At 36.0% G+C, this 144179-nt stretch overlaps 1 protein-coding gene across 5 annotated transcripts; it reads left to right on the top strand.

The window, feature by feature from the left end:
• The first annotated feature begins 69270 nt into the window (after positions 1-69270).
• On the top strand, positions 69271-131694 carry SRFBP1 (serum response factor binding protein 1). Of its 5 annotated transcripts, none has more exons than XM_033181450.1 (9): positions 69271-69469; positions 81841-81929; positions 82964-83036; positions 103014-103085; positions 122727-122808; positions 123883-124597; positions 126112-126149; positions 127251-127393; positions 130011-131008. In XM_033181450.1, the coding sequence occupies exons 1-9, from the start codon at positions 69434-69436 to the stop codon at positions 130197-130199; spliced, it is 1437 nt and encodes a 478-aa protein (XP_033037341.1). In that variant the 5' UTR covers positions 69271-69433; the 3' UTR covers positions 130200-131008. The 5 variants fall into 5 exon arrangements, with proteins under 5 accessions (XP_033037341.1, XP_033037343.1, XP_033037344.1 ...); XM_033181451.1 differs by lacking the exon at positions 69271-69469 and adding an exon at positions 69477-69622; XM_033181455.1 differs by lacking the exon at positions 69271-69469 and adding an exon at positions 97193-97259 and having other exon boundaries at positions 81872-81929.
• The last annotated feature ends 12485 nt before the right edge of the window (positions 131695-144179 follow it).

Below are 144179 nucleotides of genomic sequence, written 5' to 3'. Positions count from 1 at the left end.
TATTTAAACTCTTTGTGCAAAAGAGAGATTCTGGCCAGGTGCGGTGGCTCACACCAGTAATCCCAGCACTTTGGGAGGCTGTGATGAGTTCAGGAGTTCAAAACCAGCCGGAGCAACACAGTGAGACTCTGCCTCTACAAGAAAAAATAAATAAATAAGCCAGGCATGACTTTCATCACTTCTTCTCAAATAGTACTGGCAGTCCTATGTCCTAGGACTAGTCCCATGTCCTATGTCCTTTATCTACTTCTATCCAACAAGATAAAGATAAAGAAATAAAGGGCATCCAAATTGGTAAAGAGGAAGTCCAACTGTTGCTGTGCATTAATGATATGATCGTATACCTAGAAAACCTTAAAGACTCATCCCCAAAGCTCCTAGATCTGATAAATGAATTCAGTAAAGTATCAAGGTACAAATATCAATATACACAAGTCAGTAGCACTGCTATACACCAACAGCAACCAAGTTGAGACTCAAATCAAGAATTCAACCCCTTTTACAACAGCTGCACAAAAGGTAAAATACTTAGCCAAAGTATACCTAACGAAAGAGGTGAAAGATTTCTACAAGGACAACTACAAAACACTGCTGAAAGAAATCATAGACAACACAAACAAATGGAAACACATTCCATGCTCATGGATTGGTAGAATCAATATTGTGAAAATAACCATACTGTCAAAAACAATCTATAAATTCAATGCAATTCCTATCAAAATACCATCAACATTCCGCACAAAACTATAAAATAAAATTCTAAAATTCAAATGGAATCAAAAAAGAGCCCACATGGCCAAAGCAACATTAAGCAGAAAGAACAAATCTGGAGGCATCATATTACCCAAATTCAAACTATACTACAAGGCTATAGCTAGCAAAACAGCATGGTACTGGTTTTAAAACCAGACACATAGACCAATGGACCAGAATAGAGAACCTAGAAATAAAGCCAAGTACTTACACACAACTGATCTTTAACAAAGCAAACAAAAACATAAAGCAAGGAAAGGACACCCTATTCAACAAATGGTGCTGAAATAATTGGCAAGCCACATGTAGAAGAATGAAGCTGGCTCCTCATCTTTCACATCATACAAAAATCAACTCAAGATGGATCAAAGACTTAAATATAAAACCTGAAACCATAAACCATAAAAATCCTAGAAGGTAGCATTGGAAAAACTCTTTTAGACATTGGCTTAGGCAAAGACTTCATGACCAAGAATCCAAAAGCAAATGCAACAAAAGCAAAGATAAATAGATGGGACTTAATTAAGCTAAAAAGCTTCTTCACAGCAAAAGGAATAATCACCAGAGTAAACAGACAACCTACAGAGTGGGTGAAAATATTTGCAAACTATGCATCCAACAAATAACTAATATTCAGAATCTACAAGGAACTCAAACAAATCAACAAGAAAAAGCAAATAATTGCATCAAAAAGTGGGCTAAGGACATGAACAGACAATTCTCAAAAGAAGATATACAAATGGCCAACAAATATGGAACATACTCAACATCACTAATTATCAGTGAAATGCAAGTCAAAACCACAATGCATTACAATCTTACTCCTGCAAGAATGTCCATGATTAAAAAATCAAAAATAATAGATGCTGGCATGGCTGTGGTGAAAGTGGAACACTTTTACGCTGCAGGTAGGAACGTAAACTAGTACAACCACTATGGAAAACAGTATGGCGTTTCCTTAAAGAACTAAAAGTAGAACCACCATTTGATCCAGCAATCCCACTGCTGGGTATCTACCGAGAGGAAAATAAGTCATTATATGAAAAATATACTTGAACATGCATGTTTATAGTGCACAATTTGTGATTGCAACAATATGGAACCAGCTCAAATGCCCATTAATCAACAAGTAAATAAAATGTATACATATATACATATATATGTATATATACACATATATATGTATGGATGGATATACACACACACACACATACCATGCAATACTACCCAGCCACATAAGGGAATGAAATAATGGCGTTCACAGTAACCTGAATGGAGTTGGAGACCATTACTGTAAGTGAAGTAACTCAGGAATGGGAAAACAAACATCACATGTTCTCACTTATAAGTGGGAACTAAGATACGATGTTGCAAAGGTGTAGATTGATATAATGGACTCTGAGGACTTGCAGGAAGAGTAGGAGGGAGGTGAGAAATAAAAGACTACACAATGGGTGCAGTGTACACTGCTTAGGTGATGGGAGCACCAAAATCTCAGAAATTGCACCTAAAGAAGTTATACATGTAACCAAACACCAACTGTTCCCCCAAAAATCTACTGAAATAATAATAATAATATAAAATAAATTAGCCAGGCATGGTAGTGCATGCTTGTAGTCCAAGCTTGGGAGGCTGAAGCTGAGGGATCACTTGATTCCAGGGGGTAAAGGCTGCAGTGAGCAATGATCATGCCACTGCACTTCAGCCTGGACAACAAAGCAAGACCCTGTCCCCTCTGTTCCCCTTTAAAAAAAAAAAAAAAAAAAGAGACAGATTTTTCTTTTCTTCATCTTTAAAATAAGAATGATAATATTACCTGCACCAAATATAGTTGTGAAGATTAAGTGACAGAATACATTTAAAACCCTGAAAGCAATAGTTATGCATATCAAGTGTATGATAAATGATAGTGCAAGATGAGAGATACAAAAAATGTAGTCTTTCCTATAATTAAAAAAATTAGCAACTATGTATACATGCATGGATTAGTATGTAATCATACACTTCCTTCCCCTATAGTTGAAAGGGCATAGACATAATAACATCCAAGAACAACAAGCAAACCCAGCACCCAGATCTTGGTGTCTAATATCTTTCTGCAATAAAAGGAATCACAGATTCTTAGGAGAAATGGCGATTCTAGGACTGGAGCAACAAATACACAAGATGAGCCTGGAGCATCCTGTAGTGCCAGAAAGTGAAGAAGTGCTCAATGAAACCCCACAATGATGGGGGTATGTCAAAGGGACACAGGAACCAGGTGAAGGCTGTCAATGGCCAAAACTAAAGAAATTTGAACAACAAAATAAAGTAGTATTATGTTATTTAAAAAAACTTATGAAATAAATATCCTTGAGTCCATACTGACATAAATACATGGTCTTAAAAAATAAAACAAATGGGAGAGAATAGACAAATTTCCTGTGCTTAAAAAATTCCAAATAATTTGTGCAAATACTCTGCCTCAAAGAGATGGAGCATAACTCCTCACTTCTTACACGTGGGCTGAGCAAAGTGACTTGCCTCCAAAGAGTACAGTACGGACAAGAGAAAAACAAAAAAGAGAAACTCTTTAGTGGAGACACCTGAGAAACACTACCTCAGCCAGGTGATCAACTTTAGCATCAACAGTGACACATTATGTTGCTAGTATGTATCCTTGATAGGATTTGATCAGAGTGCCAGTTTACTTTTGTGGTTTTCCTACCAAAAACCCATAACCTGAATCTAATCATAAGAAAAATATTAAACAAATCCCAATCTAAGGACATTATATAAAATACCTGACCAATACTCTTCAAAACTGCCAAGGTCATCATAAACACGAAATGTCTGAGAAACTGTCACAGTCAAGAGGAGCCTAAGGAATTAACATAACAATGACTTCATGTAATTGGGTATCCTGGATGGTATCCTGAACCAGCAAAACGACATTAGATAAAAATTTTAAAAACTCTGAATAAAATGTGAATTCCAGTTAATAATAATATATTGATACTGAATCATTAATTGTGAGGACTGTATCAAACCAATGTAAGACATTAAGAGAAACTGGGCGAGGAGCCTAAGGGAACTCTTCGCACTATTTTGAAAATGCTTTTGTAAACCAAAAACTATCCTAAGATAAAAGTTTATTTTAAAAGGCAAATGTCATTAGAAAACTAGTGTGACTATATGAAATTATTTTTAAAGCAAAAAAATGCAGCATACCTGTAAAGCATTTTTACATATCTTTATTGATTTTGACCAATTCTCAGTCCCTTTAAATATTTTCTACTTCTTCATGGTCATTTTCTCAATATAGAGCTACTTCATTATCACTAGAATTTGAAGGACTTTGATCAGTATTAGTAATAGGAGAAAAAACTATGACGATAAAGAATTTTTAAAAATCTGGATTTCAGTGCCACCTTTTGGACTAGCAACAAATGTGACCAACAACTCACTTAGCCCCTGATGTCTCCATAGTCCTCATCTGTAAAAATGTGTTCTGAACTATATTTTATTAAATGCAAACATTCGTAAGTATTAAAATATATTATCTTAGTCATTAATAATTGATAAAATCAACATCTTATCTAGGAAGTCTTCTATAGACTATAGTTGGCATAACCAAATCAGCTATTACTAATCTCTGATAGCAGATAAATTAGAAAAGAAATAAATTAAGTGAAAAAAATATAAAAACAAGTCTACTGCTTAATGAATTTGGTTAAACCTCTCAGAAATTTAATTGTTGCCAAATATTCTAAAGATTCTATAAACAACTTAAAAATCCTGGCAGAATTTCCTTATTTATACCATTTGTTGATATACTACTTATTTATAGTATCGTATACAGCAAAGCTGTAGACATTTTAACAGTTTTCAAGGAATTTCAATTTTATTTCAAAGCGTTATAAACCAGAGGTTTCACAAATACTGAGTAGTAGATACTTTTGATGGGAACCTTGCTTTTAGCAATACTATACTGTATATTTTAGTGTTACACAAAATTAAAACAATTTCTTTCCAACTACATAGGAACAACTTGATATTATAACCAAGAAAATTAAAATGAAAGGTAGGCATGTGCATTTTTTAAGTTAGCAATCATATTTCACTAGGCCATTTGAAATATTTCAATATCTTAGAGATAAATGAGAAAAAATTCTGTCAGATTTAAATGCAAATATTGAACATTGCATTTGAAAGATCTCTCAACATTCTCCTACTACTGCAACTCTTTCTCCAAAAATTCTAGATTTTTATACCTCTTTTCCACTAGTATTAATTAGATTCCTAGGCAATATAGCTGACACCTTAAAAACATCAAAGACCCGGTTGAAATTTTAGAAAAATAAAAAAGAAAAAAGAAATTGTGAAGACCAGGAAACCTGGTAACGAAAACAACCAGGTGTGTTGGGCTGGAAGGAAGTGGTGTTCAAAAGAGGAATCCTCCTGGATTTGAGTCTGAGTTGGCATGTCATTATGCAAGAAAGACATAACCAGAGATGGGATATTTAAGAAACTAGAATTTTTTAAATCATCAAGGAGAGACTGGCATTCTACACCAAGGAAAAATATGTACAAATATATGGTAGGCTCTAGAAAACCCACACAGTCCCAGATTGCTGGATGAAGGCTAAGATTATATTCACTAATTTCTATAGAAAGTAGTAGGTACAATGCTGGTGAAGGAGTTATGCATGTGATTAACTGTGATGCCAGGCTGGCTTGGAAGAAATGGGCATAGGATCATTGATGACTTGACAAAAAACTAAGAGTAAATGTATGAGATTTAGATTTTGTAGAATTTGAGAAAATAAAATAAGACAGGCTGAAAGAAAACAGAAATTGTTATTGTTTTTTGCTCTTATGTAAAACAAGTCTAGAAAACAGGCAGTCTTGTGTAGAATAGCACTCCATAAAATCAAAGAACCGTTCTCCTCCTTCTATCTTGTCCCCTGTCCTTCAGCTCATGGTTTCCTTCCCATGCGCTAAAGGAGGGCTGGAATTCCAGATAGAACATGAGCTATCGAGCCAATAAGAAGAAAAAAAAAAGTAAGTCCCTCCTCTCAACTACCTTTATGGAAAATTATACACAAAATGTTGCTCATATATTTTGAGCAGAACTTAGTCATTTGGCTAAGACTAGCTGTAGTAGATGCTGGAAAATAATAGTCTTTTTTTGGATAGTCATGCTTACTACAAATCATGGGTTCTATCCACAAGGTGGAAAGAGAAGGGATATTGGGAGCATTTTAATATAATATAATTTAGCAATAACCCAATACTTCAAAAATAAAACAGTTATAGATGATGATAATGTCCAGCAGTATCTGTTTTCTAAAGTATAGAGAACATAAAAGACATATATCTGGTTGTACTGAGGAGCTTAGAAGGAAAAAGTTGAGGTGAGGAAATTGGATGGATTATGCACAAGAACACTGAAATCAATCAGAACAATAACAGGATGTGCAAAGAATAGGAACTAAAGAATATTCAAAATCCTCACTGAATTTTGAGAGAAAACTAAGTCAGTTAATAACTGTATAATCAGAAGGTGTGATTTTTCATAAGAAGGGTATTTTTTAACAGAAGAGGAGAATCCTGGTACAGAGTTGATAGACTTTTAACTTCAGCCCTTCAGGTCAGGAGATTCAGAAGGTAAGGAAGGTAAGTGAAGAGCTCTCAGCAATATTGGTAGTGAAAAGAGCATGGTCCCACAGATTTGATGTTTAATGACACCTTTTTCATTCACTAATTTCATAATTATTAACAAGGTACAAAACTATCTTGTTTCCTCATTTAAGAATTGAGAATAATATCTGCCTCAAAAGTGTATGGTAAAGATTAAAAAAAAAAAGAAAACACTAAAGCATTGCTGAACTCATAGTAGAATCTCAAAAAGTGTTAGCCACACTCTCTTCTTCCTACAGTTTCCAATCTGTCTGTAGTGGGAGTTTGCTTTTTTGACATTATAGCCGTTTCTATAAAAATTTAGGATGGAGAACAAGAATATCATGGGCAGATAATGCATTATTTAACCTTCAATTAAGACAGTTCACATTAGCCTTAATTTATTATGAATGAGGAATCTCTGCTAGATCATAAATTCAGTCACTTGTTTTCTTAGTACCCTTTATTAGGCATTAGGAGAGAAAGGGTGCTGTGAGTCTCAGTGACATGTACGAAAAATAAGCAAATATCCTCCCAGGGTGCCTCTTTGCTAAAAGCCTGACATATGTCCACAATGCACTGAAGCATTAACAGCACATCTCATTTTATATCCCCATTTGACAAGCACAACTTAAAGCAAGGATGAGCTTGCACTAAGTGTGCTTGTCTAATTCCCATTACTGCTAATTATGGGCACACAGCAGGAAGACCACATCTCTTCAAAATAAGGCTTACTTCTCAAGAGAGACAGAGGATAAAAGTCAGTAAATTTTCAAAGTACCAAATGATTTCTTACCATTATTAGCATTTTATGTACCTGTGGATATGTTATTTTATAACCTTAACCATTATTCACTTGTGGCCACAGGCCCTATATGAGCTTTCGAAAAATAAAGTCATTCCTAATCTGTTGCCTGGCAAGACCTAGCAGCAATTTGTCTTCATAAAGAACTCTTGCCATGCTATTTCCTGAATTGCAGACTAGAAAATTTGCTTCAAGATTAAGAGGCACCAGTGAAAAGAATGAAATACAAAAAAATAAAAACTTTCCTATCTCTTTATTTGAATTCTATTAAACTAGTGCATGTCGTTTTAAAAAGGAGATAAGGAAATTTTCAACCGGTTTTTCCGTTGATTTCCTATTTTGAATTTTCTGATTATACAAGGAAGTGCTTATGAAATGCTTTGGGCATAATAGCACAATACACGTCATTATAGGATAACACTGTACACAAACATTTCTCTGTGCAGTTTTCCCCAGGATATTTATGCTGCAAACAAAAGTTAAAATCTAACAATTTTTTCAGTCTTTCACCCTCAATTGTATATTTTTAAGATGTTGAAGATTACAGAACATCAGAGAGAAAGTATATGTTGATAAGATATAAAAACACGGTATTACCAAAGCTGTAGAGCCTGACATATCGCTATAATAAACCAAATTGAGCATATTCTTGTGTCAAGATCTGCCTGTGCTTTTAGAAACATCCATTTTCTTATGAAATATCCAATTGTAAAACAAAATCCCTTTCTGCATCACAATGTAGATAGCAAAATAATCCAAATTCCAATGCTTGGAAATACGTAGATTTCTACTTACCTTCTTTATCCCAATTTGAATGAATATATCATTTCATTTTTATCCATGTCAACTTGCTATCTCTGAAGATTGCTTAATGCTTCTATGCCTTTTATCAAATGATTCTACAGCAGATTTCAGGTCTTTGTAAATTCTCCTTGAGATCTCATACTTTGAGCCTTTCCATTTTAATTTTATCATCAGGAGTGTTTGAGGCATTTCATGGAAAAAAAAGAACCTATGTCTGCCAAATGATTCCTTTAAAGTCAATTTTTATAAAGGATGTTTTTGATTAAATGGCATGTGATCATTGTATTCAGTTCACGGGAAAGTAAGTGTGTGCCTCAGAGGGGAATGCGGAGACGTGGGATTAAGTTTATGGACAGTAAGGATGAGAGAGTTCGTTTCTTTAACTTTACCCTATTCTCTTTAAATTACACATTATTTCATGGGTGTCAACTTCAAAATGGAAAAAGACCAAAGGCAAAAACACATGCTTTGTCTTATTTAGTTACTTAAGTCTTTCAACGGCTGTCAAAACATGATTGTGAAAATTTCAATTTAAAACTACATTTATGATGAGTATAAAACTGACTCCAAAACTTCAATTAATTGTAGTAATTGTACCTTTTCTTTGAAAGATTTAAAAGTTGCACTCCTAAGTACCTGAGAGAGCAGCTCTGATTATTTGATTCCCTACTTACTCCCCAGGTGAGCTCCAGAAGCTACTCCAAGCTATATCTAGGGTCATTTTTTTCTTCTAGGGCATAGAGAGGTAGATATTCTGCAAATAAGAAAACACCTACCTCTCCTCGGCTTCAAACCATTCATTCTTCCCATTCTTAAAATCTGAGAATGAAGTATACTTTCTAGGCCAGCTTTAGGACTGGGTCTAGAACACTGCCCAGCAACAATGTCCCATCCAACAGCTGAATCAGTTTACTGAGCAACTTCCACAACTAGAGATAAAATGTGAATGCTCACAGAGAGATCATATTGACTCTATTGACACTGATGGGTGACCAGAATAAGACTTTCAGAATGAACAAATGAAAAACAACTGTGGACTAGCAAGACATTCTTCATAAGTTATGTAAGTGCAAAATAATTTTAAGAGGTCTGGAATTGGTTCAACCTGGCTGGTTATTCTTGGCAATAGTGGGATTAGTTGATTATTTCTCCTATTTAAATTAGTCAAATACTCAGAAATTGATTGAGGTTGCAAATCAAGCTTCTAGAAAGAGAATAAACATGCAGCTGTAAATGTTTGTGAAGATGCCTCACTAAAGGGACAGCCAAATTACCTGGCTCCAGGCTGGCCCTTTGACTCACCCAATCAAACCAGCTGCCAAGTCTCTCCCCAGAAGGTGGCCATTAGGCTCCTGGCTAAGAGGCAGGAATTACAATATAAATAGCCTTTTTTCTACATATTTCTTCCTCACCTCTTCAATGTTAACAGTATTGGGAAATAAGAAAAAAAATCAAAAATATAAGGGTTAAAAAATGAATGCGATTTCTAAACAAAGATCATTTATAAACCATTCAAATAAATGCATTTGCAGAAAAAAAAATTCTTTTTCTACATTTGTATTAAATAAAATTTGTCACACAAATTTACTCATCATACCTACCTATTAGATGTTAGTTTCCTTTAAAAATAAGCATTTACTACCTGAAATTCATAAACTATATTCATCTGTAGGCAAAAACTTGGTGTTTTTCTTGTATTCCATAACTCTGACACTGGCACAAAACAACTGTCCAAATTCAAAGCCTCAAATGTATGTTTGCCATTTCACTTACCCTTACCTCTAATCCTAGCCCTCCTTCCGTTGCTCTTAGAGTCACCCATTCCAATTCCCCTGAGGTTCAGTCATGGCCTCCAGAACAACTTGTCTGACTCTGATTCTGCCTTGTACAATGCACTGTGTGCATTCCTGAGAAAGTAATCTTTACATGTCTTATTTCTGGTTATATACCATGCCCCAATGGCTTCAACAGCTCCTAGAAACCTACAAAATAAAGACCAAGTACTTTATTTGCTAAGTATTCCAGGAAGGTTTTCAAGACCACACTCTGATTTGACCTCAACTTCTCTCGCACTCTGTCCCATTGTTCCTCTTCAAATCACACTATGTTCCAGACAATTAGATCCCCAACTCACACCAGTCCTGCAAACCCTCCTTCTCTTGCCTTGTCTGCTGTATCCACTCTCTGAGTTGCTTCTTCTATGGTCAGCCTCCTCAACTATGCCATATGAGGAATCTCTTCAGATTCCTTCTCAGGAAAGCCTTTGTTAAAAGCCCAAAATAGGTCAGGACCTCTGCTTCACGCTCTTCTGAAATCAGTGTTTCTCTGTGTAGTATTTGTAGCATGTGTGATTAATCAAATATTTGCAAAATTATTTGTCTAATTCTGTTTCTGTCACAAGATAGCAAGAGCCATGAGGACAAACACTGGTATCTATTTTTTTCTTTGTATTCCCAGCATCTGGAAATGAAATAATTATTTCATTTAATAATAATATTTAATAAAAGGAACTGTGCAATTTTTCAGTTCCTTTACTAGAGTAGTTCTCAGACAGAAGGTGCACTACAGTAATGCATTGTGATAATGATGTGTGTGTCTTATCTGCAGCCTTTATGTTTCATTTACCTTTGTCTCCCTGATAGCACCTTGGACAAATCTGTGCAGATACTGCTCAGTAAATTTTTTTTAATCTAATGGGAAGGAAAAATTATTAAATGAATACTGTTTTTCCACACTGAAAACCCACATTGAAAAACTAACCTTTGGCAGATTGAGATAATTAGCTCTGATTTCAGATAATTTTTTTAATTTGATGTGTTTATTTTTATAATTGTCTAAAATTTTCTACATAAGCACAACCTGGATATCTGGCTTATAACCAAATGCTGCTTCATCATTTCAGCACCTGTTGCATTTTTCGTTACTACAACATTGAGACTCAATAGTTCACTTTAATTGTTGAGGTTAATGACAAAAGAGCAGATGTGGACTTAATACACAAGTAATATTTTCATGATGAATGAAGGTTAGATAGATATCACTGAGCACTCTTGAAACAATGGTTATAAAGCTGTTTTGATGAAGAATAGTGGAGGACATTTTGAATTATCCCCTAGCATATGGTGGCATAGGCATGCCAAACTTAAAAGAACGTGCCTGTAGCTCTTGGTTTCATATTTACATTTTGAGCAATGATTCAGTTTTAGCAAATAATATCATCTGTCACAGTAAAGCAATGTTTCTACATAAAATTTCTTGCTCTGTTTTAGTTTTGCTTGCGTTTAATTGGTAAGCTTATTTTGGAGAGTATGAATTGGGGGTAGAAATTACGGGAAACTACTCACCATCCCTAGCTACCAGGACCACTGGGCAGAACAATAGAAATACAGTATTACAGTATTAGTAGATGTAACATTTCACATTGTTTTAAACCATAAAACAAAAATTAGTCATTTTCTATGCTTTCACATTCAATAATCTTATAAAAGAGGGTAGTATATTAATAAACACAAACTGCTCAAACACCTTAAAATATTGATGATGATGACAAATAAAAATAATTTAAAACTACATTGAGGAGGGGTATAATAATTTCTTTTTCAATTAAAACAGGTCATACATTTCTCAACTTTGAGAAACATTGTTCTTAGCTTCTCAGTATGTACCGCGCTCCCCCCCCCACCACTTTTAGTAACAGCACCCCACACTTCTCTTGGAAAACTACTCTCCTCCTTGTGGTTTTAGCAGAACTATAAACCATGCTGTTGCTGCTTGCCTTATCTAAGCTATAACCACATGATTCACATTAGAGCAATAATATTCTCTCAACCAGGAATTTGGATATTGTTTGGAGAGACATAAAAGTAGAAGACAGATGGATTTGGGCTATTTCCAATGAAAATAATTGTGAGTTTTTGCTACTGAGATCCACTGAGATACAGTGGGTTTCTGTTCTTTCCTGAATCCTTCTTGAGCCTATCATTTTATATAATGAGTAATGCATTATCCTTCTTACAAACTCTTTTTCTTCTCTTTTATTTTTGCCTAAGTTGATCAGTTGATTTATTTTGGTTACCAGCAAGAATCTTAACCAATGCAGTAATATAAACAAAACTAACCCAAAGTCACACAACATTCAGAGGAGAATTTGAGAAATTGAGAAAAAGTATTCAAGAGCTTACAGAAAGATAAGGAAGATAAGAGCAAGACCCTGTATAACATTTTCTTTCTTTGTCTGTCTGGTTTATAAGTTTTGAATTCACTTATTAATACATTTTGAAACTGATGTTCTGCTCCATATTGTCTCACACCTGACCAAATGTTTCTTGAAAGCAAGAAGTAATTCGTGTTCATGTGGTATCTCTAGCATCTCACAGAAGGCTTGGCACACCTAATAGGCAGTCAATAAATATACTTTGAACTGATAAGTTTCACCTCCAAGGTTTGTGGTTATAACAGTAGGTCAATAAAGAAACAGTTTTTAAAATTTATAAAGTTTATTGTAAAAAGAGGCACGGGTGAGTTTTCCAGTTACTGGAGGATGATCTTTAGTACTACTGCCATAAACATCCTCCAGTCTACAGCAGGCTGCTCTAGGTTAGAAAATGGTGTTTACCTTTGTATCTCTATAAGCCAAAAAATGCCTTGTATATAGCTATCACCTCAATCACTGTTTAGTCAATTAATGTAAACTGAGATTAGATCTGTCATTCTAGAATTTATTTTCAGGATATAAATCAATGTGACTTGAATTTGAAGACAATGTTTACATCATATTCTAGTTTATACATACTGTTGCTCTGCTGAAATTAATATCAAACTATCTCTGTTGCTTACCAAATTTCTTCCTTTAAACTAGCATGCTATACAGCAGCACGAGTTCCTCTAATTGTCTATACTAGGTCTGTTGAGGTCTAAGGTGAGAACCACTGAGCACTGAACGGTAAGTTAATTGGTAATACTAACTCTTTTGGGTGTACCGTCATTGTCAACATCTTTACTAAAATATTTTCAGTCATTTTTGCTGAAGTACATGATACAGAAGAGAACACTTTCACCTATGCACTGGTGACCTAGCTAGCTTTTTCATAGAGCATTAAGCATGAGCTAGCCATGCTCAGAAATAATGCCACACATCTACAATCATCTGATCTTTGACAAACCTGACAAAAACAAGCAATGGGGAAAGGATTCCCTACTTAATAAGTGGCATTGGGAAAACTGGCTATCCATATGCAGAAAACTGAAACTGGTCCCCTTCCTTACACCTTATACAAAATTTAACTCAAGATGGATTAAAGACTTAAATTTAAGACCTAAAACCATAAAAACCCTAGAAGAAAACCTAGGCAATACCATTCAGAACATAGGCATGACCAAAGGCTTCATGGTTAAAACATCAAAAGCATGGCAACAAAAGCCAAAATTGACACATGGTGTATAATTAAACTAAAGAGCTTTTGCATAGCAAAATAAACTATAATCAGAGTGAACAGGCAACCTACAGAATGGGAGAAAATTTTTGCAATCTATACATCTGACAAAGGTCTAATATCCAGAATCTACAAGGAACTTAAACAAATTTACAAGAAAGAAACAAACAACTGCATCAAAAAGTGGGCAAAGGATATGAACAGACACTTCTCAAAAGAAGACATTTATGCGGCCAACAAGCATATGAAAAAAAGTTCATTAACACTGGTCATTACAGAAATGCAAATCAAAACCCCAATGAGATGCTATCTCACACTAATTAGAATGGCGATCATTAAAAAGTCAGGAAACAACAGATGCTGGAAAGGGTGTGCAGCAATAGGAATGCTTTTACACTCTTAGTGGGAGTGTAAATTACTTCAACCATTGTGAAAGACAGTGTGGCAATTCCTCAAGGATCTAGAACAAGAAATACCATTTGACCCAGCAATCTCGTTGCTGTGTATATACCCAAAGAAATATAAATCATTCTACTCTAAAGATACATGCACACATTTATTGCAGCACTATTCACAATAGCAAAAACTTGGAACCAACCCAAATGCCCATCAATGATAGACTGGACAAAGAAAATGTGGCACATACACACCATGGAATACTATGTAGCCATGAAAAAGGATGAGTTTGGCCAGGCATGGTGGCTCACGCCTGTAATCCAAGCACTTTGGGAAGCCGAGACGGGAGGACCACAAGGTCAGGAGATCAAGACCATCCTGGCTATCATGGTGAAACCCCACTTCTACTAAAAATACAAAACAATTAGCCAGGTGTAGGGGCAGGCACCTGTAGTCCCAGCTACTTGGGAGGCTAAGGCAGGAGAATGTCATGAACCCGGCAGATGGAGCTGGCAGTGAGCCGAGATCACGCTACTGCACTCCAGCCTGGGCGAGAGTGAGATATTGTCTCAAAAAATAAATAAATAAAGAAATAAATATTTAAAAAAAAAAAAAGGATGAGTTCATGTCCTTTACAAGGACATGGATGAAGCTAGAAACCATAATTCTCAGCAAACTAACACAGGAACAGAAAACCAAACACCGCATGTTCTCACTCTTAAGTGGGAGTTGAACAATGAGAACACATGGACACAGGGAGGAGAACATCACACAGTGGGGCCTGTTGGGGGTGGGGGACTAGTGGAGGGATAGCATTAGGAGAAATACCTAAGGTAGATGATGGGTTGATGGGTGCAGTGAATCATCACGGCACATGTACACCTATGTAACAAACCTGCACATTCTGCACATGTAACCCAGAACTTAAAGTATAATTAAAAAAAAAAAAAGGATGAGTTCATGTCCTTTACAAGGACATGGATGAAGCTAGAAACCATAATTCTCAGCAAACTAACACAGGAACAGAAAACCAAACACCGCATGTTCTCACTCTTAAGTGGGAGTTGAACAATGAGAACACATGGACACAGGGAGGAGAACATCACACAGTGGGGCCTGTTGGGGGTGGGGGACTAGTGGAGGGATAGCATTAGGAGAAATACCTAAGGTAGATGATGGGTTGATGGGTGCAGTGAATCATCACGGCACATGTACACCTATGTAACAAACCTGCACATTCTGCACATGTAACCCAGAACTTAAAGTATAATTAAAAAAAAAAAAAAAAGTGTGGTAAGCATACTGCCCTTCTGAACTCAGTGATATTGCTGTAACTTTGAGAGCTGTGGAATTTGAAACTCATGAGTGGAAATTGAATTAAAGACTCCTTGTCCTGAGTTGTTAGATTATCCCTGAAACAAAGAATCTGTTTTGTTTGTTCCAGTTCTTTCTCTACCATTAACTAGCTCTATTACCTTAATTAAATTATTTAACCTGTCTGAACCTCGCTGTCATACCTATCCATCTGTCCATCTATCCACTTTGAGATGGAACTTTTTTCTTTGAACATATCAGGCTCTTTCATGCCTTTGTACATTTGTACATGTTGGAAACGTGCTTGCCTTCTGTAAACTGTCTGGATAATTTTTGTTTAGTTAGTTAACACTCGCTCAATCCACACTTCCTCCTAGAAGCCTCCCAGACTGCTCTAGTGGCTTCTCTCTGTGCTCCCCATCCTGAACACATGATAACTCTGATCACACCACATCATTATTGCTTTTGTTGATCTATCCATCTCTAATCTCGGATTAAGAACTCTTTGAGAGTACAGACTATGTGTATTCCTAATGCTATTTTTATCACTTAACAGTGACTGTGAATATTTGGAGCTCAATACATGAACTAATAGAAGAATGAATGAATAAGTAAACAGATTCTCTTATAATATTTGTGTCTTTTTGTTATTCATTGGAATAGTTTGGCCTCATTAAAATGTAAAAGAAGGATAGGAATTTAGCTGCATACCTTCCTGACAGAATAGGATTACACACAAGATTTATTGTTTTCGTGGCCCTTAGATTAGCTTCATTACAATGCAATTATCTATGTAAGCACAATTATGCCATTTGTAGTCAATTCATTATTAAATGTTTTCTTTTGATTGAATTCACCGTTAATTTTTTTATGATTGCAGAAGTTAAAGAAAAAATGAGCATCATTTCCAGCACAGCAATTATTATAATAGAGTGTTGAATAATAAACAAACAGTATACAAAAGTATACTTCAAGAGTAGTTTATTAGGCTTATTTTTTTCTTGATATATTAATTTTCAATGTTTTATTGGTAAAATGGTATCAAATGTTATGTAACCAAGATGTCAATATTTGCAGTATCACTAAATTTTAGTTTCAAAAGATATTTTCATGAAATTATATTTAAAATATTCTTTACTATCAATGTAGTAAAATAAAAATATATATTATTTGAAGCCTGAGAAGAAACCACTTACCAAGAAGGCTTTAAATATTTGTTGGGGGTGGGATTTTGTACCATAACAAATAAACAAGTCGTACCATTCATATTAATGTTTGGTTGGTTGGTGTTATCATCGCTTTTTATTTCATTTTACAATAGAAAGATAAGCTGGAAATTCAGGCTTAGACTATGAAGTATAGTTTCCAATATCTCAAAGACATATCTGTCTGAAAACTAAGAGTGTGTCAAAAAGATAAAATTTTATTTTTGACGATGGTTACAAATGGAAGAAAATAAAAGCTGAAAATTTGAGAATCTAAATTATTTTCTTCTTTATCAAAATAGTTAACATTAGATGAACAATGTTCTAAAAGTAAGGTAGACTATAAGTTTCCAAAAAACAATGCATAAGCAGGAAAAAAAGGGAGGAAATATATAGCCAAAAAGTTTATTTCTCCCAATCACCACAGTTTTTCTGGAGCAGCTGAATAATATAGATGCTACCATCTGGAAAACCTCTAAAATGCAGTCTATGTAAAGAATTTTTCAATTACCATTTATTCCTTTGCCTTGTATACTATCTTGTATATGTGTATGTTTGTGGTTATTTATTTTCACTGTTTCATACCTGTCCCTTAAAATGTATCCTAAAAATTAGTAGATTTAGGAATTAAATATATTTTTCTCTAAAATTTAGAACAGCTCAGGGTGACTATAAGTTTGAAGAGAGATATGAAGGCAGCAAATCTGATCATACATTTTATGCAAAAATAAAAAGTCAAGAATGAACAAGTAAGGAAAGAGCGAGTCATCATTTTATAGCAGAATTTAATTGACCAGTGCAGCTCAAAATATCATGGAGTTGCCACCTAAAGAAAGTCATGGCATCAATTTTTAAATTAAAAGCTCATTTTACCTCTTCTAAATAATTATCCAAGCATGTTGGTAAGTTATAGAAATTATAGCGTCACCAATTGGCATTCACAGTTCTGATAGCTATCCTAGTGGTTTCCCAGTAAGAGAGCTGATTAACATAATAAGTGGATGCTTGAAATCCATTGTTCATAGTTTTATCAACATGGTAATGATAATAATAACCAGGAATCCCTCATTAGTTACGTATATACAAATTAAATATATTCTTGAATTACGTAGCTTTATTCTCACTATTTTTATATTATTGTTTAAAATAATAGTTGCTATTTATGAACTTCTTACTGTATTCCCAGCACTATGCCAAGAACTTTATGGAAATCATCTCTCATTTAATGCTTACAGTGACCAAATTAAATAGATGCTATTATTATTTTCATTTTATAGTTAAGAGAACTGAGACTTTGAAAGGACTTTTTGACCTAATTAGTGGCAGAACCTGAACGCTTCCCAGATCTGTCTAATTCCTGAATCTGCATTCTTAGCCACAAATTTACACTGCTTGAGTAGAGAAATACTGAAAAGCATAACATTCAAAAATTTCATTTTCATGACTAACATGGTTCATAAATTTTAAATTTTATCTTAACTAAAAACAGAAAAAAATGAAATTCTTGAAATGCAAATAGAAGACACTTGCTTTTTTAAGTAAATCTGCTGTTAAACCTTGATCTTGAATTCCGCTGACTCTTCATAGTATCACCACTAGCAATGCCAGATTCATAAACATTGTGTACCAAAGACTAGAGCAAGTTTTTCTCTTCAACTCAGCGTATTTTACTGAAATAGAATGCTTTATTTAAACAGATGTGCAAAATAATCACTAAAGATTAGTTTCTAAATTATAGGCATGTAATTTAGAGTAGAAAAAAAAGAATACTATACCTAAATAATCAAATCTCAACAAAAACGTTAACAGGTGTCAAATCCTGCATAGTTCTGCACAGTATTCTCTAAGCTTGATGATATTCAATATATTAGAAATTCTTAAATCATACACAGCACGTACCATGGGCTTCCCTGGATTCTGTAATTTACAGATTTTTTAAAGATGGCTTTACATCAAAAGCATTTTCAGTTATCCTCCTCAGGACCTTCAAATTTTATCTAGCTACATTTTTACAACTTAGGAGAGAATATAACTTTGGTTATCTGTATGGTATCCCATTTACCCACCACTTTCATATCCACAGAAGTAGAAAGTTAAGAAGTGCCATGAAAATCTGGTGTTCATAAGAACCCTTTGATGGCCTTTTCTTTAGTCATTAATATCCAAGGTCACCATTCTTCCCATTTTGAGAAACTTTATCTCCCTTTTTCTGATTCTTATTTCTGCCCACAAAGAGGTAAATATGACACTACCATTAGTGGACTGTATTTTATCTGGATTTCCATAGAAATAATATATATTTTTGTGGGATAATTTCCCATTCAGACCATAGTATCTGAGTTTATATTTTAACCTAAAACATCATTTTTAAACAAAAATTTAAGTGACTTATCTGTATTTGTCTAAGACTTCCATACATTGAAGACTAAGATTCCAACCCACAATCCTTTTATCCGATGGTAGAAATCCCAGCATTGCTAGGTCCCAAGACTGTAGTCTTTCATGGCAATATACACAGAGGTGTAGATATATTAAGTACCTCATGCCCTCATAACAGAATAATGTATAATACAATCATTCCTAAAATGTGGAACACTCAACATTCAGAGTACTTGTTCACCAATAAAACATTTTTAATTTTAGTGGTAGTATGTTTATTGAACATATATCAGAACATATTACTAATATATTAAACTGTAATATTAAGTAAATAATAGAAGGGTGATATATGAATGAGGCAAAACTTATGAAATTCTACAGGAATTACTGAGGTTTAAAAAAATGATGTAATTGTAATATAATTGAAACTTGACTATTCTCAAAAGAACATCAAAATTAGGCCAAGCTAAGGTATTATAACTAATTCATAGTTTGTACCTAAAGTAGAAAATACAGGAATAATTTCTCGCTGTATTAATGAATAATATCTTCAGGCATTCTCAAAGCTAATGTTTTATTAAAAGTGACATTATAAACATTAACTTTTACAAACCAAGCCAAGAAGTAAAATATGCTGCATTTTAAATAATGTAAAATATTTATCGATTTTTCTCCCACTCAAATTTGTGCTTTACCCTGTAAGGATGATAAATAACAGTGGCTTGAAAAGATTTGTAAGTACTTCTTATAAGGCTCTCCAGATATTTATTTGAGACAGAAATATTAAGAATCACGTAAAACCAAGTAAAACTGATGATAAGTAAGTTATATTCCTAATGGCACACGCAATAAGCATGTGAGGGAAAGCAAGTTTTACTTATTTGAATATAAAGGAGAACACAGTAGAATTTCTGTTCGATTAGGTGAAGGTTTGAGGTTTCTCCATTCTTGGCTTCCTCAAATTGTGTGAATTTGTGGCTTAAAAAAAAAAACTTTAAATGAAAGTTATGTCTTTTGTTTTATTTTAAACATAGGCTTGGCTTTGAGCTATTATATTCAGGAATAATGCCAAATCACTAATACCATAAACGTTGCAGGAACAGGAAACCAAATACAGCATGTTCTCGCATATAAATGGGAGCTAAACATTGAGACACGTGGACATAAAGATGTGAAAAACAGACACTAAAGACTACTAGAGAGAGGAACGAAAGAGGTGCGGTTGAAAAACTACCTATGAGGTACTATGCTTACTACCTGAGTAGCGGGATCATTTGAACACTAAACCTCAGCAACACACAATTTATCCATGTGACAAACCTGCACATGCATACCCTGAAAGTAAAAGTTAATATATATATATATATAAAATATATTACACTAGAGTATTCTAAACACAAGTGGTTGAATAACAAGTCAGTAGTGTCACCATCCAGAAGCAAATAAGAGATAGATAATTCCATGATTAAAAGTTTAATGCATAATTTACTGTATATAAATGATATCTCAATAAACAAAGCTTAGTGGTGGGGGCAGAGCAAGATGGCCGAATAGGAACAACTCCAGGCTCCAGCTCCCAGCGCGAGCGACACAGAAGACGGGTGACTTCTGCATTTTCAACTGAGGTATGGGGCTCATCTCACTAGGGAGTGCGGGATAATCAGTACTGGTCAGCTGCTGCAGCCCGACCAGTGAGAGCTGAAGAAGGGCGAGGCATTGCCTTACCTGGGAAGCACAAGGGGGAAGGGAATCCCTTATCCTAGCCAGGGGAACTGAGACACACAACACCTGGAAAATCGAGTAACTCACACCCCAATACTGTGCTTTACTAAGGGTCTTAGCAAACGGCACACCAGGATATTATATCCCACACCTGGCCAGGAGGGTCCCACACCCACGGAGCCTCCCTCATTGCTAGCACAGCAGTCTGCAATCTAACCACAAGGCAGCAGCGAGGCTGGGGGAGGGGCGCCCACCATTGCTGAGGCTTAAGTAGGTAAACAAAGCCTCCAGGAAGCTCAAACTGGGTGGAGGCCACAGCAGCTCAAGGAGGCCTGCCTATCTCTGTAGACTCCACCTCTGGGGACAGAGCACAGCTAAACAAAAAGCAGCAGAAACCTCTGCAGATGCAAACAACCCTGTCTGACAGCTTTGAAGAGAGCAGTGGATCTCCCAACACAGAGGTTGAGATCTGAGAACGGACAGACTACCTGCTCAAGTGAGTCTCTGACCCCTGAGTAGCCTAACTGGGAGACATCTTCCATTAGGTGCAGACCGACACCCCACACCTCACACGGCAGGGTACACCCCTAAGACGAAGCTTCCAAAGCAAGAGTCAGACAGGTACACTCGCTGTTCAGCAATATTCTATCTTCTGCAGCTTCTGCTGCTGATACCCAGGCAAACAGGGTCTGAAATGGACCTCAAGCAATCTCCAACAGACCTACAGCTGAGGGTCCTGACTGTTAGAAGGAAAACTAACAAACAGGAAGGACACCCACACCAAAACCCCATCAGTATGTCACCATCATCAAAGACCAAAGGCAGATAAAACCACAAAGATAGGGAAAAAGCAGGGCAGAAAAGCTGGAAATTCCAAAAATAAGAGCGCATCTCCCCCTCCAAAGGAATGCAGCTCATCGCCAGCAATGGATCAAAACTGGACGGAGAATGACTTTGACGAGTTGAGAAAAGAAGGCTTTAGTCCATCAAACTTCTCAGAGCTAAAGGAGGAATTACGTACCCAGCGCAAAGAAACTAAAAATCTTGAAAAAAGAATGGAAGAATGGATAACTAGAATAATCAATGCAGAGTAGGCCATAAACGAACTGACAAGATAAAGACCATGACACGAGAAATATGTGACAAATGCAAAGCTTCAGTAACCAACTCAATCAACTGGAAGAAAGAGTATCAGCGATTGAAGATCCAATGAATGAAATGAAGGAAGAAGAGAAGTCTAAAGAAAAAAGAGGAAAAAGAAATGAACAAAGCCTTCAAGAAGTGTTGGGTTATGTGAAAAGACCAAATCTACATCTGATTGGGGTGCCTGAAAGTGAGGGGGAAAATGGAACCAAGTTGGAAAACACTCTGCAGGATATCATCCAGGAGAACTTCCCCAACCTAGTAAGGCAGGCCAACATTCAAATTCAGGAAATACAGAGAATGCCACAAAGATACTCCTCCAGAAGAGCAACTCCAAGACACATAATTGTCAGATTTACCAAAGTTGACATGAAGGAAAAACTGTTAAGGGCAGCCAGAGAGAAAGGTCGGGTTACCCACAAAGGGAAGCCCATCAGACTAACAGGAGATCTCTCAGCAGAAACTCACCAAGTCAGAAGAGAGTGGGGGCCAATATTCAACATTCGTAAAGAAAAGAATTTTCAACCCAGAATTTCATATCCAGCCAAAGTAAGTTTCATAAGTGAAGGAGAAATAAAATTCTTTACACACAAGCAAATGCTTAGAGATTTTGTTGCCACCAGGCGTGCCCTACAAGAGACCCTGAAGGAAGCACTAAACATGGAAAGGAACAACTGGTACCAGCCATTGCAAAAATATGCCAAAATGTAAAGACCATCGATGCTAGGAAGAAACTGCATCAACTAACGAGCAAAATAATCAGCTAATATCGTAATGACAGGATCAAATTCACACATAACAATATTAACCTTAAATGTAAATGGACTAAATGGTCTGATTAAAAGACAAGGACTGGCAAATTGGATAAAGAGTCAAGACTCATCAGTTTGCTGTATTCCGGAGACCAATCTCACATGCAGAGACACACATAGGCTCAAAATAAAGGGATGGAGGAAGATCTACCAAGCAAATGGAGAACAAATAAAAGCAGGGGTTGCAATCCTAGTCTCTGATAAAACAGACTTTAAACCATCAAAGATCAAAAGAGACAAAGAAGGCCATTACATAATGGTAAAAGGATCGATTCAACAGGAAGAGCTAACTATCCTAAATATATATGCACCCAATACAGGAGCACCCAGATTCATAAAGCAAGTCCTTAGAGATTTACAAAGAGACTTAGACCCCCATACAATAATAATAGGAGACTTCAACACCGCACTGTCAACATTAGACAGATCAACGAGACAGAAAGTTAATAAGGATATCCAGGAATTGAACTCAACTCTGCACCAAGCGAACCTAATAGACATCTACAGAACTCTCCACCCCAAATCAAGAGAATATACATTCTTCTCAGCACTACATCATACTTATTCCAAAACTGACCACATAATTGTAAGTAAGGCACTCCTCAGCAAATGTACCAGAACAGAAATTATAACAAAGTGTCTCTCAGACCACAGTGTAATCAAACTAGAACTCGGGACTAAGAAACTCAATCAAAACTACTCAACTACAGGGAAACTGAACAACCTGCTCCTGGATGACTACTGGGTACATAACGAAATGAAGGCAGAAATAAAGATGTTCTTTGAAACAAATGAGAACAAAAATACAAACATACAGAATCTCTGGGACACATTTAAAGCAGTGTGTAGAGGGAAATTTATAGCACTAAATGCCCACAAGAGAAAGCAGGAAAGATCTAAAATTGACACCCTAACATCACAATTAAAAGAACTAGAGAAGCAAGAGCAAACACATTCAAAAGCTAGCAGAAGGCAAGAAATAACTAAGATCAGAGCAGAACTGAAGGAGATAGAGACACAAAAAACCCTCCAAAAAATCAATGAATCCAGGAGTTGGTTTTTTGAAAAGATAAACAAAATTGACAGACCGCTAGCTAGACTAATAAAGAAGAAAAGAGAGAAGAATCAAATAGACGCAATAAAAAATGATAAAGGATATCACCACCGACCCCACAGAAATACAACAACCATCAGAGAATACTATAAATGCCTCTACGCAAATCAACTCGAAAATCTAGAAGAAATGGATAATTCCTGGACACTTACACTCTCCCAAGACTAAACCAGGAGAAGTTGAATCCCTGAATAGACCAATAGCAGGCTCTGAAATTGAGGCAACAATTAATAGCCTACCACCAAAAAAAGTCCAGGACCAGATGGATTCACAGCTGAATTCTACCAGAGGTACAAGGAGGAGCTGGTACCATTCCTTCTGAAACTATTTCAATCAATAGAAAAAGAGGGAATCCTCCCTAACTCTTTTTATGAGGCCAACATCATCTGATACCAAAGCCTGGCAGAGACACAACAAAAAGAGAGAATTTTAGACCAATACCCTGATGAACATCGATGCAAAAATCCTCAATAAAATACTGGCAAACCGGATTCAGCAGCACATCAAAAAGCTTATCCACTATGATCAAGTGGGCTTCATCCTGGGATGCAAGGCTGGTTCAACATTCGCAAATCATAAACGTAATCCAGCATATAAACAGAACCAAAGACAAGAACCACATAATTATCTCAATAGATGCAGAAAAGGCTTTTGACAAAATTCAACAGCCCTTTATGCTAAAAACGCTCAATAAATTTGGTATTGATGGAACGTGCCTCAAAATAATAAGAGCTATTTATGACAAACCCACAGCTAATATCATACTGAATGGGCAAAAACTGGAAAAATTCCCTTTGAAAACTGGCACAAGACAGGGATGCCCTCTCTCACCACTCCTATTCAACATAGTGTTGGAAGTTCTGGCTAGGGCAATCAGGCAAGAGAAAGAAATCAAGGGTATCCAGTTAGGAAAAGAAGAAGTCAAATTGTCCCTGTTTGCAGATGACATGATTGTATATTTAGAAAACCCCATTGTCTCAGCCCAAAATCTGCTTAAGCTGATAAGCAACTTCAGCAAGTCTCAGGATACAAAATTAATGTGCAAAAATCACAAGCATTCTATACACCAGTAACAGACAAGCAGAGAGCCAAATCAGGAATCAACTTCCATTCACAATTGCTTCAAAGAGAAAAATACCTAGGAATCCAGCTTACAAGGGATGTAAAGGACCTCTTCAAGGAGAACTACAAACCACTGCTCAGTGAAATCAAAGAGGACACAAACAAATGGAAGAACATACCATGCTCATGGATAGGAAGAATCAATATCGTGAAAATGGCCATACTGCCAAGGTGATTTAGATTCAATGCCATCCCCTCAAGCTACCAATGACTTTCTTCACAGAATTGGAAAAAAACGGCTTTAAAGTTCATATGGAACCAAAAAGAGCCCGCATTGCCAAGACAATCCTAAGTCAAAAGGACAAAGCTGGAGGCGTCACGCTACCTGACTTCAAACTATAACACAGGCTACAGTAACCAAAACAGCATGGTACTGGTACCACAACAGAGATATAGACCAATGGAACAGAACAGAGTCCTCAGAAATAATACCACACATCTACAGCCATCTGATCTTTGACAAACCTGAGAGAAACAAGAAATGGGGAAAGGATTCCCTATTTAATAAATGGTGCTGGGAAAATTGGCTAGCCATAAGTAGAAAGCTGAAACTGGATCCTTTCCTTACCCCTTATACGAAAATTAATTCAAGATGGATTAGAGACTTAAATGTTAGCTAATACCATAAAAACCCTAGAAGAAATCTAGGTAGTACCATTCAGGACATAGGCATGGGCAAGGACTTCATGTCTAAAACACCAAAAGCAACGGCAGCAAAAGCAAAAATTGACACATGGGATCTAATTAAACTAAAGAGCTTTTGCACAGCTAAGAAACTACCATCAGAGTGAACAGGCAACCTACAGAATGGGAAAAAATTTTTGCAACCTACTCATCTGACAAAGGGCTAATATCCAGAATCTACAAAGAACTCAAACAAATATACAAGAAAAAACAAACAACCCCATCAAAAAGTGGGAAAGGATATGAACAGACATTTCTCAAAAGAAGACATCCATACAGCCAACAGACACATGAAAAAATGCTCATCATCACTCGCCATCAGAGAAATGCAAATCAAAACTACAATGAGATACCATCTCACACCAGTTAGAATGGCAATCATTAAGAAGTCAGGAAACAACAGGTGTTGGAGAGGATGTGGAGAAATAGGAACACTTTTACACTGTTGGTGGGATTGTAAACTAGTTCAACCATTATGGAAAACAGTATGGCGATTCCTCAAGGATCTAGAACTAGATGTACCATATGACCCAGCCATCCCACTACTGGTATATACCCAAAGGATTATAAATTACTCTACTACAAAGACACATGCACACGTATGTTTATTGCGGCACTATTCACAATAGCAAAGACTTGGAATCAACCCAAATGTCCATCTGTGACAGACTGGATTAAGAAAATGTGGCACATATACACCATGGAATACTATGCAGCCATCAAAAAGGATGAGTTTGCATCCTTTGTAGGGACTTGGATGCAGCTGGAAACCATCATTCTTAGCAAACTATCACAAGAAGAGAAAACCAAACACCGCATGTTCTCACTCATAGGTGGGAACTGAACAATGAGATCACTTGGACTCGGGAAGGGGAACATCACACACGGGCCTATCATGGGGAGGGGGGAGGAGGGAGGGATTGCATTGGGGAGTTATACATGATATAAACGTCATGCACATGTACCCTAGAACTTAAAGTATAATTAAAAAAAATAAAAAAGAAAAAAAAATAAAAAAAAAAAAAAGAAGAAAACAGAGAAGAATCAAATAGATAGATGCAATAAAAAATGATAAAGGGGATATCACCACTGGCCCCACAGAAATACAAACTACCATCAGAGAATAGTATAAACACCTCTATGCAAATAAACTAGAAAATCTAGAAGAAATGGATAATTTCCTGGACATTTACACTCTCCCAAGGCTAAACCAGGAAGAAGTTGAATCCCTGAATAGACCAATAGCAGGCTCTGAAATTGGGAATAATTAATAGCCTACCAACCAAAAAAGTCCAGGACCAGACGGATTCACAGCTGAATTCTACCAGAGGTACAAGGGAGCTGGTCCATTCCTTCTGAAACTATTCCAATCAATAGAAAAAGAGGGAACCCTCCCTAACTCTTTTTATGAGGCCAACATCATCCTGATACCAAAGCCTGGCAAAGATACAACAACAAAAAAGAGAATTTTAGACCAATATCCCTGAGGAACATCGATGCAAAAATCCTCAGTAAAATACTGGCAAACCGAATGCAGCAGCACGTCAAAAAGCTTATCCACCATGATCAAGTGGGCTTCATCCCTGGGATGCAAGGCTGGTTCAACATTCGCAAATCAATAAACGTAATCCAGCATATAAACAGAACCAAAGACAAAAACCACATGATTATCTCAATAGATGCAGAAAAGGCTTTTGACAAAATTCAACAGCCCTTCATGCTAAAAACTCTCAATAAATTCCATATTGATGGAACGTATTTCAAAATAATAAGAGCTATGTATGACAAACCCACAGCCAATATCATGCTGAATGGGCAAAAACTGGAAGCATTCCCTTTGAAAACTGGCACAAGACAGGGATGCCCTCTCTCACCACTTCTATTCAACATAGTGTTGGAAGTTCTGGCTAGGGCAATCAGGCAAGAGAAAGAAATAAAGGGTATTCAGTTAGGAAAAGAAGAAGTCAAATTGTCCCTGTTTGTAGATGACATGATTGTATATTTAGAAAACCCCATTGTCTCAGCCCAAAATCTCCTTAAGCTGATAAGCAACTTCAGCAGTCTCAGGATACAAAATTAATGTGCAAAAATCACAAACATTCTCATACACCAGTAACAGACAAACAGAGAGCCAAATCATGAATGAACTTCCATTCACAATTGCGTCAAAGAGAATAAAATACCTAGGAATCCAACTTACAAGGGATGTAAAGGACCTCTTCAAGGAGAACTACAAACTCAGTGAAATAAAGGAGGACACAAACAAATGGAAGAACATACCATGCTCATGGATAGGAAGAATCAATATCGTGAAAATGGCCATACTGTCCAAGGTAATTTATAGATTCAATGTCATCCCCATCAAGCTACCAATGACTTTCTTCACAGGATTGGAAAAATCTGCTTTAAAGTTCATATGGAACCAAAAAAGAGCCCACATTGCCAAGACAATCCTAAGTCAAAAGAACAAAGTTGGAGGCATCACGCTACCTGACTTCAAACTATACTACAAGCTACAGTAACCAAAACATGGCACTAGCACCAAAGCAGATATAGACCAATGGAACAGGACAGAGTCCTCAGAAATAATGCCACACATCTACAGCCATCTGATCTTTGACAAAGCTGACAAAAACAAATGGGGAAAGGATTCCCTATTTAATAAATGGTGCTGGGAAAATTGGCTAGCCATAACTAGAAAGCTGAAACTGGATCCTTTCCTTACTCCTTATACGAAAATTAGTTCAAGATGGATTAGAGACTTAAATGTTAGACCTAATACCATTAAAAACCCTAGAAGAAAACCTAAGTAATACCATTCAGGACATAGGCACGGGCAAGGACATCATGCCTAAAACACCAAAAGCAATGGCAACAAAAGCCAAAATTGACAAATGGGATCTAATTAAACTAAAGAGCTTCTACACAGCAAAAGAAACTACCATCAGAGTGAACAGGCAACCTGCAGAATGGGAGAAAATTTTTGCAATCTACTCATCTGAACAACGGCTAATATCCAGAACCTACAAAGAACTCAAACAAATTTACAAAAAAAAAGCAAACAACCCCATCAAAAAGTGGGCAAAGGATATGAACAGACATTTCTCAAAAGAAGACATGCATACAGCACATGAAAAAATGCTCGTCATCACTGACTATCAGAGAAATGCAAATCAAAACCACAATGAGATACCATCTCATACCAGTTAGAATGGCAATCATTAAAAAGTCCGGAAACAACAGGTGCTGAAGAGGATGTGGAGAAATAGGAACACTTTTACACTGTTGGTGGGATTGTAAACTAGTTCAACCATTATGGAAAACAGTATGGCGATTCCTCAAGGATCTACAACTAGAAGTACCATACGACCCAGCCATCCCATTACTGGGTATATACCCAAAGGATTATAAATCATGCTGCTATAAAGACACATGCACACATATGTTCATTGCGGCACTATTCACAATAGCAAAGACTTGGAATCAACCCAAATGTCCATCAGTGACAGCCTGGATTAAGAAAATGTGGCACATATACACCATGGAATACTATGCAGCCATAAAACAGGATGAGTTTGTGTCCTTTGTAGGGACATGGATGCAGCTGGAAACCATCATTCTCAGCAAACTATCACAAGAACAGAAAACCAAACACCACATGTTCTCACTCATAGGTGGGAACTGAACAATGAGAACACTTGGACTCGGGAAGGGGAACATCACACACCGGGGCCTATCATGGGGAGGGAAGTTCATTCATGATTTGGCTCTCTGCCTATTATGAGGAGGGATTGCATTAGGAGTTATACCTGATGTAAATGACGAGTTGATGGGTGCTGACGAGTTGATGCGTGCAGCACACCAACATGGCACAAGTATACATATATAAGAAACCTGCACATTGTGCACATGTACCCTAGAACTTAAACTATAATAATAATAATAATAAACAGAATTGAAGAAGACCTACAAAAAAAAAAAAAGCTTAGTGAGAAAAACATAGGAAGACCTACGTAGTGAAACTGATAAAAGAATTACAGAATTAAGCAGCACCTGGTAATAATGAGTGCTGACTGACAATCATTTCATGGAATAACACAAAGATACCAAATTATACTATAAAAAGCTTTGTGATAAAAATTATGACAGACAGTAGCTCAGAGGCAAATTAGACAGCTGAGCCTGAGGCACTCTAGTCGGCTTGTAAGAAATCAAATATATGTCCAGTGAGACTAAAATATATACAGCTTCAACACAGTAAAGGGACTGGCAAAGTCATTAAGAATTATTGTTAGAGATACACAGCATCTGCACAAAATAATAATCATAATCAGAAATCCATCATGTTGACTGACCTTCCTCTCCACTATCTACCCAGAGGAAGAGAAAGTGTTTGTTTAGGGTGCAGGAATTAAGAAAAAAATTCTCTCTGGGCCGGACATTTCGTGGCTCACAACTGTAATTCCAGCACTTTGGGAGGCCAAGGCGGGTGGATTGCTTGAGCTCAGAAATTCCAGACCAGCCTGGACAACATGGCAAAACCCTATCTCTACAAACACACACATGCACACACACACACACACATAATTAGCCAGGGGCGGTGGCACACACCTGTAGTTCCAAGTTCCAGTTACTTGTGAGGATGCGGGGGAGGATCACCTGGGCCCAGGGAGGTTGAGGCTACAGAGAGGCGTGATCATGCCACTGCACTCCAGCCTTGGTGACAGAGTAAGACCCTGTCTAAAAAGAGAAAAAACAAAGATCTGTCTTCCTTCAAATTTATGAAAGGATTTACATTGAGTACCCATTCTTACCACTCTGATTTTTTTTTTTAACTTTTCAGTTCCAGGGTACTTGTGCAGGGTTGTTACATAGGTAAACTTGCATCATGGGGGTTTGTTGTACCGATTATTTCATCACCCAGATAGAAGCCTAGTACACATGAGTTATTTTGCCTGATAGCTGTTGTTCCCCTCTATGTGTCCACATGCTCTCACCACTCTGATTTTGTAAGTATTTATTTCTCCCTCTCACATGTTGTTTTTAGTTTGCCTTTTCCTCCTTTTTCTTTTCCAGTTTAGTTCTGACTATATTCAGTTATTTATAGTATAGTGTTCATGACTATCATGATAATCACTGGTCCTTATGAGTCTCCTTAGTTCTCTATCTGTTATATATTTATCAATTATTTCCAGCACCATTCATTTACTTCCTTCAACCAAACTTCCAAGTTGCATATAGATTTATCTATGATATATAATAGTATTATATGTGACTATAACTTACAATTTAAAACAATGGTGTTAAACAAATTTTCTCTATTATACTCTTTCCATTCAAATTATGTATCTTGATATTCATGTGCTATACAGTCTAATAAGTCTATTCCTTCTATCCTGTACATAGTATCCCAAAGCATGCATATGGCACATTTGCTTATCCAATACACCTAGCGGCAACAAACATCTGCATATCAGCCTCCTTGCACACCATGGGAATGTGTCCCAGGAGTAGATATCCAATAGCAAAATGACTATGCTTTGCAATATGCATGTATATCAACTGATTTTTTTGATTTAATATTATTCTCACTCAGGGATTCAACTTCTTCCTGGTTTAGTCTTGGGAGAGTATGTGTCCAGGAATTTATCCATTTCTTCTAGATTTTCTAGTTTATCTGCATAGAGGTGTTTATAGTATTCTCTGATGGTAGATTTGTATTTCTGTGGGGTCGGTAGTGATATCCCCTTTATCATTTTTTATTGCATCTATTTGATTCTTCTCTCTTTTCTTCTTTATTAGTCTTGCTAGCGGTCTACCAATTTTGTTGACCGTTTCAAAAAACCAACTCCTGGATTCATTGATTTTTTGAAGGGTTTTTTGTGTCTCTGTCTCCTTCAGTTCTGCTCTGATCTTAGTTATTTCTTGCCTTCTGCTAGCTTTTGAATGTGTTTGCTCTTGCTTCTCTAGTTCTTTTAATTGTGATGTTAGGGTGTCAATTTTAGATCTTTCCAGCTTTCTCTTGTGGGCATTTAGTGCTATAAATTTCCCTCTACACACTGTTTAAATGTGTCCCAGAGATTCTGGTATGTTGTATCTTTGTTCTCATTTGTTTCAAAGAACATCTTTATTTCTGCCTTCATTTCGTTATGTACCCAGTAGTCATCCAGGAGCAGGTTGTTCAATTTCCATGTAGTTGACTGGTTTTGAGTGAGTTTCTTAATCCTGAGTTCTAGTTTGATTGCACTGTGTTCTGAGAGACAGTTTGTTATAATTTCTGTTCTTTCTATGTAGCACTTTCTAATTGGTTCTTGTTGATATAAAGAATGTTGCTGCTCTCCACACAGTATTTTTACAGCTGGAACTTTTTTAAAAAAAATCTTATTTTTTCATGAGAAGTACTTTGATTATTTTGATTTTTCAATGTAAATAATCAAATGACATATAATTTGAAAATAAATTGTCCCTTCCTCTCAAATCTTGTGGATTTTAAAAATTTCTTCCTGTTGTTTTGCAGGATCCATCTAAAATCTCTCAATTTATTATTATGCTTGCTATAAGGTTTTAGTGTGTATCTTCTCCTAAAGAATTTCCCTTTCTGCCTATTGAAGGGTGGAGGCTGGAGGGTAGAAGGATGAGGAAAAATAACTGATGGGTACCAGGCTTAATACATGACTGATGAAATAATCTATACAACAAACCCCCGTGACACAAATTTACCTATGTAACAAGCCTACACATATACCCTTGAACTTAAAAGTTAAAAAATTAAAAATAAAAGAATTTCCCTTTGTAATCCCAGCTTTCCAAGAGCTTCCTATCATCTATTTTTTTATTTTATTGTGTTTTTATTCATCTATGGAATTGATTATAAATAGTTTTTTAGTCTTTTTATGATTAATTGCACTGATAGTTTGTATAAATGTTTATTACTTTTGCTGATAACACAAATGCCCATGATAGAAAATGTACAACATATAGCCAATTTTTAAAACGAAAATAGACACTAATAATCTCAACGCTCAGAGAAAATGTCTTAATAATTTTGTATGTTTCCTTCCAGGTTTTTTTTCTTATTTTACACACATATACATATTTTTTAGATAAAATTTGGAGTATATGTGGCCTGAGAAGGTTGTACTCTTTTGTTCATTTAAAATTGTATTGTGAAAATTTTGCAGAATCATTGCTGGTATTATACTTGTGTAGCCTGTATCAAAGATATTTCAACAATTGCATATATTAAATATTTAGGTTACTTTCAAAGCTGATAGTTAATGCTCTTTACATAAATGCTTATTAAAACAAGTCTGTTGTAATTTAAATTAGTAATAATCTGGTACGGCTTGTGGTATAAGTCAGAATTGCAAAAATAAGTCATGGCTAATTGACAAAATGCTAGGCCAGACAAAGTGTGCCAAATTAAGGAGTTTGAAAATTTTCTGGAATCCTCAAGCATTTCTAAAATAAGTAGCTATACATATATCTAAGTAACTGTATGTCTAATTTGACCTAATAGATTATGTAGTAACTGCAACTAGGTGTTATTTTATCCTGGTCCTTAAGTTCCTCAAGAAACTGGTCAATTACTGTTAGATTGATTCATTTCTCTGTGAAAACAAAACTGAGGCTCAGAACAGTAAATGATTGCCCATGATCATGTAGCTAGATGGGGCACAGATCATGTTCTGATTCCTAGTTTGAGCACTACGTTAACAACCTGATGCAATTTCCTCTTTTTATATTTCTGTGCATGTTCCTGTGCATGGTATCAACTAGTATAATTTCACAGTACAATGCTTAACACCTGCTTTCTGCTAGACTATGCATATTAGTGTATTTTCTTTGCAAATGAGTCACAAGTGGTTAGCAAACGTTAGGGAAATAAACTGAGTGGATGGTGGGAGAAAGGCATTGGTTCTCATTAGCTCTTTCTATTTACACTCAATGATAAGTCCCAAAATATTTCATCTAGATACAAATTACATAAAAGAGGAGTCCATGTAAATGAATTGCATGCCCGAAAAAATTAAAAAGAAAAAAATAGTAAAAGAGTGAAGTGCCATTTGATAATCTAGAGGTAGAATAAGTTTACAGTTAACATGCTTATATCTTTAGAAATATGTACGTAGAACTTTTGTGATTTCCCCGAGAATGATTTTAATACTTTAGATCTGAGGTTTTCAACCTTTGTGTTCACCGTGCCCTTAGTATCTCGGTGATTTTTTTCATAGTACCCCTAAGCCAAAAGAAATAAATCCTGTTTAGTAAACACTTAGGTCCAAATAACGTTTATTTCCTAAAAAATTAACAGTCACTTAAAAAAATAGGAGAAATTAAATACAATTAAACACCATTACTTACTGAAAGTATGTATGTACCTGTTTTCCACCGTAAAACTTTTCAAACCTCAGAATTAGACTGGTGGCAGCCACCCTCATTACCTATTTCTTGTTATTCAATTTATAACTCATAATTCATAATTCAATTCATAGTTGAATTCAATTTAAAATTCAATTCAAAATTAAATTCAATTCATAATTCAATAATTAATAAGCAGGCTTCCATCACTTCCTCATTCTGTTTCTCTATATTGTATATATTAGAAGATACATTATTATTTATCATAATATAAATTTTGCTCCTGCCCCTTGCCCAACTGCTCTATAGAATTTTAGTAATTTTATTGATGTTAAAAAATTTAAATTTGTTAAATAAATTTGATACATAAATGCATGCTCATTGTAAACTTAAAAATCCAGATGAATAAAATCCCTCTCAATTTTCTACCCATATCCACTAACTACTGCTACAGGAATGATGACTATTGTTAACAATTTAAGGTATATATTTTCACTGAAATAATTACATATGTAGATTTAGAAGTATATGGTCACATTGTATATTTTATATTAAAAATACTAGATTGCAGGTATTAAAATTTTTCATTTACCCATTTTGGAGAAATCATTTATATAAACAAGTATGAACTACCCGGACCTCCTTTCTGCTATTGAATACTGACTTGTGTGTTATGCTGTATAACTTCCTTTCGTCTGTCCGGATCCAGTCTCCACTCTTCTCCACACTCCTCTGTGTCCTGGGAAACTGAACTAAAACAACTGCCTGAAAGAGCTCTTGATCCTCAATACCTTCCTTGCCCTATGGCTTCTGATTGTATCTGTCAGTGCAGTGAAAGCCACTGGCAGGAGATACAGAAAGAAGAAAAGCAAAGTTGAGACACTTACTTCCCACCTTCCTGCATACTTGTTATCTATTTGTTTGCCATCTTCCCCCACCAAGGGTCATACCTTTTATCAGGTGGCCTTCTACACACAGCTGTCATGAGTTTCCCATTAGGTCAAGAGATACTGGGAGTTTTCCATAGTTATAAACTCCAGGATACTACATTTCCCTTTCTGGCTTTCCTAAACTTGTACCCATATCATTGTAAACAATGCCTTTATTAAAATATGTTCAGTTACTTAAAAAAAAAAAAAAGTCTGTTGTTCAAAAACCCTGGATTTCTAGGGAACATATTTATTGAGACTGTGTCATATGAGTTTTCAAAAATTTCCTTAGAAATGGTACTAAGTTCCTTTTCAAAAATATAATAGCAAATACAGCATTTAGCTGGGCATGGTGGCATGCACCTGTGGTCCCAGCTACTTAGGAGGCTAAGGAGGCTCACCTGAGCCTGGGAAGTCGCGGTTGCAGAGAGTCATGATCATACAACTGCACTCCAGCATGAGCGACAGAGTGAGACTCTGTCTCAAAAAAAAATTTTCAGTTATATGTATATAATATATATTATATATTTATAATAGCAGTTAACAATGATTCCAGCCAAATACAAGAGTGCTCATGTAATCATACTTGTCAAATATGAGTAAGTGCAATAAAGAAATTATTAACCAAAATCTTACTTTCTCCTACCCATAAATATGACACTATTTTACAGTTTGAAAGAATGTTTAAAACAGAATTATATATTCATAAATGTGGAAATGAAATTCAATGCTAAGTAGCCTAAATGATGCAGTACTTTGAAAACTATTAATATATTTGTTGTCTCAGCAAAAACATATATCAACAATAACTAGTTAATACATTGCCAATTGCATTTAATATTCAGTAACCTGGCTCTCTCCCTCTAACTCTACATAATCTGAGTTTTGGCCCTTTTTTAAATAGCTATTCTCTTTCACTTGTGTCTTTACCAGTACTGTTTATATTTTCAGTTGTTCAAATACCTAACTTTTGGCTGTATTTATCATCTGTACTTCTTGTTTGCTTCCTGTTACATTAGTTTCTGTATTTCTCTTTAACATTTTCTTCCTTCTACTTATTTTGGCTTTATTACATGAGTCTTTTTTCACTTTTTAAGATACTGAGCTATGAATGTTAAATCTTTTACCCCAATGTGGGTATTTAAGACTGTAGACACTCTCCTAAATATGACATTAATAGCAACCTACAAAATTTTAATGATAAATACTACTAAAAACACACTGTATTACATTATAGACTGGGGGCTATTAATGCTCAGAAATTTAATGAGGTTTATTTTATACTCTATATGAAATATGAGCTATTTTAATAAATTTTCTGCATAGGCTTGAAAATAGTACATTCTCTAATTCTTCAATTTAATATTATGCATGTCAGTTTGAACAAGTTTAGCAAGTATGCTGTTCAAATTATCTGCAGTTTTATTGGTTTTATTATACACCTAGTTGAGCAGTTACTGAGTTGTTTTAAAATATTATAATAGGATCATAGATAGTCCTTGTGAGTTTACAAATATCGGCTTTATGTATTATTAGACTAAGTTATTTAGTGTACACCAGGTTAGGACTGTTGCATCTTCCTGGATTATATAACTTTTTACTATTTTCTAATGATTTTTGTCATATATACATATACATGTATATATTATCTGTGTCTGTGTGTGTGTATAAATAGAGAGAAAAATGTAGATCCCTCTTAGAAAAAAATATAAAATTGTATTCTTAACCCTACTTGACAAACCTTGTATGTTACTTTCATCCTTTCACATTTATTGTAACTAACAACATATTTTAGTGCAGTGTTGCCATTCATATTTTACTGTTTGCCTTCCTATTTCAATTTATTTTTCTATGTTTCTGACTACTTATAGATTGATAGAGAGGTTATATCCTTTCTTTTATTCCACTCCTACAAATTAATAACATATACTCTCTAAACTTGTTTTGTGTTCACCTTAGATATCTTAAAAGGCACACTTGGCCGGGCGCGGTGGCTCAAGCCTGTAATCCCAGCACTTTGGGAGGCCGAGACGGGCGGATCACGAGGTCAGGAGATCAAGACCACCCTGGCTAACCCGGTGAAACCCCGTCTCTACCAAAAAATACAAAAAACTAGCCGGGCGAGGTGGCAGGCGCCTGTAGTCCCAGCTACTTGGGAGGCTGAGGCAGGAGAATGGCGTAAACCCGGGAGGCAGAGCTTGCAGTGCGCTGAGATCCGGCCACTGCACTCCAACCTGGGGGACAGAGTGAGACTCCGTCTCAAAAAAAAAAAAAAAAAAAAAAAAGGCACACTTAATATATAATTACCTTTCTTCAAGCAACAGATGGATCTTTAATGATTTAACTCTGTTCATTCTTTGCCAATTTATGTTATTTTTTCCAGTATTTTAGTTTCATCTTTTAATTAAACTCCATAAGTCAGATATTATTTTATGATTTCATAAGGTCATTGCTAATTTAGGTGTACCTATATATTTTTCAACATCTTTGCTCATCATTTTTTCCCTTATTTTTAGCATCTTTAGATTACTTTCTTTTGTATCAGGCCAGTGATGTATTTTTAAAACTTATTTTTATGTTTTATCTAGCATTTTTTTTTATACTTTAAGTTCTAGGGTACATGTGCACAACGTGCAGGTTTGTTACATATGCATACTTATGCCATGTTGGTGTGCTGCACCCACCAACTCGTCAGCACCCATCAATTCATCATTTATATCATGTATACCTCCCGAATGCAATCCCTCCCTCCTCCCCCCTCCTCATGATAGGCCCCAGTGTGTGATGTTCCCCTCCCGAGTCCGAGTGATCTCATTGTTCAGTTCCCACCTATGAGTGAGAACATGCAGTGCTTGGTTTTCTGTTCTTGCGATAGTTTGCTAAGAATGATGGTTTCCAGCTGCATCCATGTCCCCACAAAGGACGCAAACTCATCCTATTTTATGGCTGCATAGTATTCCATGGTGTATATGTGCCACATTTTCTTAATCCAGTCTGTCACAGATGGACATTTGGGTTGATTCCAAGTCTTTGCTATTGTGAATACTGCCACAATAAACATACGTGTGCATGTGTCTTTGTAGTGGAATAATTTATAATCCTTTGGGTATATACCCAGTAGTGGGATGGCTGGGTCATATGGTACATCTAGTTCTAGATCCTTGAGGAATTGCCATACTGTTTTCCATAATGGTTGAACTAGTTTACAATCCCACCAACAGTGTAAAAGTGTTCCTATTTCTCCACATCCTCTCCAACACCTGTTGTTTCCTGACTTCTTAATGATTGCCATTCTAAATGGTGTGAGATGGTATCTCATTGTGGTTTTGATTTGCATTTCTCTGATGGCGAGTGATGATGAGCATTTTTTCATGTGTCTGTTGGCTGTATGAATGTCTTCTTTTGACAAATGTCTCTTCATATCCTTTCCCACTTTTTGATGGGTTATGTTTTTTTTGTATATTTGTTTGAGTTCTTTGTAGATTCTGGATATTAGCCCTTTGTCAGATGAGTAGATTGCAAATATTTTCTCCCATTCTGTAGGTTGCCTGTTCACTCTGATGGTAGTTTCTTTTGCTGTGCAGAAGCTCTTTAGTTTAATTAGATCCCACTTGTCAATTTTGGCTTTTGCTGCCGTTGCTTTTGGTTTTAGACATGAAGTCCTTGCCCATGCCTATGTCCTGAATGGTACTACCTAGATTTTCTTCTAGGGTTTTTATGGTATTAGGTCTAACATTTAAGTCTCTAATCCATCTTGAATTAATCTTCGTATAAGGGTAAGGAAAGGATCCAGTTTCAGCTTTCTACTTATGGCTAGCCAATTTTCCCAGCACCATTTATTGAATAGGGAATCCTTTCCCCATTTCTTGTTTCTCTCAGGTTTGTCAAAGATCAGATGGCTGTAGATGTGTGGTATTATTTCTGAGGACTCTGTTCTGTTCCATTGGTCTATATCTCTGTTTTGGTACCAGTACCATGCTGTTTTGGTTACTGTAGCCTTGTAGTATAGTTTGAAGTCAGGTAGCGTGACGCCTCCAGCTTTGTCCTTTTGACTTAGGATTGTCTTGGCAATGCGGGCTCTTTTTTGGTTCCATATGAACTTTAAAGCGTTTTTTCCAATTCTGTGAAGAAACTCATTGGTAGCTTGATGGGATGGCATTGAATCTATAAATAACCTTGGGCAGTATGGCCATTTTCACGATATTGATTCTTCCTATCCATGAGCATGGTATGTTCTTCCATTTGTTTGTGTCCTCTTTATTTCACTGAGCAGTGGTTTGTAGTTCTCCTTGAAGAGGTCCTTTACATCCTTGTAAGCTGGATTCCTAGGTATTTTATTCTCTTTGAAGCAATTGTGAATGGAAGTTCATTCCTGATTTGGCTCTCTGCTTGTCTGTTACTGGTGTATAAGAATGCTTGTGATTTTTGCACATTAATTTTGTATCCTGAGACTTTGCTGAAGTTGCTTATCAGCTTAAGGAGATTTTGGGCTGAGACGATGGGGTTTTCTAAATATACAATCATGTCATCTGCAAACAGGGACAATTTGACTCTTCTTTTCCTAACTGGATACCCTTGATTTCTTTCTCTTGCCTGATTGCCCTAGCCAGAACTTCCAACACTATGTTGAATAGAAGTGGTGAGAGAGGGCATCCCTGTCTTGTGCCAGTTTTCAAGGGAATTTTTCCAGTTTTTGCCCATTCAGTATGATATTAGCTGTGGGTTTGTCATAAATAGCTCTTATTATTTTGAGGTACGTTCCATCAATACCGAATTTATTGAGCGTTTTTAGCATGAAGGGCTGTTGAATTTTGTCAAAAGCCTTTTCTGCATCTATTGAGATAATCATGTGGTTCTTGTCTTTGGTTCTGTTTATATGCTGGATTACGTTTATTGATTTGCGAATGTTGAACCAGCCTTGCATCCCAGGGATGAAGCCCACTTGATCATGGTGGATAAGCTTTTTGATGTGCTGCTGAATCCGGTTTGCCAGTATTTTATTGAGAATTTTTGCATCGATGTTCTCAGGGATATTGGTCTAAAATTCTCTTTTTTTGTTGTGTCTCTGCCAGGCTTTGGTATCAGGATGATGTTGGCCTCATAAAAAGAGTTAGGGAGGATTCCTCTTTTTCTATTGATTGGAATAGTTTCAGAAGGACTGGTACCAGCTCCTCCTTGTACCTCTGGTAGAATTCAGCTGTGAATCCGTCTGGTCCTGGACTTTTTTGGTGGGTAGGCTATTAATTGTTGCCTCAATTTCAGAGCCTGCTATTGGTCTATTCAGGGATTCAACTTCTTCCTGGTTTAGTCTTGGGAGAGTGTAAGTGTCCAGGAAATTATCCATTTCTTCTAGATTTTCTAGTTGATTTGTGTAGAGGCGTTTATAGTATTCTCTGATGGTTGTTTGTATTTCTGTGGGGTCAGTGGTGATATCCCCTTTATCATTTTTTATTGCGTCTTTGATTCCTCTCTCTTTTCTTCTTTATTAGTCTTGCTAGCGGTCTGTCAATTTTGTCGATCTTTTCAAAGAACCAACTCCTGGATTCATTGATTTTTTGGAGGGTTTTTTGTGTCTCTATCTCCTTCAGTTCTGCTCTGATCTTAGTTATTTCTTGCCTTCTGCTAGCTTTTGAATGTGTTTGCTCTTGCCTCTCTAGTTCTTTTAATTGTGATGTTAGAGTGTCAATTTTAGATCTTTCCTGCTTTCTCTTGTGGGCATTTAGTGCTATAAATTTCCCTCTACACACTGCTTTAAATGTGTCCCAGAGATTCTGGTATGTTGTATCTTTGTTCTCATTGGTTTCAAAGAACATCTTTATTTCTGCCTTCATTTCACTATGTACCCAGTAGTCATTCAGGAGCAGGTTGTTCAGTTTCCATGTAGTTGAGCGGTTTTGATTGAGTTTCTTAGTCCTGAGTTCTAGTTTGATTGCACTGTGGTCTGAGAGACAGTTTGTTATAATTTCTGTTCTTGTACATTTGCTGAGGAGTGCTTTACTTCCAACTATGTGGTCAATTTTGGAATAAGTGCGATGTGGTGCTGAGAAGAATGTATATTCTGTTGATTTGGGGTGGAGAGTTCTATAGATGTCTATTAGGTCCGCTTGGTGCAGAGATGAGTTCAATTCCTGGATATCCTTGTTAACTTTCTGTCTCGTTGATCTGTCTAATGTTGACAGTGGAGTGTTGAAGTCTCCCATTATTATTGTATGGGAGTCTAAGTCTCTTTGTAAGTCTCTAAGGACTTGCTTTATGAATCTGGGTGCTCCTGTATTGGGTGCATATATATTTAGGAGAGTTAGCTCTTCCTGTTGAATTGATCCCTTTACCATTATGTAATGGCCTTCTTTGTCTCTTTTGATCTTTGATGGTTTAAAGTCTGTTTTATCAGAGACTAGGATTGCAACCCCTGCTTTTTTTGTTCTCCATTTGCTTGGTAGATCTTCCTCCATCCCTTTATTTTGAGCCTATGTATGTCTCTGCATGTGAGATGGGTCTCCTGAATACAGCAGACTGATGGGTCTTGACTCTTGATCCAGTTTGCCAGTCTGTGTCTTTTAATTGGAGCATTTAGTCCATTTATATTTAAGGTTAATATTGTTATGTGTGAACTTGATCCTGTCATTATGATATTAACTGGTTATTTTGCTCGTTAGTTGATGCAGTTTCTTCCTAGCCTCGATGGTCTTTACATTTTGGCATGTTTTTGCAATGGGTGGTACCGGTTGCTCCTTTCCATGTTTAGGGCTTCCTTCAGGGTCTCTTGTAAGGCAGGCCTGGTGGTGACAAAATCTCTAAGCATTTGCTTATCTGTAAAGGATTTTATTTCTCCTTCACTTATGAAACTTAGTTTGGCTGGATATGAAATTCTCGGTTGAAAATTCTTTTCTTTAAGAACGTTGAATATTGGCCCCCACTCTCTTCTGGCTTGGAGAGTTTCTGCCCAGAGATCTGCTGTTAGTCTGATGGGCTTCCCTTTGTGGGTAACCGACCTTTCTCTCTGGCTGCCCTTAAGATTTTTCCTTCATTTCAACTTTGGTGAATCTGGCAATTATGTGTCTTGGAGTTGCTCTTCTGGAGGAGTATCTTTGTGGCGTCTCTGTATTTCCTGAATTTGAATGTTGGCCTGCCCTACTAGGTTGGGGAAGTTCTCCTGGATGATATCCTGAAGAGTGTTTTCCAACTTGGTTCCATTTTCCCCCTCACTTTCAGGCACCCCAATCAGACGTAGATTTGGTCTTTTTACATAATCCCATACTTCTTGCAGGCTTTGTTCATTTCTTTTTCTTCTTTTTCTTTTGGTTTCTCTTCTCGCTTCATTTCATTCATTTGATCCTCAATCGCTGATACTCTTTCTTCCAGTTGATCGAGTCGGTTACTGAAGCTTGTGCATTTGTCACGTATTTCTCGTGTCATGGTTTTCATCTCTGTCATTTCGTTTATGATCTTCTCTGCATTAATTAATCTAGCTGTCAATTCTTCCACTCTTTTTTCAAGATTTTAGTTTCTTTGCGCTGGATACGTAATTCCTCCTTTAGCTCTGAGAAGTTTGATGGACTGAAGCCTTCTTCTCTCATCTCGTCAAAGTCATTCTCTGACCAGCTTTGATCCGTTGCTGGCGATGGGCTGCGCTCCTTTGCAGGGGGAGATGCGCTCTTATTTTTTGAATTTCCAGCTTTTCTGCCCTGCTTCTTCCCCATCTTTGTGGTTTTATCTGTCTCTGGTCTTTGATGATGGTGACGTACTGATGGGGTTTTGGTATAGGTGTCCTTCCTGTTTGATAGTTTTCTTCTGACAGTCAGAAGGACTGTCTGTTGGTCTGTTGGAGATTGCTTGAGGTCCACTCCAGACCCTGTTTGCCTGGGTATCAGCAGCAGAGGTTGCCGACGATAGAATATTGCTGAACAGCGAGTGTACCTGTCTGATTCCTTGTCTTAAGAATTCTTCCTCTCAGGGGTGTACTCCACCCTGTGAGGTGTGGGGTGTCAGACTGCCCCTAGTGGGGGATGTCTCCCAGCTAGGCTACTCAGGGGTCAGGGACCCACCTGAGCAGGCAGTCTGTCCGTTCTCAGATCTCAACCTCCGAGTTGGGAGATCCACGGCTCTCCCCAAAGCTGTCAGACAGAGTTGTTCGCATCTGCACCGGCCGCCGCTGCTTCCCCTATTGGTCTTCAGCTGTGCCCTGTCCCCAGAGGTGGAGTCTACCGAGACAGGCAGGCTTCCTTGAGCTGCTGTGAGCTCCACCCAGGTCGAGCTTCCCAGCGGCTTTGTTTACCTACTTAAGCCTCAGCAATGGCGGGCGCCCCTCCCCCAGCCTCGCTGCTGCCTTGTGGATAGATCCCCGCAGACTGCTGTGTTAGCAGTGAGGGAGGCTCCGTGGGCATGGGACCCTCCCGGCCAGGTGTGGGATATATTCTCCTGGTGTGCCTGTTTGCTTAAAGCGCAGTATTGGGGTGGGAGTTACCCGATTTTCCAGGTGTTGTGTGTCTCAGTTCCCCTGGCTAGGGAAACGGATTCCCTTCCCCCTTCCACTTCCAGGTGAGGTGATGCCTCGCCCTGCTTCAGCTCTCGCTGGTCAGGCTGCAGCAGCTGACCAGCACCGATTGTCCGGCACTCCCTAGTGAGTTGACCCCAGTACCTCAGTTGAAAATGCAGAAATCACCGGTCTTCTGTGTCACTCGCGCTGGGAGTTGGAGACTGGAGCTGTTCCTATTCGGCCATCTTGCTCCGCCCCTCTTATCTAGCATTTTTTAATTAATGGATCTCCCAGAGTAATTAGACTCTTGTTTTATCTGAAATTATTTATATTCTTTACTTTTTTACATTATTCAGATAAGTTTTACTTGAAAACCAGACGCTAATTTTTAAATACACTATTTGATTCAATTAGCTAATATATTATTGAAGACTATTGCATCTATGTTCATAAGTGAAATTGGCCTATAATTTTGTACAACCATATCTAATTTTGCTACCAAATTCTACTATCCTGAAAAAACACTTCCTGCTTGTCTTTCGCTGAGCCTATTATTTAATTGAACTGTGAGGAAACATGCAAACCTAAAATATGAAGCCAAGTGAGGGATAGATAGGAACTCAAGGGGCTTTAGAAGTTTAAGCAATGCTTGACCAAAAAAAAAAAATGAGCCAACATTTGCAAAAACAAATTTTACTGACATTCCCAATTTACTATTCTTCATTATGAAATGTGACTCTACTATATACCAACCTTTTAGGAATATCAAATACTCAATAGGAGACAAACTTGTCTGAAACTTTTACTGTTTTATAACCTAGGAAAGATTAGCAAAATGTATATGTTCATATATATATAAACATAAATGTATATATTTAGTATGTTAAATATTAATAAAATGTTTTGTATTATAAGCATAAATCATAAGATGTATATATTTAGATGAATGCTTGACTACATTCATCTAAATAGAATTATAAATTTGGGAAAATAGATACTGCAGAGTATGGCTTTTTCATTTCTTAAAAACAAAGTATTGAACTCACTCTTAGAAGAGTTTTACAATTTCCAGCTGATATCCACAAAGGCATGATTTAGCACAGTATTCTCTTTTCCTGTGTTGGCATAGTATCTGGCATATGGAAGTTACTATGTATTCATATACTTTTATTGTGATAACATCCCTCACTTTTTCCCTAGCCTTAGAGTAATGGTCAAGAAACTATTGTATTTTTCCTATCATTGAACTGTTCCAGAGATACCGGTACTTGTTCGATCTCTATCTCTTTCACTCACAAAGCATGAAAATGTCTTCTTAACCTCAGTTTTTCTTCTTGACAATAAAAAGGCTATTTACAGTATGACATAATATACTGACTCACTAATTAGCCTTAATTGATCACAATTGGTTAGTTTGACAAGCAAGTGACTTAATAGAAACAACTCTATAAGCAGTGATAAATAGAACTAAAAGTACAAAATTATGAATGTGATTAAAAATACTTTCACCATGATCAAAAAAAAATCAAATGAGAATACAGTAGGTGTTTCATTTTAAGCTCTCTATGTAATAAGTGGATTTAAAATATTTTATTTCTTTCTTTGTTTTGTTTCTGATGCCAGGCCTGGAGTGCAATGGCGGAATCACAGCTTATTGCATCCTCAAATTCCTGGGCTCAAGTGTTCTTCTTCTCAAGCCTTCTTCCTCAGCCTCCTGAGTAGCTGGGACTACAAATGTGCACCACCATGCCCAGCTGATTTTTAAAATTTTTGGTAGATACCAGGTCTCACTATAGTGCCCAGGCTGGTCTCAATTTCCTGGACCCAAGCAATTCTCTCTCTCCACTTCCCAAAGTGCTAGGATTACAGGCATGAGCCACCATGCCCAGTAAAATATATTTTCTTGTTCTGCAACAGGTAGGTGGACCATTAAATTTTGTGATTAATTTTATGAGCAGCAAAGTAAAACTACAGCAAATAGTTGTTTGCTGAAGTAGTAAATAGAAAACTCATACTCACTTGCAAGAGAATTCTGGAAACCAACTGATAGCTTTAACTCTGATTTCTTTCCCTAGATAACTTTTATTCAATACATGGAAAATAAAACAACTCAGGTGGAAATAGATCAAAATATTTGAAGAAAGTAATGTCATGGAATATATGAGAAAGGAGCACTGACTAGTGAGAGGGAAAAGAACAGTCAAGAATTATGTGCCTAAATACTCCACCCTGAATACTATTCATGTTATACAATGAAAAACTGTGGATGAATCTTGACATTATTTATCTGGCTTGATATCTCTCTCAATACAACAGATTTTGAAAGCCAACTTCTATTTGAGGATATAAATACATATTCTTCCTTTTTGTCCAAATCAAGGAAGCATCCAGCACTTAAATAAGAGACACTAAAAATTGTCACTGAACATATCACACAATATAAGCAGCAACTCTGATAAACTAAATAGTCATTTTTTAAATTTTTTTAAGTTACAGGTAGAAGCATGGATCCAAAGTAACACCAATGTATTACAGATGTCAGTTGTTCTAAGTATAGTATAAAGAATATCCCATCATTATCATCATCTTCTATTCTCTAGGTACTATAGAAAACCAGAATTAAGCAATCTTTTACATTCCATATGTATTTGTGTTGGAATTATTTTGATATGATAGAATTTGGTGGTTAAGGATATGGCTTGACCCAGATTATCCCTGTTCAAATAGTGGCTTCGACATTTCCTCACTGTGTGACATGCTCTGGTGAATTAATTTGCTTACTGTGCTTTGGTTGTTGAAACTGTTGGGAAACTTTTTTCTTAATAATGGTACCACCCTTAAAGGGTGGTACCCTCATTTTGAGGGTAAAATAAAGCATATCAAGTACTTAAAGACATACGGCACTTAGAAAACAAATTTTGCCGTTTTATTATTGTGAATACTAGAATACATTTTTTTTAATTACTATTAACATTGTTCTTAATCCTTAACTTTTCCCCCTTTTTGTCCTTCCTAGGAGATAGAAATATTAACAATTTGAGGTTGTTATGACTGTGGTGTAACTATACAACTTGCTGATTGTGAAATAATTTATTCTTTTTCACTCTCTACCTACCCCTGGAGTCTATATCAAGTTAAAGTCTCTTGTTTCTGAAAGTAAAAAAAAAGATATACAAAATGGATAAATAAAGCATATAGTTAATATTTCACAACTAACCTTTAGCAGAAAAAGATTGTCAAATTATCTTCCATGTAATTCATCACTGTCCTTTATTTTCTGAAAAAGTAGAGAGATGTCCTTGATAAACACAGCTTCACAGGACATATTTGTTTAGTTCCTAAGGATACACATGAAATGTCAAGGAAATATTACTACTAGGCATTTTAATACCTTAATGAGATCCTTTTATTCTCCCTTCCTCTGCTCTATTACCTTTCCTTATGGATCCCAGTTGCTTATTACTTTGGCAACAATAGATGATGTTACTGATGTGACTACAGAGTCTCTAGACTAAAATTTAAGTTCTTTAGCTGATGATAAAATTGTCAGAAATTCATTGTAACAAAGATGTTCATTTTTCTCCCACTTCTTTGCTCTTAGGACATTTACAAAGGCTTACTCTACAACCTCCAAGTCCCAACCAGAAACTTGAATTCAGAATTTATGAGAAAAGAGTATGCACTTGGGAACCATATAGGCTGAGCAAACTTAATGCTGTGGTGGATAAACAAAACATATTTGAATAGTTCCCAGTATAATTTTCAGTTAAAAAAAAAGTACTCAATTAACCTTAATTTCTTTTTCTGCTTCTTTTCTTTTGAAGTGCCACTTTTTTGCCCTTAATTGTGCTCTGTATTTTAGATGTCTTCCAATTGTCAAAAGTCTTACCTATCCTTCTTACCCAACTCACCTTTCACCTTCTTAACTAAGCCTCCTAATATCACTATTAATGAATTTGAATTTTTTAGTTCTTTGAGAGTAGTAACAATATCTCCTGTCAGAGTTTCTAAAAGAGTAAGTGACTTGAACACAATGAAAAAGTAAATTCCTTTGAATGAACTATTTGAAACTGGAATGTGAGTTTGGGTGTGAGGTCAAGAATACTGGCATGCATAAGGATCCAACTTGTGCTGCGGAGAAATCAAATAGGCTGTATCAAAAGTAAACCAAGATGCAGCTGGAAACCATTATCCTAAGCAAATTAACACAGGAATAGAAAATCAAATACCACATGCTCTCACTGATAAGCGGGAGCTAAGCATTGAGTACACATGAACATAAAGATGGGGATGATAGAAATTGGGACTACAGGGGAGAGATAAAAAGGGGAAATGGCTGGAAAACTACTTATTAGCTAATTGAGTACTATGCTCACTACCAGTGTACGGGGATCATCTGTATTCCAAATTTCAGCATCACAAAATATTCCCATGTAACAAACCTGCACATAATGCCCTTAATCTAAAAGAAAAGTTGAATTTTTTTTATTTTACTTTAAGTTGTGGAATACATGTGTAGAATGTGCAGGCTTGTTACATAGGTATACGTGTGCCATGGTGGTTTGCTGCACCTATTGTTCTGTACTTTAAGTTCCCTCCCCTCTTGCTGAGGATGATGGCTTCCAGCTTCATCCATATCCTGGCAAAGAGCATATTCTCACTCCTTTTTATGGCTTCATAGTATTCCATGGTATACTATGGCATGTACCACATTTTCTTTATCCAGTCTATCACTGATGGGCATTTGGGTTTTTCTTTTTTAAAGTAAACCAAGGTTCTAATATTGCGGGGCAAGCACATAATAAAAGCACAAACTTTTAACTATTAAGTGGGAGTCTCAACATGAACCTTTAGCCTTAGAGAGCAAAACCAGTGCAGGGAAATTTTCTTAAACATGAATAGCACATGGTTCATATACTATGACTCTGCTTTTTCTACTAAACCTTTCTATTGCTCTGCAGCTAGAAGGTACTTATTTAGACTTTATGTAAATAATATTATTTCTACCTACTGAACTCCTGCTAGAATGGCCTGCTAGCATTTGTAGTTCTATATTCACATAATTATGGTACTCATACATTCCAGTTTGCATGACAAGTAAATTCTACACTTTTCTTAGCAGGGACTTCTATGATAAGGGGGGAAAAATGCCTAAGGATGTGACTGAAATAACTACGTTGCAGAAATAACTAAAAACAAGACCACCAAAACTATGAACATTGATTCTATAAAGGAAATAAATTATTCTGGAACAAAAATAAATTTTCAGAAATATGTACAATGAATATCAGGGTAATAATAAATACCAGAAAAATCAAAATGCAATTATGTAAAATGTTATTTTGGGGCTGAAAAGATTAAGTAACAGCTATATTATGAGAAGGATTGGATTTGCAAAGAGTGAAATGTAGGGAAGATTTCAAAAGTAGTAGGATATTCAAAAGTTAACAATTGTTGCATGTAGGAGTAAGGGAGATGAATAAATTAAAATCATTTCATGTATCCATGCAACCACTGAATTGATTCATTTTATTATTTGTCAATTTACAAGAATGTTGGTTGTAAAATACATAAGCAAGCCAAAAATAAAAAGTATCAAATTTTTGAAAGCATATAGACCCATTGTTAACAGTGTTTTGAGATTTTCTGTGTTTGTTTTTCTTTGTTTTGTTTGGTTTTAGGCAGTTATAACCGTTTGATAGTTTCAGGTTCCTTTCAACAAAAAAGATAAGCATAAATGGGACCTTTTTTCAACTTTTCTTTATGGTGCAATAATTATTTTATTATCCATTTTTCACAATTTGCAAACAAGATTAGAGTACAATAAATAACTTGGAACATATCTGACTATATATATATGTCTGTATACATTTGCAAAGTTTACCTGCAGTTTTAGAAATAAAATTACTGAAATAAAAGGTAAAAACATTTTACATATTAATATATTTTACAAAATTTCTCTAAAAATTATTAGAATATGAGAGTATTACACACCTACTAGAGCAGTGGCCTTCTGCTCATATTTTCAATAACCCAATCAATATTTTTTAAATGTTGATTTTAAGTGTTGTTAAATGGTCCTAGGCTACTCACTGGGAATGCAGATATATGTAGATCATGTTCCAATGGAAGCACTTTTTCCTCTCTCCAGTACAGCAAAAGTGAAAGGATTATTTCCATAACAAAGTCAACAAGAGAGAAGACATACATGCAAATATAAATCCCAACTAAGAAAACAGTTCAAACTCTCACAGAAGGGTTACAGTGAAAAACGTAGTCCACATAATAATTAAAATAATATTCTTTTATGCATAAATTCTTTGTAGGTTTTCTCCAACTAGTCCAAAGATGAACTTTTCCTCACTTTAGAGAAAAATTGTGCTGAATCGGAAAATAATTTCCAACTCAAATATTAGTCTTATTAAAAATATAACAAATTATCTGATGTTTGTGATAGTAAAAATTAAGACTGTCTTCTGAGTATAGACTAAGTTTTTGTGTGCCTTTCTTAATATGTTTAAATTTAGAATCCACTGACTACTGCACATTAATTTGCCAATTTAAACTTTCTAGTTTTTTCAAACAAAATATCATATTATGTGATATCAGGATTGAAGTAAGGACTCTAGGGATGTTGTATTTTCTTTAAATTTAATATAAAGGAGTGATTAACTAGAAATAAAATTATATTCAACTTACAAAATTAAATTTAAGACCACCGCTTACCTGAGTCCTTCGAACACTCATTTAATCAATATGTGTTTTTAATGCTAACAGTTACATCCTTACTCAGAGAGCTTAATTAAGAAATACAATGGTGAAATTAGCAAAGGTACTAAAAGAGGCCATCTGGACATTTAGTCTTTCAGCCCATAGACTATCTGTATTTATTTTATGTTTTTAAAATTCATCTAGGAACAATTTAGAGAACCAATATAGCAATGCCAGATGTACTTTGCAAGATGATTAGGAAGCAGATGGTTTTATGATCACATTTGTGTTTTAAAAGGTGTTATTCTATTATACAAGGTTCACATTCATGACACATGCTTCTTGTTTAATATCGTGGATGGTGTCATCCCATCAGAGCTTCTCACACATTTCTCTTCCTTGCATCTGTTCAGTAAGTATGCAGACTGATTCTCTTAGCAGGTTGTATAAATTATCTCATTACATTGTTGGAAGAATGGTATATTATGCAGTCCTAATTTTCTTATTAACATGATAACATTAGTAAAACTTATACTATAGGCAACCATGGAAAATCAACACAGATGCCTAAAAGCCAACTTGAGTTGTGTCCAGTTAGATTTGATGTGACACTTCACTTTTATTTAACTAAGCTCAAAGGTACAACATACTCTGAAAGTAAGTCTGTATTAAGAGACTATAACTGTGATTATTCTTGGCATACTCAATTAATAATAAAAATATTAGGCTTTAGTTAACCATGATAGAGAATAAATGTGATTATAGTAACAGAGATGCCCTAGTGAAGAAAGCAATTAAGCATTATGCCTTTTGCTCATGTAGTAAATTTTGATTTTCTCACTTTTTAAGATATAGTTAAATGTAAGAAAAGCATTTCAGAAAAAGCTTGCATTGTCTAAAAACTCAGTCTGTGTCCTGATATCCTGTCACTGTTCCCTGCCTGACTTGTGTAGGTAACCTAATTTTGGATCTGAATGATCCAGTGGGAATGATCCTATTACCTAAACTGACTAGATAGTGCTACTGTGAGAAGATAACCTCATTCATTTAATTAGCATTTATTTACCACCTGCTAAATGGTCCTAGGCTACTCACTGGGAATGCAGATATATGTAGATCATTACACATGCCCTCAAGGGGATCACAGTCCAGTGGTAAAGTCGGCATGCAAGCAATCACATGTATATATATGTATTCAGAAACATGTATTTCACAGAGGATAACATATTGCACATATATATTCTATAATTACACAAGTATTATATACAATAATTGTTTTAATATAATAATCATATTTAAAATATACAAATAATTATATATATCAGAGAGAATTACTATTATTGTAATATTGCATTATTGTAATAATATTACAATAATAGTAATTATATTATTATTTATAAAAACTTCAGTTAATGACATTCATTCTGAAGTATTAAAGGGGAAGTTTATGGACATCTGAGATGTACTTTAAAATGTACCTAAAGTAAGATGGATTAATGGTGGAGAGATAAATAGATAGATGATAGATAGATAGATAGACAGATAGATAAATAGATAATGTTGTAAAGCAAATATAGTAAAATGTTAATGACAGAATCCAGGTGGTGGGTTACACGTATTTACTCTCAACTTTTCGGTATGTTTGAAAATTATTTTCATTATAAAATGCTAGAAAGGAAAAGAAAGTAGGATGGCCGATAGTGATCAGATGTTTGAGAGTTAAAAATATGGTAAATGGAATCAAGAAAAAGTTTGCTGAATGTATTAGTCCATTTTCACGCTGCTGATAAAGACATACCGAAGACTGGGAAGAAACAGAAGTTTAATGGACTTACAGTTCCACAGGGGGAGGCCTCACAATCATGGCAGAAGGCAAGGAGGATCAAGTCATGTCTTACATGGATGGCAGCAGGCAAAGAGAGAGAGCTTGTGCAAAGAAACTCCCATTTTTAAAACCATGAGATCTCATGAGACCCATTCACTGTCATGAGAATAGCATGGGAAAGACCCACCCCCATGATTCAAACATCTCCCAGTGTGTCCCTCCCACAACACATGGGAATTATGGGATTTACAAGATGAGATTTGGGTGGGGACACACAGCCAAATCATATCACTGAAGCTTTGGCAAAGTCTCTTAGTTTCTTTAGCGCATTTGCCCTTGCCTCATGGTACTCTAAATTCCTGTATCTGGTCCCTAAAATTCTTTTATCTGGTCCTGCACTCTATTTATACAGTTTGTCCAAGCAAGAAGATTAATATTTCCATGTGTATTCTAGGACTTCTTAATTCTGCTTTGACCAGCGGCCTTTTTTTTTTTTTTTTTCTTTCTGTGTGTGTGCATGTGTATGGGTGGGTGTGTGTTTAATACTTTCTGTAACCTTTATCCATGTTCTTTGATTTTTGGCCTTTCGGCTAGGGAAAGGAAGACACTCTCAGCGTCCAGGTGTAAGTGCTACGTGGGATGTGAAAAGGAGGCAGATATTCTTTTTATTTTTATGTAAATTTGATGCTTCATAATATTATCTCACCAAACTGCATTGAGTGCTTTTGAGTAGATAGGTACTTGTCTGGGAAGAAAAATGACAAGTTGGTAGGCAAATCAGCAGAAACTTTTTAAAAAGATGGTTCCCATCATCACTATATCAGAGAAAATTAGGCTGACCCAACTGTTACAGAAAATCAAAATCAACAGTGGCTTAAACACATAAATTTTTTTTTGTTTATTTGGTTGGTTGTTTATTGTTTTCTTCAAGGAAAAACCAAAACTTGGTATGATAGTTTGACAAAGTAATCAGGGTCCCAAGCTCCTTCGAAACTTTACTTTGCAGTTTTTATATGTGGCCTCATCTTTATGTTTGCAAATATTACTGAAGTTCATACTATTGTATCAACAGTCCTGTCAGCAGGAAGGAGGAAGACCTGGAGGCACATTCACTTCAACATAAGTTGTACCTACCAATTCACTTATATTCATCTAAAGAATTCAAAATGAGTAAGCATGCCAACCTTTCTGTACAGGAGGCTAACCTGTAGTCTATACTCTGGACAGGAGAATATATTTTTAGTTGTCCCAGTTTTTTAAAAAAATCAATAATTCTCTTAATATATCACATAAGGAGAACAGGTAGCAGAAAAAACTATCAATCACAGTTACAGAATTATCTGTCTAGAATAATATATAATAAAACAGAGAACTTGAGAGTCCTGCAATCAATATTTCAAAGGATTAAAAAAAATGAAACCAACTAGAAGTAAAATATAGAAGGAGACAATAGAGTTTAGTGGCCCAGGAGAAAATTCAATGTGTGCTGAATCCTCAAGGACATATTGGTGTTTCATTGTACTAGATTTGGTCTCAAACAGAATAAGCAGAAATGGAAAGTAGGAAATATCTTGAATTAACCTTGACTAATATGTCTTTTTGATTAATTAGAAGATAATGATGGTAAGTAGTAATTTGCCATTTCCTCACATTGGGAATTGGACAGAGAAAGCATATCTTCAATTTGTCAAAAAAAAAAAAAAAATCAGAAGTAAATTTATGAAACCTTTGGGGCAGGGAGTGCTGCTATCCCTTTTGTCTTGTGGAATTAAGGTAGTCGATGTAGAGATCTATCTACTACCCTAGTTTTACAGGTGATGATCCTGAAGTTAAAGATGAAGTGACTCTCCCAGGGCCACAGCAGTAATAAATTTTCATATTGGCACTAGACACAGAAGCATTCTGATTCATAGTTCGTGGCTCTTAAATCTCTAAAAGTTTTCTTGGCAGCATCTAGCTATTCATCAAATTTTAGCCTCCTCAATCTTGGAAAGGTATCAGCACGTCCATGTAGAATTATTTTCAGATCTTTGTAACATTGAGTCAAAAAACCAGTTTAACTCAGAGTCCCTTTATAATAATCTAAATTCTGCATCTTTATGAGGATTCATTTAATCCATTGCTCAGCCTGCTTTTGTGTACATACTGACGTAGCTTTTTATTCATCTTAGTGACGATTAATAGTAGTTTTGTATATAAAGAAAATCTGACTTTGCTATTTTTTATTAATAATATTCTCAATTTAACCAAGTACTCAATGCCAGCATGCACAAAATACACGTTCCTGTTAATAGCATAGATATTCAGCTAGATGCTGGGAATAAGATGGTGAGCAAAATCAGACACGATTCCAACTAATACTGGGCTTAGAGTTTAGTGGGGAAACAGATTTAACAAGCACAGTAGTGGTCACATAATTTTAAAAATTACAGAAAATAACATGCCCAATAAAAGCACATGATAAAGACCTTCAACAAATATTTATTGAATGAATTATTGGACACTGACCATATATGGGAAATGGTAGACTGATTTGAAGTGAGATGGTAATGTTAAGATGCATCAAATTGTTAAGGGCTTTGAAAGACAGGATAGGACTTTAGACCTTGTACAATAAAATGTATGGATAAAGAGAGTCATTGAAGGTTATAAATGAAGAAACAAAATGATCCTCTTATGTTTTGGGAAGAAAGGTTTTGATATTAGTGAGAGAATGGCATTGAGGGTGTAAAACAAGAAACAAGCAGATCAGTTTGCTGGCAATTTTAACAGTTTCGGTAAGAGATAATGAGAGACTGAACAAAGGTAGTGAGATAGAGAATGAGGAATGAATTTAAAAGACATTTCATGGATACTTATGACAGAAATTGGTGACAAATAATCCTTTAAGGTGTCAGGGATAAGATAAATGAGATATTAAAATTCATCCAATATTTCTGGTTTAAATGACTAAGATTACATCAATAAATAAGACAGAACAAAGAATAAGTTTTGTAAATAGAGCTGAGGAAGAAAAACAGCCACTCCTGATATTGGAGAACTGATCTAAAACTCACAGCCAGGCTTCAGTGTCGTTACAAGTTGGTTTGATGCTCAAAACTAGGCCATAGTGTTCTGCTCTTGAACATAAACAGTCTCACAGAATATCAACATCAAATGAAGTTACTCTGAGACCATGACTAAGCGAAACTAAAAAATGGTCATTGTTCAACCACAAAATACCAAATATTCCTTTCCCCAGCTAAAATGAGTGACTGTTTTTATAAACCAATTTCAACTTTATCTTCACTGTAGTCAGCCCTCCTCTATACATAAGATTTATTGAGATACTCATGGACTTTCCTTCTGCTTTCTGAAAGCACCCAATTCAGATCTAACCCCTGCTTCATCAGATCCTCTCCAAAATTACTCAAGCAAACCCATAATTCTATAAATGCTTTCAAACATCTTCTTACTGAGACCCTGTGTTTCCCTATAGTGTGCATTCTCCCTCATTGAAACAAGTAATAAATCTAACTCATTTAACTACAGCTGTGCTTCTGGCGGTCTTTGGCTGAAGGTCATTGCATGGCAATAGGCCTAATATTAGACAATGTCATCTTGAAGTGTTTCTTGGGATATAAGATACTACTGGAAATACAGTTGCTATGTTGTGTCATTCATTTTCTTTTGGTTCATTAAGTTCTTAGAGATACACGTTTCTGAGGAAAATCATTCTGGAGGAACCTAAAAAGGGACCAAAAAATTCAGAATTGCTTAAGAATCTACTATCAGTGTCTTTTGACAAATTCTGTGTATCCAAAAAGAAAGCAATCATGTAAAAGTTTAACTTAGATAAAAGTAATGTAAATGTCTTTGTGTATTAACATGCTATAAAAGGTACCACTCAAGGCAAAAAATAAATAGAAGAAGAGGTAATTTTTATAAAAAATTGGAGCAGTGAGGTCTGCTTTTTGTTAAAAAGATTTTCTAAGGTTTGTCATAAATATTGTCATTTGTGCAACTACAGTATGACATTATATGGTAACTGGTCATACATAACAATCTACTGCATAAATAGAATGACTTGGATTAATCCGGTATGTTTTGTAGCATATATACAGTTAAAACCCAGCATGAAAGGTTAAATAGGAAATGTTGCCCAATATTGCTTAAAAGTAAAATGCTCCATTGTGATGAGATTATTTGGTTTAATATCACATTACTCTCTGATGCCTTTTAAACTTTTTGGGAACAGGTATAATTTGTAGAAAAATCTTGATTTAGTTTAAATGTAGGTTTTTAAAACTATTAATGTCCTCTTTATATTTTTATAAGAATGTACAAGGAAATTACTTTTGAAGAAATGAGCTTCTATTTAAATGTTGAAATATTTGTATGCTGTGAGTTTAAGAAGCCTTTAATTACCTGTAAGTTTTAGAGAACCATCTGCTTTCCATGATTGTAAAAAAGAAAAAAACTATGAAAACATCATTTTAAAGGCTCCCTACAGATTATGTTGATTATCAAGTATATTTAATAAAGTATTAATCAAACGCAAAAAGTAGAGACATTCCTACATATTGGTGTGTCACAGCATTCCCTAACAACATTATTGTCTTTCTTTATAAGCCCAGACTTCTGCAGATATTATCCTGTCCCACAGCCCAGCCCTTGGTATTTCATTGCACTATACAGTTGGTTGTTATAGACATAAACATAGATCAGGGGTTTTCAACCTTACTACTATTGACATTTGGGCTGGATAATTTTTTGTCGAATTAATAGTGTCCATGTGGCTAGGTCAGTTATAAAAAAGTCTGATGTGAAGCAACCACTACTTGATGAGGCTTACAGCTTAGACAGTGACACATGTTGGGAGGCAAGAGAGGAAGCGGTAACTGACTCAGCCAACACAGTCAAGTCTTGTCAATCAATGGCAAAGGATTGGGATGATGATCTCATATTAAAGCGCTCTGAAACCCAGCTTAGTGCCTAAGAGGTCACTGGTGACATTAACAAGTAGACTTTCAGTAGAGTGGTAACAAGTAGTTACCAAAGTTCAGTGAGCACACTGAGGAATCTCTGTAAAATAATGAAGCAGAGATAACATGCTTGACTATGAATTGGGCAAAATAACAGAGCTTCTCTCTCTTACTCTTCTTCTTGAGAAATAGCATTTGATTTCTTCAAGCAGAGGCTAGGTGACCTGCTAATGTTACCTCTCCAGGCTATATATCTTGCCTCTCTCTTGGTCTTGATGGAGAAGTGGCCCAACAAATTTGTTACAAATCCTTTATTCCTTAATGGACAGATTAAAAATGTTTTCTCTGAACAGGCTTACATTGTAAACCTTAAGTAAAACTATTTATAGTTGAATTTCCAAATAAACAAGTTATTTGGGAATAATATACAAGGATTAAAATTGCAATTCAACGCACACAATCCAGAGGAGCTCTTAGATGTGTCTGAAAAATGAAAAGAAAAGGCTGGAATTTTATTGAGGAAAAGAGAAAAGTTATGTACATTGTTTTGAAAGAAAGTTCATTGGCACTGGCAGTGTTGAGCTGAGTGAGCATAGGAACTTCTGAGCTCTGAGTAGTAAGTGGCAGCAGTTACTATGTAAGATGTAATCTTCAAGTGATGATTTTTTCTGTTGAATTGCAAAAATACTTCCTGGAACAGGGATTTGGGTGTCCTTCCCCATGGCTTCCCAATTCCATTTTAGTTGGGTATGACATGAACGTCTCCATTTTGAATAAACAACTTTCACAATATCATTCACTTTACTCTCGTTCAAACTTCTATCTTTATGTTTAAGTATAATGCAGCAAAATTTCCTCTAGAGACTATTCAATAATTTACAGATCCATAAATTTCCAGGTATTCTGAAACCTACTTCTATCAGTCTACTAAGATTCATGTATTTTGTTTTTTGCCTTAAAACACCTTACTTCAGTTTTTCAAATGTTTAATAACTTAAGGAAACTATCATTTTTTAGGAGGGATGTGTGTAGAAAATATATTTAAGAAATTAAAAAGGTTTTCATTTCTAGGCATAAGAATGTTTTTGGAGACTTTAGGGGTTTATGAAAGATCATTTGGAAGCTTTATTCTATTTGTGAAATAGTGTGTCTTCTACTACCTTACTTTTATCTAATTCATTTCCTCCAGTGGAAACTTTTTCTTCCTATTCTTCAGCTTCCTATTAAAGTGCCTTCCTTCCTTGAAAATGAAACTCAAATTCCACCTCTTGTAGGAAGCATCTCGTCAAACTGCTTACTCACTGCCCTGTTATACTCCAATAGTGCCTCACACTCTTACTACAGTACTTAATGTAGTCTATCTTGGTATTAGAATAAATTGAGTTACTACTCTAAGTCCACGGTGGACATGGACAATGTCTTCATCATTTTTGTATCTCCTACTGAACCTAGTACAATGCTTTGTAAAACAGATACTCAAAAATGTTTATTAAAATGAATCAAAGCCAATCACTATGTTGAAAAGAATGTGAACTGGGTTTTAATAAGATTTTCTTAACTTAACTTTAAATTATTACAGGCTTTGTTACAATAATCTTGAGCCTATCTTGGGCTAATTGGCAAACAATTAAAAGAAGTAAATTGTATATGTGAAGGAAAGTATAGTTTATAAATTGTATTACCTCATAATTATTGATATTAATAAGTAATTAGATGAATGGGAATTAATGACATGGTGGCTACCAACTATTAATGTAATGTATACATTCATATCACAGAGCTGTTATAAAACCGCTACCAGTGATTTTATGTCAAAAGACTTGAACTGTCTCCTTATTACCTCTATGACCTCAGGTATATTTTTATTCATAAAATATGAATCTCTCATATGTACCATGCCTGTCTCACAGTTACTGTTAAGATCAAATGAAATAATAAAAATAACAGTAAGTTATTTAGAGGTAAATATTCATCAAGAACTCTATATTGTGCTTTCATTTAAATATCACAACAATCCTGTGAGATAGATTTTCACTCCTATTTTCACAAATAAAGCCTTGGCACAGAGAGCTTACATAGTTTCCCCAAGATCATATGGTTATTAAGAGGTAGAATTAGAATTTAATATCAGATAGTCTGATTCCAGAGCCAAAGCTCTTAGCCCAAATGTTAAATTGCTAAGTAAGTATTAGCTCTATCACTTTGAATTTTATAAAACTTGGCTTCATGACATTAACGACCTACTGAAAATTTTTAAGATATAAAATTTCTAGAATAAAACTTTCTTAGATTTCCTAGAGACATAAAGTAACAAATCTAATCAAAATGCTCCATAAAAATTAAAATGCAATTTATGCCAGAAATATGTTAGAAGATTGATTTAGTAAAGCTATTAACTTAGTGACTTGTCAATTATCTGCCTCTTATACAGTAGCTGGTTACACTCTTTAGTTTGTTCTATATTTTTTAAAAACAGAATCTTAAATGAATCCATTAGTGTTTCACTTAGACACTTTATTGTTTAGTGACTTAAAATCAAAATTTGAAATCTTAAGGTGTTAATCCTAAGCATTAAATAAACATAAGACCTGGTATATCCATCTATTTTCTTTCTAATTCAGAAAATGCTATGCATATCATATTTAGATTGCTTTCCTCAACATCTGCAATTTGGATTACAATGTGCAATTTGGAGAACAACACTGCCACCCAGGGGATAGAGGATTGAAAGTGCAAAGTCAAAATAAAATTTGAGAGCAGTGGTAGTGGATTGTGGATGAAACACTCAGTTGTGTTGCAATCTGCTGTGAGGTGAATTACTAACAATAGTTCAAATACCAAAGATTGTAAACAACATGCTATAAAAAACATAAGATTCTAAATAATAACTTCTCTTTTTTCTATTAATTTAAGTAAAAGAGAAAAATATAGAGTTACATCTACTTTCTTAATAATGGCCCATAACTTTCTAACAGCTGCGATACAATTAGAACACATATGGGAAAAATGCCTTAAAAAGAAAAACAACATATCAAAGCAATTGAGGCATCTAGTAAAATAGAAAAAAAAAACTGGATTTGATTAAATTATTCACCATGAAAAACATCAAATATCATTCTAAGTTGTGAAATTTTAAAGCTCTTCCTATTAAAGTCAGGAAAAAGTATAGGATACTCACTATCACTGTTATTGCTTACACTGTTATTACATTTGTTTGGAAATTCTAATAAATATAATCATTCAAAACAAAATAATTGCTATAAATACTGAAAGAGGTAATTATCTTTCTAATAATATGACTGCAAACTTAAAAATCCTTCTCACTTCCAAAAAAATACTTGAAAAAGTGACTGGAAAACATACACAAAAAAATTCATGATTTATAGTTTGTATCTATATTGGTAACCAGCTAAAGTATATGGAAATGAGAGAACATATTCCTTTCACAATTGCAACAACAACTATGAGACTACATTTTAAATTTTATTTGGTTTAAGAGTTAATAACACATGGTACAAAATTTATAAGGTACAAAAGGAAACATGGTAGAAAGATTTTACCTATGTTTATCCAGCTCCTCACTTCCCCTGTAAAGAACAAAGATACTATACAAACAAGTAATTGTGGTTTGTATCTGTATGTGTACACATATCTTTCCTTCTAAAACACACAAACAATAGCATACTATTGTGTAGTGATACTTGATTTATTCATTGCACAATATATCATGAAAAGCCTTTCATTCCAATAAAGAGCTGATTATTCTTTTTAATGGATTATTAATCAGTTACATGTTGGACAAGTTCCCTCCAATCTTCTATTATTACAAACACTTATATACTGAATAGCTTTTTACATGCATCAGTAATTTGTACCAGTGTAATGTTACCATATTTTTCTAGAAGTATAATTGCTAGTCCAAGGGTAAACATAGTTATTTAACAGTTTTATTGAACTTTAATTGACACACAACTGCATATATATATATATATAAAGTATACACTTTGATAACTTTTGACATATGTATCTACTGTGATACCATCACCAAAATCAAGATAATGAACATATCAATTACCCTCCAAAACTTCCTCATGACCATTTTAATTTTTTTTCTGGCATCCTTCTATCCCTCCTCTCTCAATTCTGTAGGCAACCATTGATCTATTTTTGTAACTATACATTAGTTTGCATTTCCTAGAATTTTATATAAAAGAAATAATATAGTATGTACTCTTTTTGTCTTGATTCTGCCACCCAGCGTAATTATTTTGAAATTCATCCATGTTGTAGTGTGTGTCATTGCTTTCTTTTACTGAATGATGTTAGTGTGTGTGTGTGTGTGTGTGTGTGTACCAGAGTTTATTCATTTGCCTGTTGAATAAAGTTTTGTATTGTTTTTATCATTTGGCTATTAAAAGTATAACTTCTCTGAATATTCAAGCACAAGACTCTGTATAGACACATAGTGCCATTTCTCTATTAATCTAGATGAGAAGGCCTAGATCATATACTAGAAACTTCTTTAAAAACTCTGTCTATAAATTGTACTACGTTACATTCCCACTAATGATGTTTGAGAGTTCCAGGTACTCCGCATCCTACTTGGTATAATCAGACTTTTTATTTTAGCCATTCTAGTAGGTAGGTAATGAAATCACATTGTGGTTTTAATTCGCATTTCCCTGATGTCTAATGATGCTGAACATATTTTCATGTGCTTACTTGCTATTCACATATCTTTTAAGAGTGAAATATCTGTTCAAATATTCTGCCTGTTTTCTTAACTTTTGTGTTTGGAGAGTTCTTTACATAGTCAAGGTTAAAGTCCTTTATAAAATACTTAATTTTCAAAACTTTTCTCTCCATGTGTGGCTTCTCTTTTGACTATCTTCCCAGTGTCTTTTGAAGAGTAGAAGTTCTATTGTTGATTCAGTCCAATTTTTAAATGTATTTTTATATGGATTCTGCTTTTTGTCTAATATCCTGGAAATTTTTGCCCAACCCAAGGTCACAATATTTTTTCAATTGAAAATATTTTTTTCTTAATTTTTTGTATTGTTAATTTTTATGGATACATAGTAGGTGTATATATTTATGGGGTACATGAGATATCTTGATGCAGGTATACAATGTGTAATAATCACATCAGGGTAAATGGGGTATTCATCACCTCCAGCATTTATTATTTCTCTGTTTTATGAATGTTCCAATTATACTCTTTTAGTTATTTTTAAATGCACAATAAATTATTCTTGACTGTAGTCATATACTAGATCATATTCATTCTATATACCTATATTTTTGTATCCATTAACCACCCCACATCCCCCATCCACTACACTTCTCAGCCTTTGGTAACCATCATTCTATTCTCTATCTTCATGAGTTCAAATGTTTTAATTTTTAGCTCCCACAAATAAGTGAGGACATGTGAAGTTTGTTTTTTCTATGCCTGGCTTATTTCACTTAACATCATGTCCTACAGTTCCTTCCATGTTACTGCAAATAACAGGATCTCATTTTTATGACTGAATGTATTTCATTGCATGTATGCATCACATTTTCTTTATCCATTTATCTGTTGATGAACATTAGGTTGATTCCAAATCTTGGCTATTGTGAATAGTGCTGCAATAAATATGGAAGTGCAGGCATCTCTCTGATAGTCTGATTTCCTTTATTTTGGGTATATACCTAGCAGTGGGATTGCTGTAACATATGGTAGTTCTATTGTTAGTTTTTTGAGGAATCTCCACACTGTTCTCCATAGTGGATGTACTAATTTACATTCCCACCAATAGTGTAACAGGGGTTTCCTTTTCTTCACATTCTCACTAGCATTTGTTATTGTCTGTCTTCTGGATAAAAGTCATTGTAACTGGAATGAGAAGACATCTCATTGTAGTTTTCATTTGCTTTTCTCTGATGATCAAGATATTGAGCATCTTCTTATACCTGTTTGCCATTTTTATGTCTTTGAGAAATAGCTATTAGATATTTTGCTCATTTTTAAATGAGATTATTAGATTTTTTTCTACTAAGTTCTCGGGACTCCTTATATAGTCTGGTTATTAACCCTTTGTCAGATGAATAGTTCCCAAATATTTTCTCCCATTCTGTGAGTTTTCTCTTCACTGTGTTGATTGTTTCCTTTGTTGTGTGGAAGCGTTTTAACTTGATGTGATCCCATTTGTCCACTTTTGCTTTGGTTGACTGTGCTTGTAGACTATTACTCAATAAATCTTTGTCCAGACCAACGTCCTGGAGAGCTTCCCCAAAGTTTTCTTTTAATAGCTTCATAGATTCAGGTCTTATATTTAAGTATTTAATCCATTTTTATTTGATTTTTATATATGGTAAGAGATGGGGGTCTAGTTTCATTCTTCTGCATATGAATATCCAGTTTCCTAGCAGCACTTATTCAAGAAAATGTCCTTTTCCCAATGCATGTGCTTGGCACCTTTGTAAAAATTGAGTTCACTGTAAATGTGTGGATTTATTTCTGGGTTCTCTACTCTGTTCCATTGGTCTGTGTGTCTGTTTCTGTGCCAGTACCATGTTATTTCGGTTTCTATCGCTCTGTAGAATAATTTGAAGCCAGATAATATGATTCCTCCGGTTTTAGTCTTTCTGCTTAGGCTAGCTATGGCTATTCTGGGTCTTTTGTGGTTCCGTATAAATTTTAGGATGTTTTGTCTATATCTGTGAAAAATGTCATTGATATTTTGGTAGGATTGCATTGGATCTGTAGGTTGCTTTGGGTAGTACGGACATTTAAAAAACATTGATACTTCCAATTCATAAACATGGAATATCTTTCCATTTGTGTGTGTGTCCTCTTCAATTTCTTGCATCATAGTTTTTCTTGCATTATAGTTTTCTTTGTAGAGATCTTTCACTTCTTTAAGTTTATACCTAGGTATTTAATTTTATTTGTAAATATTACACGTGGGATTACTTTCTTGATTTTTCACATGGTTCACTGAACACAGAAATGTTACTGATTTTTGTATGCTGATTTTGTATCCTGCAACTTTAGTCAATTTATCAGTTCTAATCGCTTTTTGGTGGAGATGTTGTTTTTCCAAATATAAGATCATATAATCTGCAAAACTAGGATAATTTTACTTTCTTTCCAATTTAGATGCTCTTTATTTCTTTCTCTTGTCTGATTGCTCTAGCTAAGACTTTCAGTACTATGTTTAATAACAGTGGTTAAAGTGAGCATCCTTGTCTTGTTCTAGATCTTAGCAGAAAATCTTTCAGGTTTTCACTAATCATTATGATATTGGCTGTTTCTGTCACGTGGCTTTTATTATGTTCAGATATGTTCTTTGTATACTCTGTTAAGTTTTTATTGTGAAGGAATGCTAAACTTACCAAATGTTTTCTCAGCATCGGTTAAAATTATATTTTTGTCATTTATTCTGTTGATATGATGTGTCATATCAATTGATTTGCATATGATGAACCATCCTTGCACCCCTGGCATAAATCTCGCTTTGTCATGATGAATGATTTTTTAATGTGTTGTTGAATTCCGTTTGCTAGTATTTTGTTGAGAATTTTTGCATCAATGTTCATAGAGATATTCTGTAGTTTTCTTTTCTAGATGTGTCTTTAGCTTTGGTATTAGGGTAATACTGGCTTCACAGAATGATTTTGGAAGTATTATCTTCTTTGTTTTTCAGGATAGTTTGAGTAGGGCTGTTCTTAGTTCTTAAGTGCACAGTAAAATTCAGCAGTGAAGCCATCAAGCCCCAGGCTTTTCTTTGCTGGAAAACTTTTTACTAAGGCTTCTATCTTATCACTTGTTATTGGTTTATTCAGGTTTTGGATTTCTTCATGGTTCAATCTTGGTACATTGTATGTGTCTAGGAATATATCCTTTCTTCTAAGTTTTCCAATTTGTTAGCATGTAGTTGCTTACAGTACAAAGTTTTTGTCCCATGATTTCTTGAAGTTCTATAGGTTTTACATTTAGATATAAACTCAACCATTTTCAGTTGTTTTTCTAGGTGGTGTTACATGTGGGTGAAAGTGATGTGTGTGCACGTGTGTGTGTTCCATATAGATATCCAATTATTCAGGCACAATAATTGTTGAGGAAACTAACTTTTCCTCACAGAATTGCCTTTGAAACTCTCAAAAATCATGTGTTCATATATGTGTAAGCTTTTTAATTTTATTCTGTTTACTAAACATCCATGTTTAGTTGTAATCTATAATAGTATGACTAAAACATTAAAAAAGTGCAAAATGAGAACAATGGTAGTAATCCAGCTTGTTAGATAAGAAAGAGATTACTTTGATGTAGTCATGGAAGAATTGTCAAGGAAAGTGGGTGTTGAGAACTGAATTGTTTCCCCCACCCTTCAAATTCATATGTTGAAGACCTAACCCTGAGTATGATGCTATTCAGAGATCAAATCTTTAGGGATGTAATAAGTTTAAATAAGGTCATAATGCTAGGACTCCAATAGGATCGGTGCCACGATAAGAAGAGGAAAACACCAGAGAGCTCTCTCTATCCACATGTGCACAGCAGAAAGGTCACATGGGGTTGTGGCCACAAAAAGGTGGCTATTTGCAAGCAAAGAAGAGAGCTTGTACCAGAAACTAATCCTGATGGTACCTTGATCTTGGACTTCAAGCATCCTAAATAAATCTGCGTTGTGTAAGCTATCCAGATTGTGGTATTTTATTATGGCACCCCAAACCAACTAACACAGTGGGATCTAAGAAACTCTTGAGGAACTTGACATTGAAAAATTTGAGTCTCTATGGACTGTGTTTGTGGATCCTTAGTTCCACTAATTGGAACACTGTAATAAAAAGAAAAAAAGGTCGCAAACTAGTTACTTTTAATTATAATAGCTTTGTCATTTCATACATCTGACAGCATTGAAATGATCCAGGTCAGCCCTCCATGAATAAAACAGTGAGACAGTTTGCTTTCTAGAGAAACTTTCAACCTAATTAACACAAATACATTATTATTACTGGAGAAACTGGGCATTGCTTAATGAAAGCCAGTTAGTAGAACTACCTTTGTTATCAAACAAAATAATTTTTGAGACTGTAGGAAGTCTCAAAAAAGAGGTAGGAAGATTGAGTTGGAGGTGATATACCTGGAACAAATGATTTCACATTAATATTGTGAAAATGGAACAATACTAGTCTCTCTAAAAACAAGAGTATCTAAGGTTGTTGAGAGCTTTTAATATAAAAGAATAACCAGTACACAAATAATTTCAAATTAAAATAGACTGTCATAAATAGTATAGTATGCTCCACTGATAGACTATCATAAATACTATAAATATGACCCACTGGTGAGCAAAATTAAACTTATCTTTGGGGCTGTGGAAATAATTCTTAAAAGAGATGGATGGAATTTGACCTGGTCTTGAGAAGTAGCACTTGAGAAAGCAGATGTAGCAGAGGAAGCCTCATAGCTAATGGAGACAGCATGGGCTAAGGAGGAAAACAACTAAGCAAGTGCTGATCCTGAGGAGACTGGTGGTTTAAGAACTGAGATTTTAGGGATCAAAAGAAGTGGTCAAGAGAAAAGGCTGCAAAGCTTTTTAGAGTTACAGGAAAATTTTGTATTAATAATACATTTTCTGAAGCATTATGGGATCATCATAACTCCTTTCTCCCAAATTTAAAGACAGATTTTCCATAAAGCTCTCTATTTTTCTTGATTATTTGACATTCCTTCCTATGTATTTATATGCAAAGTACACTACCCACCTGGAGATGAAAAAGCTCCTACACTGCAGGAGTTCAGCTTTAATGACAGAAGATAGACAAAGGAAACAATTACAATTCAGTGTAAGATTTAGTAATGGCAAAACTACCTTCATGTAACACTGGTCAAACAAGAAGTCAGCTGTTAAATCCATTTGTGTCCAAATAATGTACCAAACTAAAGGAACATCTATTTCGTTTACCAAGTCAGAGCTATTCTAAGTGGAGTTCAGTTTTATGAGTTAACAGCATGGGTTCTGGACAAGGCTGGTTTCTTGGGCAAAGGCTCAGAAGTGGGCCTTGGTTAACTGTGCTTTGGGAACATCTTGAAACTATTAGTAATTTCATTTTGGAATTTGAGTTTTGTAAGTGAAGTCCAGCGGGATAATGGAATATGTGCCAAGGCCTTGTTGTCTCAGGTCATGTGTGGTACTGTCTCCCACAGCCTCCCCAGGTGGACTCTCTGGTTTCCTGCTCTCCTGTCTCCACTCAGCAACTGCTGCCACCTTGTTCCAGTGCATAAACTCCTACCTGAGTCTTGGGGCAGGGGTCTCAGGCACCGTTGAGGGTCTGCTCTGACAACCTAATGTCTCTGTGCCTTAGGGAGCATCGCATTAAATAGTAAATTTAAAAACACCAAGAAGAGTCAAGAGATACTATAGAAGAAACTAGTTATTTTGTTTGTTTTGTTTTGAGACGAAGTTTCACTCTTGTTGCCCAGTCTGGAATGGTCTTGGCTCACTGTGACCTCCGCCTCCTGAGTTCAAGTGATTCTCCTGCCTCAGTCTCCCAAGTAGCTGGATCACAGGCATGCGTCACCACGCTCAGCTAATTCTGCATTTTTAGTAGAGACGGGGTTTTGTTTCTGGAATTGGTTCCTTCCGGTGGGTTCTTGGTCTCACCAACTTCAAGAATGAAGCCGCGGACCCTCACAGTGAGTGTTACAGTTCTTAAAGATGGTGTGTCTGGAGTTTGTTCCTTCAGATGTTCAAATGTGTCCGGAGTTTCTTCCTTCTGGTGGGTTGGTGGTCTTGCTGACTTCAGGAGTGAAGCCACAGACCTTTGCAGTGAGTGTTACAGCTCTTAAAAGTGGCACATCCAGAGCTGTTCATTCCTCCCGGTGGGTTCGTGGTCTCGCTGGCTTTCACGAATGAAGCTGCAGACCTTCGCCGTGAGTGTTAACAGCTCATAAAGGCAGTGTGGACCCAAAGAGTGACCAGAAGCAAGATTTATTGTGAAGAGCAAAACATCAAAGCCTCACCAGAACAGGTTACCCCACTGTGGCTGGGGTGGCCTGCTTTTATTCCCTTATTTGGCCCCACCCACATTCTGCTGATTGGTCCATTTTACAGAGTGCTGATTGCTGTTTACAATCCCTTAGCTAGACACAGAGTGCTGACTGGTGCATTTACAATTCTTTAGACACAAAATTTCTCCAAGTCCCCACCCAATTAGCTAGACACAGAGGGCTGATTGGTTTGTTTACAGACCTTTAGCTAGACACAGAGTGCTGATTGGTGTGTTTACAATCCTTTAGTCAGACACAAAAGTTCTCCAAGTCCCCACCCAATTAGCTAGACACAGAGCACTGACTGGTGTGTTTATAAACCTTTAGCTAGACAGTGCTGACTGGTGTGTTCACAAACCTTTGGCCAGACCCAGAGCACTGATTGGTGCATTTACAATCCTTTAGCTAGACAGAAAAGTTCTCCAAGTCCCCAACTGACCCAGAAGCCCAGCTAGCTTCACCTCTCAGTTTCTCCATGTTAGTCAGGCTGGTCTCCAATTCCCTACCTCAGGTGATCCGCCGGCCTCGGCCTCCCAAAGTGCTGCGATTACAGGCATGAGCCACTGTCCCCTGCCGGAAGAAACGTTTTTCCTGCATTTTGAACGAAGGGGCCTGGATTTTCATTTTGCACTGCACCCCACATATTACGTAGCTGGACTTGAAGTCCTATAGCAGTGGACAGTCCCAGGCAAGTGACTCTGGGGAAGGCACTGGGTGCCTCTTAAGTCACTTTACACATGTGTAAAATAATAGTTCAAAGCAGAGTTGGATTGCTCACTCCTGTAGTACTAGCTATTTGGAAGACTGAGGTGACAGGATGGCTTGGGTCCAGGAGTTTGAGGCTGCAGTGAGCTATAAATGTGCCACTGCACACCAGCCTAGATAACAGACCAGGTCTCTAACAAAATAATAATAATTATAATAGAATAATAATTTCTATCTTGTTGGATTTCTGTGGAGATTTTGAGCTAATTTATGTAAATCTCTTGGACCAGCATTTGACACATTTTAATGGTCAATACTAGAAAGTGTTGACAATTACACATTACCTAATTCAAACACATTCCCTTACGTCTCCTATGCCCGCCGGCTAATATTTCTAAACAGCCATTCCCACAGGCAGTACCAAATGTGTATCCTGGTTTTGCTTCAAACGTTCATTCCTTAAATTTAAACCCTTCTATAGTGTGCAGGAAAAAATACTCGCACCTCAGCTATAATGTGAGGTTGGAACAAAAAGCTGCGAGGATCTAAAAAGGCGTGCTTGTTAGAAAAGCAAAAAACCTTCGCAAACACTAGATTAAAAAAATGGAAGCAAAAAATCGTTCATTCAAGTGCTTGACCATTTCACAAGAGCTCTTTCACAGCCGTTCAGCGACCCTCTCGCCATTACGAGAGAAAAACCAAGGCCAGTACAATGTGGGCGCAGTGTACTAAGGGGACACACACACACACAGTGTACTAAGGGGACACACACACACAAACACACACGCACCCCGCATTTTGAAAACCTGGACGTTCCACAGCTACCAGCCCCCGTCTGGTTTCCATAGGAACGCGCAATTCCGTTGCGTCGCCCTCTGCGCCGGAAGTTGCTCTATATCAGTTCCGGTTCTCCCCTCCAAGCGTCAACGTTTCCTTTTCCCAGGCGGCAGCTAGAGCAGACGGCGGATGAATTGTGGACAGAAGAGGCTTCCGTTGAGGGGCGTGGCGACGCAGCCGCAGTCCGAGAGACCCAGTTCACGTGCAGGCAGCGGCGGATCATATTCCTTCATCTACCATGGCTCAGCCGGGAACTCTGAACCTCAATAACGAGGTGAGCGCCGAGGAACCTGTGGGGCTGACTTTGAGGGTCCTCAAAACCGGGTCTTTTGAGACGCGTGGTCGGAGGCGGGCATAGAGGGTGCGGCTGGAGGAACTTTCGTGGTGGGCCCAGGCGAGTTTCCCGCAACTTGGAGTTTGGCAACCGGTAATTTCCCTTTTCGGTCTCTAGGTGACTAAAGTGAGAGACATGTGTCAGGCCCCACGAATTTATGTGTGTGGGACTTTGGAAAGACCCTTTAGCCTGGATATTCAATATTTTCGTGTGTAAAGCGGAACTCAAAGATAGTTCGTCCCAGGGTGGTTGTGAGATTAACTGAGATATGTGAAGTATTTGCAAGTGCCTGACCCTTTAACTTTCAGTACACATTACCTGCTCCTTATTGCCTGTAGAAAATGAAAGCGAGAAATTAAGAGCTGTAGCTTCTAAGAAATTGCTGATCTTGAATGAGACTGTATGCTCAGTACTTCGTTTCCTCTTCCAGTTAGTGTCTTATTCCTTTGCTTCCATTTACAGCAGAACTTCAATAAAGAACTGTTCATACTTGCTATCCCCAATTCTTTTTTCTGCTTCTTCAGTCCATTCTCATCAGACATTTGTTCTCACCACCGTCTCTTCCATAATGTGCTAATGTCAACAAAATACTATTCTTACCACTTACCCGCCTCTGGTTTCTGCTTCTGTTCAACGAAGTAATGTCATCCAAAATCTTAAAGTAAGCTGGAAACGTAAGGATCGAGTAAGGAACTCACAGTGACATACAGAAAGGAAATCTTTATTCCGTATATGAGCAGGTCACTGTTTAGTGTACACACAGTAGTGTAAGAGATATTTCATATTTTCTAGTAACAAGACGGGAAAATGAAGTGGGTAATATTTGTACTTGGTCTTTAAGGATCTTCCCCAGGAATCACTTAGTCAGTGATTCAGGAAAGGGGAAGAAGTCATTCCAGGCAGAGGGACTGGTATAAGCAGGAAAGGGTTAGTAGTAGAAGAACCCGTGGGTAATATAGGGATAGGTAACTCTTCACTGATGGGAACTTGTGAGATGAAGAAGGAAATAAAACTGAAATATATTCCCTACTGCCAGATTAACGAGTCTGGATTTCAGTTGACAGTGGAGTACAAGATATGCTGAAGAGAGAAGCTGCAAGCAGTTACTGTGTACTCATAAACATACATTAAGCTTATGCTTTGTGCCAGAAAGCATTTGGTGGGCTATTTTCCATTAGGTTACCTGTGATGTATGAAAGATCGGAGTAATGTCCTTGGAATTTCAACCCCAGGGAGCTTCATATCAAATTTTGTAATGACTTTGATGATGGAAATGGCAGGGGATAAGTCATTTAAGACTGTTTTTCCACTTAGCTAACTTCTGTTCTTCTTCAAAACAGTTAAAATTTGACCTTTAGGAAACCTTCATTAACTCGCCTCGGTCTGGGTTAGGTGCCTATTCTTTGTGCAGCCAGATTGCTTTCTTCTCTGGGAACACTTACGTAACTGTTTCTGTCTTACTGTGTTTATGTGTCACGTGTAACACATATGTTTACTAGGTAATTAAATGAATTTATGAAAGCAGGAACTACACACGTCCACCACTGAAGTCTAGTGTGTTCTAATGTGAAGGGGATAAAAAGGTCAGAAAAAAGTGGAGATGATGGAGGATATTATAATTTAAAATTAGTGGGGGACAAAAACCACAAAAGGAAATACAGTTATAGATTTATCTACATAAAAAAATTGAATAACATACCCAAGAAAAGAAAAACGACAACCAACTAGAAAAAAATATATACAGCAAATATGACAAAGGACGAATGCCTTTAATAGGAAATACCTCATAGAAATTAAAAGAAACCATCTCAGAAAATAGGCAGAAGAAGTGAATTAACAACTTCTTGAGGAGGAAATGTTTCTGAAAAATAATTTGAATTTGCTTTCAATCTTTTCACTTCTTTTCCATCACCACTAGATTCCTAGTACAGCTACTGTACTAGCTTCCCAAGTACTTACACTGACTCTTCTCAAACGTTAATCTTTTATATATATATATACTTTAGGTTCTGGGGTACATGTGCAGAACGTGCAGGTTTGTTACATAGGTATACATGTGCCATGGTGATTTACTGCACCCATCAACCTGTCATCTACATTAGGTATTTATCCTAATGCTATCCTTCCCGCACCCCCCCGCCCCCACCGCCCAGTGCCACAGGCCCTGTTGTGTGATGTTCCCTTCCCTGTGTCCATGTGTTCTCATTGTTCAACTCCAACTTATGAGTGAGAACATGCCGTGTTTGGTTTTCTTTTCTTGTGTTGCTTTGCAGAGAATGATGGTTTCCAGCTTCATCCGTGTCCCTACAAAGGACATGAACTCATACTTTTTTATGGCTGCATTGTATTCCATGGTGTATATGTGCCACATTTTCATTATCCAGTCTATCATTGATAGCCATTTGGGTTGGTTCAAAGTCTTTGCTATTGTAAACAGTGCCACAAAAAACATATGTGCACACGTGCCTTTAGAGCAGAATGATTTATAATCCTTTGGGTATATAGCCAGTAATGGGATTGCTGGGTCAAATGGTGTTTCTATTGCTAGATTCTTGAGGAATCACTACACTGCCTTCCACTATGGTTAAATTAATTTACACTTCCACCAACAGTGTAAAAGTGTTCCTATTTCTTCACATCCTCTCCAGCATCTGTTGTTTCCTGACTTTTCAATGATTGCCGTTCTAACTGGCATGAGATGGTATCTCATTGTGGTTTGGATTTGTATTTCTCTAATGACCAGTGATGATGAGCATTTTTTCATATATTCGTTGGCTGCGTAAATGACTTATTTTGAGAAATGTCTGTTCATATCCTTCGTCCACTTTTTGATGGGGTTGTTTGTTTTTTTCTTGTAAATTTGTTTAAGTTCTTTGTAGATTCTGGATATTAGCCCTTTGTCAGATGGGTAGATGGCAAGAATTTTCTCCCATTCTGTAGGTTGCCTGTTCACTCTGATGGTAATTTCTTTTGCTGTGCAGAAACTCTTTAGTTTACTTAGATCCCATTTGTCATTTTTGGCTTTTGTTGCCATTGCTTTTGGTGTTTTAGTCATGAAGTCTTTGTCCATGCCTGTGTCCTGAATAGTATTGCCTAGGTTTTCTTCTAGGGTTTTTATGGTTTTAGGTCTGACGTTTAAGTCTTTAATCCATTTTGAGTTAATTTTTGTAGAAGGTGTAAGGAAGGGGTCCAGTTTCAGTTTTCTGCATACGGCTAGCCAGTTTTCCCAACACCGTTTATTAAATAGGGAATCCTTTCCCCATTGCTTGTTTTTGTCAGGTTTGTCAAAGATCAGGTGTTTGTAGATGTGTGGTGTTGTTTCTGAGGCCTCTGTTCTGTTCCATTTGTCTGTGTATCTGTTTTGGTACCAGTACCATGCTGTTTTGGTTACTGTAGCCTTGTATTATAGTTTGATGTCAGGTAGCACGATGCCTCCAGCTTTGTCCCTTTTGCTTAGGATTGCCTTGGCTATGCAGGCTCTTTTTTTATTACATATGAAATTTAAATTAGTTTTTTCCAATTCTGTGAAGAAAGTCAATGGTAGCTTGATGGGAATAGCATTGAATCTGTAAATTACTTTGGGCAGTATGGCCTTTTTCACAATATTGATTCTTCCTATGAACATGGAATGTTTTTCCATTTGTGTGTGTCCTCTCTTATTTCCCTGAGCAGTGGTTTGTAGTTCTTGAAGAGGTCCTTCACATCCCTTTAAGTTGTATTTCTAGGTATTTTTTCTCTTTATAGCAATTGTGAATGGGAGTTCACTCACGATTTGGCTCCCCGTTTGTTATTGGTGTATAGGAATGCTTGTGATTTTTGCACATTGATTTCGTATCCTGAGACTTTGCTGAAGTTGCTTATAAGCGTAAGGAGATTTTAGGCAGAGATGATGGAGTTTTCTAAATATAGAATCATGTCATCTGCAAACAGAGACAATTTGACTTCCTTTCTTCCTATTTGAATACCCTTTATTTCTTTCTCTTGCCTGATTGCCCTGGCCAGAACTTCCAATACAATGTTGTAAAGAGATTAAAATTAAAGTTTGTTGTTATTCTTGCGAAGTAAAGTAAAAATTTATCTTTACTCTTCTAAAAAATAAACCATCACTTTTTACTCTATCTTGGTGATTATTTGTTGCATATTCTCGGTACTTAGAAGAGAGAATTTTTAATTGCTTTTTATAGCAGCTTCCCTCATCTCCAGCACAGTACCTTGTCTACAGGTAAATATAAGAAGTAAATATATATTGGGCAGATGAAAGCATGGATAGTGTAACTGTCAACTAATGTTCAAATGAGAGGGAAAATCTCCTAAATGCTGACTTTTTTTCTCCCTTTCCATTAGAACTAGAGGAGAAATGCCCAATTGAAAACTACAGTGCCATAGCATTTAGTGAGTAAATAATTTGCAAAACTAGAGCTAGATTTTCTCAAGTCATCTGTTTTCTAAAATTTAGGCAGCAATGATATGTAAAAATCAGAATTAGGAGGTGTAGCAATCTGATGGAGTGCTTTAATTTCATAGGAAGGCCAAATCCTATGTATACAACTGACATTATTTTATTTTATTTTATTTTATTTTATTTTATTATTTTATTTATTTATTTTTTTTTTGAGTTGGAGTCTCCCTCTGTCCCCCTGGCTGGAGTGCAGTGGCGCGATCTCGGCTCACTGCAAGTTGCGCCTCCCAGGTTCACGCCATTCTCCTGCCTCAGCCTCCTGAATAGATGGGACTACAGGTGCCTGCCGTCACTCCTGGCTAATTTTTTTTTTTTTTTTTTTTTTCGTATTTTTAGTAGAGACAGGGTCATGTTAGCCAGGATAGCCTCAATCTTCTGACTTCGGCCTCGCAAAGTGCTGAGATTACAGGCGTGAGCCACCTCACCTGGCCTATTTTATTCACTGATAGCAAATTACCAATAAGCCCATTAGAAAATTGCTTTTCATTTCTTGTAAGACAGTAAAGGTAGAAACTAAAGTGCCAAAGAACAAAACGAGTTGCTTCCACATATTGTAAAGCATAAGAATGTCAAGAACCACGTTTGTATGTGCTTATGAAGTTACAAAACTCCTATGTCATGATTAGGTGCAGTGTACTTTTTAACAATTTTTTTCTAAATATTAAATTAGGGCCTATCTGTAAGAAAAGAACCAATTTGTGTTTAGTTATTAAACTATTCTGGGAAGTTTTGCTAGGTGGCAGCATATGCCCAATAATGGTTAAATTGTAGATATTCACTAAGCATTCTAGATATTTTTAAAAATTGTTGCTCATCAGAAATAAAAAGTAAAATCAGCAATAAGTTATCATCCATATGACAAAATTAGGATCCTTTTTATAAAACAATAATTTTGGCCAGGTGCAGTGCCTCACTCTGTAATCCCAGCACTTTGGGAGGCTGAGGCTGGCGGATCACTTGAGCTCACAAGTTTGAGACCAGCCTGGGCGACATGGTGAAACCTTGTCTCTACAAAAAATACAGAAAAATCAGCCAGACATCGTAGTACATACCTGTAGTCCCAGCTACTTGGGAGGCTGATGTAGGAAGATGGCTTGAGCCCGGGATGGGGCGGAGGTTGCGATGAGCCGAGATCACACAACTGTTCTCCAGCCTGGGCAATAGAGCCAGACCTTGTCTCGAAAAAAGACAAGAAACCCAATAGTTTTGTTAACTATGAATTACTTCAAACGTATGGGAAATAATGTAACGAGTCTTATCATCTGCTTCCTCTGTTTAGGAAATGTCAATGTTTTGCTATATCTTAATGTTTAATTCCACCAATCTTCTTTTCTACCTCAGCGGTAATTATTCTTCTTGGTGTGTGTTTTTCTCTTCTATATTTTTTACAATTTTAGTAACATAAGTATCTATACCCAGTGTATAGTATTGTGTTGTGTACTTTTAAACTGCATATTGTTCTACAAATTAGAAATTATAGTAGTCTCCCCTTATCCATGGGGGTTATGTTCCAAGACTCCCAGTGTATGCTTAAAACCTCAGATAGTACCAAACTGTCTTCATTATTATTATTATTATTTTCTGTACTCTAATGGGCAGGTAACAGATACAGCAGGAATACACTGGATGTGTGATTTACATCCCGTGTGGGATGGAGTAGCACAGTGAGAGGTATCATCATGCTGCTCAGACTGGTACACAGTTTAAAATGTATGAGTTATTTATATTGGAATTTTGGCTAACCGCAGGTAATTGAAACTGCTGACAACAAAATTGTTGGTAAGGGGGGACTCCTGTATTTTATTCACCAAATGTTACTTTTCAAGTTTTATCCATGTAATACCTAGAGATCTTTTGCATTGATTTAAAATACTACATTGCTATATGCTTTATTTAATACATTATCTTCTCTCTCATGCTACATTTTGTTAAAGTGCTGCAATGAATAATCTTGTGTGTAGCCTTTTCCTGTTGTTGAGGTATCTTCGGAATAGATTCCTAGAAGTAGGACTTTTGTTTTAAAGTACAGCAAGGTTTCCTCCAAAGGAGTAAACCAGTTTGCATTTCTACCAGCAGTGCATTTGTCTGTTTCCTCACAACCTCATACACAGAATATGTTGTCATAGTTTTTTTGTATTTACTAACCTGATAGGTAATTAATGAATAACAGAAGTTTTAATGTATTCTTAGAAACACAGATATACTTAGATTTTTCTGGACACCACAAGTTCCCCTGGAACAATACTAGCTCTTGGAGTAACTATTTTCTAATAACTATAGATTTTTATTACAGGCTAACTCAAAAACATGGTAAAGTTGGTGAATTATCAGAGGCTAACTAGTTGGCCAGCTAACACATAGCCAGCCAAAAGTCAATTCAAGTAGCATTTAATTTTGTCTTTGGACCAAAGTCGGCTGTCTGCTTTGTATATCAGAAACTTGCTGTCATTGTCACCACAGAAATAGAGCTCATTCTCTAAAAAGCAAATTCATATTAAACATAAGTGTATAAGAGATTGTGTGAATGAGAAAGCTAGTTTATTTAAAAAAATCTAGTATACATAGTAATGCTCACATTGTAAAACACATTCTTTTCCTGTATATACTGACCATCAGCGGCTTGGTATGTAGAAATGCAGAAAGGGGTTTTAGTTGCATGATTCATGTTGAGCTATGATGCATCTGTTCCCATAATTGAGTTATTCCAGAACAGATTAGATTTCTCAAGTCTCTGAGCTGGGGAACCCTTTCTTTGGAATTTCCTTGAGTTGGACACTGCTAACTTTTGCCTCTCTGTGGTTTCCTTTCCTGTGTTTATGTTGACTGTTCTGAGTCATCTCACATGGTCTTTTCCCAAATAGCTATATTAGACTTCCATTGTATTTATAGTATTTTTATATTGTCTATGCAAGAGATGCCCTATGTTTAGATTTTGCCAGGTTACCTTTAAAGGCCTCTGTATGCCTAATTTATAGGTGGTACTTCACTGTCAGTACATACATATTCACTGTGTATGTAAGTCTTAACTCTTTTTCTTTAGATCTTATAGATTGTCTTAAATGCATTCTCTTGCTGTTTGGAAGCCCCTCGGCTTGGCTTCATCAGTCTTGTTGGTGATGGCCTCAGATTTTCCCTTCAATTTCTGTCTTCAGAACCCTTCCTTCTACTTCTCTTTCATTTGCTTTCTTCTGTGTCAGCATATTTTATTTACATTTCTAAGCCTCTATTTTCTCTGTGCTCACACTGTTGCTCTGTTCTTTCCCTCCTAAACAATAATCATACTGTTTTTACAATTCTAACAATGACAATTCTTGCTTTTGGTTAGAGGTTTGCCAAAGTGTACTGCCATTAGGCAGTGCACTTAGACTTCTGGCAGTATTGGTGTACTAGGTCTGTTCGTTGCCTTCTGGGTTGTCTGTCAACAAACTTTATAACTCCTGGGTGACAAATGAATTGGCAGCCTTTTAAATCCTAACTTAAAGGCTATATTTGTCATCAGTTTTGCAAAAATCTAAGTGTTTGGGGAAACCTAAGTCTTAAATATATGAGGTATTCTTTTTGGTTTTAGAGTTCCCTTATCCATTAATACAAACATAGTATTTCTTAAATTGGAATTTTAAAATTGGAGACAAGCTTTCTTATGATTGGACTGTAACCAAGGACCAACTCTGCCCACTGCAGTTTATTAGTTAAGTTTGGTTAACAGTAGTTAGCAAATGGTATATTATCATCTCATGTACCTGCAAAGTTAAGCAATTAGAAACATTTGTTAATATATTTTAATGTATAGTTCATCACTTGCTATTAGTTTATTTTATGAATAACTTTAAGAAATGTATCATGACACCATATAATTCTGTTTATGCAACGTGGCAGTTCTTTTTTTTTTTTCCTTAAACTTTGTCTGTGTGCCTTTTCATTTATGCAGAGTATGATTTTTTTTCTAAATGGGTCTAACTTTGAAACAAATTCCTAAGAGGTTAACTTATCTAGGGGAAAAGAAGCCTGATTACTGTGCATTTTTAAAATATATTATGCATTTGAAACAGTGAATAGACAGTGTGTATTGTTACATTTCTGTTCATTTATTTAACCAATATTTATTGCACATATATTGTGTGCCATGCACTATGTTAGGTGTTAAGATGCAGTGTTGGGTAAAACCAGATACTTGACCTTCACAGAATTTATAACCTACTGGGGAAAGACACATTAAAAATAATCAGATTAAAAGTAAAGTATTAAGTTACCAAGTAAAGGTACTTGTGACCCTCTAAGGGAGGCCAGAAAAGACTCTTCACAGAAATGACAGTTGGTCCAAAATCAGGATGAATAGATGTTAACAAGCTGACATGGGAAGAAAGAACATTCTGACCAGTGGAAATGGTAGGTGTAAAGGCTTTGTAGTAGAAGTGAGCATGGTGAGGACAGGGGACTGAAAGGCCAACGTGGTTCTTCTGAGAACAGTTGGAGACTGTTAAAAAGAGTTACGTAAAGGTGTGACATTGGATATATATACTTTAAAAAATTTTATTCTGACGGCATTGTAGATAACTGGTTGGAGAGAGGCAAGAATAGGTGTGGAGAAACCAGTTAACAGTATCTCAGCCACGATTGCAAAAAGGTCAAGATAGGGGAAAAAGTGGTACAATTTGAAAGATAATTAGGATTTAAGATTAATAGGACTCGGAGATTCATTGTGAAGGATTAAGAGAGCTACCGCTAATGACCCTTAGGTTTATAACTAAAAGAATTGTTCCATTCCCTGAAATATGAAACTCCCCTCCCCCACAAAAGAAGGGAAAGGTCTTATTGGAGGTGAGGAACATGAGTTTAAGTGTGAATTTGAGGTGATTTTGAGCGCACTCAGAAAGAAATGTCAAGCAGAAAGTTGCACATTTGGGCTTGAAGCTAAAAGGAGTGATCTCAGCTGAAGGTAAAATTTTTGACTCCTCTTTGTTTATGTGGCAAATTAAATATGCACACATAAGATCTCCTAAAGCTAAACAATGTATTGTGAAAAGAAACACTGGCTTGGGACTGCCCCTTCAACTCTTAACATTTTATGAGTGGATAGAAGTGGATGAATTTTCAAAGAAGATCAAAATAGAGTGAGTAGAAAGGAAGGAAGAAAACTGTCTTGGAAAACCAAGGGAAGAATGTTTGAAGAAAGAGAAAGTGGTCAAAAATGTCGAATTTCCGTTGGATTTCAGGGGCTTTTTTGGAAATCATTGATGTCCTTAGTGACATCTTTTAGTAGACTTGATGAGGATGATAATCAAACTGGATTTGTGTGGCATGCAGAAATAGAGATACTGAGTTTGGATGTCTCTTTCTAAAAGCTTAATTCTCCACATAACTAAAGAGGGGGTGGTCCTAGTGAACTACGTAATGAGGATGTTTATTTAGTCTCTAATGAAAATGACTCAAGCATGTTTAAAAATCAGTGAGAAACAAATGCGTTAAAAGGAAGAGAATGACAATGCTATGGTAAAGGGATAAACCATAGTAGAGATTCTAGGAAGGCAGAAGAGAATGGGCTCTAAAAGACAGTTGAAAGATTAATGCCGGGCGCGGTGGCTCACGCCTGTAATCCCAGCACTTTGGGAGGCCGAGACGGGCGGATCACGAGGTCAGGAGATCGAGACCATCCTGGCTAACACAGTGAAACCCCATCTCTACTAAAAATACAAAAAAATTAGCCGGGCGTAGCGGCGGGCGCCTGTAGTCCCAGCTACTCGGGAGGCTGAGGCAGGAGAATGGCGGGAACCCGGGAGGAGGAGCTTGCAGTGAGCCGAGATCGCGCCACTGCACTCCAGCCTGGGGGCAGAGCGAGACTCCGTCTCCAAAAAAAAAAAAAAAGAAAAAGAAAAAAGAAAGATTAACTTCAGATATGTGTAGTGGTATATCTTATATTGTAACTTTATTCATAAAGGAAGATGGGTCATGGAAGTACATTTGCATTCATGGTAGTAGAAAAATGATGGTCCCCAACTGATAATTATTTTCTCCATGCGATTGAAAGAAAGAAGGGAGGACGGAGACTAGAGGATTCAGGAGAGTAGGCAAAAGTTTAAAACAGGCATTGTAGAGTGAATTGAACAGAAAAATATAGGATGGCTAGGAAGAATGGGGGTCCACTTGAGGTTAATTATGATGAATTTATAGTAGACAGAATGTTACAAGTATTTGCTATTGACATACAACAATGAAGAACTCAGTGTTTTTTTCATTCAAGACTATGGTTTCTTAACCAGAGGGATAGGAGTTTAAGAAATTGGCAAGTGTTTATCATGTATCTAAACTGCGTAAAAAGAGGAACATGTAAAAAGAGGAAATGTAGGAGTCAGTGGATTGGTGGTCCTAATGAAGTCAAAGATGGTTGTGGTGGGTGGAGTTAAGCAAGCAAGCTGATAGAGGTTGTGATCACAGTGTGGAATATTTGAATTAATGGTTTTAGAAATTGAATATTATGAATGATGACGAGGTTGACAGTGTAGCCATGGAAGTGGATGGCTGAAATAGAATAGATTAGGTCTTTAGAAAATAAGTAAAGAAGATATAACTATCAAATGGGCTATTCAACTGGACATGTAAGTTACACAGAATGATGGCAGAACTTAGGGTATAAAGAAGTTGTAAGTTGGTTGCTAATATCTTCAGTGAATAAGGGAGTGAATGATGTGAAGGGTAAGAGAAGATATTATTAATTGAATGGAAGAGCCTTAAAGAAACAGGATGATGTTGATAATGTTATTTTGGCAAGAAGAATTTGAGGAATTTTGTGTGCCAGGTACTCTTGCAGGACAAAGAAAACACTATATAAATATTACAAGACTCCTGTTTTCTAGGAGCTTGCTGTCTATAGAAAAAGACAGCCACATGAGCCATTAGTAACAATGCAGTGAGGTAGATGCTTTAATGACAGAATCTGTGTAGTGGGGCCCCCAGGGATGGAGTGGTTATCTCTAACTGAAGAAGTCATTGAAGGTTTCACTGGAAGGACTACATTGGAACTGAATTTTATGTAGTCCCTGAAGTGAAGAAGGGGAAGAAGGACATTCCAGGAGTAATTTTTAAGATGTATGCCTCCTAACTGTGATAGACAGAACATAAACTCCGTGATTACATGCCATTGCACTGAAAGCTATTATGATGTGTATTTTTTTTTATAAATAGAATTTCCGTTTCTTGGCCTATAGCTCTGCTTTTTATTCTTAGAGTTAAACATTGTTCTCTGGTAGGATGATTTAAAGTATGTATTTGTATGTGTGTGGCGGGGGGATCATTTTTGTTGACATGCACATATGCTTGCACACAATGCCCTTGTGTTTGTGGAGCTGCTTTTAAAATTATACTTGAAATAATTTATTACTAAAAATAATGAAAGTTTTGTTTTATAAATAAATAAAATAAATTGCTAATTAAAAGCTAATTTGCTAATTAAAATACTCATTCAACAAATTAAATTCCTACCATTATGAGTGAGGCTTTGTTTTAAACGGTGAGAATACAAAGATGAATATGACAGGTTCTGATTTCAGGGAACTCACTGTTTATTGTGTTCCAAACCCAGCAAGATATAAGTGTAACATTAAAATACTTATCTCGGGTAATACCACGACTTTTTAAAAAATTATAGCTTGTTTTTTTAAGCCCTTAGACACATTTTTAGCCTGTTGATTTATTCCTTCACTATTTATGGAAGAGGTTTGATTACATCAAGCTATGAATATAGTTAGACAAAAAAGGTAAAGTGGTAGACTAAGTCTATAATATTAAGACTCAAAATAAAGTGTGTTTGTTCCTGAAGTAAGTGTGTTTCTTCTAATTATGACTTTATTCTTCAAAGGTTGTGAAGATGAGAAAAGAAGTGAAGAGAATACGAGTTTTGGTTATCCGAAAACTTGTCAGGAGTGTTGGCAGACTGAAGTCAAAAAAGTTAGTCATTTAAAGTCATGAACTTGTGACTAATAAAATGTCAAAAGTTGTTTTTATTTGATGCTTTAAAATGTTTAGGGTGGGATATAGAGAAGTAATCAAATATCTTACTCATACAGCATTTTTGTTTTGTATGTGGAGATGATGTGAGATAGAATGTGCTGTGTCAGCATGCCCTTCTATGGTTTGAACATCATTGCTCAAGATACAGGATGAATTTTTCTGCTGCTTTTGCAAAACTCTCTTTTGGTCTTTTCAGAATAAAATTCCCTTGGGCTTATCTGTTTTATGTTATTAGAAGTTATTTTAAGGTACTGATATAGCTTAACAAATCTAGTAATACCTTAAGAATCAGTTTTGAAGATTTTATATCACATTTTTTCTTGAATTGCTAAGTAATTTGAAATCTTCAGTATCTTGTGAAAGTGTTTATTAGAACATTGTGTTCCATGTAATTTTTTGGAAAAATATAATATTTTGTATTTTTAGTATCACTAGTGTTAGTGAAAAAGTATTTTATTTTTATTTATAGTTCTTCTTATAATGTAAGCATGAATACTTAACCTTCAAATATGTTTTGTTCCTGATTAATTTCCTGCTTTTTCATAAATATGTCAGAATATTGCCCTTCTTTATTTTTTCCTTAAATTCCAGAGAGCAAATTTTCATTTGATAAAATTGTAGCCAAACTCTAATTGTAACTTATGAAATTTATATTACATTAAATGTACTATTGATTGATTGATTTAAAAAGTGTTATTAAGGAACTAGAGAAGGCAAACTATCAGCAATGATAGTCATTAATACAATGCCAAGACAGTACTTATTTTTGCCAGTTACTGACATATGGGTTTGTTTAGTAAATTGAGGTTTCTTTTGGGAGTGGGGAAAATGGGCAGTGTAGGATAGTGGCATGATTGTTATTTAGAGATTTATTACACTTTTCTAAAAAGAAATGAAGTGATTATCCATTACAATATGAGTCTAAAAATTAATGCTTTGCCTGGCTACGTATTGTAATGTATTTTTTGCAGGGGTACTGAAGATGCACTGTTAAAAAACCAAAGACGGGCGCAACGATTGCTTGAAGAGATCCATGCCATGAAAGTAAGGACTTCTGTGGGTGTGTATGTGCATATGTTTCTGCGTATCCTGTTATCCTGCATTTTGTTTGTGTGTGGTATTGCTTACTTGATATGCCTGAGAGTTGCCTAAGATATCTTGTATCAATCTATTTGGTGAAAATGTAGTACATTTAGAAAATTGTAGTGTTTAAGCTTGCATTTTTCTATGTTTTTGACTGAATTTGTTAAAGTGCTAGGCTAATTTGAGTCAAAATTGTGCCAAACTAAATTCATCTATGTTTAATAATGCCTCATGCCTCAGGTTTTTAATTTTTACTATAACTTTAGCATGAAGTCAGTTCAAGAATTAAAGTCTTCACTCTATTTGGGAATGTGGATGGTGATGTTGGTGGCTGACATCATGCTTTCCTTGTTGTCAACTCAATAAATTTTATGTATTGGTATCAGCATTTTTATTCGGTTCTGTAGTTCTAAATTAGTGTTAGACCAACATGATCCCATATTTTTGTTTTTTTTCAGTCAGACTCTTCACTAGCATAATTTTTAGGTCTTCTCGCTCTCTTACTTTGAGGAAACTTTCATTTACCAAATGACATGACATTAAATGTCTGGGAGACTGTTTTACTGTAGAACTTAAAAACAACATTTGGTCCCAGCAATTTTCTTAATTGCAGGGTCATTTTGCATGCATGTTTGCCTATTATATTTTGGTATAACTTTCAAGTTTTGAATTAGGTAAAAGAGAAAGAAAACTCTCTAACAATATTTTAATTGAGTTAGGTGATCAAAGCTTCTCATCCTTTCTTCCTTTTAAAGGGATAGATAGTAAAGTGTTTAATAGGACAAAGTTATCCCAGTTAATCTGAATAAAAACATCTAGGAAACGACTCTTTGATATGAAGTATATTTGTTTCTTGTGTTCTTCCCTCCCCCCCGCTGCACACTGTTGTAAAATTCATGGAATCCATCTGATAAAACTTTTCTTTATCAAAATTATAATCCCCTTTGTATCCAGTCATTCAGGAAGAAAAAGTATTCTGTATTTGACTGTCATTGATGATTTGTGTCTCTGTGGTTTGCAGATTATTTAGTCTTTTTCATATACCTTTTTTTAATGATATCCTATGAGAAATAAAATCTAAAATCTTTAGAGATTTTGCCTTGAGAATAGCAATAAAATAGGAAGTTACAATTTATCTCTTTCACTTTCTCTTAACCAAGGTTCTTACTAAATTACATTGCCTACCTAAATTTTCCCTGTAATTTCTTCTGAATAGTCATTTTTGTAGTCTTAAATTATTCAGAGGCTTGGAGCTACTATATAATTGCTGATTTTATTTTACCATGGAAAGAATGTAGTGTGTGTGTGTGCGTATGCATGTATATATATACACATACACACACAATGTATAGTTGGCTATTCTGACTTTAACTTCTTTTGTAATGCTGTTTAAAAACTGGAATTTAAATATTTATATATATGTAATATATATATACACACACACTACATTCTTTCCATGCTTTATTATATATAATAACTTGTATGCAGTGTACGAAGAGTTTGAGAACAGAAGATACTCAATCTTTAGAATACTTCCCTGTTGTAAATTTCAGTGATACATTTGGTTAAGTTAATTAGAAAGAAAAGTTGTCCTTTTTGATCTAAATGTAAAGCCTGTTTTCTTTTTTTGTTGTTGTTTTGAATCTCATCAGCAAAGGGAAATCTGATTCAGTGATAAAGTTTGTAGGTTTACAAGATTACCACATCACTACCGTGGTTTGGTTTGGTTTGGTTTGGTTTGTGTTCTATTTTTCACTGTGATTATGCAATGGAATGGTTGCATCGTAGAAAGCCAAATTCATAGCCTATGTATTCCTTGAATTCATAAAATTCATAGTATGTATATTTGTGGCAGGAGTTAGGGCATGCTGGGTTGGCTACTCTGACTTCAACTTCTTTTGTAATGCTTTTTAAAAACTGGAATAAATTTAAATATGAAGTGAATACTAGAAAGACTATATGTTTGCTGTTCTTTTTTTTTTTGAGATAGAGTCTTGCTCTGTCACCCAGGCTGGAGTGCAGTGGCTGGATCTCAGCTCACTGCAAGCTCCGCCTCCCGGGTTCACACCATTCTCCTGCCTCAGCCTCCCGAGTAGCTGGGACTACAGGCGCCCGCCACCTCGCCGGCTAGTTTTTTGTATTTTTTAGTAGAGACGGGGTTTCACCGTATTAGCCAGGATGGTCTCGATCTCCTGACCTTGTGATCCGCCCGTCTCGGCCTCCCAAAGTGCTGGGATTACAGGCTTGAGCCACCGCGCCCGGCCTGCTGTTCTTACATGTCAAATTTTATTCCTTATTTACGGTTCTTTTACAATTTTTTTGTCTTTTCTAAACAAAGCAAATACATACAGCATTTTTCTTAATTAGTAGGTCATTTGTAATTTTCTTAGGAAGTAGTTATTACTTACTTGAGAGTATCAAATAAATGGTGACAAAACAAACTCTCAGTCTTAATTAAATTTGGAGAAAAGACCTCTGCTTATTTATTTTTCCAGAGAAATTTTTTCCTTGGCTCAGATACTGCTTCATTTTTATCGTCTTATCGATGACATACTGTCCTATTCTTGCTTTCTGTAATAATAGGGTATTTAGTTGCAGGATGACTTCTTTGTGAAGAAATCCTGAGTATTTTTAGAAATGAGCGTTTGCTTTTTCTGGCCAACCAAGAAAAAAATTGACTTGATCTTTATCCTTTAAAATCATAGGTTCTAATTTTATAGACTATGGTGTATGAAACCCAAGTCTTTGCTGCCTTTTCTAATAGTGTCTATACTTTTAACTTTGATATTAGTAGAAATATTGGCTTCTAAAACAGTTTCTTTTTCTTTGAAAGTTAGTTAAATTAACCTGTCAACATTTACACATCAGTAAGTTACTTAGCTGGAAAAGGAGATGGCAAAATTCAAACATATACTGAAATTACTCAAAATGTGCAACAAATCTCTTACTCGATAATGAAAGTAACAACTAGCTTTTACTGAGCATTTACTATGCGCCAGGCAGTATATTATGTGTTTTATATTTACTGTCTCACTAGGTAGATACCATTTTTATTCCTGTCTTACAGAATAAGAAACTCAAGCTTAGAGAAATTAAGCAATTTATCACTGATTATAAAGCTAATTATGTTATCCACTGTAGTATACTGCTTCAGTAAGATGAGAACATCCTATGATATAGCTAGACACTTTCCTAGATATTGGAGGAGATAATTTAATAAACATGAAACTTGCCATCTAGGAAAAAAAAGACCCAAAGATGTACCATGTGTTTTCAGATCCTTTAATTCCTCACAGGTAAATATACACAGTAGCCTATATCTGTATTTCTTTTTTTTTTTTATTTGAGACAAAGTCTCTCTCTGTTGCCCAGGCTGGAGTGCGGTGGCCCCATCTTTGCTCACTGCAACCTCTGCCTTCCGGGTTCAAATGATTCTCCTGCCACAGCCTCCTGAGTAGATGGGACTACAGGTACCTGCCACCACACCTGGCTAACTTGTATTTTTAGTAGAGACGAGGTTTTGCCATATTGACCAGGCTGGTCTCAAACACCTGACCTTGGGTGATCCGCCTGCTTCAGCCTCCCAAAGTGCTGGGATTACAGGCAACCACTCCTGGCCTGTCTGTATTCTTTTTTAACCTCTTCCTCTCTAAGGCTGTTACTTCTTCCTATCCTGAATATTCTTTAAGATGAGAATTTATGTGTTCTTCTTTGAGACCTTGTTCTGCCTGCTACCTCTTACTTTTCTCCTCTAGTTTAAAACTCTCTCCTTTTGTTTTATTCTTCCCCTAGTTTTACATTCTGAAATCTATTATTAAAACCAACCTTTGAGCTTGTAATCAGTAGTTAGGATCACTTTGTCTCAGGCTTCTGCACAGCTTGATCCTAAGTGGTTGTCATTAGCAGATCACAAATCGAAAAAGATAGTATAGATTATAATCTGTAAAAGCATAAAAGTTAAGTAAAATGGTATATCATCAAAATAATATAATTATCATATCATTTAAACCTCACCACAACTCTAGGGAGAATCCCATTTCAGAGGACATGTTCAGAAGTATTCTAGGCTGCGTATACCCCTTAGATTGGATGTTTATCGTTGTATGTATTCATATACTCTTTAAAATTTTGTGATATTTCTGGTTATATGTGCTTTCTTAAAAATTATTGGGTTTTTTTCTATAGTTTCACATACTGTGGTTTTGGTAATTTTTTTTCCTATGAATGCTTAAACAAGTTCCTTCATAGGGTAAAAGATACCTTATTGAAGCCTGTAAGTACACTGTACTGTGCTAATTAGCTATGTCAACTTGACATTTTGTTCGTTTATTCTATGAAAGTAATTGTATTAAAAGTATCATTAATCTTACACTATAATTATTTCTGACAATTTTATTTGTGAGCCAATATGTTACCAAATCAGACTCAACGTGTTAGAGCTCTTACCTAGAATCAGCTTTCCTGATAATTGTAAGGATGCAAATAGTCAGAGGGGACAGGTGAAGCAAGGAGAGAGATCTGGGGCTCTCTGTAATTCCACAGGCCCTTCCTTTCCACATCAGACGTGTACTTTCCAGCGCAGAGTCTCCCAATGAGGAAGTCTGGTTATTACCTCATATCAGAGCGCATTTCCGTTTTGAAACTTCTCCATGTAATATCCTCAGGTTATATAGCTTACATGATATTCTCCAGTGTGCCAGGCTTCATAAACCCGTAAATTCTGGGTTTGTTTATTTTAAGCATCCTTAACAAGGGACAGCCTACTAAGATCATTCTTCAGATAAGGACCCTCCAGCTAACAAAAACTCATTATCCTATCTACCAGAGGGACTGCTTACCAGCATGTTAACACAAAGACTAAACTGCATCACCTCCCTTTCCTAGAGTTTCCTCCTGTTAAAGGAAATGAATAGATCCCAAGATAGCTACTTTAATTCTCCCCTCCGTGATATGTAATAATCTTCCTTTTAGCTTTTCTTTTGTGTTTCATAATGTATAATACTGTGTTTATACTTTAACTTCCAACTTTTTGGAAAATACTTCAAGCCTATAGAAAATTGTAATACTGCAATATGATAATAATAGTGCATTGTATCACATGCATGTTTGTACCTTTACTATCAGTGCTGAGTTTTCTAGCACTTGATTTAAGTGCCATATGCCAGATTGTAAAGGTATCTTTTTGGTTTGATGTTACTAAGTAATCTGTGAAATGATACTGTGAGACTATGTGAATATCTTGTAGTCTTTCACCCAGCGATTAATATTCTATGGCAACATCTGTTAAAACGTTTTTATTGTTTCTGTTTCTCTGCTGCAGTAATTTATTTCTCTGATAATATTTTCATTCTTTGAGAGGAATTTTTGAGCACCATCAAGGATAGTGATAATAGCCATTTTTGTTTATGGAGAAGAAAAATGTTCTTTTTCCTTTCCTGTTCATATGCTGGGTAATTTTGGACTGGCCATTATGAAGTTGCAGAGATTCTGGATTTGGTTATTTTTCTCGAATAAGTGGCTGTTTTAATGAAGTTTCTTGGCTAGGTTTTAACTTTAAACTACGTTTCTTAGACAGCAGTTCCAGTCTCAGTTTAGATCTTTTGTCTTTCAGGAAGATGCTTTAAATCTGCTACTTATCTGAACGCTTAAGATATTTAGAGATTTCTTCTCTCTCTCCCTTCTGGGCTTACCCTGCTCTCTCAGCAGATAAAGTATCCTGGATTCATTTTTTCAGGGGTAGCTCTGCCACTGTTTCTAAACCCTGCTGATTGCAGTTGGCTTTAGGCTAAACCTTGAAGAAATGGTAACTACTTGTGCTGTACAACTTTCCATCTTCTTTCCTCCAAGTAGGTTTGGTGGACCCTCCATTAGAGTCTGTCTGTTTCCATTTACTCTCTGATATCTTCAGATAGGCAGATAGGGCTTTTGAGTAGCATGTCCAGGTGTTATGGTTGTTTTCAGGATTGGGGGTATGGGGATGATTAATCATGTTATCTTATTCTGAGGGCCTCAAGACACACTACAATTTTGATTTTAGGAAGATGAAGAAGAATAAGTAAAAGAGACTGAAAAAAATGTAGCCAGTGAAGGAGAAAAAGAACCAAGAGTATCTAGGAAACTTTGTGAAGAAACTCTTTCAAGAAGGGAATGATGAATTAGGTGTTTTTGAAATGAGCACATTTCAAAACACATTCAAATCGTAATAGACTTCCTGCCTCTGGTCTCGCCTTCAGATCATGTTCTGCACTCTAACCAGTGACCTTTCTAAAATGCATATCTAATTAGACTTCTTCCCTGCATGATATACAAGACTCTTTGTGGTCTGTACTCTAGCTACCCTCTGTTGCTTCTCTATCTTCCACTTACCCCGTAACTGTTCTTTTTTACCAGCTAAACTGAATCCCAAACTTAGCAGTTTCATGACCCATTGCCTACATCAGAGTTTTTAAACATAGCACATCTCTCCCACCTGAACAAACACTTCCTCTTCCTTCAACACCAAATTCTTATGTTATTAGCTCTAGGAAACTTTCCCTGGCGCTTCTGGAACTCTAACCCCAGAAGAATTACTTACCTACTCTATACAGGCCCTTTTACTTAGTGTATTTGTGCTATCATATGGTATAGCAGTCTGCTTTCATGCCATTCCTGCTGCTTAGAGAGAACTTCTTAAGAAAATGGGTTATTTTACTCAATTAATTATTCCAAACACCTAGTAGTGTGTCTGATACATAGTGAATGCTGCTTGACTAGCTGACGGAGTGATTTCTACTGCAAATTTTTTTTTTTTTTACATGTTGGCACGTTTACAATGTTGAGGTTGTTCTGAGTCTCTAAAGATAAATGGAATACTATGGAATTGTTATTAAGAAGAATCTGTAATCAGAGGCTTTTCTTTTTGCTTGTTAAGTATCAGAAACAGGAGGAAAAAGGTTCTTCATTTTATACGGTCACCTTAGCCAATATCCTAAGACCATATAACTTCCAATTTAATTTTTTAAAAAGTAGAACTTTTCTTTCTAAAAGTAGAGCAAGAAAGATGTCCTGGTTTGTTAGGCTTCTGTACTTAACTGTGACCTTTGAAATTATAAACAGGAAATCATAGCACTATTTTAAAAAGATCAGTATATAATGCTCTCTTCACACTCATGAAACAGCATTCAGTGACAGATCATCATACTGAAATCCCAGTTTGCTTTCTGACATGTGGTTTCTACAGCTTTAAGTTACTATTTTGTGTAGGTCATATTCCTGAAATTCTTACTGTTGCATTTTTAATATATAGGGGTCATGATTGTCATTGTAGACCATGTTTATATAAAGTCTGTGATTGCCTTAAAATATTCTTTTCTTTTAAATAAGAACATATGTGGAAAATAGCAGTAGTATATATCATCTGTTTTTGAACTTGCTTGCTTCTGGTTGAACACAAAAAACAAGTTGCAGGCCTTTGTTGGCAAAAGAGATGAAAATGCTGTTACCATTTACTAAGTCATAGTATACACCTAAGTTTTAAATAAGGAACTGATTCTGGAATTCTTCACCTAGATAAGCCTACTTCAGAGGCTACTGAGTGTATAAACAAGATTCAGCAGTATGAAGGAAGAAAGCAGTATAACATGGCTTTTTTTAAAAAAATGTTTCCCATTTATTTTTGTTTTGTTTTGATTTGATTTTTTGTTTTGTAATTCTGGAAATTTGAACCTAAACCTTAGCCAAACATTTCCTAATAACTGTGAAAGTATCCAAAGCATTTTTAAATTATTAATTCAAAAATTTTGGACAACCAATACTGCTATCATGATTCCAGTCTGAAATAATATGGTGCTTGAGAAAAGAGTTAACTATTACAACATATTTTGTTGGAAACACATCATAGGAGACAAAGGGCCCTAGAGAAAAGCAGCAGTAAGATCAGTAAGTAGCTGGTCTTACAAAATGGGATGTTCTTTTTGTTTTTTTAACTGGATATCACCTCATTTTGGGGTTAAATGGAGACAAATTATATGCAAACAGTAAGCTTTTCTTCACAAGGCCATCCATTTTGATAGAAGGGAATGTCCAGAAGGAAAAAGTTTGTTCGACTTATTTCTTAGAATACAGAAGTGTTCTATGTAGAATCTTCAGACTGATGTAATTGCTGGGTGTCATTTTCTGTCTGCCTCTTTGAACCTGACAGAAGTGAATCATTTTATATGCCAAGAACAATTTTGATGTTTTTATTTGGCATAAAAAGTGTGATCATGTTTAATCACTTACATTAAACAAGCTGTTTTGCCTGATTTTCTAAAAAGTATTTTACTGTGAGAGATAGGACTGTATGGTAAAACAGAAGTTTTGGGAGCTTCATTTGACTGTGTTATTTGCTAATGTTTATGTTTAATATTTTTTGATAAGATGCAGATCATTCTACAATTGAATTATACAAGTTTTTTAAGCTTTTGTTGACTGAAACAATTATTTTTATATATTGATGAAAATAATTTATAGGTGAAAAATGCATTAAGCTTAGTTTTTAGAATATGAAGATTCAGCTTTTGACATGAAATTCAACTTGGAATTAAAGTGAGACAGTACTATTTGTAGACATTTAGTAATTCTTTAACTGGCTGCCAGCAAAAACCTGACACTAGTAAAATTTCTTAGTAGTAAACTTACTTTGTTTTATTATATTGTTCTCCTGTTCAAGACCCTAGATTAGCTTCCTGTTGTCTGCCAGATGGGATCTAGTTTTTCATGAGTATTAAAAGCATTTTCATCAGTTGACCCCGGTCATCGTGCACAACTGTATTAACCTCATTTCTGTGTACATACTACAGTCAACATTATATTCCCTATATGTTACGCATTCTTGTTTTTTAAGTTTCTACAGTTTTGCCTGATAACAAGGCAGGATTTTCCACCACATCACACATACTTCTGCAAAATCAGACTATCATTTTCACAGCTTTCACCAACTTCTAAAGTAGTGATTTTATTGGGAAAGATGGAAGATGTATGCATAAGGCTTCATGCCTTAGGGCATATGTCATAATGGATGGGGGTTTTGTGTGATTGGAGAAAGCTCCTCTAGTAATTTGGTTGTATTTTTATTGTTCCCACCAACTGCGCTAAACAGAAACTACCCCACTTACTTAAAATTACCCTGCTTGCTTCATTCATGTGTATGGTCATACACACAATGCTTAGGTAATCAGTTTTTAGAAATCAATTATTAACACATCTTTCTTTTTGTTACTATGACAGGTTATTGGCATGTTATTTCAAACATGAAACTCTGTTTGGATTGCCTTTTTACACAGTCTTCTGCACATAGAAGGCTTTCTGTGAAGTGTCCGTGACATGTTTCAAATATAAATGGGCACATCTATAAAAAGATGTGTAAGAGGTTATAGCAGTATATAATTTTTGTTTCACTTACTGGCTGTAGTGAGTAAATAAAATATACAACATCAACATTCCTAGCCATGGTACACTTTAATTTTTAAGAATTTGAATTTCTATAGTCTTTTAATCCATATAAATGGCATAAATGAAATGTTATTTAAGATGACTATTGCCTTCAACACGATTGTGAAAAGTTACAGTAAAACTTTTCATAATGACAGAGGGATCCAGAACAGAGATATTTTCCAGACCAGCTATACCACACAATCCGTTATCATTGTACAGATTGCATTGTGACTTTAGACTAGAAGCTAAAGTGACTCTCTTTATTTCAGTTAGCACTGTAGGATTCAAAACACAAAAGTTTTACCTGATATTTTTTAGTCTGGTACTTTGCCAGAAAAGTTCAAATACTTACTTATAATCTCATCTCAGAGCCATCCTCATGACCAAAACATTTTATTTTGGCTCAACAAAAATATATTATGTCTATACTTTGTGTGCTCCATGTTTGGCTAGTTTACAAAAATATAGAAATTAATATGGTGCCTGCCTTTGAGAAGCTTAAAGTCTAATTAGAAAAACGGAGAGAGTTTCACTGTGATGTGTTGAAAGATGCTGATAGACATATTTGAGGAGGGACACTTAGCACTGCTTGAAGATTCAAGGAAGTCTTTCTGTAACAGGAAGCTGAGTCTTAAAACTTGAGTGAAACTTTACAAATTATAGGGTGAAAAACTTAAATTTGTATTGCTTCATTGTTTTGTTTTGGTATTGGGTTTTTTCTTTTTTACATTGTAAAGGAAGTATCTGTAGAATCAAGAAATACAAAGCTTTTAGATTATTAGTTTCTATTCATGAAGTCTGTGTAAGGGAAGATAGTGATTTAAACTCATCTCAACATGGTCAAGAGTAAAGATTAACTGCTGTATTTTTTTAATCTAGGTAATAGAAAATAATAAACCTGAATGAAAGACGTAGTTATTAAATACACTCTGCCATGGTTCCTGCACAGTGGCAGTGTTTACTGACATGTCTGGTTTATGTTATATCTAACACTGCGATAACTGAGATATTTAGTGTAACAATTTATAATACCTGACAAGTAAAAATAACTTCAGTATCCATTCTTTCAACAAGCACTTATTGAGCATTTGCCAAATGCTGTGTACTTTTCTAGACACTTATGGTATACCTGAGAAGAGTAGACAAAGGTTTCTGATCTTTTGTAATTTATTTTTGTGGGGAGTTGGGGGATTAGGGTAGGTAGACAACATAATAAATAAGTTAATTGTATAGCATGTTCGTTGATTATATACTGTGGAAGAAACAGAGCGGAGTGGGAAGGATTAGGAATGATGATGTGAAGTAGATACTTGGTTATGTAAGTCTGGAGTTCAGAGAAATTATCTTGGCTACAAATGGAGATTTGGGGGAGATGTTCACTTATATATGATATTTAAAATAATGAAACTGGATGAAATCACTGAGGTATTATTAGATAATAGTAAAAGGAAGAGTACCAAGGACAGAGTCCTGCTCCATTCTTAAGTTGGAGAGAAGAGAAAGAACTAGCAGAGGAGACAAAGAAAAAATAACCAAGAATATGGGTCTGATGTAAGTCAGATGAAGATAGAGTATCAAGAAGAAAGGAAGAATTAACAAAAATTGATAGGCCAAGAAGGGGACAGTGCTGCTGATACACTGAGTAAGAGGAGTACTGAGACTTATTCATTAGATTTAGCAGCTTGGAGATCATCACAGGCTTAAAATAACGGGATTAATGTAACTGGGACAAAAGCCAATGAAGTGAGTTGGAGAGAAAATAAAGAGCATTTGGAGATGGCAAGTGTTGACAAGTGTTATAATTAGGGTGATCATATGACCAAATTTCCCTGGGATTGTCCTAGTGTTCATTCAGCATGTGGCCCAGCATGTTTATTAATGGTGCCTTATTTTATTCTCAAATGGGCTGTAGTCTGAACAACAAATATATGATCAATGTGGTTGTGATTCATTGCTGTCGGTATCCTTTTTGACACCCAAATTTAGCCAGTGGTAACCCCTTTAAGGCAGCCTACATAACTTGTTTGAGACCCTAATTTGAACTCCTTTTGTCCTTTTCCGGCATAAGAAATTATCACAGGGTTTATACTTTTTCTGCCTCATATCTGTAATCAGCCATTTCTCTAAGAAGTCCTGCTTCATTATTAGTGGTATTTAAAAACCAAAACCCGAAACATGGCTAGTTTTTGATTGGAAGGAAAGGGAGTGAGAAAGTTAGGTAGCCAGTTAGAAGGCATTCTAAAGAGAAAATTTTAAAAAGCAAAAATATTACAAAGATATTGAGGTAGAAAATTTATTCAGGTGATTCTATGTAGAATTGAATGTTAAACATGGAAGTGTGTTATAAAATTAGAGCAGTTAGATCAGAAAGATACATTGAGACCAAGTACTGAAAGGATTTAAATACCAAACTGAAAGTTTGACTTCATTCTGTATTCCGGATGGTGATGTAATGGCCCTTTGGAGTTACTCATCCTGGAGTCTGGAAGAACAATTAGGCTATTATAATCCACACAATCCATAAAGAAGTCTTGAACCTAGGAGTGGGATAATGGTAATACAATGGAGGGAACAGATACAACTGATAGTGCCAAAGAGAAAGCAGAAACGGTGATAGGAGCATAACAGAAGCCTAGTAAAGGGAGTCTCAGTATCTCATGACACTGAGCTGTCTAATCCTAGCGGCAGAAGATTGAGATGCAATTTGTTTCCATAGAGAACAAAGGAATAGGTGTAGGAAGAAGATAGTGATATTTTATTTGGAAAAAAAATCTATTGGCAATATGATGATAGAGTATAACTTTATTGAAGTTTCATCTAGAACTGTATGTAAAAAGCAGAACAGTATTTAGGAAATAAAGTTTTTGTTGTCACTGAAAGGTAATCATAATGAAATTCTCAACTATAGAAAAGTGAAGATTTTGGTGTCTCTCACTCTCTCACAAGTTATTTCAGATTCTTTATTTCAGAGAAATGACTCATTTTCAAATAGACCAAAAATCTAGAATCCAGACTTTTCTTGGCACCTTCTAATTTTTTGTATTGAGGATTAATCCCTTATAACCTAAATATACTATTCCAATTTTGATCACACTTTGGAAAATACAAACGTGTTTTGTATTTTATTAAGTAAAAAGCCTGACTCTGCTAAGATTCTCTTGAAATTAAAAATGTCAACATGGTTATTGCCTCCAAGTTGCTTTTTGTGTTTACCCAATCTCCCTTCCCACAGCACAATACAGAATAGTTTGGTTACAAATGTTTACTTTCCCTACTTAACCAGAGGCAACACTACACTGCTTATATGGTTATGAGTCACTATATTAGATTGTTCAAACAGAGTCCCTGGAAAGAAGAAAGACAAGGTTGTAGCCAAATAACCAAAATTGGGATTACCTAATTTTGACTTAGTTTGATATTTTATGTAAAAGCAAAAAGTGGCATCTAGCACTGTGTGGAATAAGAGAACTGGAATAATTCTGATGGATCTGGTTATTAGGGGATGATGTCTTTAATGTTGAAAACATGAATAATATTAGTTTAACATAATTAGGAAGGAATTAAAACAATTTTTAATTGATCATCACTGACAACAGAATATAGCCAAAAAGCCGAAGAGTATTTGCAGTTATATTCAATTTAGAGAAAAATCTAAATTCAAGAGAACTATATTTATCTGGAAAAAAAAAAAGACATTGGAATTTGTTTGTTTGCTTGTTTGTTTGTTTGAGACAGAGTATAGCTCTGTCACCAGGCTGGGTTGCAGTGGCACGATCTCGGCTCACTGCAACCTCCGCCTCCTGGGTTCAAGCGATTCTCCTGCCTCAGCCTCCTGAGTAGCTGGGATTACAGGCACACGCCGCCACACCCAGCTAATTTTTGTATTTTTTTTAGTAGAGACAAGGTTTCACCATGTTGTCCAGGATGGTCTCGATCTCCTGACCTCATGATCCGCCCACCTCGGCCTCCCAGAGTTCTGGGGTTACAGGTGTGAGCCACCGCACCCTGCCTGGAATTAGTTTTAGATGAAGGAAAGCTAAGTGTTGCTGTCTGGTTAATCATCTTACTTAGCATTAACAATATGCACTAGGAAGAACATGGTGTAACAGTATCATATAAGCACAAACTAGTTTCTTTCACAATTTTAAGTGCTATTAACCAGAATTAAGTGTGGTGCATGAGGGACTAGGTGATCTTTAAACACTGAGTACATATAAAATGTCCTTGGAATAGGTATATAACTCCTGTCTGAAATGTCTATTACTGGGTCTAGAAATGGATCTTAGTTTTCCATTTGGCATGAAACCTTTCCTCAGAAAGAACAAGATTGTATCTGCCATCTGCCTGGCTTATTACCTAATGTAGTTTCTCAACCATTCACAATTATAAATCTGTATATTTCAGTGAGTCTTTAAGTAGTGCTTTACTTTCTCCCATTATAAGTAAAACAGAGTAATGTAGAAATGAGCAGTAAGTACTCTTTGCAACACTGTAGTAGTCCTCTTGGCTGATTTTTTTTTTTCCCTAGTATTTGTATTCTTTCAACTTTGTTTCTCTAAAGAAAAAGCCTAGATTGGCAACTGAAAATTTTTTGGCAAATCTTGGATTTGACTTTTTGCTAATAAGAGATTTAACTGATTTTTTTTTTTTTTTTTCTCACTAAGAAATAGACTTAAAACGGAGCTGCCATTCAACCCAGGAATACCACTACTGGGTGTATACCCAAAAAAAGTAAGTCATTCTACCAAAGACACGTGGACATCTATGTTCACAGCTGCACTACTTACAATAGCAAAGACATGGAATCAGTGCAGGTGCCCATCAGTGGTAGATTGAATAAAGAAAATGGTCCATATATACTATGGAATACTGTGCAGCCGTTAAAAAAAAAAACAAAGTGAAATTGTGTCCTTTGCAGCAACATGAATGGAGCTGCAGGCTGTATTCTTAAGCAAGTTAACAGAGGAAGAGAAAAGCAAATACTGCATGTTCTCACTTACAAGTGGGAGCTAATCATTGAGTACCCATGGGCTTAAATATGGGAACAATAGACACTTTGGACTACACAGTGAGGAGAAAGCTGGGTTTAAAAACTACCAATGGGGTACTGTCCTCACTACCAGCATGACGGGATCTGCACTCCAAACCTCAGCATCACACAATATTCCCATGTAACAAATCTGTACATGTACCCTTGTATCTAAAATAAAAGTTGGGGAGAAAAGGAAATAGACATTTAAAATGTTTCTACGCTGGTCCAGTTCTGTTCAACACGTGTTGAACATGAACTTGAGTCTGACAGTCAAAGCGAATAAGACGTCATTCTTACTCTTGAAGAACTTACACTCTAGGCTCTTCGTTCCATTTTTCTGTCAAGAATATGGAGAACAAAGGTTATTATAAGCATAAGTTGTTTGTTTTATGTATGTCCTCAATGCATTTTTTTTTTTTTTACTATATGTCTTATTGCCTGACCATGTTCTCACTTGAAGCAGAATTGTTCTCAATAAGTTGGTTAGAATATATGTACCCTTCTAAATAGTTAACCAGAAAGCTGTAGTGATTCTTTAGTACCTACGCCTCTACATACCATTTGTCTTTCAGAGTTTGCTACTTTTTTGCCAAATTAGGGCTTACTTGCTTTCCAGTGCACGTGTAGAAAACAATTTATAATGAAGAGAGTTGATGTATTGTCAGGTAAGGGACCCCAGCCTCAATTCCAGGGACGTTGTCCATCTTCCCAGGCGTTGTTTGTAAATAATTAATTACTTCAGATCTTGAAAACTCAATTCTTCATGTCTCCTCCAGTTTTAATTACTGATCTTCTAGATTCTACTGAGTTTTGCTATGACTGGCTTTCATAATCAATTTGATAAGTAATTTATATGTTCTTAAAACATAAGTATTTTGTGACCAAATTATAATGTATTATTGACACTGTTAAATTCAGTCCTACAGTGATTAAAAAAAAAGTTTTTTAAAATTCTCCCTTAAAAAAATAGATATTCTGAGTTAAAATATATGTAAATCTAGGTTTCAGAGCAGTTAGAGAAATAATTTGCGAGTCCTCACAATTTAGTATGAACTTCCCAAGCAGACTTCACAGCAGACTCTTAGGAGGATTCAGAAAAGCTGTGTGTGAAGTTTTCTCTAATCTTTTAATAGGAACACTAATATTTAAGGTGCTATCTGTGCAATTGTAATAGTACATCAAAAGGAGCCTTACTCTGAAAGTCAGTACCTGATTTCTTCTGAATAAGAATAGCTTCATAATATATCATTTATTGCAGTTTTTATGTGTCTAAAAAAAGTCTTAGTTTCTCATTGTTTACTTATAAGAGTACCTGACAATTCCAGTTATAGCACAGCTTTCCTATCCATCCATATTTGCTAAACACAATTTTTACATTTTATATGAACCATGTTTTAGGAGATAATATTCCCTTTTAATGACACTTGTAGCTATATTTAAAACTAAAGTAATAAACGAGTTGATCCAAAATACTAAAGTATAAATGGTATAAGACAAAAAGTTTAAGCCATCCAAATGCATCTGTATTTTACTTAGTTTTAAGGTAAATATTTAATTATTATTTATGGCGTATAGTGTTTGTCCAAATAATATGATCTAATGAATTATTTTATAATACAAAGATTGGTAGGAGATATAAAATACCTTAGTTTCCTAGTGCTTCTGTATCAAATTATGACACATTTAGTGGCATAAAACAACACAAATGTATTGTCTTACAGTGCTGAAGGTTAGAAGTCCTAACAGTAACAGGACTGTATTATTTCTGTAGGCTTTCAGTGGGGCTATATTCTCTCTGTAGTCTCTAGGGGAGAAATTTTCCTGCCTTTTCAGCTTCTATAGGCCACCTGCATTCCTTGACTCATGGCGTCTTTCTCCATCTTCAAGGCAAGCAGCATAGCATCTTCTCTTCCCTCTCTCTCTTCTCGCCGCTCCACCTCCCCCATTTCCCACACTTATGTTTTTGTTGGTTTGTTTTCTCTGCATCTCCTTCTCTTTGACCTTTCTGCTACCCTCTTGTAAGGAAGATTGTGATTACATTTGGCTTACCTGGATAATCCAGGATAATAACCCCATCTTAAAAATTCTTAATTACATCAGCAAAGTCCCTTCTGCCATGTAAAATAACGTATTCATAGGCTCTGGGGATTAGGACATGGACGTCTTCCAGGAGCTATTCAGCCTAGCACACGGTGTGTAATTAATCGCTACTTAGGTTCTAAAAGTAGAGGTTATTGTAATCATGCTTTGTGTTTGCGTATCATACTACTAGAGCTACAGATGGTTTTCCCTTTCTCAATCAAATAATATCCTTTTTAGGGGTATTATATTCCTAAATTACTCCCTGTAGTTTTTATTACATGGATTTTTTAATGTCTTAAGTTTAATATCTACCATGTATCTGGGGCTTTGGGTTTCTGGGGAAAAAAAGTAAAACAGTGAATGAGCTTTTTAAAAATTTTGATACTCTGGCTCCTGCTACTGCCCTTTGTCTCTGACCCAGGAGACGTGTTTTCTGCCAACATCTGTGATACAGTATGTATTTGGCTAACTTGTTAGCTTGCAAATCTTGACATTGGGTATTGCTAATAATTACTCCAACAAATTAACAGCCTTAGTGGCAAACGTATTTCTTTAAATATACCCAACCTGAGTAAATTCATATCAACCTCACTTTCTGTATGTCTTTTAAATATATTTTGTTTATTTTGAACCTTCACATCATTCTCCCTGAAATATTTCTGAAAGGCCACAAAAGTTGCCAAAATTACCTGCCTGGGTTGCTCAGTGCCTCACATTTATTAAAAAACATATGTATATATTCCCTTCTGCTGAAAGGGTTATAATAACACTTAGCTCATATAAATCATGCTTCATTTTAAAACCTGTGTTTCTCGTACCTAGAAGATTCTGATGGTCTTGGTTAAAGGGTCATATGACATCACCACAAACCATGAAATATAAATTCGTTTTGTGTTAGCTTTTCATGAATGCTTTTAAACTTGGTAGAGATTTTTTAAATTTATCATAGAGGCAGTAGGCCAGAAAGATGATGATCTAATAAAGGTACTAGTTAAGATCAGTCTTTCTACCACCTAGTTTTATAGGACCTTGGACAAATCACATGATTTGAGTCTTTTCACTTGTTAAATGAGGAATTGACAGAGGTAATTTCGGTTACTTTTAGTTGAGTAATTTAATTCACTTACTTTCATTATTTTTATTTACTAATGCAGTTGTTTTAAGGCTAATAACCACTTTTAAATGCTTTTCATGAGGCCGGGCGCTGTGGCTCAAGCCTGTAATCCCAGCATTTTGGAAGGCCGAGGTGGGCGGATCACGAGGTCAGGAGATCAAGACCATCCTGCCAAACACGGTGAAACCCCATCTCTACTAAAAAAAATACAAAAAACTAGCCAGGCGAGGTGGCGGGCGCCTGTAGTCCCAGCTACTCGGGAGGCTGAGGCAGGAGAATGGCGGGAACCCGGGAGGCGGAGCTTGCAGTGAGTTGAGATCACGCCACTGCACTCCAGCCTGGGCGACAGAGCAAGACTCCGTCTAAAAAAATAAAAATAAATAAATAAATGCTTTTCATAAATTTTGGTACATAGTATTTTCTTATTGTTACAAATTCTGATGTATCTGTTTATATTTCCCCTTTCTCAAGACTTGTTTAGCCGGGCGCGGTGGCTCAAGCCTGTAATCCCAGCACTTTGGGAGGCCGAGACGGGCGGATCACGAGGTCAGGAGATCGAGACCATCCTGGCTAACACGGTGAAACCCCGACTCTACTAAAAAATACGAAAAACTAGCCGGGCGAGGTGGCGGGCGCCTGTAGTCCCAGCTACTCGGGAGGCTGAGGCAGGAGAATGGCTTAAACCCGGGAGGCGGAGCTTGCAGTGAGCTGAGATCCGGCCACTGCACTCCAGTCCGGGCGACAGAGCGAGACTCCGCCTCAAAAAAAAAAGGACTTGTTTAGTTGAAGTGGTTTTATTTATTTATTGTTTTAATTCCAGATGGAAAGGCCTTTTTAAATTTTTCCTTTATTGATTAGTTGATTTTCTTTCATTTCTACTTTTTCATTGTGATCAGAGAATGTTGCTTGTAGTATTTTACTTGATGGAGCTTACTGTTGCTATGCTTTCTTTGACTTAATGATAATTTTTATCAATATTCCATGTGTACTTGAGAAGAAAATACAATTGTTTTTAAGGTCTTGTAATTTTATTTCCCTATTTTGTTCTTTCTTGACTGGAAGTTGTGTGTCAGAGTCTTGAGCTAATAAATAGTATTTCTGTTTCCTTTATTTCGTGAAATTTCTGCTTTATGTAATAGTTATGTTTTCTTTGACGCATAGTCATAAATGTTATCTTCTTTGTCTTAATTTTGTTTTCGTTGCCTCAGCTTTGTCTGAAACACAGTCTCAGCAACTGCTTTCTAATTTTTCCTGTTTGCCTGCTATATCTTTGAGCCTTTTTAAATAACTGTGTTCTTTGTCTTTATTATATATAGTATAGAGTTAGGTTTTGCTTTGTGATTCAGTTTGAAAATATTTTTCTTCTAATAGGTACATTACACTAATTCACACTCCGTTATATTCCTGATGTTTCCTTTCAACTCTGTCATATTTTATATTCTAATTACTGAATATTCTATGTTGTATTTAGTGTTTATTTCTCTACTTAATGTGTCTTCTTTGTCAAAGATTTTTTAAAAATTATTTTGGTATTTAGAAAAGTCTGTATTTTCTTTCCATGGATGACGTTGTATTTATATCTCATATTGCCTGTACTTTTCCATTTTCTTATGCATCTTTTATTTCCTACTCTGTTCATTTTGAACAGTATCCTTCAACTCCTGTTTACCTGACCTAGATGGTAGTCAGTAATCTTATTCTTTTCCCATCTCCTCTACTTTTTCTAGTTGTAGTTTTTCTTGCTTAATCACAACATATAAAGCCTACCTACTGTTCTTTCTCCTATACCCCCACACTTATTTTAATCATAGCTCTACAAATAGATACAATACTCAACATCAATTATTTTATCAAGGTTAACTTTTTGTTGACTTCTAGAAGATTCCTCAGGAGAGGCACATATATATAATATTTCCTGAATTCTTGCAGTTCAAAACTGTTTTTCTATATATTAGATATTTGAAGAGCTGCTTGACTGGGTATAAAATCCTAAGGTTAGAGTTGTTTGTATGGAGTTCCTTGAAAATACTGCTTCTTACTTGCCTTGTATGTTGTTCTCAGAAGGATTTGCTCTTAAAGTCATTTTGCTGTGGCTATTTTAGTAGCATGATAATATCTTACTGTGGTGGGAGTTAATTCCTTTCTCAAAATTAAGATGTTATTTAATATTAAGTTTCTTAAGACATGGAAAGGAACTTAATAATAGTGATAATGTAAAGATAGACACGTAACTAAAATTTGTTTTATTTTTTCGCAGGAATTGAAACCTGATATGGTAACTAAATCTGCTCTTGGTGATGATATCAACTTTGAAAAAATCTGCAAAAAGGTATATCTGCAGTGGATTATATTTGTCTTATGTATTTTCTCATTTATATTTCTTACTTTGTTCTTGAAGAGAAAACTTACTAAGAAGCCATGCTATTAGTTTGTAATTACTTTTCCTAAATGAACTCCATTACTGCCACCAAAAAAAATTTTTATGCTAATTTATAAATTTTGTTTTGCTGTAATATCATAACTTTGAGGTCCTTAAAGGTGTGTTGAACTTAATATGACATTTCATGCATTATATTAAAAATTAGTCTGTTGATCATACTACTTAGAACTAAGATTATTTATTATTTTTCCAAGTATTTTTTATGAATATCTCATTTAATCTGTACATTTGCCCTTTGAAAGATGTTTTTTCACCCTCTTTTTACAAATGAGGAAACTGGAACCCAAAAAGAATTAAATGAGGTGATTAAGAACACACCACTCTTAGGTGATATCATCATTACATTTTTCTACATCTTCCACTCTTTGGATTTTCCACTCCTGCTTCTTCCTTAGTAATTCCCTTTTATAATTTGTACCCACGTTGTTCCACTTGAGAACAGATTTTGTATTAATTGATTTTTCTGTATTGTGTTTGTTTTTACTTTCATTGATTTTTGTTCCACTCTACATTCTTTCCATCTTCTTGATTTATGTTTGTTTTTTTTTTTTTTCTGGTTTCTTAATGTGGAAGCTTAAATTACTGGTTTTAGACCTTTTCTAATAAAAGCATTTAATACTATTCATTTATCTGTAAGCAATACTTTAGCCGCATCTCATAAATTTTGATATGCTGTGTTTTTTTGTCTTAGTTTAAAATGTTTTAAATTTCCCTTGAACCCTCTTTGACTCATGGTTTAATTTGAAATGTGTTGCCTAATTTCCAAATGGGTTTTCCGGTATCTTTTTGCTGTTTTTTGTTTATTTAATTCTTTTATGATCCATGAACATACATTTTGTGATTTCTATTCCTTTGAATGTTGTACTTTTGTTAAATAGTCCAGAGCATAGCATGTCTTGGTAAATATTTCATGTGCACTTGAAGACAGCATATATTCTGTGGGGGTATCTGTAAATGTTAAGTCAAATTGGCTGATGGTATTCAGATTATCCATATTTTTGCTGTTTCTTTCTGCCTACTTTGTTAAGAGGTGTGTTGGAACCTCCAACTATGAATGTCAGTTTGCCTATTTGATCTTTCAATCTTGTCACTTTTTGCCTTAAGCATTTTGAAACATGTATGGTAGGTATGTAAACTTTTAGGATTTATGCTCTTGGGGCACTGATCCTTTATCATTACGTAATGGCCCTCCTTAACCCCGATAATGTTTATTGTGCTAAAGTCCATCTTGTCTGAAGTTTATATCACTGCTTTAGCTTTCTTTTGGTTAGTGTTTACATTCAGTATCTTTCTCCATCATTTTACTTTTAAGCTGCATATGTCCGTGTACTTAAGGTGATTTTTTAAAAAATCAATAGCATATGTTTGGATCATGCTTTTTATCCAATCTGATAATCTCTCTTTTAAGTGGTATGTTCAGGCCATTTCTCTTCAATGTGATTATTGATGTGGTTGGATTAAAATCTACCAGTTAGCCGTTGTTTTCTACTTGCTTCATATCTTTTTGCTTTGTTTTTCTTCTTTTTTTGGTCTCCTGTGAGTTAATTGAGCATCTTATCTCTTCTGTTGACCTATTTATTACATGTACATATTTTATTATTGTTTTTTAGTGTTCACTCTACAGTTTATAATATACACCTTTAATTAACCAAAATCTGCTTTCACATAATTTTATGCTGCTTTATATGCAGTATAATGATCTAAGAACAGTAAATGCCAATTACTTTATGCCTTCTATTGTGCCATTGTTGTTAAACATTTTACATATGCTATAAGCATATAATCGACTTTCCTATTTTTGCTTTGAACGTTTGAAACATTCAGTTTAGAAATAATTAAACATAAGAATAAATCATTTTTTTACTTTCATTTATTCAGTTTTGATTGCTCTTTATTTCCTTGTTTAAATCCAAGTTTTCTGTTGGTGTATTTGTTTTTCCTGAAGACTCTTAAAATATCTTGAAGAGTAGGTCTGCTGGCAGTAGTTTCTACAATTTTTTGGCAAGAAAGTTTCTGTTTGTCCTTTATTTTAAAAAATATTTTTACTAAGTGTAGAATTCTGTGTTGATAGTTCTTTTCTTTCTGCACTTTGTCATCTAGCTTCTTTAATTTTGTAAAAGTCTGCCATAATTCTTATCTTTGATCCTCTGTATATAATGCCTCACCTCATCTCACTCCAAACTGAGTATAAGATTTTCACTCTAACTGGTTCAGTGTTAATTTGCTATTTGTCCAACCCCCTTTTTTTTTTTTTTTGGCTCTTTCTGGTTCTCTAACTCTCCAGATAGAAACCAGAAATTCACAAGTCTCAATATCTGAATTTTAGAAGGAAAGAAACCAGAAATCTAAATTTTGCATTAATTTTTATGATAAATTATAAGACTACTAAATTTTGGATTGTCTAGAGTGTAACCTTGAGCTGTATGTTCCCAGAGGATACATTATCATTCTTTCTGCCTTCAGGGAACTTGAATAGAAAAAATTGACATACACTGACTCTGGATGTCATGTTTTTCATCAATAAAATACTTTAGTGTGATCACCATTAAAGGTCCCTCCTCCAAGCTCTTAAGTTTTTCTCTTATTTCTAAACCTCCATAAAGTTTTTCTTTTGAGAATCACTATTCTCAAAAAGTGATGGGATAATTCAAATGTAATAAATCAGAGCATACTTTATAATATACTATGATAATTATGTAAAAGTTTCTAATCATACCTACTTGAGTAAAATGAATAAAAGTTTGTGTAATGTTAAGATCTCTCAAACTGTTGGAAATTTTGCTGTAACAGGTTGGTATCTAAATACTCATTCAGTAGATGTTTATGTGCAAATCAGCATGCTAGATGATATAGGGCCATGATTTCAAAACTTTTATTTCTCTCAGAACCTTTTGTTAAAAATTTTACCCCACACTAAGTGTTGTATATTAAATACATGAAAACAGCTGCTGTGGGGATTGGGGCTGGCAGTTAAGAAGCCAAGTCATCCTTTTGTATCTTAAAAACATTGCTAAGGACACTACAAGAAAAGATAAGAGATAATCTTAACCACAGACTTTATTTCTACAGGAGAGTTTATACTTGTAACTAACTATAAGATGTGTGTAAGAAAAAGATTTGAAAATACTCATTCTTATATTACATATTGATTTGTCTTTAAATTTGAATTATTTATTAAATACAACATATATTCAGTGCTATAGTTTTCACTAAAGTATGTTAGATACAATCACATTTAATTTTTAATATTTGCAACTCTAGTGGAGGAGTTTTGATCAGGAGACAATTACAACCCCATTGTATAAAGTAGAAACTAGAGCTCATGGAGATTAGTTTGTCCAGATTAGTACAATCAGCAAGTTAACTGAACAAGAATGTAAATCCATGTCTTCTGAAGGTTTCATTAACATAACAAGCTTTTGATCTTGGATTTCATTTAATTCGTTCTTCTGTATAATCTGATGTTTCATCATTAATTATGACAAATACTGGATTTTCCTATGTTTACTTTTCTTCAGGATTGCTGTGGAATCCATGTAATGGGCTTACTCTTTGAATTTTTAAATATAGTACAACTTCAGAAACTAAATTCTTACCAATGACTTTTATTTGAGGTCCTGATTAGATTTAGATTTACCATTATGTATTGTGAAAGGATATTTGGAACAGATACTGCGTAGTTTTTACTTTTCTTCCTCTCCATCATACCTAAGGAAGAATCATCAATCCACTGGCATCATTAATAGTTCATGGCAGTAATTATTAATAGTACTCATAGAGATGTGAGAAATTGTTGAATATTAGAGTCTCAAAGTGTTGAGAATATTTTTCAGGGAAAATCCAAAGATTAAAAAGTTACTTGAACTGGATGATGTTAAGGTTTTTTCCCAGCCTTAAGAAAAAAAGCACTGATGCTGCATTTATGTAGCATCATTTCTCTATAATTAATTGATATTAGTCATTTTAAAGTTTAAGGCATTTTATGGCAAGAAAAGCTGTCCTTGTCAGAAAAGCAACACAAAAGTTACAAGTGCAATTTTGCAGTAAGTATTTTTATTCCATGTAATTCATTCATAAAGAGAAGAAAGGCTTAGCAGGGCGGCTCAGCCTGTAGTCCCAGTGCTTTGCTCCCAAAGGAGGCCAAGACAGGTGGATCACTTAAGCCCAGGAGTTCAAGACTAGCCTGGGCAACTTGGTGAAACCCCATCCCTCCAAAAAAAATCCAAAAAATAAGCTGGGCATGGTGACACACAGCTGTAGTCTTAACTACTGAGGAGGCTACATTGGGAGAATCACGTGAGCCTGGGAGGTCGAGGCTGTAGTGAGCTGTGGTCGTGCCACTGCACTCTAGCATGGGTAAAAGAGTGAGACTGTGTCTCAGAAAAAAAAAAAGAGAGAGAGAGAGAGAGAGATAAGAAAAATGTTAGCCCTAAAATGGTTTTAAATTTGTGCTCAGGTCTTACTGAGACAAAGTAATGACATGTTGAGCAGAATAGTGCTAATTAAATCAAAATATGGCACAATATATTTGTTTTTAATTTTGTTGAGATGTCAAAATATATAATTTTTTTGCCATATATGCCTTTAGCATACTGATTTCCTTTCCTTTGGATGTATACCCATACCCAGTAATGGGATTGCTGAATCTTATGGTAGCTCTATTTTTTATTTTGTTTTAGAACCTCCATACTGTTCCTCATAATGGTGGTATTAATTTACATTGCCATCCAACAACGTACAAGGGTTCCCTTTTCTCCACATCCTCTCTCCATCACTTGTTATCTTCAGGCTTTTTTGTAATAGCCATTCTTGTGGGTTAGAGGTGATATCTCATTATGCTTTTAATTTGCATTTCCTTAATGATTAGTGATATGAACATTTTTTATGTATCTGTTGGCCATTTGAATGTGTCCTTTTGGGAAATGTTTGTTTAGGTCCTTTGCCCATTTTTAATTGGGTTATTTACTTGCTAGTGAGTTTCTTTTTGTTTGTTTGTTTTTATTTTTATGTTTTATTTGAGACAGGGTCTCGCTGTGTCACCCACACTGGAGTGCAGTGGCAGGATCACAGCTCACTGCCACCTCTACTCCCGAATTCAAGCGATCCTCCCACCTCAGCCTCCCAAGGTGGGAGGTGCCAGCCTAGAGGCTGGTGTTCTAGTGCTGATGTAGCAAGTGTAGCTGGGACTACAGTCATGCGCCACCATTCCCGGCTAATTTGCTAGTGAGTTTCTTGGGTTCCTTTAATATTATGGATATTAGACTCTTACCAGATATATAGTTGCATATATCTTATGTTTTCATCTAGCAGTTTTACAATTTCCAGCCTTACGTTTTAGCCTTTAATCCATTTTGAGTTGAGGTTTGTGTATGGTGTGACATAGTGGTCTAATTTTTTTTTTTTTTTCATGGTGGATATCCAGTTGTCCCAATACTGTTTATTGAAGAGACTGTCTTTTCCTTATTGTGTGTTCTTGGAAGCTTGGACGAAAATCAGTTGGCCGTAAATGCGTGGATTTATTTCTGGTGTCTCTATTCTGTTCTTTTGGTCAGTATCATTGGTGTTTCTGTGATTATCAGTTGTAATATTTCCTCTTTCATTTCTCATTTTATTTATTTGAGTCTTCTCATTTTTTTAGTCTAGCTATATAGGTTTGTAGTTTTATATCTTCAAAAAACCAACTCTTGGTTTTGTTGATCTCTCTTGTTTTTCTCATGTCTCTTTCATCTGTTTCTGCTCTAATCTTTATTATTTATTTTCTTCTGCTCACTTTGGGTTTAGTTTGTTCTTATTTTTCTAATTCTTTGAGGTGTAACTTTAAGTGATTTATTTGAGATATTTTTTGATGTAGGCACTTATTGTTATGAACTTCTCTCTTAGAACTGTTTTTGTTGTGTCCCGAAGTTTTGGTATGTTGTGTTTGCATTTTCATTTGTCTCAAGATACTTTTTAATTTTCCCTTCAATTTCTTCTTTGACTCATTAGTTGTACAGGAACATGTTGTTTAATTTTCATGTACGAGTGAATTTTTCAAAAATTCCTTCTGTTACTGATTTTTAGTTTTATATCATTGTGGTCCGAAAAGATACCTGATATGTTTTCTGTTTTCTTAAATGTGTTGGGCCTAATTTTGTGGCCCAGCATATCATCTGTTTGGGAGAATGTTCCTTGTGTTCTTGAGAAGAAGTTTTCTGTTGCTGTTGGATGAAATGTTCTGTAGATGTCTATTAGGTCTATACAGTCTAAGGTATACTATTAACTTGATGTTTCCTTATTGATTTTCTGCCTCGATGACCTGTGCATTGCTGAAGTGGAGTATTAAAATCCTCTGTTATTATTGTATTACAATCTGTCTCTCCCTTCAGCTCTGTTAATATTTGCTTTATATATTTGGGTCCTGATACGGGGTGCTTATATATTTACAATTGTTATATCTGTCTGATGAATTGACCCCTTTGTTTATGTAATGACCCTTGTCTCATCATACAGTTTTTGATTTTGTCTTTTTTAACTAAGTATAGTTACTCCTACTTTTTGCATGGAATATCCTTGCTTCATTTCTTCACTTTTAGTCTATGTGTCCTTACAGATAAAATAAGTCTGTTATAGGCAGCATATGGTTGGGTCTTATTTTTTGTTTGTTTGTTTTTTGTTTTTTAAATTCATTCAGCCACTATGTGTTATGATTGGAGAATTTAATCTGTTGACATTCAAAGTAATTATTTCTGCATATGGATTTACTACTGCCATTTTGCTAATTGTTTTCTGGCTGTTTTGTAGCTCCTTTGTTCCTTTCTTTCTCTCTTGCTGTGTTTCTCATTAAATGATTTTCACTAGTGGCTACTTTGATCGTGTTTAAAAACTCTATACTTTTATTCCTCCTTCCCCTGCATTTTGGTGTTATAATTTACATGTGTATTCTTTAACAAACTGTTGTAGCTAACAATATTTTAATAGTTTTGTCCTCTCATCTTTGTATTAAAGATACAAGTGATTTGCACACCCCCATTTAGAGTATTAGTAGATTCTAAATTTGACTGTGTACTTATTTTAGCAGTGAGTTTTATCATATATTTTAGTGTTAAAAGTAGTATTCTTTTCTTTCAACTCAAAAAACTCCCTTTATCAATTCTTCTTGTAAGACAGATCTGGTGGTAATGAGCTCTCTCAGCTTTTGTCTGGGAAAGTTTTTATTTCTCTTCTTTTCTGAAAGACAACTTTGCCAAGTACAGTATTCTTCATTGGCAGTATTTTTTTTTTTTTTCCATCAACACTTTGAATAAATCATCCCACTCTCTCCTGGCTTATCAGGTTGGCCTTTACTGAGAAGTTTGCTGCTAGTCTTATTCGAACTCTCTTATGTGTTATTTGCTTCTTTTCTCTTGCTACTTTCAAGAGGCTTTCTTTGTCCTTGATTTTTGACAGTTTGATTATGTGCCTGAGTGTAGTCTTCTTTGGATTGAATCTGATTGGAGACCTTTGACCTTCGTGTACCTGGATATTTATGTCTTTCCTCACATTTGAAATTTTTTCTGATACTATTTCGTTATGTAAGCATTCTACGCCTTTGTTTTTCTCTTCCCCTTCACAAACTCCTGTAATTCAAACATTTGTTCTTTTGATGCTGTCCCATAAATCTCATAAATTTAATTCATTCATTTTCATTCGTTTTTTCTAAGTTCTCCTCTGACTATATATTTTCACATAACCTATCTTCAGGTTCACAGATTCTTCTGTTTGATCAGTTCTGCTGTTGATGTTCTCCATTAAATTTTTATTTCAGTGTATTTTTCATCTCCAGAATTTAAATTTTTCAAATATGTAATTTTAGTCATTCTGTTAATTTTCTCATTTTGGTATTTTATTGCTTTCTTTATATTATTAATTTGTTTCTGTATATATTTTGAAGTTCTGTAAGCTTTCTGAAAATAATAATTTGAATTATTTGTCATTCTGTTCTAGATCTTCATTTATTTGGGGTCAGCTACTAGGATATTATTCTGTTATTTTTGTAGTTTTGTATCTCTTAGGTTCTTTCTGTCTCTTGTTGCCTTATGTTGATTTTTACATATTTACTAGAAGTAGGGACTTATTCTAGTGTTTGCATACTTGCTTTGTCTGGGAGAACCCTTCTCCAGTCAGCACATCCAGAGATTTTGGGCAGGGTGTCTGGTGTGATTTGAGGGCAGGTTTGCTGCTGGAATCGTTGGGCAAGCCAGCCTGGTGACCAGGTCACCATATGGGCTGGCTTGGCATCTGGGTTCATGTGATAGGGCCTGAAGACTGGATCAATAAGGGCTGGGCTGGAGACACAGTCTACACGGGTGGTCTTGGGGCCTCAGTCCTTGGCATTCAGCCTGGAACTGTGAATGCTGAGGTGGACCTGGACCCTGGGTCTACTGGAGTAGGCCTGGACTCTGGATCCTCTAGAGCCCGGAACCATGGGGACTGGCTGGGTATCAAGGCCAGCATGGAGCATAGGTCCACAGTGCTAGTCTAAACTTAATATTGCTGGTGCTGGCATGGTGCCTGGAACCACTGGGGCTGGTCTGGATCCTGAGCCATGGGGACCAGCCTGGATCCTCTGTCTGTTGGTGCCAGCCTAGAAGCTGGTGTGCAAGTGCTGGTTTAGAGTCTAGGTAGACAAAAGCTGGCCTGTATCCTACAGCCTCAGGGGCAGGCCTGGGACCTGCGTAGACAGGCGTGGTCCTGCACCCTGGGTCTGTGTTAGCTGGTCCAGTGGGAGTCTTCTGGGACAGACCTGGACCCTGGGTCTGCTGGAGAATGGGGCATCAGAGGCCAACCTGTAGAGTGGGGCCTTGGGACTCAGCTTGGCACTGGGCAGGTCTGGAGCCTCTGTCTGCACGTGCCTGCCTGGTGTTTGGGTCCAAGGGTGCCAACCTGGTCATGGGGCAGGTCTGAAACCTAGGGCCACAGGGGCAGACTTAGTGCTGCATACGTCTGTATCCTCGGTCACAGGGCCTGGCCTGGGGCTTGGGTGGGCTTGAAGCCTGGAGTTATAAGAACCACCTCGGTACTAAGGTCAGTATATATCCTGAAGCAACTGAGGCAGACCTGGACCCTGGGGTTTGTAGGATCCTGCCTGGTGCCAAGGCAGGTGTGGAGGCTTTGTCTGAATGTACCAGCCTGCAGCCTGGGATCTGACAGGTCTGACAGAGGTTGACCTAAATGCCGAGACCACAAGTGCTGGCCTGATACTGGGCTGCCCTGAAACCTAGGGCTGGCCCAAAGCCTAGGGCTATGGGGATCATCCTCTGCTGAGGGCAGTTCTGAACCTGGGGCCGCTGATATTGGCCTGTCTTGGGACCACCGAGAGACACAATTTGCTGTGTAGGCCTGGAGCCTGGGACTGCGGCATTCAACCTAGCACTGGGGTCAGCCTGGAGTCTCAGTCCTTGTTTACCAGCGTGGAGTGTGGGCCGGTGACGGCCTTCCTGGTGCTGGTTTTACTGGAGTAGGTTGTGTTTTGGGTTCCCAGGCAAAGTATAGTGCTCACCTCTCCCTCCCATCACCACATGGAAAGTACTTCTCACCATGGTTTGCTGCCTGGGGTTGGGGAAGGGGTGATTTGAGTAGTGTAAAATTGTTCTTCCTACTCTTTCTAATGTGTTTTTGTTGTTGTTGTTGTTTTTCTTCTTTTCTTATTTCTGTGCTATATCTAGGTGCTGTAATCTCTCATCTATTTTCGTTAGCTCTTATAAAGGTATTTTTTTTTGTAGATAGTCATTCAAATTGATGTTTCTGTGCAGGTATGAGCCCTAGAAAGTCCTGTTCTGCCATCTTGCTGACATCCATCCCTATGAACATTGTTACACATTTCTTTTGGGGCATATACCTGGAAGTGGAGTTACTTAGTTATGGAACATGGCATATTTCAGAAACTGGAACCAAAAATAAAATATTATAACAAAATATGCTCCTTTCACCTTTATTTTCTTATTGCTTATGAAATGACATGAGTTTTGGGAGCTCTGGCCAGGAACCAAGATAAACACCAAATATATATTTCTTATTCTATAACAGTATCACACGTATGTTCAATTTAGGAGATACGCTGGTTTTCCAAAGTAAATGTACTAATGTGTACTCCCACCTTCAGTATAGGAGAGTTCTAGTTAAAATTGTATTGCTAGTCTTTTTCATTTTAGACATCCTAGTGCATGTATAATACCTAAATTTAATTTGCATTTTTCCATTGACATGTCATCATTTTGTTCGGTCATATGCATATCCACTTTTGTATAGTGCCTGGTTTTATCTTTTTTTTTAATATTTAATTGGTTTGTTTTCTTAATGATTTATACGAGTTCTTTAGATATTTTGGAGTGAACTCTTTGTCAGGTTGGAAATAGCTGCCTTTATTATTTGGCTTCCTTTTACTTTGTTAATAGTGTCTTTTGAGGGATACAATTTCCTCATTTTAATTAATCTCTTCCATTATAATAATATTTTCTCTTTCACCCCTTTTCCTTCTGTCATATTATTAACTCCCTATGGCTTTCCAGTGTTAAAAGGGCAAATTAGAGAGAGGTTCATTTTTGGCCTCTGCTTGCCTAGAATTTGTTATAATTACGTGGAGTTCTGCATAGTTTTCCTTTTTGTTCTTGTTGTTTTGTCCTATTTTTATGTGTTCGTTCTTCCTTAGTTGAGTACAGGACATATACGTATGGTGCTTTGGGACCAAATACCTTTAGAAATTGATCCACTCCTGGAAATAGGAACCAAGGAAGGGTGTAATTGGTATTTAATGTAAGTTTTAACTGAAGATAAACATCACTATCACTTAGAAAGCAGACCCAGTGGCTTAGGAGAAGTAGAACAGTGATTATGTCCTCTCCCTTTTCATGCAGAAAAGAAATAATAGCTGCGGATACCCTACTACAAAGCTATTACTTCCTCCAGTTGATTAATAAATGATTAGCTTGAATGATTAAATGACTGGCTTTATCACTTACGCTTATGTTCCTTCCCTCACAGTAATGTTCATATATAACATTTTGTCTGTATGTATGTGTATGTATCAAATTAAATTCCCATAAAACTTTAATTTTCACAAAAAATCGATTTATATATGACCAGTTTTCAGTGTTTTTATTAAATGTCCTCAAACACAGGAACATACAGTAGACAGAATATTGGAGAGTATTTTTTTCATCACCACCTAAATATCCATGTTTAGTTAGCCACATTACTCGTGATCCAGCCAAATGGACTGTTTGCTATTATTTTTCTAAATGTTTTTGATAAATGCAAATATTAATATGTGGGTTTACATCATCAGATAAAAATCTATAATTGAAATTAAGTCCATCTGATATTCAAAGTACTGCTACTAGCATTCTACCTCGACCAGTTTATTTATAGTCAGTTTATTTTAGGTAGTATTTCAAAGAAGGGATCTTTTTCATTTTGGGATTGTTTACATTCTGAGATACATCCAAATGCTTTTCTGTTTACAATAAATACCCATATACCCAAATAAAAAATTTCCATTAAAAGGTAAGGTGTTTTCCCTTTTTTATTTAATTTATTTGAAATGGAAGAAACTGGGGGTATGTTTCTGAAAACCACAGTTTCCGGAGAATTTTCCATGGCAAACATTATGTCAGCTTTAGATAAGGAAAGCTGTGGTTTCCTTCATACCTCCCGATATTGGGAAGACTTTTTCATGCAGGTGTAAAAACTGTTTTTTCATTGAGATTACTTAGTAGCCTTTTAAGCTTCAAAATAAATTTATTTAAGATATATCAATGCATTTCTATTCCCTCTATAAATCTCCGTTTTCTATCTCATCTATGAAGCCTGTCACATTCTGCTTTGTATTATTTATTTGTGCATTTGTCTTAGCCTTTTAAATTAGAACAACGTTGTGAGCTTCAAAAGATGATCTCTGTGTCCTCATGTGTAAGGTAGTGTCTTCACATAATAGTAAGAGTTCAGTAAATATAAAGAGGGAAGAAGTTAAGTGAGGAAGGAAGATGGGCAAGAGAGAAATGAGGAGGGAAAGAGTCTGTTCTACTCGTTCTTGTGAGTTTCTGCACTTAACCCAGTGCAATAAGCAAGATGCAAATATTATCCCAGTGTAATAAGCAAGATGCAAATATTATCCCAGTGCAATAAGCAAGATGCATATATTATCTCAGTGCAACAGAGATCCAAAACACTGCCAAAGTAATAAACCTGAGCCCATCTGCTTCATCAGCTTTTTGTTTTAATGCTTATATTTCATTTCTTTTCAAAAACACACGAAGGGAGCTTTACGCAATTTATAGTGTAAAAAACATCTGGAGTTGGGTCACGAAATGTGAAAGTTATCTCAGAGTTGAGAAGAAAATTTGTTGAGAATACTAGACTGAATTCCGAAAACAGATTTTGAGTTCTAGCTTGTTCCTAATTGGGTAGGTAATCTTGAAATCAAAGCCTAGAAGGTTAGTCTCATTGATTGATAAAATCTTTGGTCCATTTCTCCTTTAGATCTTGTTGAAATTTGAATTTTAAAAGTTAAATGTGGGATTTTCTAAGAATAAAATTCTTAAGAATAAAATTAAAGATTTAAAATGAAAAGCTAAAAATATTAAATTTGACTTTCTCTTAGGAAGAATAAAAATACTTAAATAATTGCCATAATTTACTAAATTGGTATGTCAAAGACTTTCTTTAAAACCAACATTTTTAAGTACATGTGTAATTTTATTAGTCTTTTAAGAATGGAAAACTTAGTATTTATAAAACATATAACTAAATGTGTATGTTATTAAGATTTTCATTTGCAGTTTTTTCACATTTTTGCACATTAGAATATTTTTTCTACTCCCATAATTGCAAGCAACTGAGATTTGCAAATTACATGTCATCAAGACAAAATACAAATTAGTTAAAAATAGCTGGCAGCTAAATATAAGGAATATTGAAGGACCAGATATATACTAAGGAGATATATGTCTCTCCTACAACACACTCTGATGTTTAGGAATGCCTTGATTAAATAATTTTTAATTCAATGAAAGCCTCAATTCTAATTATTATGATTTCTGATAGTGTTACAATAACAGTATTCTAATTAGTACTTGAGCATAACTTGTGCCTTTTTCTTTGAGACTGACAATTCAGATACACTTCTGGGAAGTGATTGGTAATATCCTCATTATAAGTTGTGAACTCACACTCTGCAAAGATTCTTGTTTAGCAAAAGTTAGAGGTTTCTAGGAGTTTCTGCATTTCAACTAGTGTTGCCTTCTCCCTAGCTTTGTGACCTTAGGTTACTTACCACCTCTGACTCTTGTTGCTTCTCATTTCTGTAATAAAGAGCTCTTCCAGATCAAACGTCCTGATATTGCATTTTAGTCCCTCTTCAAAGTTGTTATGGCATTCAATAAAAATGACAAAGCTCATCCTCCCAGTGTTCAGATTTTTTTTGCCTCAAAACTTCACTGTGTCATGCACTCACTATGTCTGTATTATAATTTTTAAATATGTTTTGTGAAGTATTATTAACTCTAACATTTTACATATTTCAATATAACAAGTAGTTCATTCTCTAAGATGTTTGGCCATGGTATTGGATAGGCAACTTTATCAGAATTTCATTTATAAAAATTAGAAACACTGAGTACATTTTGAAATGTATATACACCATAAAATTATGGTAGAGAGTAGGTACAACACATATTTCACAGACATTTTTGTTAAAAAATTCTCAATAAAATAAACAAGAACTTGAGAAACCGTTTATTTTCAACCCATTGTTCTTAAACAGAATGGTATTTCTACCTGCGAAGCAGTGTTTCTCTTAGCCATTGTTGAAGACATGGATACTTCCACATAGTATAAACTGGATTTTGTATTTATGGTTATTCAGAACTTTCCCAGAAGCAAAAAATGTATTCTCTGGTATGGTGCGATTATAGGAAATCAAATGCCCACATGCCATCCTTTTCATGAATAAGCCACATTCTCATCAAATATTAGCTGAAGCATAAAGCATTAGAATATGTTTTATATTTTCCTTAAAAATAACTACCCTTATCAACAAAGTACTTATTAATAGAAAAATATATTTGGTGTAGAGGTTATTTTCATAATCTAAAACTCAGAAGTCATGAAAGTTTGACTCATGAAAATTTTAAATTTCTCACCCAGGAAATTTTCCAAAAAAAGATTTTAAAAAATACTAACATTGCAAATACGTGTGAAAGGACACAGCTAATTTTCTAAATCTGTGAAGATTACTTATGATGAACAAACCAGCAGAAAAAGAACAAAGCAAGATTTATGAACAGATGTTTATAGAAAAGTACATACTAGTGGTCTACTAACATAATGAATAAAAAATAACGTTATAATGACTTACTGTTTTTAGTTTACATTACAGAGTTTTTAGATTACAGAGAACAAAAAGTCTGCTGACATTCTGCATGGGAAAACCACATAGAAAAACATACTTTAATATATTGCTAATGGAAGTGAAATTTGGTAGAGCTCACTTGTATGTGGAATCTAAAAATGTCAAACTCATGGAAATAGAGAGTAGAATGGTCGTTACCAGAGGCTGGGGGCAGGAGTCGTACAAACTGGAAAAGGGAGAATTGGTCAACATGTAGAAGGTTACAGTTAGAAAGAAGAACCAAGTTCTGCTGCTCTGTAGCACAGCAAGGTGACTACACTTAAGAATATATTTCAAAAGAGCCAAAAGAGAGGATTTTAAATGTTCTCATCACAAAGAAATTATAAATGTTTAAAGTGATAGATATACTAATTAATCTGATTTGATCATTCTACAATGTCAGTATCACTTTGTACCCCATAAGTATATATGTCAGTATTACTTTGTACCCCATAAGTATATAAAATTATTGTCAATTAAAACAAAAAACATATCCTAGAGTTTTATAGCAACATTTATATATTTATAACATTTTATCAGCTGATAGCATTAACTGTTATTCTTCAAAAACACAAATTGCATATAATTACAGAACCTAAAGCTGTAGTATACATAATTCTACATAACTACTCATTTTATATCCCTACATGCCCTGTAGACCCAGACTTTTATGTTCTCCTTTGGCTAACTGCTGTTATATATGGCTGCAGAGCTCCAATTTGACAACTACAATGGGAGTGACTCTCCTGGGATTATGCAACACTGTGGCCCTTTTCGAATCAGTCTCATTTTTTATTAACTTGATATTCTTCCACAAATAAGTGCTCCACAAAGATTGCAACATAAAAACACAGTTATAGAAGAAGACATTAGAAAAAAAAAAATCTAAAAAAATCTTCATTCATGAGATTTGTACATAATTATATAATTGTAAATCTTTTTCTAGAGTCTTTCAGAAAAAAATGAAATTCACTGAAATCAGATTACTAAATCAGAGTTAGTCTGGGATATCGTCCAGGGCAGAGAAACAGCTTTGCTAAATAAAATTAATGATAAAATGATTCTTAACAAAATAGCATATACCCCCAGAGTCAACACTAGATATGCACGTATTACACCACTGCTCTTCTAAAACTTGTTATAACTAAGATGGGAAGGTATAGCTAACTCTGGAAAGAAATACCCAGTTCAGCAAAGATTTTAGCAAGTTGTCAAAGCAGGGATTTGGAAACAGCAGTATACTACACAATTTTTTCTTTCTTCCTGATTTTTTAGTTCTGCCCCACCAAGGATTGTATTTGCATGTAATTTAGAGCAGGCATCACACTTTTTCTGTAAAGAACCTGAAATGAATGCCTTTGTAAGACACACAGCTTCTGTCACAACTACTTCGCTTTGCCATTGTGTCATGAGTGTAGACATAGGCAGTATACAAATGAATGTGATTGACTTTGTTCCCCTAAAACTTTATTAAATAAAAGAAGTTCCAGCAGCAGGCTGGAACAGCCCCCATGGACCAGTTTGCCAGTTCCTGGTTTTGAAAATCGAATACTTCTACAAGAATTTTTTTATAAAAATGGCAGTACGCTGTTATTCCTTTCCTGCTTCAATTGCAGTTAGTTCATACAGAGTTTACCCCTACAGCAAGATGTGTATGTACTGTATTAGCTTTTTCATTTTAAGCACTCGCTGTTAACTTTATGTTGTGGTAGGTAAGGATTTAGATCTCTTTTCTCTTTCAGGCTCTAAGTCATATATCCCCTCCATCCTCCTCATATACTTATCTCCTGATATCCCTCCTTATCCGCTCCATCCTCCTTATATACTTGAATCAGATTAGATGAACATTTAGTGATTATGTTGTTACTGTGAGTCATGTACTGAGTTATTATTACTTTTCTTTTTCTGCATAGTATTTGTTTTCTACCATTTGTGATAGGTTTATTTTGTTAGTTTTCTGTCTTATCTCTAGTGTAACACCAGTCTCTCCATCTGCTATTGACATGTCCTCTCCAGATATTCAACACACCAAGTATCCCTAACCTAAGTCTCCTGTCAAAACCATCATACTGGAAAATTCCTTTTGCCTGGTCTTCTGTTTCTTGTCTCCTATGCCGTTCTTATTACTTGTATCCTTCCTTATTTTAGGGGAGCCAGTAGCTTCTTGGGCAGAAGTGTACAAGGGATATAAATTTTTTTGAAAAAACTTTGCCTGTGTGGAAGTATTTTTCTTCTTCCCTAGGTTGGAAATTCTTTTCCTTCATCATTTTAGAAGCATTAGCTGCTCTATAGTTTGACTTCGAGAATTAAAGTCTGAAACCATTGTGATCTGTACATCTTTTCTTTTTAGTTTATTATTTGGTGACTTGTTTTATTATCTGAAATCTTCTAGGACCCAATATACTGACGTGACTATTTTCGTATATTGTTTTCAGTCTTCTTAGCCTGAAAATCATGTTTTCCATTGGAGTTTCTATATTCTAGCTTTTAATACTCAAGCAAGCATGTTTGACCTATGCCTTCAGCAGCCCAGCTTGTCACTAAGTGACTCAGGATACTAGCAATAGGCTTCCTTCCTAAATTCTCTTCTGTCTGTCTTTCCTGTATCAGGAAACTCAGCAGCAGGTTGAAGAAACGGGTTCACTTTGTGCTGTACTTAAATGAATGGTCCATAAGTAGACGACATTTCTTGGAAAAGGTTGAACAGAAGCTGTGTCTAATAGTCGGAATAGAGGTGTATCAGTTTCCTAAGGCTGCCATAAGAAAGTATCACAAATTGAGTGGTTTAAAACTACGTAAATTGGCCAGATGTGGTGGCTCACGCCTGTAATCCCAGCACTTTGGGAGGCTGAGGCAGGGGCAGATCACAAGGTCAGGAGTCCAACACCAGCCTGGCCAATGTGGTGAAACCCCGTCTCTACTAAAAATACAAAAATTAGCTGAGCGTGTTGGTGGGTGCCTGTAATCCCAGCTACTTGGGAGGCTGAGACAGGAGAATAGCTTGAACCTGGGAGGCGGAGGTTGCAGTGAGCCGAGATCATGCTACTGCACCTCCAGCCTGGGCAACAGAGTGAGACTCCATCTCAACAACAAAAAAAGGTAAATTTATTTTCTCACAGTTGATGAGGGTGAAAGCTTGAAATTAAGGTGTCAGTGAGGCCACACTTTCTCTGAAAGCTCCAGAGGGGAAACCTTCCTGCTTCTTTTAGTTACTGGTGGCTGATGCCAGGATAACTCCAATCTTTGCCTTAGTGTTCACGTAGTCTTTACTGTGTCTCTCTGTGCCCCTATATCTAAATATTCTTCTCTTTATAAGGAAACCAGACATACTGGGCTTAGGACCACCCTGAACCACTGTGATTTCATCATAATTTAATCTGCAAAGACTTTGTTTCCAAATAAGTTCACATTCTGAGTTTCCTGGTGGATGTGAATTTTGAGGGGACACTATTCAACCTAGTACACAAGATAATTAAATAGCAGGTGGTCCTGGCACAGGATTTGCACCAGGTGTAATTTAAATATTCTTTGAGTGACATTACTCAGATCAATCCTCCAAACAGAATAGCTTGCATACTGCTATCATCTTGTTTTTATTTTGGTATTCGTACATTTATGATTCTGGGTTGGAAACGCCTTATATTTGACTATTCACAATGAAGGGTAAATTTAGGATAAAGACATTTGAAACTGGTTGTTTTACTTTCACATACTAGTAAAATGTATTCACTAGCTTTATTAAATATATATTGGGTGCCTACCAGTCACTATTCTAGGCATTGAATCTTTAGCAATGAGGCAAACAAAGTCTCTGCCTCATAGATATGAAAACATCTACACTGCAATGCAGTGGTAAGTGATGTGAAGTAAATAGTGATGGGAAGTGTTGTGCTAGTTGAGATGACATTTAAGCAGAGACCTGAATACAGTGAGATGATCAGCCGTGTATATATTTGGGAGTAGAGTATTCCAGGTAGAGAAGAGATTGCAATGGTATGGCCTAAGCATCAGAAGGCAAGAAAGCTTAAAGAAGAACAGATGTGGAAATAGCATGATTTGATTACATTTTTAAAAACTGCCGTGGCTGCTATGTGGAAAACTGACTGTTTAGAGAGCAAATTGCAAAGGAGAGTGCCCAGGTATAAGTTGAATTATGTTGGTCCAGGTGAAGGTGTTGGTGATTTAGTCAAAGGTAGTAAGAATAGAAATGATGAGAAGCGACTGGTTTTGGATGTATTTTACATTTGGAACCACAGAGTGTCTTGTGAGTTTTGAGGGAAAGAGAAATATTGGGAAAGAATCCTTACAGTTTTAGGCCTGAGCAACCAGAAGAATGGAAATTACATACAATCGGATGGAAAAGCTACAGGAGAAGCAGATTAGTGAGGAAAAAACAGAATTCTGTTTTGCCGATGTCAAATAGATGTCAAGTTAGGTGGTTTGATGTATCAGCTTAGAGCTCAGTGGGAGCTGGAGGTCGAAATGTAGATGTTGTCAGCCTTCATATGGCATCTCAAGTCATTAGCCAGCGTTGTGATTTTTCCAAATTTATAAATGTATTGAATATTGTATATGTCCCCATTCAGTCATCATCAAATATTTATAACGTGTTTTCTATGATCCGGTTATTGTTCTAGGCCCTGAGAATGTGTCAGTGATAGTAGACATTTAAAATAGAAATATAGAACATTAGATAATTTCTGGGTCTCTGTTAAATGGAACTTCAAGTATTACAGTAGTCTCACCCAGTTTAGCACTAATATGTTATTTGATTCTTTGATATTAATTTAGTCTTCTTAATTAGATCATTTAAGCTCATTGATAGTTGGTTTTTTTAATGTTACACATGATGCTTATCACAATTCTGGGAACATTAAGTATCCAAAGAATATTTATTAATGATTAAGTGACAATTTTAATTATTCAAAGGCAGTAATATTTTTGTCAGGATGATCTTTGTCTTTAGCATGGCTTGATTATACAGATAACTTATCTAAGGAGAATATTAACTAGTTCTATTCTCCAACTCTAATTTTTAAAGACTATGATAGATTTTATTTTATTCACTTTCAATGGTGTCATTTTTATTTTATTTCCATACATTTATTATATTTTTAAATTTGCAGCCAGATTCTACTGCAACTGAAAGAGCAATTGCCAGACTAGCAGTACATCCTCTTCTGAAGAAAAAGATAGATGTGCTAAAAGGTATGAATTAAATGACTTTTAAGCCATGTACTTAATGCCTTTGTAGACTTTGGATAATGGTGATTCACTTATTTTAACTCTTGAGGTTCTATTATAAATGCAAGTTTCTTTCAAATATTTACCAATGTGGAAAGTGTCTGAAAATACAGAAAGTGTGATCTCTGAAGAAAAACCAAATCTGTATTGTTTAATAAATTCTAATATATGAACATATAATATGCAATATGTATCTTCCTATATATAATATATACAAGATAAAGTTGAATAGTTTTTTAAAAATACTGACATAACTCATTACTTTTGGTTTTCCCACTTAGGAACATAATTTTTTATATGTTTATTATAAAATGTATTTATAAAATGAAATGTTTTTGTCACACGATACTGATTTTTATATATGAAAGCACAATTTATAATACTCAATGCATTATTATTATATAAATTAAAGTTGCCATTTCCTTTTATTTGTATAATGTGATGTTTTTACTGTTCTTCATAACCCCAAGACATGAAGAAAAGATTTTCTTTTCATCTTCACAATTTAAAATGAATACATCGAGGCCGGGCGCGGTGGCTCAAACCTGTAATCCCAGCACTTTGGGAGGCCGAGACGGGCGGATCACGAGGTCAGGAGATCGAGACCATCCTGGCTAACACTGTGAAACCCCGTCTCTACTAAAAAAATACAAAAAACTAGCCGGGCGAGGTGGCGGGCGCCTGTAGTCCCAGCTACTCGGGAAGCTGAGGCAGGAGAATGGCATAAACCCGGGAGGCGGAGCTTGCAGTGAGCTGAGATCCGGCCACTGCACTCCAGCAGCCTGGGCGACAGAGCAAGACTCCGTCTCAAAAAAAAAAAAAAAAAAAAAAAAAAAGAATACATCTGAGCATATCATATGTTTGGTTTTTAAGAAGTCAAAAGATTTCTTTGTGAATTCAGACCCATTATATGTATTTAATATCAATTCCAACTGCCCTCTTAAATCTTTTCAAGTAATTTTTTAAAATACTGTTCTAAAACAGTCATGTTTTATATGTTTCAGTGCTAAAATGAGTCATGCACTGTTTCTCTTGCAGCTGCTGTCCAAGCCTTTAAAGAAGCAAGACAAAATGTTGCTGAAGTTGAGTCATCAAAGAATGCTTCAGAGGACAATCATTCTGAGAATACTTTGTGTTCAAATGATAATGGAGGTAATTTACAGCATGAAGGAACTGTTATCAGTGAGCAAAAAGTCAAAGAAACCAAAATACTGGGGAAGAAACCAACACATAATTCAAAGGAAAAAGTAGCCAAGATGGAACGTGGACCTAAAGCAGTGACTATTCCAAATTCTCCATCAAAGCCTTCAGGAAAGGATTCTGTAGTTTCCCTTGAGTCCCACAAGACACCTGCTGACCCAAAGCTGAAAACACTAAGTCAAACTAAAAAAAACAAAGAATCTGATAGCTCACTCTCTAGTAACAGTGATGGCGGAGAAGAAATATGTGAAGAGGAGAAGGAGTATTTTGATGATAGCACAGAAGAAAGGTTTTACAAGCAGTCTTCCATGTCTGAAGATAGTGATAGTGGTGACGACTTCTTCATTGGGAAAGTCAGACAGACAAGAAGGAAGGAAAGTAGTTGTCATTCTTCAGTTAAGGAACAAAAACCACTCGAAAAAGTGTTTCTTAAAGAAGATACAGGTGAAACTCATGGGGATACAAGAAATGACAAAACCAAGCCAAGTACAGAAGCCAGAAAGTTAGAATCAGTGTTTTTCCACTCTTTATCTGGATCTAAAAGCTCTAGAAGGTAAGATTCTTTTTCTGTTCTGAAATAATCATTAGTTCTTTTTTAAAAAGCTAGAAATATCTACGTGTCCATACAGGAAGAAACTATAATTCTAGTTTGTACAACCCATCCATTTTTTAGACATGGCCCTCTCCAAGGTTATAGTGGGATATTAGGTACAGATACACATATGGCAATGCCACATTTGTCCAGTTTCATCAGAAAATGAGATGTTATAGCCAAATAATATGCCAGCTGATTTAAATTTTATTCCTTCATTTATCAAAGCTTTGAAACTTTGAAATCGTTTTGGATGAAAAACTTTTGAAAATGTTTCATGTGTCTTTTTAAACAGAACTTTCTGAAAAGAATATGGTATTTTTTCTTGATGACCCAGGACCATTATTTTAAACATCAGTCATTTTACTGTCTAGTACCATTTCAGGATGTAAGGCTGCTTGCCCTTAAACTGAGTTTCTCCAGACTGCTTTTTACGTGGTGATGTTGCTATCTCCATCTCTGTTGCTCACCACTTTTCATAGTTGTTCTGTTATAAACCAGTAAGTTTAACTTTATTTGTAACTCCAATTTGATAAAGGATATCTTCACATTTTAGAGTAAAGGTTATGTTTAGCTGATTTCTTCAGTAACAGCTATAAACTGTTCTTGCATATATTTACAAGTTTAATGAAATAGAAAAATGTGTTGTAAAAATTTTTCAAAAATGTCACAGTAAGTATGGTAAAGATATAAAAACACGTGGAGTGTTGAAATAATTAAAATATTTACTTCTGTTTTCCAAACTTGCCTCAAAAAGCTACATTTTTTTCCTCATCTGAAAATGGCATACCACTATCTCTTTACCACAAAATATAAATCTTTTTTCTTTCTTTTTATTTTTATTTTTATTTTTTTTTTTGAGACGGAGTCTCACTCTGTCACCCAGGCTGGAGTGCAGTGGAGCAATCTTGGCTAGGCTAACTGTAACCTCTGCCTCCCAGGTTCAAGTGATTCTCCTGCCTTAGCCTGCCGAGTAGCTGGGATTATAGGAGCATGGTGCCACACCTGGCTACTTTTTTTTTTTTTTTTTAAGTAGAGATGGGTGTCACCATATTGGCCAGGCTAGTGTTGAACTCCTGACCTTGTGAGCCACTGTGTCCCGCCAAAATGTAAATCTTAATTTTTGTTGTATGAGAGTCATTCTTCCTGTGAGAAGGCTTTAGAAATTCTTTATCTAGATAATCCCCAAGAGTAAAGGCAAGGTAACCAAGACAAGACATTTTCCATTACAAACAAAATTCTCTTTAAAGGTGGTGAGGGAAGTAGGTCCTCATGTGTCTGTAGTAACATTGGATTCTAACAAACCTTTGTTAGATACACAACCTGGGACTTGCATAGTTATCTTATTGTTTGCTGGTGTGACTAAGGAGTATAGTAGCCCTTGAATTCATTTTATCATCAATTTTGTTATGTTATTTTCTTAAGATCAGAGGATTTATCTTCAAAAAGTCATAATGGTGTTTTTCTTCTTTTAGAAATTACAAAGAACAGGCTCCAAAAACAAGATCACTAGGTATGTATTCACAGTTGCCTAACCTTCATATGCAATTAAGCTATGTTTTACCAAAGTAAAAGAATGAAAAATCGTTGTTGCTTAGTATAATCTGAATGAATTATGTACCCACAGAAATATTAACAGAGCATCTTATAATTATCAATATAATTTTTTGTTGTTGATTTTCTTTTTTTCTGTGTCCTGCCAGAGGGAAATATAGATAAAATTTATCAGGAAATATTATGTCTATTTAACTTAAATTAAATCAACACATTTTTAAGTAAATTATGTAAGTTATATCTTAATTATTAGTGATCCTGAACACTAACGCCATGCCATTAAATATTGAATAACAAGTATATTACTTTCTTAGGCAAGAGTATAATCAATATTTTCAGATTAATTCATAACAAATCTAAGTTTAATATATTTGCGGAGAGTGACTTCTCACACAATCCTAGACTTTCACTAACTTAACATAGCAAAAATTCATTTCTCATTCACATCACAGTCCACTGTGATGAGTTAGCAGAGAGCCTGTGTTCCACATAGTAGTTCAAGGATCAGGCTTCTTCCATCTTTTGGCGTTTTCCTCCTCCAGGTTCCAAATATTCTCCATTTGCCAATAGAAGGGAATTAAGTATATGGAGAATTTTGCAGACTTTTGTGAGCCAGGCCTGAAAGTAGCAGAACCAGTTTTGCTCACATATCATTAGCCAGAATTCAGTCACATGACCCCATCTAGCCACAAAGGAGCTAAAAAAACGCAGTCTTAGTATATATCTAGGAGAAAAGAGGAAGTGGAATTTTGTGAACACATAACTTTTTCTGCCAGTGACCATACTTTCTATCACCAGATGCCTATTTCATTTGTCCTCCTACACAGAGCACATTTACCTCCTTCCCAAGGAAGCCAACCCAAAGTCACATCCAGTCACTGCATCTAGCTGAAAGTTCAGAATCACTGGTCACGCAGTACTTTCCATCAAATGTCATGGATGAGATTCCTCAAAGTTTGGTGACCTTTGTACTAAAAAGAAATTCATACCATGATATACCATGTATCGAGTAGCAGAACAGGGACCAAGTAATGAAAATAAAAACTCTTAATTGCTTAAGGGAAAAATGGAAGCCACACAACAAGTCTACTGCCTGAAATTCTGCTGAGCAAAGATTATGAAGGCTCTGAGAGAAACTTCCTTATCCATTGTTTCTCATGGTGCCTGTCTAGGAAGGGTCTTTGCTTCATGGCCACATCTGAGGTGGGTAGTTAACATCTCTTTGGAGTTTGCCCCAAGTCACTGGTACAAATATAAAGTGATGAAGATTGTACAAAGTTCCGCAGAGGTTTTTTCCATCCCGGGCTTGTGATTTCTTTCACTATACACTTCCTCAAAAACTCAGTGGATTTCTGACCTGTGTTTCCTTCAGTCCATCTGTGGGCTAGTTACTGTACTGAAAATTCTTTCTTAGAGCTAGTTCTCAAACTTGTCTTATTTATGTTTGTTTGTGTTTTGTTTTGTTTTTCCTGATTCCCACTCTCATTCAGCATCTACTGCATTGAGAATCAGGTTTGGATGGGAAAGCCATACATTTAGTCTTATCTCTGCTCTAGGGCTGAGTTGCTGTGGGCCTTTTATTGCTTAAAACTTTTCTTAGACTTGCAGGTTACTGTTTGGGAGTCAAAAGCTTTTCTAAACCTTAAGTTCCCAAATATCTAGATTCTTTCTGTTCTCTTTTGTGTAGTACATTGTCAAGGACAGCCAGTAATACATTGATCTTTTTATTCTTTCCAACTGGTTACCTTTGTACAGCAAACTCCATAGGCTTGTGGCCTGCTTGCCAAGTTATCACAGACAACAGTTTTATCTATTTCTTTGGCACATAGGTTACTTACTTCTCATTGTCAGTTATCTGTTTCCTTGCTACCCACCACCGAACTGCTAAGCCAATGCCAAATTTTTGTTATTGTAGTGGTACTTCAGAGTACCAATTTTAGTATTATTCATAGTAGACTACCTGCTATAACAAGTAACTACCAAATCTCAGTGATTTGTCATCCATCAGTCTGTCTGCTCCTTGGAGTTTTATTCTATCTTGTGCCTCTTGCCTCCTGTGGATCCTAGGAGTTCTCTTCATTCATCAGCAATAGAGAAGTAATGGAAGATGGAATGTGAGGTTTTTATCGTCCAGGCCTTTTACTCACATTTTATTGGCCATCACTCAATTAGCCATATGACCCCACCTAACTGCAGCAGGCAGGAATGGAAAATATTCTGATTGTATGCCTAAAAGGAAGATAATACAGGATTTGGCAGAAACGTGTCAGTATGCCCCATTTATACCATATATTCACAGACATAGGATAACTGTAAATATAAGACATACCTACATTTTCACAATGAGGATATCCAAATAAAGGGTTTTTTGTGCTTAGCTTGTATGCTTAAAATATTTACCAGTTTATTTACATATACAACTGTATGTAATATATAAAATAATACATTCATTTAGAAATACTGCCTTATTCAAATCTCAGTTTTTATGAAACAGGTTCTTTTTAAACTTTTCATCACTACAGCCACTCTTTAAATATTATAACAGATTTCTAGAGCACATGTGATTTGTATAAGATAAGGTTGTTTTGATTTCTGTCTAGATAATGTTTTGTAAATATTATCCCAAAGTATGCACTTGTTTATATAACATTATTGCATTTGTTTTCTGAAAGAGGTCTTTAAAAGACTTCTGACAGGCCGGGCACGGTGGCTCACGCCTGTAATCCCAGCACTTCGGGAGGCTGAGGCGGGTGGATCATCTGAGGTCAGGAGTTTGAGATCAGCCTGACCAATATGTCTCTACTAAAAATACAAAAATTAGCCAGGCGTAGTGGCACACGCCTGTAATCCCAGCTACTCAGGAGGCTGAGGCAGGAGAATTGCTTGAACCTGGGAAGCGGAGGTTGCAGTGAGCCAAGATCGCGCCACTGCACTCCAGCTTGGGCAACAGAGCAAGACTCCATCTTAAAAAAAAAAAAGGGTTTTGACAATGATTTCTAACTTGCCGTGGAGAAATTACATAGTCATAGGACTGATTAGTAAGTCTACATTAAGTTTCTTGTCTCTCTTTTTCTTTCTGATTCCGTCTTCTAAGTTCTGTAAGCACCTAAAATGTGCATTGATTCTTGTCTTTTCATGCTAGTATATCTTCCCCAAATAAGACTTGATTCAAAATCATATAAAGTGATAAGATACTATATGGACTAGAATACAAGTTGCCACCTTCATCCCTGGAGACTAACGTTACAACTAAAAAAGAACTTTGTCTTATATTCTTCAGTAGACTTAGTAGTGTACCTTGTAATAACCATTTTTGGTTCAATAACAGACGGAAGTGGAATCAACTTATAGCCCTTTAAAAATAGGTAAACGCTATCAGTATTGTCAGACCCAGTGGAGTGTCTTAGCTAAGATGTGAATTTTCTGGATACATCTGCTTCATGTACACAGATATCATAAGCTAATGATGTTCCTTTGAAAATACAAGATGCCCTTCTTTTTTGCCTTCTGTGCTAGTACAACAGGGTGATTCCTTTCTTAATGTTATTATAAATAAGGCAGCACAGCATAAATTAAGAGGCACTCAATAAACATCTACTTATAAGGGTTAGAAAGCATGTGTATCAAAATTGACTACTCGTATGTAAATTTTCAGCTTCAAACTATTCCCTGTTGGACTTCAGTTTTAAATTGTGAAATATTCCATTAAGAAAACAAAACTTCTTTTTTTAATATTGGTTTGAAAAAGATGAAATTTACGTCTCCTATATGCTCTTTAGGTATATAGTTAGTTGTTATTATTTTTGCTTTCTCCTCCTAGATTTTCCACAGAATGAGCCTCAGATCAAGAATCAGTTTAATAAGAAGCTACCAAGAAGACTTGAAAATACAAAACAGCAGTTGCAGCTGCCTCTTCATCCTTCGTGGGAAGCAAGCAGAAGGCGAAAAGAACAGCAATCTAATATTGCTGTGTTTCAAGGGAAAAAAATTACATTCGATGATTGATTAGTGCCTCTTTCTGCGAACTTTTCCATCTTAAAAAAAAAAAAATTTTTTTTTTTTTAAGACAGGGTCTCACTCTGTTGCCCAGGCTAGAGTGCGGTAGTGCAATCACAGCTCACTGCAGCCTCGAACTCCTGGGCTCAAGTGATCTGCCTCCCAAAGGGCTGGTACTGCAGGTGCATGCACTACCATGCCCTGCTTTCTCACCCCAGGCCCTGCAGCTATTACTTAAACTCGTATTTGAATAAATCTCTTGGGGGGAATTATAGAATGTTTGTTTTTGTATTTCTTTTTTTTTTTTTAAGTAAATTCAAGTTATGTTTACATAAGCCTTTCACAAATCCAATATGTACTTAAATTGATTTTTAATATCCCTCAACTGTTTCCCTTATGAAGTAATTTGGGGAGTTTAGTGATCTCATATTTTCTCTTTAGTGCTTATCATGAAATGTGCTTCACTGGTTCAGCTCTGTTGTTTCCTTAAAAAGTCAATGTATATTTAAAATAATAATGGAAACATAGGAAATCATAGCTGTTTAAACCAGATCACCCTTGTTAAAAAGCATTCTTGTTAGCAAATTAAAATAGTAACTTTTCTTATGGATGTACAGATAAATAAATACTGATTTTATTATTGTTTTACGTACTTGTGATCATGTACTTTTTGATTCTAAAATAGTTGTCTAGGACACTTTTGGGATTCTTAATTATATTTTAGTTACTTAAGAAAATTGTTTAAATGTAGCAGTACAACCAATAATTGGTTTTATGTTTCACTGCATATAAATATTTCCATTAAATCAAGAATGTGTATTATCTAGTTTTGACTATATATTCTTATTTTAAAATTTTTGAGGAATCGTAGATTCTAATTTTTAAGAACAAATTCTGAAGGCAATTGGATTAAAAGAGCATTTCCGCTGATAGCTAAGCAAAGAAGTTGTAAGATGACTCACTGAGGAAAGGACTGCTTTATACATTACAGTACTGCTATTTAAAAGGAAAACAGAATTTTTTAAATCCCTTCAAATGTTTCACTTTTGCTATGCTGGGAAAAATTTTGAAGTTCTTGGTAAACTGAATCATGCTAATCCATGTTTCCTGCACATTAGTTCCTTTAATGGCAGGGAAGGCCATCTGGTTAACCTGTATTCACAAACTCTCAAGAGTTTCTACTTATTTCAAGAACTTAAGAATTTAGATAACTCAGCTGGGCGTGGTGACTTATACCTATAATCCCAGCACTTTGGGAGGCTGAGGCGGGTAGATCTCTAGAGGCAAGGAGTTCAAGACCAGCCTGGCCAACATGGTGAAACACTGTCTCTACTAAAAATACAAAAAATTATCCAGGCGTGGTGGCCAGCGCCTGTAATTCCAACTGCTCGGAAGGCTGAGGCATGAGAATTGCTTGAACCTGGGAGAGGTGGACATTGCAGTGAGCTGAGATCACACCACTGCACTGCAGCCTGGGTGACAGAGTAAGACTGTCTCAAAAAAAAAAAGAAAAAAGAAAAAAAACTTAGATAAATAGAATAATGAAATTCAAGAGATCATGCAGAGAGAAAATTATTTTTGCTGTGTCAAATGAAAACATGGTTTTTGTACTTCTTTCTTTTAAATTTTATTTTGACATAATTTCAGACTGACAAAAAAGTAAAAGGAAAATGTCCCTGTACCCACCCAGAGTTTGCCAGACTGTGAAGCTGGGGTCACTATCCTCCACACTGCTAAGTCTGTCCAAGACTTTTTACCTCAACTGGAAGGAGTTAGTTAGAGTCCAGGTAAAAAGTTAAGAGGGAAGAGTTTTGTTAGCTGTTAGCTATTAGATTTGGTTTTAAGTTCTGTTGGACTTTGTTCTGGGATGCAGTGAAGTTACTTAGAATCAGATTGGTCATTTCAAGGTTTGTGCTTTGTTAGAATGAGTCTACAAGAGCCATTAGTCTAGGGCGTTGGTTCTCAACTTGGAGTGATTTTCCCCCCAGGGAGTATTTGTCTACATCATCTGGAGATATTTTGAATAGTCAAGGGTGGGGAGTGGGAGGGGGCTACATCTAGCAGATATAGGCCTGGGATGCTGCTAAGTTGTCCATAATATATACACACACACACAAAGAATTTTAGAGCCCCAAATGGTAACAGTGCTAAGGTTGAGAAACCCTCGTTTAGGGTGTGTCTGACTCCACTACGAGACATTACCATTTTAGAAACTCTGCCTGATACTGTATCTATCAGGAAAGCTTTCTGCAATGGCTGGTCAGAATACAAACTATACCTGGGCTTGTGTAAGGCTTAGTTCCACTTACTCCTTTCTAGTGTTTAGTTTTTTTCCTGGCCTTAGTATATTCTTGGTGCACCTCACGCAGGTTGATCTTCTACTAAAGACTTGAAAGAACCCTTCTACAGGTCTTTGGAGCACTTTTTCTCTTTCTGTGTATTTCCTTCCTCTAGTATTTTGCCTCACAAATTCTAATCACACTGACTTTTCTGAACTCTGAAGTCTGTCTGTAATTTCAGTAAGACCACTTAGCTCTTTTGGGGTTCTCTCTGCACTGTAGTTTGGAAACTTCAGGCAGTGAGCTGGTATACTTGTAGCACTCAAACTCATTTGTTTTTCTTCTGTCAGGTATGGTTATCCTTTGCCACCTCTTCTCCATTGTCTGAAAACTGTTTGGTGTACTTTGTGCAGTTTCCTAGTTGTTTAATGTAGAAGGGCAAATCCAGTCCCTGTTATTCTATAATGGTCAAAAATTGAAGTCCTTCTTAATTTTAATGCTCAAATTCTACTTAATTTGGCCAGTGGGAGCCTCCACAAGCTGTCCCCTGTGTCCTTTTAACATGTAAGTTCTTTGTCTAATCGTGAGAAAATTGATTACCATTATTGAGGATATATTTACATATTTGAAAGTTCAACCCTAAAATACATACACAAGTTAGTTTCAGAATTGCTAAGTCATAGCTCTGCAAAACAGAAACCTACTAGGCCAGAGGGTTCAATATTTGTTTAGAGCTCTTTAAAAGTTACCTGGGGTAATAACAGCTAAAATGGTGGAATAAGAACATCCAAATTTTTTTCTCTCTGTGAAGGCAATAAGAAAACTGTCCAAACTATCAGAGTCAACCTTTTTAGAACTCTAGAATTAACCAAAGACTTGCAGCAATCCAAGAAGTATTTACTAAAGAAAAAATATCTAAATCTTGAACCTTGAATCTAAATCTTGATAAGAACAGAGATCACTGTGAAACCTTGCCCTATGCTAATCTCCTGCTTCCGAGATCCATGGTAGCTGTGAAAACCAACAGCCCATGATCATAGTGCAGACCATCAGCCTGGCAGCCACTGGAGGGAGTTCAGAACAGGGTTGGAGTTTCTTCAGACACCTTCCCTGAGAACTGTCATCATTTGACCTGTTCGATGGTTCACTGGAAGACTTAACTTGCAATGCCATATTTGTTTCATCTGAGTTAGAGCTTGCCCAATGAGATAAGCTTTTTCCCAGAGATTGTTCTTCAAAAACAATTCGAGACTTTTTTTTTTTTTAAACATCAAGACTACCTTAGGCAGTGAGTAACAGTTGGGGTAAACAGTAACTTAACCAAAAAGTAAGTTAAAATAGCATCTTTAATGTCTTTTTTTGAGTAAGTCTGAAGTCTGGGCTTCCTCAGGGAACTTCTATTGCTTTTTTTCTATTACTCTTTTTAACCAAAATAACCACACTACTAAGCTTAATGAATCAGAGATTTCAATGACCATACACAACAAAGAATGTAGACCTTACACGCAAATAGAAAGGTTAAACAACTAAAAGATAGGGACTTTGATAAGTTATGACTTATTTTTTGGAATCAAGGAGATTATGTATATGCATAAAACTGTGTACATACTCAGGAAAAAGCTGAGAAGGCCCTAAACTCCCACCAGTGGCTGACCTTGAGGCACTGCATAAGTAGGTGAAGACTGAGGAGAAGCTGTTAACTGTGGCTAAGTACTAAAGGTGTGCCCCAACACACAGAGTCCCCAATACAAAGAGAAGTATTGATTTCAGGCATTGAAGGAAATCTGTCCAATTATTAACACACTACTAAGCATATGAATCAGATATTTCATACACAACAAAGAATATAGACTTGACACATACATAGTTCAGAAAGGTCACTAAACAGCAAAATACAGCAACAACAGCAAAACCTGGTAAGGAAAGGGAATCTGATTTATAGAGTTGTAACATTATGTTATTTAAAATGTCCAATTTTCAACAAAAACTTATGAGACATGCACAAAAACGAGCAAGAACGGTCCATGCACTGATGGGGGGAGAAAAAGCAATAGAAATTCCCTGAGGAAGCCCAGACTTCAGACTTACTCAAAAAAGACATTGAAGACACTATTTTAAATGTGTTCAAAGAGCCAAGGTAAACTGCCTAAAGAGCTAGAAGTCTGAGAACAACGTCTCACCAAATAAGAGAATATCAATAATGAGGTAGAAATTATGAAGAAAAGCCAAAAAGGAATAAACAGATTCTCAGAGACCTGTGGGACACTATCAGATGTACCAACATAGGCATGATGAAACTCTCATGTCACCCAGAATTTTCACCCATAGCCGTACATGCCCAAGAGAATTGAAAACATGTTCACATACAAACTTGAATGTGAGTGTTCATAGTGGCATAATAGCTAAAAAAAGAAATAACCCAAACATCCGTCATCTGATGATGAGTAAACTGTGGTTTATACATACAGTGGACTATGAATCGGGCATAAAAAGGAATGAAGTATTGATACAGACTACAACGTGAATGGATGATCCTTAAGAATATCGCGCTAACAAAGAAGCCAAACACACAATATGGTTCCACTTACATGCAATGTCCAAAATAAGTAAATCCATAGAGACTGAAAATAAATTAGTGATTGCTAGGAGCTGGGAGAGGGAAGAATAGTGAGTGCATGCTAATGAGTCTGACATTTATTTTTAGAAAGATGAATGTATTCTGGAATTGGATAGCGCTGATTATACATACAACCTTGTGAATATACAAGATCCAATGAACTGCACTTTAAAAGGGTGAATATTGTGTTAATCATATCTCAATTTAAAAAATAATATAAAGTTCCCTGGGTGAATACTGGTTTCCCTCCTCACTTCAGTATATGTACTACTTCATTTGAAATGTAGTGAAGTTTATATGGTTCTGACAGTATTTTATTTTAATGATTTTTTCCTCCATCCTTGCTAGTTTTGTTTTTTGTTGTTGTTGCTGTTGTTGTTGTTGTTGTTGTTTTCTGCTTTATGTGAAACGGCAATACTGTTCCTGAAGTCAGAGCTACACAAAATACTATAATCAGAGGAGTGGAAACTCTCCCCTTTCCCATTGTTTGTTCTTTCCACCCCATTCCCATCCATCCCCTGTAGACAGTAAGTCTCACTAATCCCTGGTAAATGCTTCCTGTGTTCCTGTTTGCACATATGAACAAATATATGTCTATTTTCTTACCTCATGTTATTTCTTACGCAAAAATTAGCAGTCTCTAGATGATTACGTGAACTTTGCCTTTTTCATTTAAAATAAATCCTGGCAATCACTGCAAATTTGTTCGTAGAGATCTTCCTCATTTAAAAAATTGTCTTATAGTACTCCACTGGGTACATGTATAAGAACTTACTAAGCCACTCTTCTATCTATGGGTATATGGATTATTTTCATATTTTGCAATTACAAACAATGTTGCAAAGGAAATATATGAAAAAACAGTATGTATTTCATGTTGTTGCAGATCTATCTTCAGGGTACATTTCTGGAAGTGGGAATGTTGTGTCGGAATGTAAACGCGTATGTGATCTTATTGAAAATTGCTAAAATCCCCTCCATGAAGGTTGTACCAATGTGTATGCCCACTGCAGTCAGTGTATGACAGAGGCCTATTTTCCCATGACCTCTTTGTGACAGTAAGATGAGTAAGAAATGTTACCTCTGTGTAATTTGGCTATGTATTACTCACTCCTTAGCAGGATAGTTGAATACTTTTTAATGTTTAAGGACCACTTTTGTATCAATTTTTTGAATTTTTTAGATTTTTTTGCCCATTTTTCCACTGGCGAGGGTTTTCTTTTTTCTTTTTCCCCCGAATTTTTAAGATGTATTTATTATATATTAGGGATAGTAGCCTTTTACCTGTTTTATGTATTGCAAATATTTTTACCAATTTGTCAATTATCTTTATTTTATGTTGTTTTTCTATCATGTTATTTTTTTCTGCCATTTATTTCTGCCATGTAATCAGATGCATGAGTTTCTCTTTTTATATCCTTTTATTCCATTTTTACAAATGGATTGAGAAAAATAGTTCAAAAATCTTTCCTTACAATGGTTTGCTTGCTTTGCTTGCTGCTTCATCCAATATCAGTATTGTATCAGTATTGTGCTCCTGCTTTCTTTTTTTTGAGATTAAAGTCTCACTGGAGTGCAGTGGTGCCATCTTGGCTCACTGCAACCTCCACCTCTCAGGTTCAAGCAGTTCTCCCTGCCTCAGCCTCCCCATTAGCTGGAATTACAGGCGCCTGTCACCATGCCTGTTCTTTTTTTATTCTTTTAGTAGAGATGGTGTTTCACCATATTGGCCAGGCTGGTCTCAAAATCTGACCTCTGGTAATCCACCCGCCTCAGCCTCCCAAAGTGCTGAGATTACAGGTGTGAGCCCCCACGCCCAGCCAGTGCTTCTGCTTTTTTGTTTCCATTTGCCTGGAAATGGAACTATAAGTCTTTTTTTTTTTTTTTTTTTTTTTTTTTCTGAGACTGAGTCTTGCTTCATTGCCCAGGCTGGAGTGCAGTGGCACGATCTTGGCTCACTGCAGCCTCTGTCTCCCGGGTTGCAGCGATTCTCCTACCTCAGCCTCCTGGGTAGCTGGGATTACAGGCACACGCCACCATGCCCAGCTAATTTTTATATTTTTAGTAGAGACGGGGTTTCAACATGTGGGCCAGGCTGGTCTCGAACTCCTGACCTCAGGTCATCTACCCGCCTCGGCCTCCCATGGTGCTGAGATTACAGGTGTGAGCCACCGCGTCCAGCCTATTTTTAGCCTTTCTAAATAATTGTTTTAGGTGTTTCTCTTGAATAGAGCATGTAGTTGGTTCTTGATGAACCAAAATGAAGATCTTTTCCATTTAATAAGTGAAGTAAGCCCTTTCACATGTGTTAAGATGAATATGTTTGCTGTCAACCCTGCCAGATTATTTTATGCTGTAATTATTATATTTATTACATTTAGTCTGTTTCTCGTTATAATATGTTTACTGTGCTCTCCTTTAAAAACAAAATCTTAAATTTGGTATTTAGGAAGGTTTATGTTTCTGTTATCCTTTTGCTTATGCTTTTTTTAATGCTCTTAGCGGCACCCCCACCCCCATTTTTTATTTGGAATCTGTATTGTCCATCTTGAATGACATTCTTTAACTTTCACTTGTTACTTAAATACCAGTTATTGAGTTTCTCCTACTTTCCTCTTTTCATCTACCTTCTCTTCCCGTTTTCAGCTGCATCATTTTTTATTCATCAGAACATACAGCACGTAACAAATAGCATTATCATATAACCTATTATTATTCTACCCCGTTCTCACCTTAATTTTGATCTTAGATTTCCAATTAAGTATATTTAATGCTAAATTGGTTTCTCTAGTCATTTTTTTGTTTGAATACAGTTTATTTTCTAGCAGATTTCTTAAAATAAAAAAAAAAAGACTCATGGAAAGAATTTTTTGAGCTCTTGATGTTTAAAAGTTTTTCTGTCGTTTTGATACTTAAAGAACCATGGCTAAATCTTGGGATTGTAACTCTCAGTGATCTTGCCACTCTTCCTTGTGACAGCAAAACTCTTCACTATATCTTTGATAAATCTTTTCCGGGAATGTCTCTTGCCCCTTTCCCAATTAGGAGATCTATCTATTAGTATGGGCGCAGGATAGCTTTCTGCTCCTTTCCAGGGATACAGGGTTTTTGTTGTTGTTGTTCTTGTTGTTGTTTCTTTTACCCTTTCACAAGTCATAGTGAGTCTTCACCTGTGTGCTGAGTGACAGTGTTTGATGTCCTTCCTTCCAGTGGCTTAAGTTTTTGTTTGTTTGTTTGCTTCCAGTAGGGAAAAAGGGTCCTAGTGGAGACTTGTATCTTTCCTACAGCAGCAGCCCCTCCTCTTTCAGGCCTACATCCTCAACAGTTTTATCTGCCCTGTCTCCCATCTTTCTCCTGAGTGTCCAGTGTAGGCTCATATCCATGAGCCTAAGATTAGATGAAAATTCCCCTTATGTCAGCAGCTCTCAGAGCTTCATAGTCTCAAGTTAGCCCACATTCAGCTGCAGCAATTCATCAGAAACTTTAATCAAATGCTTCTTACCTTTATGGCAACCCCATTTTCCTTCTGTGCCCTGTCACAAGTGAACCAGTGCTCTTAAATCTTGCTCCTAGGAGGTGCTTGTACTTCCCTAGATCTCTGGCTGCTGGGTTTTCCGACCACCTCATCTCTTTGTTGGATTCAAGAAAAGTTATGATTTTGTAACTTTCTCTGTTAGAATTTTTTAGAGTGGAAATAATGATCATTCCGGCTTACTATATTCTATGCCCCAGTTTCATTTTTATGGTATCTTTTGTGCTAAGTGTTTTTATGTAACCAAATTTATCAATCACTTCCATTTGCCATCTGTGTTTTATCTTATTTAAGAGATCCTACCCTTGTTGGACAATGCAATGTGCCATAAGCCTTGAGCCTCCCTGAAGGTTCTCGCTAAGTATACCAAGTGGGCAAAGCCCTGTTCACCTTTTACCTGGGTAATTTTTCAGGATTTTATTTGCACTGAGCAAGCTTGAGGAATGAGTAACATCTACAGGACAAAAATCAGTCAAGTTCAATACTCCTCTCCTACAGTGAATCTATAGGTATCAAACAATGTTCCTTTGTGTTTCCTCCATAGGATTTGGGAGAATACAAGTATACAGGAAGGGGTTAATTCAACTGGCCAGGGTTGCTCAAACTCTGCACATTCCCAAGATATGCTTGTCTTCCAGATTGTTTCTTGGTCAGCTCCTGGGAGATGAGCTTTGAACTAACAATTCTTCCTGATAAGAGCATTTTTGTATGCATAAGGCCTTGGACCTTCTAATACCAGCTTGATCAGCTAGTTTTATCTAAGTGATGGATGGTGAGTACCAATCCGTGCTCTGGGAGACTGGAGTCTGAGTAACTGAGGTCAATCATACAGGTGATTTATATCTATGTGACTGCCCACCCACCCCCCACCCCACCCCATTAAAACCATAGACACCAAGGATCAGGTGAGCATCCTAGTTGGCAACACTTAGCACAAGTTGTCACACATTGTGTTGCGAGAAATAAGTACATCCTGAGAAAGGCCTGTTTTAGTGACTGGCTCTTGGACAGCTCCTGGGAGATGACCTCTGAGCCTCTTGCAAACGTGGTACCGATTTGATCAAAGAGTTTATTGTTAACAATGCGATTTATGGTGAACATTTCTTTCTCTGGGAGGGTAGAGACGGAGTAGCTGAGTTCAGTCCTGTAAGTGATTTATGCCTATGTGACTGACCCTCTATGAAAACCTTCAGGACCAAGGCTCATGTGAGCTTCCCTGGTTGACACATTAGTACATGTTTTCACACATCATTTCTAGGAGTGTGTCCATACGACCCAGCTGGGAGAGGACACCTGGAAGCTTGCCCCTGTTTCGTCCTAGATTTTGCCCCATGTACCTTTTCCCTTTGCTGATTATAATTTATATCATTTAATCTGTGATCAACTATGACTATGAGTATAGCAGCATTTTCTGACTCCTGTGAGTCTTTTTTTCTTTTTTTTTTAAGAGATGGAGTTTCACTCGTGTTGCCCAGGCTGGAGTGGCAATGGCGTGATCTCATCTCACCGCAACCTCTGCCTCTCTCCCAGGTTCAGGCGATTCTCCTGTCTCAGCCTCCTGAGTAGCTGAGATTACAGGCATGCACCACCGTGCCTGGCTAATTTTGTATTTTTAGTAGAAATGGGGTTTTTCCGTGTTGGTCAGGCTGGTCTTGAACTCCTGACCTCAGGTGATCTGCCCGCCTCGGCCTCCCAAAATGCTGGTATTACAGGTGTGAGCCACTGCGCCCAGCCTCCTGTGAGTCTTTCTAGTGAATCATTGAGCCTCAGGGGGGTCTTAGGGACCCCCAACCCAACGGGGAAACTGACACAAGCATCATACTCACACTCTGCCTATTGTTTTTGCCATGACTAATAAAATTATTTGTTTCTAATCCAGGAAATCACATGTCTTCTGCCAGCATCCCTAAAATTGTTGCAGGCTAACTTAGTAACTTGCAGATAGGGTAAACTCCCATTCCCCATACAATTCTTGCCATTTTCAACTTATTCTGTGTTTTCCTCTAGTATTTTTATAGGTATATGTTTAAATGTAGCTCTTCTCTTTTTATGTTTAGAGTCTCACTTTGTCGCTCCGTTGAAAGGCAGTGGTGTAATCATAGCTCACTGCAGCCTTGGACTCCTGGGCACAAGGAATCCTCCTAGTAGCCGGGATTACAGCCACATGCTAACACACCTGGCTATACAGTTTTTATTTTGTATTCTTTTTTTTTTTTTTGGTAGAGATGGAGCCTCACCATGTTGCCCAGGCTGATCTCAAATGCCTGGCCTCAAGTTATCCTTCCACTTTTGATTTCCCAAGGTACTGAGATTATAGGCATGAGCCACAGTTCTTGGCCTGAATGTAGCTCTTAATCCATCTGGATTTACCCCCATGTGTTCTGGCAGAGATTCGCAAACTGCTTAATCAAACCAATTAGTATACAGCTAATCTACATTTTCCAACCCCTCTTGAAGTTAGGTTTGGGTCATGTGACTTAGGAATTGCTTAATCCTTAAGTGGAACGTGGGTGAAGACTATGTGAGCCATTTCCAGGTGTGGCCCATACAATCTCATATTTCCCACTCATTTTTTATGTCTCAGATGGATGCCTGCCTTTTTAAGATGAAGGGATAATTATCACAATCATCAACCTAAATAACTAAGAATCTCCTCCACTTAAGCCATTTGGCCTTAAGTGATCATCAAATAAACATCCGTTTTGTTAAACCAATGAGAGTTTGGAATTTTTGTTATAGTACAAGTAGCACTATTCTGATACAGACATTGGTGCTAGAAAAAATGATACTCCTTATGGGGTTGGGGGATAGGGAAGAAGCCCAAAAGTCCAAAATACAGGGTCTGGCACAGGGTCAGGAGGAAAATGACTACCCAGGGCTAAAAAACTGGAGATTCACGTCATGCAGTGACAAAACAGTTATTAAAATGGTCATCTGCAATTTTTTGGAAGGTGGGCCACGTGGTTGCTAACCCTGTAGGCTCTAGGAAAAAAGACTGGAAAATGAAATGTTATTAGTGAGTATTGGGCTGTGGGAATCATTTACTAGTTTGCAAGCAAAACAAAAATGAAAAGCAAAGGATGGAAAATCACTGCTTCCAGTCCCAAGTGATAGGAGATTGTGTACAAACATCCGCTGAGACTCCTGGCTCCAGCACAGACCTGAGTAAGGGTGTGCAATTTCCTTCCAAACATGATAGCCTTTAAGGCGTAAGGAAAAGGAAAAAAAATGCAAGGCAGGCTTGAAAGCTTTGTTTAGGAAAGAACTTTAAGACATGCTACCAATATATGTAATAGAATAAACACCCTCCTGTCAAAAACTAGAGCCATTTGCCTATTTTTGGTGCCAAAGTAATTGCTAGACTGGACTCCATCACCCTTTGAATGTTCTATCATTAAACGTACTCTGGGACTCCCAAACTTGTACAGGGAAGAGGTGGGATGCAAAAACCATAAAAACCCCCAAGGAGGGTACACTCTCCATCGTTTATTTCAAATGTGGCATATGGTAATCATGAAAAAAAAAAGAGAATCTCCAAGAGGATGGCTCTAGTGCTTTGAAAAACAATGAACAAGTACTTCCTTCCAGATAGCAAAATTAAAATCAAGGAAATGCCCTCACTCCTGGATCAGAGGACTTCAAAATGTTTGCTAGTGAGATATCATAACTGTAGCAGAACCGTGTGTCCTCTGTATCTCTCATATTCCCTAATGGGAATGGTAGCTTCTATTATAAATTTGTCCTTGCTCACCCTAGTATGTTGGGCCTGCTGGCAGGGGAGAAATTTCTATAACTGGTGTTTAAGAAGATGTATCCAGAATTGATGGAAAGAACCATGGCTTCATTCAGAGATCTTGGACTTTGAGCTGGTTACAGTAACTGGATGGAACTTTGAATTGCCTCTGTTGAGGAAGGAGGGAGTACGTTCTAGGTGTGGTAGGATATTTGGTAACCAGAAGGACATAGTAGGTTAAAAACTTGCTAAGTGTTCACTGAATCTAGTTCTTCTTTCCTTGGTCACCGGGGCAAATAATATTTCCCAGCCTCCATAAAGTTAGGCAAATTCTGGCCAGTGGAACATAGGTAAAATGATTACATGATTTTGACAAAACTTTCCAGGTAATCCTCCACACTTCTTCCATTATTTCCCAGCTAGGCGTTGACATACTGGGCAATTTTCAAGATTGAATTTTCAAGATGGTGAAGTTTCTATTTGCCAGGTTCTCTGAATAATTGCATGCAGCAGACTCTCCCAAGTTCATCCAGTCTTTACATGAGCAAAGAATGAATGAGTATTGAAGTGACTGAGATTTAGGGAGTTTATCTGTTACTGTAGTTAGGATTATCCTAACATGTATATGATATATGGTTGGGATCTCACTATTCTATTTTGTCCAAAATGAATAATGTTCTAATGCTATATTTGAGTAATTGGGTTATCCTTATTTGAAATGTCACCTTATAATCATGTGAATGTTCCTGGATACTCTTTGTGCTTATCTCTTTATCTGATCCAGTACTACATTTTAAACTATTATACCTTTATATTTACCAGATAACCAGTAGCTTGGTTTATCCATAAATCTTTCCTTCCAAATTTTCTTAGCTATTCTTATACCTTTTCTTTACAAATATTTTTTAATCAGTTTGTGAAATTTTATTTTTTAAATTATGTTGGGTCATTACTTTTATTACTTTTAGGAATTATTTGTAACCTGGGAAGTATTTGTATTTCAAATATCTCTGTTTGTTATTCTCTAATTAGTTGCATAAAATCATGGATTTGCCTCTGTGAATTGGGCCTATACTATAGAATTGTAGAACAAATTACATGTACAGGAACATGTTCAGTAGCCTAAGTATGATATCATCCTTCAAAAATTAAGTAGCCTTAAGCTGAATACTGGAATGTTGTTTGTACTTTGAACATGTGTTTCTCTTCAAGGGAAAACTTGTTTTGAAAGAAAGTCATTCTCCATGTTGTTTTCAGGATAAAATTAAAAGGGTGTTTTTCAGTAAAGACAGCCAAAGCTTAGAGGGTCAATAAAGGGAGGAGGGTATTTGTGTTTATTTTTCAACTGACCATGGAATGAATACTCAATGCTTAGCTTTGCTCTCTCTATCTGGACAGAAGTTCACAGCCTTCACATACACCAACAAGCAAGCAATTTAGCTCATATTTGAAATAGATGTGGATTAGTTGATATCATAGGTATACCAGCTGTGATAAAGGAAAGGTTGTCAGGCCCTATAAAATTTTTAAAGATTTACAAGCACTAAAATTGCACAATTAATATACCTAAAGTGAATGTTCTTGAGTGCTTGAATTTATGTTCTGCACTTTAATACCTGCAAGCCTCCTACCCTCAATTTTTCAGATCTCTGTTCAAAGGTCATCTTGTTAGAACTTCTCTGACTTCACTTAGAAAGTATCAACTGGGCCGGGCACGGTGGCTCAAGCCTGTAATCCCAGCACTTTGGGAGGCCGAGACGGGCGGATCACGAGGTCAGGAGATCGAGCCCATCCTGGCGAATACGGTGAAACCCCGTCTCTACTCAAAAATA

This window comes from Trachypithecus francoisi, unplaced genomic scaffold, assembly GCF_009764315.1.
Source record: "Trachypithecus francoisi isolate TF-2019V2 unplaced genomic scaffold, Tfra_2.0 Lachesis_group2, whole genome shotgun sequence".
Taxonomy (NCBI): domain Eukaryota; kingdom Metazoa; phylum Chordata; class Mammalia; order Primates; family Cercopithecidae; genus Trachypithecus; species Trachypithecus francoisi.
The sequence above is the reverse complement of the archived record's forward strand: the minus strand, read 5'-3'. Positions and strand labels throughout refer to the sequence as shown.

What these genes read in the sequence shown, in the direction of transcription:
- SRFBP1 (XM_033181450.1), top strand. Translation starts at nt 69,434, where the DNA reads ATGGCTCAGCCGGGAACTCTGAACCTCAATAACGAG. An exon ending in AAGAGATCCATGCCATGAAA is followed by an intron (nt 83,037 to 103,013) that starts GTAAGGACTTCT and finishes ATTTTTTCGCAG; the next exon opens with GAATTGAAACCTGATATGGT. An exon ending in AAAGATAGATGTGCTAAAAG is followed by an intron (nt 122,809 to 123,882) that starts GTATGAATTAAA and finishes TTTCTCTTGCAG; the next exon opens with CTGCTGTCCAAGCCTTTAAA.